At 48.1% G+C, this 111,808-nt stretch overlaps 1 protein-coding gene across 1 annotated transcript; it reads right to left on the bottom strand.

Moving 5' to 3' along the window:
- Positions 1–20,543: 20,543 nt before the first annotated feature.
- Positions 20,544–76,598, bottom strand: LOC119967218 (interleukin-20 receptor subunit alpha-like). The gene is made up of 7 exons (XM_038799446.1): positions 76,456–76,598; positions 49,347–49,479; positions 38,736–38,914; positions 32,083–32,249; positions 30,919–31,054; positions 28,594–28,733; positions 20,544–23,136 (listed from the first exon to the last, which is right to left on the bottom strand). Exons 1-7 carry the CDS (start codon positions 76,508–76,510, stop codon positions 22,021–22,023), a joined length of 1,926 nt encoding a protein of 641 aa, XP_038655374.1. The 5' UTR covers positions 76,511–76,598; the 3' UTR covers positions 20,544–22,020.
- Positions 76,599–111,808: the final 35,210 nt, after the last annotated feature.

The raw sequence follows: 111,808 nt of genomic DNA on the forward strand, positions 1-111,808 counted from the left end.
CCACACCCTCAAGGCTGCCACCACTGGCTTGTGGAGTACCGAGCCGGCGAGAATGGCAGGGGCGCCATTAATAAAGCTTCCAAACTCGTACCCCGACAGGATGCCGCCTCCACTCGCTCCCATATCGACCCCTCCCCCACTATCCACTTCCTAACCATTGATACGTTGGCCGCCCAGTAATAATTTATAAAACTCGGGAGGGCCAAGCCCCCATCCCCGTGACCCTGTTCCAGGAATGCCTTCTTCACCCTTGGGGTTTTACCAGTCCACACACAACCCGAGATCACAGTATTTATTTTCCTAAAAAAGGCCTTTGGGACAAACATCGGGAGACATTGAAAAAGAACAGCAGTCTCGGGAGGACTGTCACCTTCACCGGCTGCACCCTCCCCGCCAGTGTCAGCGGGAGCATGTACCACCTGCGGATGTCCCTTTTCATCTGATCGACCGCTTTGCCCAAATTTAATTTGTGGAGCTGCCCCCAATCCTTAGCCACCTGAATCCCCAGATAACTGAAACTCCTCTTCATCACTTTAATAAAAGGGAACTCCCTCAGTTTCCTTTCCTGCCCCCGTGCCTGAATCGCAAACACCTCGCTCTTTCCCATATTTAGTTTGTAGCCTGAAAGCCGCCCAAATTCTTCCAGTATCTCCATGATTCAGGCCATCCCCTATCCCTGCCTCGTTCAAGGAACACTCTTCGAACCCTTGGAGTCCCATGCGCCCACACAAATCCCGTGATACTGCTGTTGACCCTCCTGAAAAAGGCCTTTGGGATAAAGATGGGGAGGCACTGGAACAAGAACAAAAACCTCGGGAGCACCGTCATCTTGACGGACTGCACCCTCCCCGCCAGTGACAGTGGTAACATATCCCACCTCTTAAACTCCTCCTCCATCTGCTCCACCAATCTTGTGAGGTTAAGCTTGTGCATGGCCCCCCAACTCCCAGCCACCTGGACCCCATGGTACCTGAAGCTCTTCCCTGCCTGCTTCAGTGGGAGCCTACCAATCCCCTCCTCTTGATCCCCCGGATGCACCACAAACACCTCACTCTTGCCCAGGTTCAGCTTATACCCCGAAAAACCCCCGAATTCCCCAAGGATCCTCATCACCTCCGGCATCCCCCCCACCGGGTCCGCCACATACAAGGTCGTCTGCGTACAGTGACACTCGATGCTCCTCCCCCCCCGCACCAGGCCCCTCCAGTTCCCTGACACCCTCAATGCCATGGCCAGGGGCTCAATTGCCAACGCCAAGAGCAAAGGGGACGGGGGCACCCCTGTCTCGTCCCCCGATGCAGTCGAAAGTACTCCGACCTCCTCCTATTCGTGGCTACACTTGCCATCGGGGCCTCGTATAGCAGCCTCACCCACCGAATAAACCCCTCCCCAAACCCAAACCTCTCCAACACCTCCCACAAGTACTCCCACTCCACCCTATCGAAGGCCTTCTCCGTGTCCAATGCCACCACTATCTCCGCCTCCCCTTCCACCGCCGGCATCATAATGACATTGAGGAGTCTTCCCACATTTGTGTTCAGCTGCCTTCCCTTCACAAACCCCGTCTGGTCCTCATGTATGACCCCCGGCACACAATCCTCTATTCTAGTGGCCAGGATCTTTGCCAGCAGCTTAGCATCGGCGTTCAGCAACGAAATCGGCCTATATGATCCACACTGCAGAGGGTCCTTGTCCCGCTTCAGAATCAAGGAAATCAGCGCCCGCGACATAGTTGGGGGCAAAGCCACCCCCTCCCCCCCCCCCCCCCTCCCTTGCCTCGTTAAAGGTCCGGACCAATAGGGGGCCCAACAGGTCCAAATACTTTTTATAGAATTCAGCCGGAAACCCGTCCGGCCCCGGCGCCTTCCCCGACTGCATGCTCCCTATCCCTTTGACAACCTCCTCCAACTAGATCGGCGCCCCTAGTCCCTCCACCCGCTCCTCTTCCACCCTCGGGAAACGCAACCTGTCCAGGAAGCGCCCCATTCCACCCTCCTCTACCAGGAGTTCAGACCGGTACAGTTCCCCATAAAAGTCCTTGAAGACCCCATTGACATCTACCCCCCTCCGCACCACCTTCCCGGCGCTATCCCTCACTCCCCCAATCTCCCTGGCTGCGTCTCGCTTCCGGAGCTGGTGCGCCAGCATCCTGCTCGCCTTCTCCCCGTGTTCATACACCGCCCCCTGTGCTTTCCTCCACTGGGCTTCCGCCTTTCTGGTCATCAGTAGGTCAAATCTGGCCTGAAGGCTACGCCTCTCCCCCAGCAATCCCTCCTCTGGGGCCTCCGCATATCTCCTATCCACCTGCACCATCTCCCCTATCAGTCTCTCCCTCTCCCTCTGCTCCCCCCTCTCCCTATGGGTTCGGATGGAGATCAATTCCCCCCTCATCACCGCCTTCAATGCCTCCCAGACCGTCCCCACCCGAACCTCCCCGTTATCATTGGCCTCGAGGTATCTCTCGATACACCCCCGGACCCTCCCGGCCACCTCCTCCTCTGCCACCAGCCCCACCTCCATGCGCCAGAGCGGACGTTGGTCCCTCTCTTCCCCCAGCCCGAGGTCCACCTAGTGCGGGGCATGATCCGAAATGGCAATGGCGGAGTATTCCACTTCCTCCACCCTCAGCACCAGCCCCCTGCTCAGGACAAAAAAATCAATCCTTGAGTAGGCCTTATGTACTTGGGAGAAAAACGAGTATTCCCTGGCACTTGGCCTCACAAACCTCCAAGGGTCCACCCCCCCCCCCCCCCCCCCCCCCCCCATCTGGTCCATAAATCCCCTCAGCACCTTAGCCGCCGCCGACCTCCTACCCGTCCGGGACTTGGATCGATCCAATGGGGGATCCAGCACAGTGTTAAAGTCTCCCCCCATGATCAGGCCCCCCACCTCCAGGTCCGGAATGCGGCCCAGCATACGCCGCATGAACCCCGCATCGTCCCAATTTGGGGCATAAACATTCACCAACACTACCCGCTCCCCAGGCAGTTTGCCACTCACCATCACGTACCTCCCGCCACTGTCAGCCACCACCTTCAACGGCTCAAACAACACCTTCTTCCCCACCAGGATCGCCATCCCTTTACTCTTCTCGTCCAGCCCTGAGTGGAATACCTGGCCCACCCACCCCTTTCTCAGCCGGACCTGGTCCACCACTCTCAGGTGTGTCTCCTGGAGCATGGCCACATCCACCTTCAGTCCCTTCAGGTGCGCAACTACTAGGGCCCTTTTGACCGGCCCATTCAGCCCCCTCACGTTCCAGGTTATCAGCCGGATCTGAGGGCTCCCTGCCCCCTTCCCCTGCCGATTAGCCATACCCCATCCCTTGCCCACCCCCGGCCAGCGTCCCATGCTCTGCCAGTTTCCCACGGCGGCACCTCCCCCCCTCCAGCATTCCCTGCGTCCTTCCGGCTTCTTCCTGACCGTTTCAGCAGCAACCCGGTAACCCCCCCCCCCCCCTCCCCCCCCCAGGCTCGGACCCCTCCTAGCCACGCCGCCCCTCTACAGCACTCCCGTGAGCCAGCTATCTTCTGCTGACCCCGGCAGCTCCCGCCCTACTTTCGGCTCCTCCCAACGTGGGACTGCCCCTCCTCCTTAGTGCCCATCAACCAGTCCACCCTCCCCCGCTCCTGCGCGGGAAAAGAAAACCCCGCCCCCTCCCTCTCCCAGCGCGGGGACCCCGCAGAAAGCCCGCGTTTCGCCCTGCCGGGCCCCACCTCCTCCAGGGCCACTCCCATTGTCAGTCCCCCCCACCAGCTCCCCAAACGCCCCGTTACCCCTCAGTCCAAACCCGTCCACCCAACTCCTGCTAGAAAACCCATAAAGAAAACACCCGTACGGCATCACCCCACCCACCCTACGGCCACCCCACATCTTACCCTAAACCCCGCAAATACACATACAGTAAAAATAAATACAGTATTCTACAGCATCCCCCATCCGGGGGACCCTCAGTTTGTGTCCAGTTTCTCGGCTTGCACGAAGGCCCACGCCTCCTCCGGGGACTCAAAATAATGGTGCCGATCTTTGTAGGTGACCCACAGACGCGCCGGCTGCAGCATTCCAAACTTCACCTTCCGTCTGTGGAGCACCGCCTTCGTCCGGTTAAACCCGGCCCTCTGCCTCGCCACCTCCGCACTCCAGTCCTGGAAGATCCGCACCTCCGTGTTCTCCCATTTGCTGCTCCGCTCCTTCTTGGCCCACCGGAGCACACACTCACGATCCACGAACTGGTGGAACCTCACCAACACCGCCCGCGGCGACTCGTTCGGCTTGGGCCTCCTAGCCAGAATTCTGTGGGCCTCCTCCAACTCTGAGGCGATGCCTCAGAGGTAGCTCTTGCAGCCACATTAAATCAGGCAGGGAGACCAGTCGCATTTTTCTCCCGAACCCTCTCCGCTTCGGAACTTCGACACTCCTCGGTCGAAAAGGAAGCACAAGCCATTGTGGAGGCTATTTGTTACTGGAGGCACTAGCTCGCAGGTAGAAGGTTCACCCTCATCACCGACCAAAGATCGGTTGCCTTCATGTTTGACAACTCGCAACGGGGCAACATTAAAAATGATAAAATTCTGAGGTGGAGGAACGAGCTCTCCACCTACAAATACGATATTATGTATCGACCGGGGAAGCTCAATGATCCCCCAGGTGCCTGTCCCGCGGCACGTGCGCCAGCACGCAGAGCGACCGCTTAAAAGCCATCTACAATGACCTCTGCCACCCGGGGGTCACCCGGCTCGCCACTACATTAAAGCCCGAAATCTGCCTTTCTCCACCGAGGAGGTAAAAGCCGTCACCAGGGATTGTCCGATCTGCGCGGAGTGCAAACCGCACTTCTACAGACCAGACAGGGCCCACCTGATCAAGGCTTCTAGGCCCTTTGAACGCCTCGCTATCGATTTCAAAGGGCCACTTCCCTCGGCTAACCGGAATGTGTACTTCCTAAATGTCATCGACGAGTTCTCCAGATTCCCTTTTGCTATCCCGTGCCCCGACATGACCTCCCACACAGTCATCAGGGCCCTGCATAGTATCTTCACCCTGTTTCGTTTCCGCAGCTATGTACACAGCGACCGGGGTTCGTCCTTCATGAATGACGAGCTGCGTCAGTACCTGCTCGATAAGGGCATCGCCTCGAGCAGGACTACCAGCTACAACCCCAGGGGGAACGGGCAGGTGGAGAGGGAGAATGCAATGGTCTGGAAGACCGTCCTACTGACCCTCCGGTCCAGAATCTCCCGATCTCCCATTGGCAAGAAGTCCTCCCAGACGCGCTCCACGCTATTAGGTCCCTCTTGTGTACCGCCACCAATCAGACTCCTCACGAGCGGCTCTTTATCTTTTCCAGGGGTACTGCCACGGGGGTTTCGCTCCCGGCATGGTTGAAGACACCGGGCCCAGTGCTCCTCAGGAAGCACGTCAGGGCACAAAAAACTGACCCGCTTGTGGAAAAAATGCTCCTACTACACTCGAACCCCCAATACGCCTTCATAGAGTTCCCTGACGGCCTCAGGACACCGTATCCCTCCGGGACCTAGCGCCTGCAGGATCAAACCCCACCACTACCACCGCCGAGGTACCCCTCACACTACATCTCACCTAACTCGCAGCGCCCCACGCTCCCGCGCCTACCAGTTCGCTACACATGTTCCGCGCGCCCGCACCCGCACCCGCACCCGCACCCGCAAGCTTCCAGCACCCCCACTCCCCAGTCGAACCAGACGGGTACGAAGCTTGGACAGAATCACCCCCGGAGTCCGTCGTCGTACCCCAACCGACCGTGATCATCCAGCCACCAGAAGGGGCTGCAACCCCAGTGCTCCGCCGATCACAACGGACAACTCGACCACCGGACGGGCTCAATCTGTAAACCATCACCCCCGCCGGACTTGATTTTTTTTACGGGGGTGAATGTGGTGAATCATAGTAGCCATGTGCTACCGGTTTGGGGAGGAGGGAGGGAAAAAGAGAGTTGGTGTGTGGAGGGTGGCGGCGGTGTTGTGGGGTGGGTGCACCCATATGGCTGGTGTTACTCAGCACAACCACAGTGGGCGGTTACTGGGGTGTACAGCAGGATGGCTGCCTTGCAAGCCGCAGCAATGGCGGTCTATGCCTGGGTGCCCCAGTCCCATGGGTGGCCACCGCGATCCCACCGCCCATCCCTTGGTCATCCCTTGTAACCCCCTGCTGTCCCATCCCGATCCTGGCAGACTTTCCCCCCCCCCTCCCCCCGCCGACCCCAGCCAACCCTGTCAGTGACAGGACCGGCAGCTCATGGTCGCACCTCTGCATGTTCTATGCATATTCTATCTTCTCTGTCTCTCTCATCAACCATGGCACTTGTTCCCCGATTTTTGAAACCATAAGGGAAAGGAGCCGTTGGTAATTCCTCCTGGCGGTGGCCCCGGAGAATACCGGGTCAGGCCTGTTAATGATATGTGGACAGCGTTTACTGTAGTTCAGAGTAGAATGCATAGACTCCGCTGTCGAGGCACCAAAGCAGGCATTCTGGTGGGCGCCCGGCGCTGGCCACGATTTTGGTCTCATCTCCACTCAATCGCCTTTCTCGATTTTTGCGTTGGCCGATAGAGAATCCCGCTCAGGGACGTTACAACTTTTTTGTTAAGATAGTGCATTGAAGCATTATGGGTATGTTATCTGATATTGCCAAAAGTAATTTCTAAGGTATGATATTTTGTTTCTACCTCATGTCCTCCCCTCCTTTCGTAAAACTTTATGTGAGGAGTGTCAGGAAATTGGAAGTTGACCTGTACACCGAATGTTCCAGTTGTTACTTATTGTGATTCACTGAGCAAAGTCCTAAGTGTCTTAGCCCAAGGGCAGCACGGTAGCATGGTGGTTAGCATAAATGCTTCACAGCTCCAGAGTCCCAGGTTCAGTTCCCGGCTGGGTCACTGTCTGTGCGGAGTCTGCACGTCCTCCCCCTGTGTGCGTGGGTTTCCTCCGGGTGCTCCGGTTTCCTCCCACAGTCCAAAGATGTGCGGGTTAGGTGGATTGGCCAGGCTAAATTGCCCGTAATGTCCTAAAAAAAAAGTAAGGTTAAGGGGGGTGGGGTTGTTGGGTTACGGGTATAGGGTGGATACGTGGGTTTGAGTAGGGTGATCATTGCTTGGCACAACATCGAGGGCCGAAGGGCCTGTTCTGTGCTGTACTGTTCTATTCTATTCTTAAAATGAAACAAAAACCGTGGTGGGCGGGCTGGCCCGACGCCGCGCCAAGAACAGCGCCAACCACTCCGGCATCGGGCCACCCAGAAGTTGCGGAAGCCTCTGCACTTCCAGGGGCTACGCCAGCGCCGGAGGGGTTGGCGCCATGCCAACCGGTGCCGCAGGACCGTCGTGGTCCCGTACATGCGCGGAACCGCCGGCGTGTTCTTGTGCAGGGAGTTTCTTCTCCGCGCCGGCCATGGCAGAGCCCTACAGAGGCCGGCGTGGAAGGAAGGAGTGCCCCCACGGCACAGGCCCACCCACAGATCGGTGGGCCCCGATCGCAGGCTAGGCCACCATGGGGACCCCCCCCCCCCCCCCCCCCCCCGGGGCCGGATACCCCCACGCCCCCGAGGACTCCACTAGACGGCCTCTCAGCCAGGTCCCGCAATGTGGGACCATGACCATTTTACGCCAGTGGGACTGGCCAGGAACTGACGGCCGCTTGGCCCATCGGGGCCCGGAGAATTGTCGGGGGAGAGGGGCGCTGCCAACGGCCCCCGACCGGTGGGGTGGGATTCCCACTGCCTCCCTGGATTCTCCGATCCCCTGCTGGGGGAATCGGAGAATCCCGCCCCACGTAAAACTTGCTTGCATTTTTAATGTGAGAACATATTGAAATACAACACAATTGAGTTTTTAAAAAGTGAATTATAAAATATAAAATCTCCATTAAACAGTCTGTATGTAAACAACATTTTCCTAACAGTTCCAAGTTGTTGCTTTTGTTGTTGGCAGGGGACCAGTTGCGCATAACTTTGCTGTAACCAGCTGCCCCAATCTAAACAGATGCTGCAATGCAAAATGTCAGTGCATTATAAAGTGTGGAAGACAGAAAAATGTATTTTCCTTATTGACAAGCAGAAAGAAATATTCCTAGAGAGCTGTTTCTGTCAGAAGGGCAATGGGTAAGGTTTCCTATCTGCTGCTAAATTCACACCTTTTCCATCCCACATCCTAGGAATAGTTTAAATTACCAGGGATTGGTGCTAACACCTGTACGTATTCACAGAGAAGAGAGCAGGAAGCAACTTCCTTAATTGGCCCCATATACGTGCCAATTAGCCATGATGACAGGAAGAAATCACACCCTCCTCCTGGCATCAGATCTCACCATATGGACTTCCCACTTTCCAGTCCATCTCCAATGGGCTGGGACAATTCAATCCACTCCTCGAGGCTTCAGGTGACATTTACCTTTTGAGTTAGAAAGAGAAACTGAAGTTGCAAAATCAACATTGTTGCTCGTTTTGAGTAAGTGTGCTTAACACTCACTTGGCTCTGTTTCTCTTTCTATGCTCTGGAGTCGCCAGGTGCCGTAAAAGACACCGTCACAAGTATCAAGGTCAAGTTCAAAGCAATAAAGCTGTACACCAATTAGTAAGTCCAAAACAATTAGAGTTTATTATAAAACAATTATAATAACACTCATACACACGCTAAAGACTAACTTACTTCTACCATTAAACGACTAATACTTATCTAAGAAGGAACAGGCAAGGTCAGGGAACAAGGCCTTTGTTCCGTTCTGGTCTGCAAGCTTCGGGTCACTATCGGTCGGCAAGGGTATAAGTAATGCCGGGGTCAAGTAGCGATCGTCGTTTGGCACTTACTTATTGATGGCTGCTGATCGACGGCTGGTGTAAAAGACAGGAGTCTGGAGGCTGGAGTCGGAGGCCGGAGACAGGAGACTGAACCATGTGCGGAACCTCTCTTTTATAGGTCCCAGGGGGTCCGTGCCCCTTGGGGCGGGCTTCCTCACCTGCTGGGGATCGATTGGGCCTTTTCCCAATCGATATGATTTGAATCCCCCTATCCTAGGGCCGTTCCTTGATGGCTGGGGCGGTTCTTAGGACTCATTGTCCTGGCTTCCCTGGCTCCATCGTTTCTGGCTCGCTATTGAAAGTATCGATTGATACTTGATTGTATCTATTGTGGGGCCTCACGGTAGTTTTGGGGCCTCACGGTAGCATGGTGGTTAGCATCAATGCTTCACAGCTCCAGGGTCCCAGGTTCGATTCCCGGCTGGGTCACTGTCTGTGTGGAGTCTGCACGTCCTCCCCGTGTGTGCGTGGGTTTCCTCCGGGTGCTCCGGTTTCCTCCCACAGTCCAAAGATGTGCGGGTTAGGTGGATTGGCCATGCTAAATTGCCCGTAGTGTAAGGTTAATGGGGGGATTGTTGGGTTACGGGTATACGGGTTACGTGGGTTTAAGTAGGGTGATCATTGCTCGGCACAACATCGAGGGCCGAAGGGCCTGTTCTGTGCTGTACTGTTCTATGTTCTATGTTCTATTGTGTCCGGGACTGTCCCGGTATCACCTCATTAATATGTAAACTGTTTTCCCATTTACAGCGCTGCCTGAACTCTGCAGCTGTCGGGAAACCGGTTTTTGCAAGTGTCTCAATGCTGAAAGCTTCTGCAAGCTGTTTGCTCTTTACTATGTCCGTTTTTCCCTGCATTCTTTGCAGTCTTCCATTTTGTGTTACCAGTGGCCATCTTAGATGGCTACAACATTTAGAACTTATGCACATACGCATCTTAGCTGACATAGGCTCCACAGGGGCCTCCTGAGAATGTGTCAACCTGATCCCAAGAAAAGCTGGCAATCTGCCCTGAAAACCATCACGAGAGGAGGTGCTGGACAGAAGAAGCACCTACTCGTCGGGAAAAGAGGGCAGATAATAGATGCAGAGTTCATTCATTTTCTGATCCTGTCACATTGCCAATATTTCCCAGAAATTGTTCAATCCTTTTTATAAGCAAATCTTGGGGTAAATGTCTCCTGCAGCATTTGACTTTCATGCCCAAAATTATTAAAATTTTATTCAAATAATTTGGATAAATGGATACTCTGGCGCTATTTTAAAATCACTTTTGGTGAATTCTAAGACCCATTTTTCGAAATAAAAAAGAAAAGTATGTGACTCTGAGTCAGAATACTACAGGTTCAAGTCCTGCTCCGGAGCACTAAAAATCTCAATTGACACCCGTGCACCACTGAAGGAATGTTGCACTGTCGGTGGTGCCGTTAATGGATGAGCGGGTGCCAGGTCCCGAAGGGAGACCGTGTCCTGTCGGCCGTCGGGAAACTCCACATACACGTATTGTGGATTTGCGTGGAGTAGCTGGACTCTTTCAACCAACGGGTCCGACTTGTGCACCCGCATGTGCTTCCGGAGCAGAATGGGCCCGGGAGAAGCCTGCCAGGTCGGGAGCGGGGTCCCTGAGGAAGACTTCCTGGGAAAAACAGGAAGACGATCGTGAGGTGTTTGGTTAGTGGAGGGCGTCTGGGAGGACCTCTTGCCAGTGGGAGACTGGGGGATTTCTGGACCATAGGGCCAGTAGGACTGTCTTCCGGACCGTACCGTTCTCCCTCTCGACCTGTCCGTTACCCCGGGGGTTGTAACTGGTCGTCCTGCTGGAGGTGATGCCCCTGCTGAGCAGGAATTGACGCAGCTCGTCACTCATAAATGAGGACCCCCGATCGCTATGAATGTATGAGGGGTAACCGAATAGAAAGAAGATGGTGTGCAGGGCTTTGATAATGGTGGTCGTGGTCATGTCGGGGCAGGGGATGGCGAATGGGAAACGGGAGTACTCGTCAATCACGTTGAGGAAGTACGTGTTGCGGTTGTTGGAGGGGAGGGGACCTTTGAAGTCCATGCTGAGACGTTCAAAGGGGCGGGAAGCCTTAATCAGATGCGCTTGTTCAGGGCGGTAGAAGTGCGGCTTGCACTCCGTGCAACTGTGGCATTCCCTGGTCACTGTCTTGACCTCCTCGATGGAGTAGGGCAGGTTGCGGGTCTTTATGAAATGGAAAAAGCGGGTGACCCCCGGGTGACAGAGGTCCGCGTGGAGGGTTCGAAGGCGGTCCACTTGTGTGTTGGCACAGGTGCCGCGGGGCAAGGCATCGGGAGGCTCGTTTAGCTTCCCAGGACGATACAAGATGTCGTAGTTGTACGTGGACAACTCGATCCTCCACCGCAGGATCTTATCGTTCTTTACCTTGCCCCTCTGTGCATTATCGAACATGAAAGCCACTGACCGTTGGTCTGTGAGGAGGGTAAACCTCCTGCCGGCCAGATAGTGCCTCCAATGTCGCACAGCTTCGAATATGGCCTGTGCTTCCTTCTCGACCGAGGAATGGCGGACTTCAGAAGCGTGGAGGGTGCGGGAGAAGAAGGACACGGGTCTGCCCACTTGATTGAGGGTGGCCGCCAGAGCTACATCAGACGCGTCGCTCTCGACTTGAAAGGGGAGGGACTCGGCGATAGCACGCATCGTGGCCTTTGCAATGTCTGCTTTGATGCGGCTAAAGGCCTGGCGGGCCTCCATCGACAGGGAAAACGTGGTGGACTGGATGAGTGGGTGGGCTTTGTCGGCATAATTGGGGACCCACTGGGCGTAATACGAGAAGAAGCCTAAACAGCGCTTGAGGGCTTTGAGGGAGTGGGGGAGGGGAAGCTCCATCAGGGGGCGCATGCGTTCGGGGTCGGGTCCCATCACTCCGTTGCGCACTACGTAGCTGAGGATGGCTTGACGGTTGGTGATAAACACGTACTTATCCTTATTGTAGGTCAGGTTAAGGAGTTTTGCAGTATGGAGGAATTTGCGGAGGTTGGTGTTGCGGTCCTGGTTGTGGCCGCAGATGGTGACATTATCGAGATACGGGAAGGTTGCCTGTAAACCGTGTTGGTCGACCATTTGGTCCATCTCCCTTTGGAAGACCGAGACCCCGTTTGTGACACCGAAAGGAACCCTTAAAAAGTGGTAGAGTCGCCCATCCGCTTCGAACGCAATGTACTTTCGGTCACTTGCACGGATGGGGAGCTGATAGTAGGCGGACTTAAGGTCCACCGTGGAAAAGACCTTGTACTGCGCGATCCTGTTGACCAGGTCGGAGATACGTGGGAGAGGATACTGTGGTGATCACAAGTTAACCAGATGCAACACAACTGAGCGACCACTAGAGGGAGCACGGGAGAGCCATATAAATACATCAGGACAGGAAGTGAGGACACACTCTTCACAGCAGGGGGGCTGGTAAGCAGGACACACAGAAAGCAAAGCTGGTAGTTAGCACTGGAAGGTAGTTCTAGGTCGAGCTCTGGAAACTGAACGAACCCACAATAAAGCATCTTCTCCACACTTGAGACTGCGAGCTTTATTAAGACACGAGGAACAACACATGGTACCTAGGAGTGATTTCAGACGCTTACGACAGGACAACTCAGCTGCAGATACAGAAAGCACAAAATGGCATGGAAATCTCCTACTGGACATTTGACTGGGGAAGACATCGCTAATTCGAGGATGTGGCATGGATACCCACCTCAGCTGGACACGACTGGTAATGTAATAAATGTCTGGAAAAGGTTCAAACAAATGTTCGATTTTTATCTCATAGCTAATGATGTTGCAGACGCCTCAGACAAAATTAAAATAGCAATTCTCATCGAAGGGCCTGTCAATAAGAAAGTGTATAATGGATTTAAACACTCAAAAGGTGAAGACAGGAACAGCTTACAAACGTTACTAAACAAATTTGAAGAGTACTGTGAGAAATTTGAACAGCAAGGCATGCTCACAGTCCAACCTGCACAGAGACTGAGTGATGCAAGACTTAAAAAATCACAAAAAGATCAGGAAATCGCAAATGCACAGTACAGATCAAAAAGAAGAAATAACATGAATTTTTCACAAAGCCAAAACGCTGAAATCCAGTCCAGATCGGAAAGAAAAGGTAACTTACAACTTTTAGAAAGAAAAAACGCTGAAATCCGCGATAAAATGGCGTCGGAGCACATTTTGCAGTCTCTGGTAAGCAAAGAACTACAAATCGCGTCTGCGCATGCGCCGGAACCGGAAGTTGCGCATGCGCCGGAACCGGAAGTTGCGCATGCGCCGGAACCGGAAGTCACGCATGCGCCGGAACCGGAAGTCGCGCATGCGCAGTTTACAAAAGATCGCGGCGCCGATCGTTATGCGCATGCGCAATCCGCACATGCGCAGTCAAAAAAAGTCTTCGTCGCGGACCGTCATGCGCATGCGCAAGCCGCGCATGCGCAATGGACACCGAACCGCACAAGGAAAGAAAGCCGATTTGCGCATGTGCAAGTCGTTCCTACGCGTGACGTCATGACGTCTGAGAATCCTGACCACGCCCACTTAAAAGGGAAATGCCCGAAAATTGAAAACAAGACACTTAAAGTGGTAAAACCAAATTTTCTTGCCTCAGAACACAGAAAAACGCCTGAACTTAAACCAACAGTGAAAAACAACTTGCACAAAACCTTGGAAAAAGCTGCCTTCACCACACACAGTGAAGCGAACAAAAAGAATTCCGAAACAACAAAAGATGATTTGTTTTTCGACGATTACCTCTCAGACCTGACTGGGTCAGTCGGATATGCTTATCACAGCATCAGCGACACGGTCGCAAAGCACAACACGAACCAACTCGTGGTAGATGAATCCAACCAAGATGATTTGGTTTTCAAAGAATACTACTCAGACATGGCTGAGTCAGTCGGATATGCTTATCACAGCATCAGCGACACGGTCGCAAAGTTCAACACGAATCAACTCGTGGTAGAAGAATCCAACCAGGATGATTTGGTTTTCGGAGAATACTACTCAGACACAGCTGAGTCAGTCGGATATGCTAATCACAGCATCAGCGACACGGTCGCAAAGTTCAACACGAATCAACTCGTGGTAGAAGAAGCCAACGAAGATGAAATGGGTTTCAAAGAATACTACTCAGACATGGAGGAGTTATTTGGACATGCTGATCACAGCATCAGCGACACCGTTGCAAAGCTCAACACGACTCTACTCATGGTGGATGAATCCAACACCATGATGCCATGGCAGCTCGTCGATACATTGGATGACAGCAATACCCAAGACGAAGACGACGCCACACAGAGAGCACAGGAAGACTCCACGGAGCGAGCGATGACAGGCTCCACAGTGCGGGTGATGAAAGACGCCAACAGGGATGCAAGCAAACACTCCCGGGCGGACACCAAGCATGAACAAGACCATGAAGGTAAACCCGCTGTACCTGAGCAACCGCAAGCAGACTATGAAAGTCTACCAAGCTCACAGGAACAAGAGGAAAGAGCGGACTATGAAAGTCCAACACGCTCACAGGAACAAGAAGAAAAAGCAGACTATGAAAGTCCAACACGCTCACAGGAACAAGAAGAAAGAGCGGACTATGAAAGTCCAACACGCTCACAGGAACAAGAAGAAGACAATGCACCTCTGCCCACTGCATGCGAAGACAGTGACAAGGTGATCACACTCAACGTACAGGATCACAGTGAGACTGACAGTTCTCAGCTTGTCTGTACCGAAGCACAGAGCGAAAACAGTGACAAGGTGCTCGCACTCGACGTACAGGATCACAGTGAGACTGACAGTTCTCAGCTTGTCTGTACCGAAGCACAGAGCGAAAACAGTGACAAGGTGCTCGCACTCGACGTACGGGATCACAGTGAGACTGACAGTTCTCAGCTTGTCTGTACAGAAGCACAGAGTCGGGCCACCCAACAGTCCAGAGAGACGATGCCGAAAGAAAACATGCAGATTTTGACTCCAGAAGAGGAGCACCTGGAGCCCAGAGAGACAACGCCAAAAGAAAACATGCAGATTTTGACTCCAGAAGAGGAGCACCTGGAGTCCACAGAGACAATGCCGAAAGAAACCATGCAGATTCTGACTCCAGAAGAGGAGCACCTGGAGTCCAGAGACATCAAACAAAAAGAAACCATGCAAATTTTGACTCCAGAAGAGGAGCACCTGGAGTCCAGTGAGACAACATCAACAGAAATCATGAAGATTTTAACTCCAGAAGCGGAGCACCAAGAGTCTAGAGAAACCACCTCAACTGAAATCATGCAGATTTGGACTCCAGAAGAGGAGCGCCGAGAGTCCACAGACACCGCGTCAAATGTAATCAAGAAGACTTTGACTCCGGAAGACGAGCACCAAGAAAGCAAAGATGCGGAATCCAATTCTCCACAACTGATTGATGTCACCTGCACCGATGCAACATCAGATCATTCGCACCACTCGCGAGACGGAATGCTCAATGACTCAAATTATCCACTCGGGACACTCATAGAGTATAACAAGAAAAACAAAAGTCAAAAGAAACACAGCAGAAACGAGAACGACAACAGCAAGAAGAAAAGCAACATGAAGCGCGACAAGACAAACAACAATAGCAAGAAGCACAGCAGAAACGAGAACGACAACAGCAAGAATAAAAGCAACATGAAGCGCGACAAGACAAACAACAATAGCAAGAAGCACAGCAGAAACGAGAACGACAACAGCAAGAATAAAAGCAACATGAAGCGCAACAAGACAAACAACAACGTCAGGCACAAAGATAGCGACAACGACAGAGGCAGAAACAACAAGAATGGCAACAAACACAACAAAGTCAGGAGCAAAGATAGCGACAACAACAAAGACGGAAACGACAAAAACAGCGACAAGTACGGCAACGGAAACAACAAAAACAGGAACGACAGAAACAACAGCAATGAAACAACGACTTGTACACAATGGCACTACTTGGCACATGATGGACGATGCCACAGCACACTGCAAAACGATAACAAGACTACAAACATGTCATGGGATGACAACGAATCGCACAAACTCACGTCTGCTCCAGAACAAGCAAGCACACCAGCATCCAAGGCGGATGAGACAATAAATCAACACCACAAGCACAAAAAAAAAAAAAAAAAAAGTCCATGCCAGTCAACATCAGTGATGTGACCATGCAAACACCTCGGGATGACGCATTGGGTACTTAAGATAACAAGGAACACCAACAACATTCACAGCGGACTTGCAATATCAATATCACCACGTCATCAACAACAAAAAGAAAACAAAAAAAAGCTCTGAACAAATTCATCAAGTTTGGACTCATAAATGTGTTTATTAAGTTTGGACATATAAATACATTGGCTTTGTTAACCAAGGCAATAGCATCATCACTTGTATAGATACGCATATCATAAGTTACTGTTTTGTATAATTTTCCTTAATGATGTACAGAAACTATGTAATGAGAAAGAGGGGGATGTGGTGATCGTAGATTGACCAGATACAAAAAACAACAGAGCAAACACGAGCGGGAGAGCTATAAATACACTGGGACAGGATGTACAATTTTCTTTAACGATGTTCAGAAAATATGTTAAGAGAAAAAGGGGGATGTGGTGATCACAAGTTAACCAGATGCAACACAACTGAGCGACCACTAGAGGGAGCACGGGAGAGCCATATAAATACATCAGGACAGGAAGTGAGGACACACTCTTCACAGCAGGGGGGCTGGTAAGCAGGACACACAGAAAGCAAAGCTGGTAGTTAGCACTGGAAGGTAGTTCTAGGTCGAGCTCTGGAAACTGAACGAACCCACAATAAAGCATCTTCTCCACACTTGAGACTGCGAGCTTTATTAAGACACGAGGAACAACACAGATACGTGTCCAGCTGCGTAAATCTGTTGCTGGTCTGACTGTAGTCTATAACCATGCAATTTTTCTCCCCGGTCATAAGCACCAGCACTTGTGCTTGCCAGGGGCTGTTGCTAGCCTCGATAACCCCTTCCTTCAGAAGCCTTTGGACTTCGGACCTGGTGAAGGTCTGGTCCTGGGCACTGTACCGTCTGCTCCTGGTGGCGACGGGTTTGCAATCCGGGGTGAGGTTTGCAAACAAGGATGGGGGGTCGACCTGGAGGGACACGAGGCTGCAGACAGTAAGGGGGGGCATAGGGCCACCGAATTTGAACGTTAAACTCTGGAGGTTGCACTGGAAATATAACCCCAGGAGTGCTGCCGCGCAGAGGTGGGGAAGGACGAAGAGCTTATAGTTTTTAAACTCCCTCCCCTGGACCGTGAGGTCCGCTATGCAGCACCCTGTGATCTGGACCAAGTGCGAACCGGAGGCCAGAGCGATTCATTGTTTTACCGGGTAAACGGGAAGTGCGCAGCGTCTTACCGTAGTGAGGTGGACAAAACTCTCTGTACTCCCGGAGTCCAGCAGGCAGCTTGTCTCGTGGCCGTTGAGGAGGATCTTCGTGGTTGCCATGGACAGCGTGCGGGGCCGCGACTGGTCCAATGTGACTGAAGCGAGTTCTGGCAGGAACTCCGAGTCGTCATCTGGCAGAGAGCAGTCGCCTGCGGGGTCCTCGGTGTCGATCCAAGATGGTGGCGCCTGTCGGCCGCACGTGGTGGGGGGTGAACAAAATGGCAGCGCCCGGGGATCGCATGTGGAGTCGGGGGCCCAAAATAACGGCGCCCGGGGATCGCACGTGGCGTCGGGGGCCCAAAATGGCGGCGCCCGGGGATCACTCGTGGCGGTGGGGGGTGGGGACAGAGAGGTCTGCCGGCCACACGGGGCCCCTGAGGAGAGCGGGGGAGAGGACCCACGGTCGCTGCTCGGGACTGCAGCGCCCGCTTTAGACTGACAAATGGCCGCAAAGTGGCCCTTCTTGCCGCAGCCTTTACAGGTTGCGGTGCGGGCCGGGCAGCGCTGGTGGGGGTGCGTGGCCTGTCCGCAAAAGTAGCAGCGGGGCCCCGTGGGTTTATCGGGGCGCCCTGCGGCGCAGGCCTGAGGGGGGTCCGAGTCTGCGGAGGTTGAGGGGGGTTGGGTTCCACGCTGCCCAGGGGGCCGCCGCGCAGTCGGGAGCGTACGCACGGGCATTGCGATTGGCAACATCTAGGGAGGAGGCGAGGGCCCGTGCCTAGGCGAGGCTTAAAGTTTCTTTCTCTAAGAGTCTCTGGCGGATCTGCGAAGACTGCATACCCGCAACGAAAGCGTCTCTGATTAAACGTTCGGTGTGCTCGGCCGCAGAAACTTGTGGGCAGGCGCAGTTCCTCCCCAGAACAAGGAGGGTCCGGTAAAATTTGTCTAAAGACTCACCAGGGAATTGCTGCCTCGTGGCCAGTAAATGCCGAGCGTAGACCTGGTTCACCGGCCGGATGAAATGTCCTTTAAGAAAGTCCATGGCCACGTCGTAGTCGGTCGTGTCCTCTATGAGCGTATACACAGCGGTGCCGACGCACAAGTGGAGGATGTGCAATTTCTGTTCCCTCGTCGGGACGTTTTCGGCTGTGCTCAAGTAACTATTGAAACACGCCAGCCAGTGTTTAAATGCTGCTGTTGCATTTGCTGCGTGTGGGCTGAGTCGAAGGCACTCCGGCTTGATACGAAGCTCCATCCTTTAAAATCTTGTGCATTAAATTGATGCACAATCAATGGACACGAAACATAGATGAGATCCAAACAATAGGCTTTAATGCACAAGATGTGTGCCCGGCAGCAGACGTACAGAAGAAAGGCCGACAGCCGAGCAGCACGGGTTCCTATATCCCACCACATAGGCGGAGCTACCTACGTCTCAGCCAATTGGCTGAGAGGCACATGACTTACCCGGGCCAATGGGCAGCGAGTCCTCTGCACCAATAGCAGCTCACTTCTAGGTACCGTAATACCCCTAGTCATACTACCACACACATTGCTGCAGGTCTTGAGTCACCTGTAGGCCAGACCAGGTAAGGATGGCAGATTTCCTTTCCTAAAGGTAATCAGTGAACCAGATGGGTTTTTACAACAATCAACAATGCTTTCATGGTCATCATTTGGCTTTTAATTCCAGATATTTTATTGAGTTTAAATTCCATCTCCTGCCGGGTCCCCAGATCATCACCCTGGATTAATAGTCTCGCGACGATGCCACTACGCCACCGCCTACCCAATGGCCTCAATGGAAATGATCAGCGCCGGCCCTAGGGTTGCTGGCGCCCCATGCAAGGTGAACTTCGGCGCCCTTGGGGGAGGCGGGGCCGGCGGGGGGGGGGGTCAGGGGGCGGGGCCGCGGGGGGGCGGGCCCGAGGGGGGGCGGTGGGGCGGACCCGAGGGGGGGCGGACCCGAGGGAGATGCGGGGGGGGCGGACCCGAGGGGGGGGGCGGACCCGAGGGGGGGGCGGGGGGGGCGGACCGAGGGGGGGGGGCGGGGGGAGCGGACCGAGCGGGGGGGGCGGGACGGGGGGGGCGGACCGAGGAGGGGGCGGACGGAGGGGGGGGGCCGCCCTGGGGGAGGGCGGCCAGCCCTGGGGGAGGGCGGCCACCGCGCATGCGCTGGTTGGCACCGGCCCAACTGCGCATGCGCGGGACCCGAGTCTCTGGCGCCCCCTAGCACATGGCGCCCCGGGCGACTGCCCGAGTTACCGGTGCCTTGAGCCGGCCCTGGAAATGATCTTAGTCAACAAAGGCAACGGAGATTTGTGAAATTCAGTTTTGGATTAGAAGTGAAGCCCAGAGGTGAAAAAACAATGTGCCAAACCACTGCACCAAATAAATCTTCATATTTGTTAGTTATGCTATTTCCATTCTACTTTAGAAATCATTTTTTCTGCTTCCTTAGTTCCTTAACTCCTTAAGACTAACTGGACTCTAGACGTGCTGAATGGGTTGACTAACGACTTTATCCTCTTCCTGTTCCAGTGAACTGCTTGGCTTTTCTATGTGTACGAACTACCTGAAAGATCAGCCTGGTACTGGCAATCATGCTACCTGCCAACTTGAAGTCTTGCGTTTGATTGTGATTTGGGTGCTTTATATTCTGTATGTATGCACGCTTATGGGGCTAAGTGTTGCAGTTCCTATATATTTGGTGCCGATTCAGCATAGTCAACTGCAATGCCGAAGCTGCTATTTTTAACAATGGCATCAAGGAGAGAGGTAGCAGGCATAAAAAATTGTGCTGAATCTGGGTTAGTGTCAGGTTAGAAACACTGGGGGAAAGTTGGGCTTGTATAACTAAAACCTGTTAATGAATATGCAAAAAATTTGATTAAAAGTTCTCTTTGCCGTGACCACATTCTGACAATTTATATTGTGCTTACTCTGTCATCATGTTTTTTTAAATATATTTTATTACAAACATGTATCAAAACAGGTTACAGCAAATAAACACCCCGGGAAACATACTTCCCAGCAATCAACTATACAGTCTGTATAGATTTTCCCCATTTTTCACCCTCCCCCCAACCCCACCCCTCCATCCTGCGATGAACAACCCCTCAAACACGGTCACAAACATCCCCCACCTTTTCTCTAACCCCCCTCCTGCAGAACCCCTTAACTCATACTTTATCTTCTCTAACCACAGGAGATCGTACAGGTCCGCTATCCCCGGTGGCGATGCCGACTGCCACTCCAGCAAAATTTGTCGCCGTGCAATCAGAGAGACGAAGGCCAAGACATCGGACTTTCCTCCTCTCCATGAGCTCTGTCTTCTCTGGAACTCCAAATATCGCCACCAAAGGGTCCGGGTCCACCTCCTCCTCCACTATCCTGGTTAAGACTGTGAACACTCCCACCCAGAATCGTCCCAATTTTTGGCAACCCCAAAAGATTTGCGTGTGATTCACTGGCCCCCACCCACACTTTTCACACTCATCTGCTACCCTCTGAAAGAACCCACTCATTCTCACCTGAGTCATATGCACCCTGTGCACCACCTTAAACTGTATCAGGCTCATCCTTACACAAAAGGAGGTCCCGTTTTCCCCACGCAGTGCCTCACTCCATACTCCCCAATTGATCTCTCCTCCCAACTCCGCTTCCATTTTCTGCTTGATCTTCACCACCCGCTCTTCACTGTCATCATCAACAACAACTTGCATTTCTGTAACACTTTTAACGTCGCAAAATATCCAAAAGCACTTCACAGGAGCATTAGGAACAAAATTTGATTCAAAACACAAAGCGTATATCACAAAGATGATGAAAAGCATGGTTAAAGCCAAAGGTTATAAGGGGCATAGTAAAGGAAGAGAGACTTTAACCTTCCCATGGCAGCTTCCCTTGCAATTGCAGATGGTACAACACCTGTCCCTTTACCTCCTCACCATTTTAGGCTCCAAATACTCCTTTTCAGGTTAAGCAGCATTTCACTTGCACCACCTACAATATGGTCGACTGTATTCACTGCTCCCAATGCGATCTCCTGGACAGACTTAACTCAGACAGGGTGACTGATTTGTGGAACATCTTCACTTCACCCTGTTGCAATGCTCCAGGTGAAACTCAACACAAACTGGAGGAGCAGCACCTCATCTTCCGATTATGCCTCCAGGACTCAACTTTGAGTTCAACAACTTAAGGCTGTGACCCTTCTCTGCCATTTTAACCCCTTTTTTAATATCCCATATGCTCTGGTCTCAATGCAAAAACCCTCCCTCTCCCATTTCTGCCCCGCACCACACCAACCCACTGTCTTTTGTTCTTAACTTTGCTATATCTTTGTTGCAATCTCTCGCTCTCCAGCAACAGTATGATATCCACAACATTTTCCTCTCTCTTCGTTCCGATGAGTAGTTAAATGGATTCAAAACATTAACTCTGTTCTCTCTCTCTTCAGGTTCTGCCAGACCTGGGTGAGTTTTCCCGGCGTTCTCTGTTTATTTCGGATTCCAGCGCCTGCGGTATTTTGCTTATTTTAGACTTTAACATTGTTGTCAGTTGAATCTCCAGCTTGCTGAGCTCCAATGTCAGCTGTGACGTTCTGTACATCCTCACGTTAATCACAGGGACGCTTAGGATAAGGCCAAGGACCAGACTGCCTGGCTAATTCCTCAGCCAGAGAAGCTACACGAGAGCAACAGGGCAAAAACAGAAGGAAAAGCAGATGCACAACGTAATGAAAATACATATGCCACATGCTTCCAGAGATACATGATTACTGCTCGCTACGTTTGTACTTGCAGTCTCCAGTGTTTTTGGAACTGTGATATGTAAGGATCTTCTTCAGTCATTATTGCTTCCTCAGGAATGTCCTTTGTATATAGTGAGGAGAGGAGGTCAGTCCTTGAGTTGACAGTTTGTACCAGAGAATCACTGTTTTCTGAATCTGCTTTGGTGCTGATTGCAGGTATGATCAGTCTGCCTGAACTGATGTCCCAATCTAATATTGTTGCATCTGGCTCCTCGACATCATCATGGTGGCTTCCATTCAGTAAGTATAAGTTATTAACCATTACAACAGGACCTTGGTCAACACCATCCAGTGAAGCTATTCCAGTGAATGGTTGTGGTTGAAATTGGGACATATAATTACTCTGTTCTAGTTGCTGGGGCTTTTTTGGCAGGTAAAGGGTTTCATGTTGTGGATCAATAGCTACATGTGATCCAATTCGAGCACAATCAGCCATACTCACTACAGTTTGTGTGTTTGTACCACTTGCAACTGGACGTGGTATGTAACACGTCTGAGGTGGCTCGTCGACTTCCCCATTCAGTGTGTCGAGTATTTGTTCATATTGTGGACTATGAGTTGCATCTGTCCCAATGAAACTGTATCCAACACTGGGCTGTGCAGCCTCTCTGATCAGAGGCCGTGCTGGCAGTTGCGATCTGTACCCAGCTTGTTGTAGCTCCACACACTCTTCTCTTGGCAGCTGGATGTTTAGTTTCTGCTGAGACTGACTGATGTTCTCCATTACAATCATTTCATATTGAACTTCATTCTCCGTATCCTTTCGATTTGAGGGGTGGGATCGAGATCTGTGATCAGTTTGCTGCGGCAAATCATCCTCATTGCTTCTTACACACTTCTCTGTTGGCTTTTCCGCTATCTGAGGCGTGTACACAATTTTGCTACTGTCCTTTGTCAAAGGTGTGACAAGCCATTTATTGGCAGGCTTGCTGCTGAGCTGGGAAGTGAAGGGGGTTTCACAATCGTCAGGATCCGCATAACCATGTGATGATGCTTTATTGCCGCCATTTTCAAAAACCATAATATTAATCTTCAAAGGTTCAGGTGGAATAAATATGAATGTCTTCTTTGATGGCCGATACTGTAACAACTGAAAGAAAGCAGATAAAGTTGGAGATTGAAAATAGCTTCAAGCAAGCAGAATTTTTAGTGTTCCATGATGATTATATTGGTATTAAGATTAGAGAACTAGTGTTAAAGAGATACATTCTTCATGAAAATAACTTATTTCTCTAATGAAGGCCTTTCCCCTCTGGCAGTGTGGAACAGTGTTATCAACTCTGGTGGAGTTGAGAATACCTACTGGAAAGTTCCCTCAGACTCCTCACAGGAAGAAAAGTTCAGATTTAAATAATTATAAATAATGCTCAAACATACATTTAAAAAAAACTAACCTTGACATCAAAAATCATAGCCAGCATTTTTGTTTTCTTCACCTTTGAGTACAGGTTTCACTCACCAGAAACTCTCTTCTGCCCACTGCTTTTGTACATTGAGATTTAGGACAGGCAACTGTAAACAGTTTGAAATCGGTCATTAATTTGCCAGTTAAGGGTCTCAATTGGGGCAAGGATGGGTGGGCTGGCTGAGGACTCACTCATCCCACTGTAAAATTGTGGAGAGGTCGGGATGGACGGGAGGCGGTAGGAAGGCCATCTAGCTGCTCGCGGGAAAAGGAAAAATTCTGTCCATAGACATCTTGAAAATATACAAGCTTAGATATTAGCTTTAAAGCTGCAAATTTTAAAAAATTTATTTACAAAGCGATAGATAATACCTGTCATAACTGAGGAGAGGGAAGGATACACTTGTCTGAGGTAATTATGGACTCAACCTTAATTAAAATGGGGATTTCAGAATATTGCAAAGACAGGACACAATACATGGTGCCAACCTGGCACCCTGGCCGTGCCAGGCTGGCACCCAGATTACACTGTCAGGGTGCCATGTTGGCACTGCCAAGGTGCCAAGCTGGCATTTTTGTGCATGCGTGATCAGTTGGCACTGGCAGGGTGCCCAGGTGGCACTGCCAGAGTGCCCAGGTGGCACCAGCAGTGTCAGCACACCACCCTGGCAAAGGAAATGCAGCTGGGGGCCTCCGATCCCCTTGGAGAACCCCACCAGTCGTTCCATCTGGTTCCATTTGTGGAGACCAGTACTGAATGACGCTCGCCTGAGTTTGAAGGGGATGAATCCCAAAGCCTCAGGTACCTCAGGAATCTGCACATTAGAATGAGGCTTACTACCTCGCTCGGATATACAGTTTAGCTAAAATGTGATACCGCCCATTGTGGGCAGGGTTCACAACGCAACGCCTCGCGAGATTGCGTTGAATCTCGGCGGTGCGAGCCAGGTAGTTCCAGGAGCAGGGCCTCCTAGCTTTCAAGGGCCACACTGCACGCAACAAGCTACTTTTCCGGCGCAGCGTGGCCATTGGATCCCGCCCAAGAGATAGTTAAGACACAGGATGGGATCAAATTTGAAAAAGAGGAGGTACTAGAAAGGTTGGCTGTACTTAAATTTAATACGTCACCAGGACCAGATCAAATGCATAAGGATACTGAGAGAAGTAAAAGTGAAAATTGCTTGCATGCTGACCATAATCTTCCGATCATCCTCTGATAAAGGGGTGGTGGCAGTGGACTGGAGAATTGCAGATACAACATGCGTGTTCAAAGAAAGTCGGATAAGCCCAGCAATTTCAGACCAGACAGTTTAACTTCAGTGTTGGGAAATCTTTTATCATTGATACTCCAGGACAAAATTAACAGTACTTGAACTAATGTGTATTAATTGAGAAAAGCAACATGGTTTCCACCAAGAAAGCACAACAGCGCTTATATTTCCTCAGGAATTTAAGGAAATTTGGTATGTCCACATGAACTCTTACCAACTTTTACAGATGCACCATAGAAAGCATCCCATCTGGCTGCATCACAGCCTGGTATGGCAACTGCTCGGCCCAAGACTGCAATAAACTTCAGAGAGTCGTGAACACAGCCTAGTCCATCACACGATCCTGCCTCCCACCCATTGACTCCATCTACACCTCCCACTGCCTGGGGAAAGCGGGCAGCATAATCAAAATTCCCTCCCACCCGGCTTACTCACTCTTCCAAATTCTTCCATCGGGTAGGAGATACAAAAGTCTGAGAACACGCACGAACAGTCTCAAAATCAGCTTTTCCCCACTGTTACCAGACTCCTAAACCACCCTCTTATGGACTGAGCTCATTTACACTACACCCAGTATGCTTCGCCCGATGCCGGTGCTATGTAGTTACATTGTGTACCTTGTGTTGCCCTATTATGTATTTTCTTTTCTTTTATTTTATTTTCATGTACTAATAATCTGTTGAGCTGCTCGCAGAAAAATACTTTTCACTGTACCTCGGTGCACGTGACAATAAACAAAATCTAAATCTGACTTGTTACGGGCAAATCATATTTTAATAACTTGGTTGAGTTTTATTTTAATGAGAGGGTTGATTAGGGTAATGTGATTGATGTGTTGCACATGGCCTTCTAGAAGTGGTTTGATAAAGTGCCTTGTCAACTGGGTTAAAGACTGTGAAATAAAAAGCGACAGTGGCAGCATGGATACAAAGATGGCTGAGTGACAGGAAACTGAGAAGAATGGTGTACGGTTGTTTTTTAGGCCTGTGAAAGATATATAGCAGAGTTCCCCAGGGATAGGAATTAGGACCACTGCTTTTCTTGAAATGAATTACTGAACTAGAATTTGGGTGTACAGGGCACAGTTTCAAAATTTGGAGAGCACATAAATCTTGGAAGTATTATGAACTGTGAGGAGGATCGCGATAGATTGCTAGAGGACATGGGCATGCCTGTGAAATAGGAGGGCAAGTGGCAGGTGAAATATAATGCAGAGAAGTGAGAAATGATGAACTTGGGAAGAAGAGTGAGGATAGGAAAATTCAATTGAATGGTACAATTCTGTAGAGAATCCTTTGAGGAGAAACATGGATAAATCATTGAAGGTGGCAGGGTAGATTGATAAAGTGGTTCATGAAGAATTTGGGTTCCTGGACTGCAGAAGGAGAGGCATAAAGTACATTTGCAAGGAAGTCATGGTGAGTCATTATAAACACTGGTTCAGGCGCTCAACTCTTGTGTTGTGTCCAAAGCTGAGCACCACACTTCAGAAAAGATGCAAAAGCATGAGAGACGGTGCAGAAAAATGCTTAGATTCCAGGGGTGAGGGACTTCAGTTACACGGATAGACTGGAGATCTGAGACTGTTCTCTTTAGACAAGGTTGAGAGGAACTTTGATAGAGGTGGGTCTGAACAAAGTAGATAGGGAGAAATTGTCCCCTTTGGCAGAAAGGTTGAGAACCACAGGACACTGATTTAAGCTGATTGACAAAAGAACCAAAAGGTGACATGGGGGGAAACCTTTTCATGTAGAAAATAGTTCAGAGCTGGAATACACTGCTTGAGAGTGTGGTGGAGGCAAATTAAATTGTTGCTTTCAAAAGTGAATGAAGAGAAAAGATTTGCAATGTTATGGGGAAAAAGTGGGTCTAGCTGAGTTGATCTTGCAGAGAACTGGCATGGACACAAAGGCCCAAAGCCTCAATCAGTGCTGTAACCGATCTAAGATTCTATGAACTTACCAAAGATATGTATTTAAAGGTGCACAATCATCACAAAAAATGCCTCCAAACATCTTGTTTTTTTCTGAAAATGCATATTACAATAAAATAAAATAATTTTCATGATCTATAGTGCTAATTTTCCAGCTCTTATGTCTGAAGGACACGGCATGGTAGCTTCCTAAAATTGATGGGTAATGTCATTGCTCCAATCTCACTGTCACTTCAGTCCCAGTAATGTTAAATGGGGTCCCTTGCTGGATGGCCAGAGTGGAACCCAGAGCCAGGTGGTAGACACATTTACAACGGATATCAGGCCTATGATGTCTCTGGAATCCCGATTGCCACTGTTGGACTGAGCCAGCTCCGGATAGAATCAGAGTGATAATCTGCTGAACAGCATCTCACAAGTGAGTTACCTGTCATTTCTGTCGGAGTGCAGGCATAGAAATGCTTCTGCAGGCATTACAAACTCAGGCTGGGACACTGCCTCGGTGACACTCCCTCCTCATCAGATTGAGCCCTCTCAACTCCAGGAATCTGCCGTCCTCTGACCCAGAGGCCAGGTGGTCTAATATGGTGGCAGGCCTGATCTGGAGCCTGTCCTGGGAGGTGAGCTTCTGCTACAGCCAGTGGATCCGTACAAATAAGGCCAAGTGCTATTCAAAGGAGGCCCAGTCCTCCAACAGCAGTGGGCCTGATAGTGGCTTTCAAAATTGGATTGGATAATGATGGAGAGAAAAGTTATGCTAGGTTATGCCAGCAACTCCGCCAGTGGAAATCCACCCCATAATCACATCATTTGCAAATGGCATCAATGTGGTTAATGATGCACATTTCTCTTTGCTGTCAACCGAAAAAAGACCTTTGTTTCAATGTGGCAGTTATCTGAACTTCAGTTCCTAAACAGTAACCTGGGACGTAGCTATCAAATTTCAAACTATACTCACTTCCTCCTTATTCTGTCTTCAGCCCCATTGGTGATACACTTCTAGACTGGCTCATGGACCTGCTCTGCTGGATATATTCATGTTGAAACTGCTGTACCCAGTTCAACTATTTTGCTTCACAATTAATAAAATGTAATCTATACAATCTTTAAAAAATTAGAAAAATATAAATTATATTGGGATTATTCACTTTCCCAGATACTACCACAACAGCCTTCACTCTCTTTTTCCTTTTCAAAGGCACACTTTTTTTTGTAACGCTCTCTGCTCTTTCTCCTCCCAGTCAGTAGAGGCAATTTCCTTATAACAATTCACAGCGACACTGGTTGGGATTTTGCCCCCCACCACCCCCCCTGCATGTTCTGTGGCAATGGAGACAGCCTGACATTGGCCATGGCAGGATCTTCTTGGTCCTTCTGTTGTCAATGGGGCTTCCCTGCAGGGTATCCTGTGGTGGAAGATCGCCCTTGGCGGGACCGGTGATCCTGACAGAAAATCCCACCCGCTCCATTAACCTGATGTGCAATCTACTGCAATTCTGCTTAGCTTTCAAGTGGGATTGAACACTGTACAATAGGTGGAAATTTCTGGCTCATTCTGGGGCCAAGAATTCCCAACTGATGCAAAGATTAAGATGCCGGAGCAAAGTATCAGGTAAAAGCCGCAATGGGGAATAGCAACACAGCCACCAATCTGGAGAACTAACAAAAGCCGACCAACACGAAGCGAGATTAATGAAGGACACTGAAAATCCCTGCAAAAATGTGTACACTGTTTTCTAGTGCGGTGAAAACCACCAAATGACTCAGTTCACTCATTCATTCGCCGTCAAGCTCTCTAAAATAGGGGAAACCCAGAATAGAAATTGTGTGAAATATTCCCTCTAATGCATCCTTTCCACATGATAGGTTTCCTGTATGCCTTGGAATAACAACATAGTCATCAGAGTTCATTGTAGCACGTTAGTTGAAGCAGCTTACCAGATTTAGGGGTTGCTTCTGATCACTGATACACACATATTTGTAGGTGCAACAGCCCACCAAAATGAAGAGAAAAATGAAAACAAAGACTGGCAGAACACATCCAAGCAGGATAATTTTGAGCATTTGTTTTGTAGGATCTGTCAAAATAGAAATTGAGGGAAAACGTAATGAATAGTGCGCAAGAAAATTACATCCTCTAAAAATCTCTGATTAAACAGAGCCTGACTAAAATAATAATAATAATAAAAAGCAGGAAAAAGCTGGAAATACTCAGCAGGTATGACAGCAGCTGTGGCTGGAATTCCCCGGCCGTTCGGATTCTCTTTTCCCGCTGGCAGCGCACCCCTGCTCACTGGTTTGCTGGTGGTATGGGGTGGATTCAATGGGAAATCCCATTGTCCAGCGGTGGGAGTGTAGAATCCCGCTGCCAGTGAACAGCGCATTGCCGACAAACACGTGGCTGGGGCTCAGGGGAATCCCACCCAACATTTCAGGTTGCTGACCTTACAATTAGACCTGGGAAAAGTTAGAAATGTAATAGTAGGGGCTGGTTTAGCTCACCAGGCTAAATCGCTGGCTTTTAAAGCAGACCAAGCAGGCCAGCAGCACGGTTCGATTCCTGTACCAGCCTCCCCGGACAGGCGCCGGAATGTGGTGACTGGGGGCTTTTCACAGTAACTTCATTGAAGCCTACTCGTGACAATAAGCGATTTTCATTTCATTTCATTTCATTTCATTCTGAGCAAGAGGCTGTTTGGAAAAGGAGCAAACGGAAGCTTGCAGACAAACCGGGCCGGATGCTCCGGTCCCCCAACCACGTGTTTCTCGACGGCGCGCCGTTTGCTGCCGGCGGGATTCTCTTTTCTCGCTGCCTGTCAGTGGGATTTCCCATTGAAGCCACCCCACGCTGACGGGAAACCAGCAGGAAGATAGAATAATAATCTTTATCATTCTCACAAGTAGGCTTACATTAACACCGCAATGACGTTACTGTGAAAAGTTACAAGTTGCCACATGCCAGCGCCTGTTCGGGTACACGGAGGGAGAATTCAGAATATCCAATTCACTGAACAAGCACGTCTTTTGGGACTATGGGAGTAAACTGGAGCATCCGGAGGAAACCCACGCAGACATGGGAAGAACGTGCAGACTCCACACCAACAGTGACTTAAACTGGAAATTGAACCTGGGTCCCCGGTGCTACCGTGCCACCCAACGACCGGAGAGTTCTGGCCGCAATATGTTTTGACCAAGGGGCTGTTGGGAAAAGGACAAAGGAAGCTTGCAGGGAATCTCTGGCCTCCCAGCCACGTGTTTCTCGGCAGTGGGAGGCGGCGTATCATTCTCTGGCGGCAGGATTCTCTGTTCCTACCACTGTCGATGGTACTTTACATTGAAGCCACCCCAAATCCTGCGTGCGAGGGTGCACTGCCTGGAGGGCCAGAGACCCCAACGTCGGAAAACGGCCGGAGAATTCCGACCACTTTCTCTAGGTACATCTTTTTTCTTTGCCTCTTTTCTTGCCCCATCTCCATTTCATTTGGCCCTGTCAGACTAAAGCTTTTGCCATTCAAACTCTCCTGTCATCCATCCTATCACTGACCTTCCCTTTGCCCTTTTTATAGAACGAGTTATCATCAACAGCTTTTGAAGCAGAGACTATGGGTGGGATTTTCTAGCCCTTCACACTGAAGTCAATGCGGAATCGACTGCTCGCTGAATCCGCCGTGGGGAAACTCGTTGTAGTGAGGCTGCAAAGACTTGGCATATCCTAGCATTAAATATACACCAGATATGTATTTTATAAAGAATTTAAAGGGTATTGTGAAAAAGCAGAAATGAGATTAGACGGTGGCACAGTGGTTAGCACTGCTGCCTCACAGCGCCAGGAACCCGGGTTCAATTCCAGTCTCGGATGACTGTGTGAAGTTTGCACGTTCTCCCCCAGTCTGCCTTGGTTTCCTCCAGATGCTTCTGCTCTCTCCCACAGTCCAAAGATGTGCAGGTTAGGTGGATTGGCCATGCTAAATTGCCCCCTAGCTGCCATGGATGTGCGGGTCAGGTGGGATTTCGGATATGGAGCGGGGGTAGTGGACCTGCGTGGGCTCCTCTTTTTCGGAGGGTCAGTGCAGAATGAATGGCCAAACGGCCTCCTTCTGCACTACTGTATAGGGTTTCTATGGTTACAGTTAAAGAGTCCAGCACGAGGCACAGTGGTCTTAATTGTCTCTGCAATGTAATTTTATGATCAATGCATGCATATGTGAAACAATCCTGCACTGATTGATTTATATAATTTCATATTTAGAATGACACTCTCACCTTTTGGTGTTGTCACACAAACAATTTCAGATGGCTGACTTATTCTGTAAAGGGAATATTGGGCAGTCACACAATAGGTGGTATCATGCTCCAGAGCATCCACTTTTTTAAATCTACTACCTTCCAGGAAAATGAGCTGGAAAAGAAGAAACAATTGCATAATCATTTTAAAGAACTGTAGCTTCATCTTTGTCATGCAAATTGGATTGCTCAGAGTAGCCTATGTAACGTGGCTGTAACATTGGTGGACTGGCAGTCACAGTGGGATTTGCAACCCCATTCCTATTTGTTTACATGGAAATGCAGTTGTGTCTTTCTCGGTCGGCCTTCCCACATAGAACCTTACAGCTGTTCAGGAATCCTGCAACTGTTCAGGAATCCTGCAGCTGTTCAGGAATCCTCTCAGTCGAGTGCAGGAGAGTCGAGGGAAAAGGAGCGACACATTTTTTGTACGGCACTAACTGCCATAAAGCAGGTAAGTTTAAAGGTCCCAGCCACTTTGAGAAGTCAGGGAGAAGTGTGTAAAGATAGTGGGAAGGATTGGGATGGGGAGAGGGGTTGGGTGGTTATTGGGATGAGGTATGATGTTCGTTGGGGGACTCAGGTGGTCAAGGAGGGTCAGGTGGCCAGTGGAGATTGGGGGCGGAGGTTAAGGTGGTCAATGGGGGGAGGTCTGTGAGGGTAGTCAGGGGGGCAGGGATTGGTCAGGAGGTAGGGAGGACAGTCAGAGGGGGTAGTGAGGTGTTGGGAGGGCAATTGGGGGAGTGGCAGGGACAGTCAGGAGGGCAATCGGCGGTAGGGCGTTTTTGGGATGGGGATTAGTTGGGCAGTGTGGGGGGGGGGGGTAATCAGGTGTTTGGGAGAGTGGTGGTGGGGGAGGGGTAGTTGGTTGTTCCCGTGGGGTGATAGGGGCTCAATACTACCCAGAAGCTAGTAGTTTTAATTTTTATAACTTTTCCTGGGTAACTATTTGGCAATATGGGGACATCCGGGGGAGGAATGTCCTAGCACTTCGTTGGCATACGACCAGGATATGATGTCTTGGAAATCGGGAGTTGTGGGCCAATGCAATTTCTTTGCATTCAAGCATTTGCTTTGTGAATTATTCAGTGGTGTGAATGTTTTTATAACTGACTTGGTATCAAATGTATGAGTTTCTCTTACCGTCGTTTTTGTCTTTCTATTAATAACAGACAAATTGTATTTTAATTCCTGGATAACCTCTGCCAGTGAAATAGCTTTGTTGTTCTTCCATTTGTTGGGAGGCGTCAATGTAATGGAGATGGAGCCGACCCCAGTTTGTACTGTTACTTTTGGAGAACTGATGATTGCTGAAAGATAACCAATATGCAGATATTAAAAGAAGATTCACAAAAGTAATACTTTCCGCAAGAATATATTTTGACACCCAAAACAACAACTATTTGTGTAGTGCCGTTATTCATTTTAAAAATAAATTTAGAGCATCTAATTATTTATTTTCCAAATTAAGGGGCAATTCAGCGTGGCCAATTCACCGACCTTGCGCATCTTTTGGGTTGTGGAGGTGAGACCCATGCAGACACGGGGAGAATGTGCAAACTCCACACGAACAGTGACCCGGGGCTGGGATTGAACCCAGGTCCTCGGCACCGTGCTGCCCCTCACGTAGTGCCTTTAAATCAATGACATGTCTTTGAGTTAGGGTAAAGGTGAGGAATGAAGGGGAGTCAAACGGCAATTTCTGGGTTCTGTTGACAGCAGCATTGTTAAAGAGTTACAGGGGCCTCAGTTGCTTCCCTGGGAAGAAGGTGCAAGATACTCATACTTGTAGTCAGTTGCAGAAGTATCTGTGCTGACAAACGGTGGACTGTTAGGGCAAGATTTTCATGGAGTCGGCAGGGCTATGGAGTCACTTAAGAAATGAAATGAAAATGAAATGAAAATCACTTATTGTCACGAGTAGGCTTCAATGAAGTTACTGTGAAAAGCCCCTAGTCGCCACATTCCGCCGCCTGTCCGGGGAGGCTGATACGGGAATCGGACCGTGCTGCTGGCCTGCTTGGTCTGCTTTAAAAGCCAGTGTTTTAGCCCAGTGAGCTAAACCAGCCCCTAAAGCAAGTGGGACCCAATTCCAGGATTACCATTCACTCCAAGAATGGGGCTACGTCCCTATGCCAGTGTAAAAACACTTGCGTTTCACTCCAGACTTTCCTAAAAAAAAAGACCAATTCACCTACCTTCAGGGGGCTGGCAGGAACCCGGAGAGCTTCATGCAGCTTTGGCTGCTGATATGAGCCCCCGTACTTCCGGTTCCGAGTCCGTGCATGCTCATGGCAGCGGCCTCCAGCGGCCGTGCCAAACCCGATGGCAGACTCAGCCAGCGGACATGGACCAATAAACAAGGTCCCATCGATCTGCCCCGCCCCGCTCTATGTGATCCGCTTGAGTGCCGCCCCGGACGCCCATAAGGCCCCCCCCCCCCCCCCCCCCCCCCATGCTTGGTCCCCTCGCCCCCACCAGGGCGGCCACGTGACCGGAGTATCGCTGGGAGGGCCTCTGGCAATGGCCCCACAGCCGCGCCGCATAATTCGTGCGCGATGATTCTCCGTGGGAATCGTGGGAGCGGTGTCAGGCCCGACCCGATTTGGGTGTAAATGTCCACTCTCCACCCTTGCGCCAAATGCAATTTTGGCGCGGGGCTGCGGAGAATCCAGCCCCAGGTTTTTGTTTACACTGGTGTAGAGAACCTGATTGGAAGGTATGAAGGCCCATTGGGGGTGGCTGGCAACATCAGTTGGAAGTGAGTTGGCATGGGCAACGTAAGGGGCCATGGGGGTGAGTTGGAGGTATGAGTCAGCACTGAATTGGCGGGGGACATGGAGGTAGCGTGAAGAGTGGATGGGGGTGTGATGGGGTGAGGACTAGCGGTCCGAAAACAACTGGGATACAGTCTCAGAGAACAAAGTCAGCCTTGGCAATCAAGTGGCCGCCTCCAATCTTCTTCCGGGGCAGACGGCCTGACTCTATCCCATACCTGCACCGCCTCAAACCCCCAGTCCCAAACAAGGGTAGCTTGTAAATGGGCACTTTATCCAAGCAAAGGTCTGCTAAGTCAAGAAATCTTCTCTTAGTCTCTCAAGTCCCAGTAAGATGTTAAAAATATCAAGATTTGTAAATGGTTATAGTTTAACTGCCTATTTAACTTCAAGATGGAATGAAGTTGAAAGTCTAAAAGGGAGCCATGGAGATTAGCTGTGAACGGGGAGGAACGCATCGGAATTATAGAATCAGATCACAAGGTCCTCCTAAAAGATATCCCTGAATTTCACTGACAGAGGTTTGCCAGGATCAGAGAGAGAGTAGGCAGATAAAAGTGGCATGGTAGCACAGTGGTTAGCTCTGTTGCTTCACAGCAACAGGGTCCCAGGTGCTGCGGTTTCCTCCCACAAGTCCAAAAGACGTGGGCTGGAATTCTCCAGCCGTTGTTATTCTCTGTTCCCAGTGGCAGCGCACCCCCGCCTGCAGGTTTCCCAGTGGCATGAGGTGTCTTCAATGGGAAATCCCATTGATACCAGCAGGAATAGAGAATTCCGCTCCAACCAATAGGGAGTCGCCAGGAAACACGCAGCTATGGGATTGGAGACTGCAGGTCCCAGTCTTTTTAATTCGAGGGTGAGTTCCCACAAGCATTCTTGTGCGGCAAACTATAGAGACTTAATAATAATCTTTATAATAATCTTTATTGTCACAAGTAGGCTTACATTAACACTGCAATGAAGTTACTGTGAAAAGCCCCTAATCGCCACATTCCGCTGCCTGTTTGGGTACACAGAGGGAGAATTCAGACTGTCCAATTCACCTAACAGCCCGTGCTGGATTCTCCGGTTGCCGACGCTGAAATCTCGTTCGGCGACCGGCCGGAGAATCCAAGTTTCTGACCAAACCGGGGGCAGGGCCACTTTTACGATGCTCCACCTCCTCCAAAGTGGCGTAGTCGCAGGACAATGCCTGAGGTCCACTCCCCGATGCTCTGCCCCCGACCGGCCAAGTTACTGACGGCGTGGGTCTCTCATGGTCTCACCCGTCGGGAACTCGGCATGGCAGCTGTAGACTCAGTCCAGCGCCGCCACAGTTGGGGGGAGGGAGCGGGGGGGGGGGGGGGGGGGGGGGTCCCACTCCGAGGGGGGGTTGTCCATGGCGCGTGAGCCGGCCGAAGGGAGGGACTATTTCACGGGTCAGGTCCGCGAGCAGCCGCCGCCATGTTGCGCGGCACGGCTGCTGCAGGCCGGCACCACGCGCATACGCGGCCATGGAACCGGCAATTCTCCGGGGCGTATCGGCAGCCGGGTGCTCTATGCTGTCGGCCTGCTAGCCCCCAGCAAAACAGGGAATCGGTGGCCGTTTTGTGTCCCAAAATCAGGGAACCCAGCCCAGTTTGTCTATTTAAGAGATTTATGACTTTTTAAATGTTAAGTGGGTGTCTTTTCCTGTAGTTTAATGTATAGTTTGCCTATTGAAATAGTGTTTCAGCAATGGTGCTTTTATTATAACATGAAACTTTGTAGTGTCATTGGCAGAGACGTTCTGGCCCCCATGTGGCAGGTTCCACTGCTATGCACACGGTAAACCAGCCAAAGGTCCATTAACTTTGGGTGGGGCCAGAAAATCCCACTCATATTTTTATCAAATCAATGTTAGATGGAATTTATTTTTTAAAGATGCTTGTCTCCCTGTGGACTGTAACAAAATGTAGAACTTCTGTATGATCCCACTTGTTTTATAACTGGATGGTTGATCCTGGAATAGAACCCTGACTATAAGACCATAACTTTAACTTTTTTCTAAAACATGGAGGAACAAAGTTACAGGACTGCTAATTAGTTTAAACAAGAAAAAAAAACATTTATTAAACATAAAAAGTTGGATTACGATACAATACTCCTTTATTCCACTTAGATTCACAAATATACACAGAATATAAGGTTAACATGGATTAATTTTTTAAATAATCATCATTGTCACAAGTACATTAACATTGCAATTAAGTTACTGTCAAAAGCCCCTAGTCACCACATTCCGGCACCTGTTCAGGTACAAAGAGGGAGAATTCAGAATGTCCAAATTACCTAACTGCACGTCTTTCGGGATTTGTGGGCGGAAACTTATAGAAACATATATTATGAAGGGAATAGATAGGATAGACGCGGGCAGGTTGTTTCCACTGGCGGCTGAAAGCAGAACTAGGGGGCACAGTCTCAAAATAAGGGGAAGTAGATTTAGGACTGAGCTAAGGAGGAACTTCTTCACCCAGAGGGTTGTGAATCTATGGAATTCCTTGCCCAGTGAAGTAGTTGAGGCTCCTTCATTAAATGTTTTCAAGATAAAGATAGTTTTTTGAAGAATAAAAGGATTAAAGGTTATGGTGCTCAGGCAGGAAAGTGGAGCTGAGTCCACAAAAGATCAGCCATGATCTCATTTGAATGATGCAGCAGGCTTGAAGGGCCAGATGGCCTACTCTTGCTCCTAGTTCTTATGTTCTTATGAAACCAGAGCACCCGGAGGAAACCCACCCAGACACAGGGAGAACGTGCAGACTCCACACAGACAGTGACCCAAGCCGGGAATCTAACCTGGGAGCCTGGAGCTGTGCTACCCACTGTACTGCCATGATTACAATGTACATCTTAAGATGCAATGGTCCAATAACACAGTGCCCCCTTAACCACACGAGCTGGCTGTGGAAATGTACTCCGCTCTGATCCCAAGTGAGTGTCTGTGAATTTCTCAGAATCCTCCCAAATGATTCTGATACCTTGGGCGGGATTCTCCCCTACCCGGCGTGACGGAGGGTCCCGGAGAAGGGGAGTGGCACCAACCACTCAGGGGGGTCTGGCCTCCCCAAAGGTGGGGAATTCTCCCCACCTTTGGGGGCCAGCCCCGCGCTGGAGCGGTTGGCACCAGAAGATTGGCGCAAAAAAACGGCGCCCCCGGCAGCGGGGCTGGCCGAAAGGCTTTCGCCAGTCCGCGCATGCGCCGGCAGTGATGTCAGCGGCAGCTGGCCGCTGACGTCACTGCCGGCGCATGCGCGATGTTGGGTTCTCTCCCGCTTCCGCCATGGCGGCCGCGGAAGGAGAAATAGTGCACCCAGGGCACTGGCCCAGAGTCTGAGCGGGGGGCCCCGATCACGGGCCAGGCAACCATGGGGGCACCCCCCGGGGTTCGATCGCCCCCGCCCCCCCCCCCCCCCAGGATCCCGGGGCCCGCTCGCGCCGAAGTCCCGCCGTTCCAGAGGTGGTTCAAATCTCGGCGGCAGGAGAGGCCTCCCAGCGGCGGGACTTCGGCCCATCCGGGCCGGAGAATCACCGCAGGGGCCTCTCCGATCGGAGTGGCGAGATTCCGCCGCCGCCACTTCCCGGGTGGCGGAGAATCTCTGCCACGGCGGGGGCGGGATTTTAGGTGCCCCAGGCGATTCTCCGACCCTGCTGGAGGTCGGAGAATTTCGCCCTTGTCTCACTGAACTTCTGCTTCCATAGGAATGAATTTCCATAAGCCCATAAGACCATAAGACATAGGAGCAGAATTAGGTCACTCTGCCCATCGAGTCTGCGCCGCTATCATGATCTGATCATGACTGATATTTTCTCATCCCCATTCTCCTGGCTTCCCCCATAACCCCATATCCCCTTATTAATCAAGAAACTATCTATAAGAATAGGTTCAAATTCCACTTTTAAAAAGACACACTTTCAAAACTTCTTTTCAGTAGTGCTTTCTCTCAGTTGTTTGCCCATCAAGGATCTGTTTACAGGTTTTACCCTTCCCTCTCTGGGATTTATGCCTTCACAGTTGCTTTAACTATCGATTCTCAGACTGTATTAAAACTTTTAATTTACCTCTGCAATTTGCTTTCCCACTTTAACTCTGGTTACCGCAGCTGTTTCTTTAACTCAAGGTTCTTCTTAGCTCGGTTTGTCTTTCTTGAACAGTTCTCTATTCTCCTACCATTACCCTCAGGCTTCTAAATACATTCCTTCATCCCAATTCCCTCGTTATCTAGTTCTTTGGGAAGACTGCTTCTTTGCAGCTCCCTTTTCCTGTCCAGTTTGTCTTTTCTTGGCAGAGTTGGAAGATGTTCATTCTCTGGTGCCCTATCTCCAACTGCAAACAAGTTACTCTAGAACTGCCACATTCTTCTACTAGTTTTTATTTATTATTCATACCTTAACCCTCTTTAAGTATAATAGAAGCATAATTGGAACTGAACCAATTCCCACACTAACAAACACCTTTGTCTAGAATCATAGAATCCCTACAGTGTAGAAGAAGACCATTCAGCCTATTGGGTCTGCACCAACCCTCTATAAGAATACCGTACCTAAGCCCAATCCTCCACCCTTCCCCCACCTAATTTGAACACTAAGGGGCAATTTGCTTAACATGACCAATCCAGCTAACCTGCATTTCTTTGGACTGTGGGAGGAAACAGGAGCATCCAGAGTAAACCCACACAGACATGGGAAGAGTGTATGAACTCCACACAGACAATCACCCAAGGTTGGAATCGAACCCGGGTCCCTGGTGCTGTGAGACAGCAGTACTAATCACTGTGCCACCTTGCCAAGTCTAACAGGAATCCAACTATAGTTTTACCCTTCCTTACACAGAAACATTAAACTAAATTAAACCCATGAAATTATACCTTATTTCTTATATTAACCAATGCAAATATTAAACCCCAAAACTACCCATGTTTTCCTGACACTGTTCATGTGAAACTTAATCGGCATTCCTTGATATATAACCTTAGCCACAACAGGGTTTAATGTTGCACTTACTTTCCATCTTTGGATTGAATCTTCCACTTTTATTCCAGTCTGAAAATCCTGTTCCTGAAACAGCCCTTACTCTGGCATAATAGTGTTCTTCATAATCAGCCGTCTCATTTGAAAGGTCGCATTGTGTTATGGTAATGTTCTGGCATTCCTCTTTGTTCCTCCAATCTTTTTCTCCATACCTAATTGAAAACAAAATTCTTATGACAAATGTTCATTTTATACATGTCACAATCGGCGTATACATACACACTTACCAAAGTGAAATTATCAATTTTCTTAATTAATTGTGCCTATGGAACAACTTCAAATCAATAATTATTCTAATTTTGCTTGTTGATTATTCTACCGCTATTCTTATTGCAGGATGAGAACAATCGAGCATTTGTGAAGCATATGCTCTGCTTCCTATTCGTCCAATGTTGCATCAACCTAACCAAAGTTGGCTACATGTGGTATAGGCAAACCCAAACCACGATAGCAGCAACAATGCAGTACAGAGCTGATCCACCTTTATTCCAAACACTTTTATTCTTAAATTATATATGTGTTAGTTAGTTAACTTGAACTCTGCATTGCCAGAAAAACATGAATGCAATGACACTTTCATTCGGCAGCTTCTTAGAACACAATGTGGCATGTCACTTTGTCTGTCTGTTATTCCCTGGCACATATTTGTAGATGTATATTTTCCAAAATTTGAATAGGGTAGGTGTGAGTGAGGACAGGACAGAGTTACAAACTGTGTGGAATGTGGGGAGAAACTAAGAGAGGAGTTTCAGGATCACAGTAAGGGAGTAAATTCTGCACAATAAACTGTTCTCCACACCACGGATGCGATTTTCCACTGCGTTGCGTGAGGTGCCGATCCCGTTAGGGTGCATAGTGGGAGAGTCCAAAAACGGGTTTTGTGCCGGGCGCTGAGCCCTGTGAGATGCACCCACCTCGCTGGGCCTGATGTGATCTGGATCACACCCTTGCTGGGTGAGTTCCATGACTGCATATTTAAATGAGTCATTAGGTTCATTAAAATATGCACAACCTATTTGAAGCCGCAGTCTTCTGGCTCCCTGTATTCATCGGCCCCAAGGCGACGCAAATTAGTACTGGTCTCCAAAAAACGGAGGCCAGACGTGATGACAACGCTGGACAGGAGGGGAGGGGGTGCTCAGCTGGTCCGGGAAGTGCCTGGTAGTGCCAGGCTGGCACCTCACCCCCTGACGCAAACCCTGAACCCGTCACCCCCCCCCCCCCCCAGGCCACAACTCACCTATAAGGGTGTCCCTGGGCCCCCCACACATGCAGGACACCCCTGGGCCCAGTTCCCGGCACAGGAAAAATCCCAGCCTGGCACCCTGGCAGTGCCAAGCTTATATCCAGGTGGCACTGTCAAGGTGATGGGCTGTAGTGCCAGGGTGGCACTATTGGTACAGGGAGACCCCCCCCCCCCCCCCCAACAATGCGCCGCCTTTTGTGCACGGTCACTAGATCGTGGCCTTAGTGTGAGATTTCACAGCGAGAAACTTCCCAAGCTTAAAAAAAAGTAAATAACTAAGTGTGGGTGAATACTGGTCAGGATAGCGCCCAAACATCCGGCGCGAATTACCCCACGAAACCTGTCCAATTGGGAGAATTCGGCGCTGCACTTCCGAAAAAGACTACAGACACAATGATTAATTTGTGACTCAGGTCAAGTGGGCAAAAAAATTGAAGTATCATAAAAACTTTCGTGCCAGCCGGCAAATTCAATTGCAGAAGTAGGCAGGTTGCTTAAATTTAGTTGCACAATTAACAAACTGAATCAAACTAGCTACTAGCACACTTCAGACTAGGCTCATTTGAGCAGAATATTTGTTTGTTCACCATGTATTCTACAATGTTTGCTTCTTTAAATACTTGAATAAAAGGAACAATTGTCACCATGTGGGTCTTTCCATTAAGTGGTTTATACTGTAATCATGAAATAAAATCATGAACTGGTTCAGGAAGCAGGTAGGATGCTTTATCAACAAAAGAAGAAATTGTTCTAATTACATGAAGTGAGCATTGTAACTAATCCATAGTTATAAACAAGTGATAATTATAACAAACATATACATTACAGACAACCAGCAACAATCCTCAAAACCCTTTAATACTTAATTCCAAAGCTGAATTAAAATTTAAATCTAAAAGACCCATCTCTCAATGGGGTGTAGCATGTACTTGCCAAGTTGGAAGGTGGATGGTATCTAGTGGATATTATTTGACTTCTTGTTCCCTGTGTTTAAAGAGATTTAAAACATTTCTTTTGTGGTATGTGAGTATTGTGAGCCAGTACTTTTGTCCATCCATAATTGGTGGTGGTGAGCTGCGTTCTTGAACCATTACAGTCCATATGGTATAGGTATACCCAGAGTGCTTTTCGGAGGAGGGTTCCAGGATTTCGCCCCAGTGACAGTGAAGGAACTATGTTAAAGTTCCCACTTAGGATGGTGTGTGGCTTGGAGGGGAACTTCCAGGTGGTGGTGTTCCCATGCATCTGCTGACCTTGTCGTCCAGAAGAGGGGCGGGACGGTGGTTAGCACTGCTGCCTCACAGCGTCAGAGATCCAGGTTCAATTGCAGCCTTGGGTGACTGACTGTGCAGTTTGCACGTTCTCCCTGTGTTTGTGTGGGTTTCCTCTGGGTGCTCCAGTTTCCTCTCACAGTCCAAAGATGTGCAGGTTAGGTGGGTTGTCCATTATAAATTGACCCTTCATGTCCAAAAGGTTAGCTGGGGTTACTGGATTATGGGGATAGGGTGGGGACATGGTCCTGGTGTGGTACTCTTTCGGAGAGTCGGTGCAGACCTGATGTGCTGAATGGCCTCTTTCTGCAAGTGCAAAATATTCCATCACACTCCTGACTTACATCTGGTAAGTGGTGGACAGGCTTCAGGGATTCAGAAGGAGAGTTCCCTGGAATGAAGGGCTTGTCATATGAGGAATGGTTGAGGATCTAGGTCTTCCAGTCCAAAGATGTGCAGATTAGGTGGATTGGCCATGCTAAATTGCCCTTGGTGTCCAAAAAGGTTAGGTGCGGTTACTGGGTTACAGGGATAGGGTGGAAGTGTGGGGTTAAGTAGGGTGATCTTTCCAAGGACCGGTGCAGACTCGATGGACTGAATGGCCTTCTTCTGCACTATAAAATCTATGATCTACTCGTTAAGAGTTTAGAAGAATGAAGGGGGATCTTATTGAAACTTACAGTATACTGCGAGGCCTGGATAGAGTGGATGTGGAGGGGATGTTTCCACTTGTAGGAAAAACTAGAACCAGATGGCACAACCTCAGACTAAAGGGACGATCCCTTAACACAGAGGTGAGGAGGAATTTCTTCAGCCAGTGGGTAGTGAATCTGTGGAACGCTTTGCCATAGAAGGCTGTGGAGGTGAAATCACTGAGTGTCGTTAAGATAGAGATAGATAGGTTCTTGATTAATAAGGGGATCAGGGGTTATGGGGAGAAGGCAGGAGAATGGGGATGAGTAAAATATCAGCCATGATTGAATGGCGGAGCAGACTCGATGGGCCGAGTGGCCTAATTCTGCTCCTATGTATTATGGTCACTCACAGCAGAATTTCCAGCATCTGACCTTCTTTTATAACCATAGCACGGTAGCATGGTGGTTAGCATAAATGCTTCACAGCTCCAGTGTCCCAGGTTCGATTCCCGGCTGGGTCACTGTCTGTGCGAAGTCTGCACGTCCTTCCCGTGTGTGCGTGGGTTTCCTCCGGGTGCTCCGGTTTCCTCCCACAGTCCAAAGATGTGCGGTGTTAGGTGGATTGGCCATGCTAAATTGCCCGTAGTGTCCTAAAAAAAAGTAAGGTTAAGGGGGGGCGGGGGGGGGGGGGGGGGGGGGTTATTGGGTTACGGGTATAAAGTGGATACGTTGGTTTGAGTAGGGTGATCATTGCTCGGCACAACATCAAGGGCCGAAGGGCCTGTTCTGTGCTGTACTGTTCTATATTCTATTCTTATATGGTTGATCCAATTCAGATTCTGGTCAATGACAACCCCCAGGATTTTGGTTGTGGGACATTCAGTGATGGCAAAACCATAGAATGACACAGGGAAGTGGTTAGATTCTGTCTTATTGCACATAGTCATTGCCGAGCACTTGCCTGATATGAACGTTACTTACCACTCATCAGCCCAATCTAGTGTGAGTAGTAATAATCAATACAAATGGCATGCTGGATTAAAGGAAAATTCAGTTCAATACAAATTTCCAGACAGCATGTGGGGGTTGTACAGTGCTGCCCTGCTCAGGCTGTACCTGGAGATCAATTGATCTGAGTTATATGGGAGCCATCCATGCTTGAAAGGAAATCAGAGGTGGATAATTAACTTCATACTCACTGTCAGAGTGCAGAACGAAGAACAACTTCACATACTGCGGTTCCCCACTATTGAAAAGGGACAAATCTCTGAGAGAATTTTATAGAGCTATATAGATTGCTTAAAAGATGAAAGAGCAAAAACTAGAAACAGTCTATCAGAGAGACTTGAGGGCAGCATGAGAAAATGCTATGGTTGTGAAAAGCACATTTAGGACATATCAGAACAGTTCCTCACAATTTGTTCAAAATGTTCTGATCACATTTTCAAAATATGATTGGAGGGAAGGGTCTGAATAATAGATGACAAGGCTGTGTGGTCCCAAGATAATAATAATAATAATAATAATTGCTTATTGTCATAAGTAGGCTTCAATGAAGTTAATGTGAAAAGCCCCTAGTCGCCACATTCCGGCACCTGTTCGGGGAGGCTGGTACGGGAATTAAACCTGTGCTGCTGGCCTTGTTCTGCTGGACGATTTAGTATTATATAAGACAAAATTTAATTAATTCTCCATGCAAAACCCACTTGTGATCTCAAGTACACATGTCCAGACTGTCCAGGAGAATTCCAATGAGTAGCGTTTGTGAGCAATGAGGCTATGAATGGGTCAGTCAATGCCACAAGTGAATTGTAGATTACAGGGACAATTCTCCACTCACGTTGTGCTCAAAGCACATCCCACTATTTCGGGAGAAAAGCAGGAGAGCCCTTAAATGGGATGTGCGTCCTCGCTGGCCATGAACCAGACGAGCATATTTAAATGTTTGAATCGAGGTCTCCCAGCTCCCTGGATTCTCCCCACCTGCCCACGCAGCTGAGACCGGCAGGAATCGCTACTGGTCTCCTTCACCGGAGACCAGACGCAATGGCCACACCAGGGGGCTCAGAGGCCACTGGAGCCCCTGGGTGGCTAGTGACATGGGCAGTGCTCTGGTACTGTCCCCTGGCACCCAGGACAATACTGCCAGGGGCGGGGCCTGAAGGCAGCATGACCCCAAGAGGGGAGGGGGGCAACCCCATCGCGGGGTGTTGCCCATGTAGGGGAGGGCACTGGTGCTGAAGATTGTGGGGTGGGTTGGGCGGCTGATGCCAGATATAAGGGGGCAAGGCCTGAAGGGCCTCCCTTTGGGAGGGCCCCTTTGGCTAAAATCCTTGCAGGCGGGTAGGGAGGCCTGCGCACTCATTTTCAGATCAAGGCGCCCCAATGCCAGGCTTGCCAGCGTCTTTGGGCACCACCGATCTCTTTTCCGGCGTGTTTCGCTCCGACTCCAAAAGAATTACAAAATTTGGGAGGGTTGCGATGGGAATCATGCAGGAACAGGTGGCGCGATTGTATCGGTTTTCCCACCCTAAATGACAGTTTGGCCGGATTTCTCCCACCTTGATCACGGCTGGGATTCTCAAGTCCTGCTACAGTGAATGGAGTTTAGGCTGAGCACCACAATCTCCGTCCTCGGTGGCAGTGATGGCAGAGTACAACAAAGAAAAGTACAGCACAGGAACAGGCCCTTCGGCCCTCCAAGCCCGTGCCGTCCATGCTGCCCAATTAAACTACAATCTTCTACACTTCCTAGGTCCGTATCCCTCTATTCCCATCCTATTCATGTATTTGTCAAAATGCCCCTTAAACATCACTATCGTCCCTGCTTCTACCACCTCCTCCGGCAGCGAGTTCCAGGCACCCACTTCCCTCTGTGTAAAAAACATGCTTCGTACATCTCCTACAAACCTTGCCCCTCGCACCTTAAACCTATGCCCCCAAAGCCTCTGACGATCCACTCTGTCTATGCCCCTCATAATTTTGTAGACCTCTATCAGGTCGCCCCTCAACCTCCATCGTTCCAGTGAGAACAAACCGAGTTTATTCCACTGCTCCTCATAGCTAATGCCCTCCATACCAGGCAACATCCTAGTAAATCTCTTCTGCACCCTCTCTAAAGCCTCCACATCCTTCTGGTAGTGTGGCGACCAGAATTGAACACTATATTCCAAGTGTGGCCTAACTAAGGTTCTGTACAGCTGCAACATGACTTGCCAATTCTTATACTCAGTGCCCCGGCCAATGAAGGCCAGCATGCCGTATGCCTTCTTGACTACCTTCTCCACCTGTGTTGCCCCTTTCAGTGACCTGTGGACCTGCACACCTAGATCTCTCTGACTTTCAATACTCTTTAGGGTTCTGCCATTCACTGTATATTCCCTACCTGCATTAGACCTTCCAAAATGCATTATCTCACATTTGTCCGGATTAAACTCCATCTGCCATCTCTCCGCCCAAGTCTCCAAACAATCTAAATCCTGCTGTATCCTCTGACAGTCCTCATCACTATCCGCAATTCCACCAATCTTTGTGTCATGTGCAACTTACTAATCAGACCAGTTACATTTTTCTCCAAATCATTTATATATACTCTGAACAGCAAAGATTCCAACACTGATCCCTGTGGAACACCACTAGTCACAGCCCTCCAATCAGAAAAGCACCCTTCCATTGCTACTCTCTGCCTTCTATGACCTAGCCAGTTCTGCATCCCCCTTGCCAACTCACCCCTGATCCCGTGTGACTTCACCATTTGTACCAGTCTACCATGAGGGACCTTGTGAAGATCATTCGGAAAATTCCGGCCCTTGTCATCTTTTGGGAGAATTCCAACCATTGAATTTACAGCACAAATGTATCTTAACTAAATTAACCTATGGAGATTTATTGCACTGGCTTCTACTTTTAACTCATTCTTTCCCTGGACATGGACCTTCTCATCCCTTCAATTCTTGTTCTCTACTGTGTTTTAAAGTCCCAGGTTGGCATTCCCGAATCACTGCATCTTTATTCACGCTATGCTTTATTATATCCTTCACCATGGACGAAGGCCCCTGACAAGGCATCTCAATAGACAAATCTATATTAATTTGAAGTCCGTGTTGTCACTATAAAACTATTATCTCTCACTGAAGCTGCCTTCGCTATGTCCATGAATTCAAAAATATTTTTATGAAGTTATGTCATCTCATGTGGTTTGATATTTTCTCACATACATACCCTCCAATCCTATTGAAAACAACAATAACTTGCATTTACGTGGAGCCTTTACTGTAATGGGAGCAATTAAGTAGAGAGGCAGTTTAGGGAGGGAAGTCCAGCAGTTACAGCCTGGCTGCTGAAGGCATTGCCACCAATCGTACAGCAAGTAAAATCAAGAATGCTTAACAGGCAAGAATTACACAAAGGCAGATGTTTCAGGGGTTGTGGGACTGAAGGAGATTACAGGGGCACGGCCATGGAGGGATTTGAAGTTATAGAATCAGGGACATTTTTAATCAGGGTGACAATGCAGGTCACTGAGCACAGGGTTGCGAGGTAAACTAGACTTGATATACAGATCCGGGTCGTTGAATTTGAGATGATGTAAGCTTCAAAATAGTAGAAGGTGGATGGCCAGCCAGGAGTGCATGGAATATTAAGTCTAGAATTATTTTCTTTGGCATTGGACTTAAATCTGTAATACACTTTCATTTATGTGACATTCATAATTCTAGTACTGTAATATATTTAATGGATTACTTACGGTAGCATCTGTTGATTGTTCCAATGCACTCCTGGTTGGCTGTCCACATTCTACCATTTTAGACTCCAAAATGTCAGCCCCCTCCACCGTCTCCCCCCCCCCACATTTATTATGTTGAGGTTTCCCTGGCTTGCCCCAATGCAACCTTACCCCAACCCTCTGTCATAATATGCACTGAGATACAGACAGGCAGTGACAGACACTCAGTACAGCCAATCAACACACAGGACAGAACACAACCAATCACCAAGCAGAACACTAGAAGAGGGTTTCCCACTATGAAACACACGAGGCATCAGCACTCTGCCTCTTTCCACTGGTGACAACTGTAGTGACAGTTAGGGTGTATATATTAGTTAGCACCTTCTACACATGGCTCAGGGCTAGTCTGGTCTAGTTAGTTTGAGTTAGCATACTTAGAGTAGTAGAGTGTCAACCCACAGCAAGCTATGTGCCTTGTTACAGAAGTTCAATAAATCGTATTGAACCAATGTCTAAGTTTGGAGTACTTTCCAGTATAACTGCATCCAGTTGCAGTCCGTGTTACCCCAGGGTCAATAACACGACACCCTCAAATGGTTACCTTGTTGTTCAGTTTTACTCCCACTGAACACTGATCTTTGATCTCCTATTAACTCATTCTCCATCCTACCTTTGCCATGACTAGCACTCTTCAGTCCTTAATCGCAGCATTAACACTCCCTTTTGCCTTATGTCCATGACACATTTGTCAATCTCACTTTTGTTCTGATCTATCTCTATCCTTCTATCCTCGTCCCAGTCCCCCGACTCTCCAACTATATAATTCATTAAGAAGTCTCACAACACCAGGTAAAGTCCAACAGGTTTATTTGGAATCACTAGCTTTCGGAGCGTAGCTCCTTCATCCACTCACCGGATGAAGGAGCTGCGCTCCGAAAGTTAGATTCCAAACAAACCTTATGGACTTTAACCAGGTGTTGCGAGACTTCTTACTGAATTCAATCTCATGGGTAGTTGGGTTGAAATAGCGCTTACTTTTTCAGTCATTCTCAAGACCTTTTTGAATCCCTGCACAATGTGGAAAAGTTGTCCGTGATTGTAGAACAAAGTTATGACCGTCTCCTCTCTTTGTTCGATGTCAATATCTCAGTCACTCACCCACGGGACACAAAGTTGGTTAAACAACTCACAATTTGATAGATAACTTGAAAAGACAGATTTCAAAACTACAAGGATGGGCCAAATCGTCCGTGGGGTGGCAATCGCTGTTGGATCGCCATTCCGCTCCTATTTCCTTACTTTAAATTGGAGCTGTACATTTCTCGTCCGGGTTTCCAACCTGGTGCTGCTGAGAGATGTGGTGCACAGCTCTTGGAAACCCATCCTCGTAGTGCAGGGGTGTTGGGATACACCATGCCAAGTACTAGCTTCTGTTTACTGGTAAGTTCAAATGTCTCATCCACTTTGACAAGCTAGGGACAGGAGATAAATAGGTGAGGAGGCAAGATGGGTTTGGGGGTTTGTGGTTTGGGTGGTCAGGGGATTGGGGGTCAGGAGGTTTGGGGTGTGGTGGTTGTCAGGGAGTCGGGAGAGTAGTGAGAGGATCGGGGGGGGGGGGGGGGGGGGGGGGGGGGGGGGGGTTGTATGTTGTATAGTGACCTATTTTAATCCTTCTAGTTTTTCCTGGGTAAATATTCATATAAGTCAGAACCATCTGAAGTCCTCAACTTTAAATGGTCCTCAGGATTCCGGATGCAGAGTAATTACCCAAAAGAAGATTAATTTATCCAGGCAATTTCTATGTAGTGTGGGGGAGGCCTTCCTAAGGGTTTATCATTCAGGGTACCTCCAGATTACAACCAACTGGGGAATGGATGATCTGGGCTGATATTTAATATGGAAGATGGAAATGTCATTCTGGTATCGTGATAATGAAGGCAAGCTTGTTTAAGGGCTGAATCAAAGCATATTGTTGGCACACAACCGAGGAAGCTTACTTTGCAAAGTATTTTCTATATCTTGATGCCAAAACAGCAAATTTGTTTTATTTTAAATGATTTAAAGTACTACTACCTAATATATTGTAATTCTTATGAATTGCTGGAACTTTTTTGAAATCAGGTTATATTGAAAACAGGAGGATTTTTGAATACCTGTGCAGGAACAGTCCCCAACTTACATGGAATATTCAGTACGGAAACAACCCGTTGGTCCCAATTGCTCCATGCCACTGTTTATGCTTCACATGATCATACTTCCATCCCTCTCCAATTAACCCCATCTGCAAAGCCTTCTATCTCTTTCTCTCTCATGTGAAAACTAGCTTCCCCTTAAATGCACCTATGCTTTTCACCTCAACTACTCCTTGTGGCAGCGGGTTCCACATTCTAACCACTGCCTGGTCAAAGAAGTTTCTCCTGAATTCCCCACTGGATTTATTATTTTTGTATTTGGTATTGAATAATGCTGTTCATATAAATATATATATATATATATAATGCCTATCAGGGGAGGAGTGGGGAACAGGGGCATGAACTCATCTCACAATTGTGCTGGGAAGAGATATTAAGAATGGTTCAAAGCAGAGAAGTTGTGCGTTATTAAACATTCTCTTGGAGCTCTGCTTGTTTTCATTTGGCAGCAACAGAATGTGATCAAAATCTAGGCAGTAACATAACATGAGAGAATAAGAGGAGCAATTACACTTTATACTGCACAGCAGACAATATCCTGCATTCGTCCTCTCTGGCCAGTTCCCAGTGCACAATGTTCTGTAGATCGATTGACCAAAAATGCACATTGCTCGGGGTAGACAATGCATTTCTGCAAGGAATTCCTGAAAAAAAGAAACGAAAAGCAGCACTGTAAGAATATAGGCGACAGGTTAGCAAATTAAATGGTGTCAGATATAATCACTGAAGAATTATCAACATAGAAGCAACCAGTCCACGTTGATGTTTGCCCTCCTCGTAGGCAGAAGTCTGAATGCCATATGTCTGTCTTGTTCCCTTATTCCTTTATTCCCCTTTCCTTCAACCTTCTACCTCATTTATTCTTAAATGTTGATGTTGTCCCAACTTTAATCAACTCGAGTTGTGCATTCTGGGGCCTCACGACCCTCCTATGTAAAAAGGTTTCCCCTGTTTTCATTCTAAATTTACAATATTTAATTTTATTCTGTACTGGGGTGCTCAACACTGAGCACCATTTGATTCAATCCACCCTCCCTCTTCCTGTCACTGTTGTAAACACCTCTACTGTCTCACCCTGTAATTTCCTCTGTTCTAATGACAATAGCCTCTTTTTCCAAGTCATTCTTTGTATTTGCATTTCCTCTACACTGTACCCTCTGTTATCTCAACATCAGCCCATACTGTGCAGCCTAAAACTCCAGTCCTGTGGTTTACTAAAACCAAAAATTGATTCTTCATCGCAACTCAACCTTTATATTCTTTGTCATTCTTTTTTCACTTGAGATATTGCTTTTCAGGTGTTGTCAACTGCAGAATCTCATGAGGATCCAAAACTAGAAGTTAAAAATCTAAGAGAGTCACTCATAAAACCCACAGGGAACATAGGAGAAACTTACTTACGCAGAGTGGTAAGAATATGGAACTCAGCACAACAGGGAGTATTTGAGGCAACTTAAAGGTGGGGTTAAAAAGCCACTGACAGATTTATTGCACTTAGTTTGCTCGCAGAGCATTTGAAACTTCCACATCATCCAATTATTCCCAATTCAAAGCATCATGAGCGGAATTCTCCGTCGACCGATGCCGGAATTGGGAAACGCGATTGGGTGGAGCATCGGTTCCAACGCCAATATCGTGGTGGGTGCTAATTTCACGCCAAATCACAATTGTCCCTCACCTTGGCGGCGGCATCAATGTGCTCCAGAATGCATGAACAGTAAACACCGTTTGCATATTATTCACGGGCCCAACCCAGTATTCTCCGGGGCCTCTGCAATTCTCCGCCTCCAATGGGCCTAACTCAGGACTGCAGGGTTCACTTGTGCTTTTACAAACATGAAACAGGCAGCATGGCTGTTGAGGGAGTGATAGGGTGTATAGAACGTGTCCAACCTCGCTATAGTTTGCTCACAGTTGTGCCACTGGCTGGGGGGGCTTCTGCCAGGATTGGGGGGAGTAGCAGGTGGTGACCACGAGGTAGGCTGTGATGTCGGGGTGGACAGACACAGAATACCATTGCCGCAGCCTGAACTTAGGGCCACAGCTCGCGTGGGTGTCCCCCCAGGCCACACCCCCTAGTTGACCCCAGTCAACCCATCAGCTATATGGGTGTACTCCAGCATAAACAGTGCCATCTTATTGGCTGGGATGGTGTGTGTGGGGAGTGCATTGTGTATATGCGGCTGCAGCTTGTCGGCCTCCTGAATGTCAATCACAAATCCTGCGAATCCGGCACCGTTTCTCATTGGAATCGATTGTGTTCCCTGTGGCGCCGGTGCTAGCCCCTTAACAGTACCAGAATCAGTCCAGGGGCGGCTCCAGTTTTGCTGTCATGTAAGTCCACGAATCCTGCCCCGGTGTCAACACTTAATTTCAGGAACAGAGAATCCAGCCGTTAGTAGAACATCAGGGTCGGGATTCTCCGGTATCCGGCTGGTCGGGCCGATGAGTGGCGTGAACCACTCCAGCGTTGGGCCGCCCGGAAGGTGCGGCATCCACCGCACCTTCGGGGGCTAGGCCGGTGCAGGCAGGGTTGGCGCCATGCCAACTGGCACCGAAGGGCCTCCGCCAGCCGGCGCGAGTTGGCGCATGTGCCGGATCGCCAGTGTGTTCTGGCGCATGCGCAGGGGGTTTCTTCTCCACGCTGGCCATGGCGGAGCTTCACAGTGGCCGGCACGGAGGGAATGAATGCCCTCATGGCACAGGCCCGCCCGCAGATCGGTGGGCCCCGATCGCGGGCCAGGCCACCGTGGGGGGCCCCCTTGGGGTCAGAGCTTGTGTAATTTACGCCGGCGGGACTGGCAGAAAATGGGTGGCCGCTCGGCCCATCGCGGAGCAGAGAATCGCCGGGGGGCAGCTGCCGGTGGCCCCCGACTGGCGCGATGCGATTCCCGCCCCCACCAAAAAACCGGCACCGGAGAATTTGGCAGCCGGCGTCAGGGCGGCGGGGCGGGATTCACACTGCCCCCTGGCGATTCTCCGGCTCGGCGGGGGGTCGGAGAATCCTGCCCAAGAATTATGAGATGTAATACATTCAAGGCAACTATCATTCAATAAGATGATGGCTGCTCTGACTTTTTTTATTTCTTCATTTACTGGATGTGGGTGTTGCTGGCTAGGCAGTATTGATTATCCATCCTTAATTGCCCTTGAGAACGTGGTGGTGAGCCGCCTTCTTGAACCGTTATAGTCTCTGTGCTGTAGATACACCCATAGTGCTATTAGGAAGGGAGTTCCACGATCTTGATCCAGTGACAGTGAAGGTGCCATTTTCATTTCCGGTGCCTACGTTGATGCCGAGTAGTTCATCCAGTACAAACTGAGCGGCCTGCGAGGATATTTTAGAGGGCACTTGAGAGTCAACCACATTGCTGTGGGTCTGGAGTCATATGTAGGAAAGACCAGGTAAGGACAGATTTCCTAAAGGACATTAGTGATCCAAATGGATTTTTACAGCACAATAATATTTTTCATGGCTATGAAAGAAACTTTTTAATTCCAAGTTTATAATTGAATTTAAATTCCACCAGCTGCTGTGGGAAGAGGGGGGGGGGGATTTAAATCCATGTCTCCAGAGTATTACCCCGGTCTATGGATTACTAGTCCAGTGACAATGCCATTACACTACCACGCCCCCATCTCCTCGATCTACTCTAAAAATTCATCACTCCCACATTGTGGTGTAAGGCCCGAATACAGCAAAAATAGGGTCTGGATTCTCAACTGGTCACCACTGGTAGCGGCGATCCCGATGTGGCAAAGAATCCAGCGTCGGTCAAAAACAGGGATTGGTGCATTGTGGTTTGCACCCAGTGGAAGGATGCAAATGGGTCTATCAACAGGTTGGGCATATATTTTCTAAGCCCATGTCAATCGCTGGTCCTCTGGGCTGGGATTCACGTGGAAGAGAATTGGTGCAGGTATTTACAAGGGTGGCGCTGACGCAGTGGGCCATAGAGGTAACTCTTTAAGGGAGTTGCCCCCAAAACCCATCGGAGGGACTTCCTACCCCCACAATGTAAATCCTGCCCACTCCACCCCCTCCAGACACCTCCACCACCACCACTTTCAGAAACCTCCCAATTACAATTGATTTGCAAGCCTTTCAGTCACATCAAGCACTTAACTGTCTTTGATGTGGTCCAGGAGCTGTCATAATTAGATGTTTATAAACATTGCAGTTCATTTCACAGCTGACTACGTGAAATCCACTTAACCATCCCACTACTTACGTCCTTAAAGAACTCTGCTGAACTTATCAAACACGATTTCCCTTTCTCGAAACCATCTTTCTCAGAACCATGGGTGGCACAGTAGTTAGCACTGCTGCCTCACAGCGCCAGGGACCCAGGTTCGATTCTGACCTTGGGTGGACTATATTTGTGGAGTCTGCATGTTCTCTCTGTGTTTGTGTGCGTTTCCTCCCACATTCCAAAGATGTGCAGGTTAGGTGGATTGGCCATGCCAAATTGCCCTTTAGTGTCCAAAGATTGGGTGGGGTTGTGGGGATATGGTGCAGGAGTGGGCCTGGGTCGGGCGCTCTTTGGGAGGGTCGGTGCAGAATTGACAGGCTGAATTGCCTCCTTCTGCATTTTAGGGATTCTATGATTTCTATGTTGACTCAGCCTAATTGCATTGTGATTTCCTCATTGGTCTCCTACTACCATTTTAATAATGGATTCCAGCATTTTCCCAATGACAGATATTAGGCAAATTGGCCAAAAGTTTCCTGCTTTCTGATTCCCTTCTTTCTTAAATATAGGTACTAGATTTGTGATTTTCCAATCTACTGGGATCTTTTCACAATGAAGGGAATTTTGGAAGATTATAACCAACGCATTCACGGTAGCACAGTGGTTAGCACTGTTGCTTCACCGCGCCAGGGTCCTAGGTTCGATTCCCGGCTTGGGTCACTGTCTGTGCGGAATCTGCACGTTCTCGCCGTGTCTGCGTGGGTTTCCTCCGGGTGCTCCGGTTTCCTCCCACAAGTCTTGAAAGACGTGCTGTTAGGTAATTTGGACATTCTGAATTCTCCCTCTGTGTACCCGAACAGGCGCTGGTATGTGACGACTAGGGGCTTTTCACAGTAACTTCATTGCAGAGTTAAAGTAAGCTGACTCGTGAAAATAAAGATTATTATTATCTCTGCAGCCACTTCTTTTAATACTTTAAGATGCATGCCATCAGCTGCAGGGAACCCATTAGCCTTTAGACACATTAGTTTTCCAATACCTTTCCTCCAGTGATTTTGGTTGCTTTAAGTTCCTCCCCACTGTTGCCTCTTGATTTTCAACTATTCTTAGGGCACTATTTGTGACTTCTACTGTGAAGACTGACACAAAACACTTATTCAAAGTGTCCCCAATCTCACCCTCTAAGGGACCAACACTGACTTTGGCTACTCTTTTCCTTTTGATATACTTGTCAGTTTTACAGTCTGTTAGTCTGCTAGTTTTCTCTCATGCTCCAATTAATCCTGTCTTATTATACATTACCATGTCTAAAGCAGCCTGTTCAATGGCTGATTCAAGAATGTATTGTTCTAAGATACTGTCCTGACTGTGTCCTATGAACTCCTTCTTAGGGTTACCTTTACCAGTTTGATTCATCCAATCTAAATGAAGATTAAAATCTCCCACTATTCTTCTTTCCTTACAAGTCCCATTATTTATTTCTTTTTGCTCAGCCCTACAGTGCAGCAATTCTCAAGGGCCTATAAACTACTCTCACCCAATGACTTCTTTCCTTTGCTATTTCTCATCTCCCAAACTAATTCTATGTATGGATGTTAATGTAAGGGAGGGAGGGTTAAAGGCAACAGGTAGGTTCACCAATGCCCCACCATCTCTGCAAAAATTCCAGACAGGTCGGGGTTGGCAGGCAGGCAGAAGGAAGCCCATCTGCGGGATTTTACAAGCTCTCCTGCCTTCAAACCCGCAGTTGGGAGGCGCACAAAATCTACTGGTGTTGATGAAACTCAGATGCGGCAGGCCAAGATTATCCAATCTATGAGTGTACAGATTAACATTCCTAGTTGATTTTCCTTTAAGAGCATTGCAAACTGATACTGATGAGAACAATGGGCAATTTTAAAGTGAGTTGATATCAAATCTTGAACATGCCAGATAAGAGTCAGTGTAAACAAGTGAAGCAATTCTGAAACAAGAGCTCCAACCAACAGGAATGCACCAAGGTAGAATGGGCTCAGGCCGAAAATAGGCACAGAATAAACATTCTGATCCATTTGAGAAATAATTGGTTTAATTGTTTCTGTTGAGCAGTTAAATTCCTGTTTGTGCTACTTTGACCCAGTCAGTAGCTGCCTATTTTAATTAGCCTTCCTGCAGTGATAAGTAAACAGGCACAGAATTTATCGAGAAGTTATTAGCTTAAAAAAATAAACCCTTGCCCCCTCTGACTAGGGAAATGTGAGATGCTCAACAGGCCAAGATTTTGATAAGCAAACAAAATAGTTTATGTAACATATCTTTTAAGAAACCTATGTGGTTTTTCTGATTATATTCGTTCAAAATTTTCCACCCCTCTTAGTTTTTGCTGCCTACAATGGTTTCAATCTCATGAGCATGATATCTTAGTTGTGATTCTGGTGGGCTGTCCGAGATGCCGAAACTATGTCAATCTCTAAGAATTGCATCGAAGCTCAAAGTTGTTGGTTTTCAGCTACCATGTAAACCAATTCTGTGTTTTTTTTTTCTGGCAGAGATTTGAGGTTGACAGAAAAGCCAAGATCTCATATGTAGGAAGTACAATGTATTTTAAAACCACATTTTGTTTTATTGACCTTTTTATGTTTTTTCTTATGCCTTTAAAAGATGTTGTTCTGGGCTGGCAAATGGAGAACAAACATTTGAATGAATTATTGGGAATATGCAAATATCTAGGAAACTAACTTTTGGATGTTGGAAGAAAAAAGTTAGTAAAAATAAAAATGTCTATGAAGAATTTTTCTTTTGGTTTACTCTTGTGTTCCAGAGCTGCTCAGTATGCAAAGCAGAAGTAGGTCAGGCACCCGACTGTCTCAGACAACGTATTCTACTATTCACAGAAATGTCACGAAGCAATAAAAATTGCAGAGAAAGTTTATCTGCTGCAGTGGCTTTTGGAACTGTAGCCACCTGGGGTGGCCACGTCCCGATTACAAAATGGACATTTGCAGAGAATGAAGGGAAAAATGGACAATGCTGAGAAAGCAAGCAGCTGCAAGGTTTGTCTGTTGATTGGAGTTTGCAGCTCCCAGACAAGACCGATACTGCAAAGCCATTAGCATACTAATGAGCCATCCCCGAGGGCAAAAGAGAAACATTTAAGCAAACGATACCAAAGCAGACACCCCAGCGCCAGTGGGGACTAAAACAAAAGCAGGCCAACGGCCACCTAGGGCCCGCCCAGCAATCAGGGCACCCACCCCTTTATTGGAGGAAATCGATACAAATGATCAGGATATGGTCCAATTAATTGGGACCAAGTTCAAGGACCGCCCAAAAGCGCACAAAGCCCCTTTGGGTATAAAAAGAAGCCCCCAAGAGAGAATCGTTCTTCTTGGCCTTGGCTCTCAGCGACGAGAGGCCTGCCTAGCAGCTGCATCAGAACAAGTAAGTCCAAAGTCAACGCACACTACGAGAAAGACGCTCCTAGCTATTATTCCATACAAGTTCGATCCCAACAGCCTCAGAACCGGACAACGGCCATTGTTCCTCTGACTGAGTGGGCACCCGAAGCTAAGTATAGGCTTTAGTAGTAGTGATAGTTTAGTTAGTAGAGTTTGTGCATGAGTATAATTGACTGTGTGTGTAAATAAATGAGTATTGATTTCGAACTTACTAACTGGTGTATCAAGTCTTTGATCAGTATTCGGTTTGAACCTTGTGGCGTATCAAAAAGATATCTGGTGACTCTTGAGCAAACGTGATTAGAATTAAGGAAGGCGACCATAATAACCACCATAAACAGAGCCAATTAAAGAGAGAACACAACAAGCAACAGAACGTAAAGCTAGCTTTGCCATTTGGGAAAGAAAAATTGGGCAAGTTTCTGCCGTGACTACCTGATCTGAGTTATCAGTTTTAGCCACATGCAGCAAGTTGGAAATTATGCACAATGTGTTTCATATTATTTAATCTGTTAACACATGTGCGCACAATAAAAGGACAGGCAGCCATTTAAGGCCACCCTGAGTAGTGTTCAGGATAGTACCGAATCAAAGGTCATGCAATTTCCAGATGGCAAGGGTGGGGATAGGGAGGAATACTCGTACCTTAGCAGCCTCTGACACTTTACTGCTGGCAAGTACAAAGGCCATTGGTGGTAGCCTTGAAGCAAACTATGCAAACATTCGGTCAGCGACAGACAGCAATGCACAGGTGAACAAAGGAAGGAATAAAATTAAACAATAAAAAATAAACTATCCAAAAAATTGGTTTTACTTTTTTGTTTAAACCATTATAGCTTCACATTCAGGCAAAACATTTTTCAGCATGTGCAGTAATCACCACGCCAAGCAATAGCTTCACAGTGCCAAAATTGCTTGTGACATTGCTTCTGGGCCCTCTGCTGAATTTTGCCCGGGGGCAGTCTTCAATGATGAAAATCATTGATTGGGGTGCACCACAGCTGCAGTCCGGATTCCCTGCAAGGTCCCAGTTGTGCCAATTTGCTTCTCAAAGGCTTTGGCCAGTGTGGAAACAGTTAAGGAGTGCCCAATGTTGGCGTGGCAGGTTGAAACCAGATGGGCGGGCTGTGGGATCTGTGATGATGAAGTGGTTTTAGTGTTGGTTCCATTTCTCCTGCCACAGGGCCCCTGTTGTTATTCCTTGGCACAGTGATTAGCACTGCTACCTCACAGCACCAGGGACCTGGGTTCAGTTCCGGCTTTGGGTAACTGTGTGGAGTTTGCATGTTCTCTCGGTGCCTGCGTAGGTTTCCTCTGGGTTCTCCGTTTTCTTCCCACAGTCCAAAAATGTTCAGATTAGGTGGATTGTCCAAGCTAAAATTGCCCCTTAGTTTACAGGGATGTTCGGGTTAAGTGTGGTTACAGGGATAGGGTGGAATCCTGGTTAGGGTGCTCTTTCAGAGGATCAGTGCAGACCTCATGGGCCAAGTGGCTTTCTTCTGCACTGTTGGGATTTTATGATTCCATGGTCTGAGGCATACAGGCAGGTGTGATGGGAGGTAAGCTGCAGGTGGATTGGTGAGGTTTTTTGTATAGCAGCAATCTAGGGTTGTTCACCAGGAGATTTCTTGTTGCCATCTCCCTCCTTAAATGAGACGGCGAGATGTTGCTCAGGACTGGGAGCCAGTGGATTTGAGGTGATCAGAAAGCACCTGAGATGATATGCATTGTTGTGTTGAGCTGGGTATCTACAAGACTGGTGTGGGATGAGTTGTACCGCACAGACGCACAATACTCTGTAGTCGAGTAGACAAAGGCAGGAACTGAGGCCCTTAAGGATGGAGCACCTACACAACCTCCTGAAGAGCCAGCAAGTCTGCTGAGGAGGTTGCTTCACGTTTTGATCTTGCTGCTGTCATGCTCAGATGTTTTTTGTTCAATGTTCAGTCAATGGCAACACCAAGATAAATGGTATGTTGTTTGCAATATAGTCTCAAGCAGATGTTGAGTTCCCTCTTGGCACTGGCATAGTGGAGGTGGAATATACTTGAGACTGTTTTGTTGCTACTGGGCTGAGGAAGCCATGTCTTCCAGTAGTTGGCCAGCTTTGCAACATCGTTGTTTAGCGTTACATCTAGTTTAGAAAATGTCCGAGCTCGAGAGGTACAGCAGTTTCGTCCGCATAGATGCAGTTCTGAGCAGGGTTGGAGTTAGATCATTGATAAACAGATTGAAAAGGGTTGGGGAGAGAACAGATTCCTGGGGAAACTTGATGGATTATTCCCTCCAGGCATTTGTCTCATCACTCACGTGACCTTGACTGTCTATCTCAAAGTAATAGTTCAAGGGTGTCAGTAACTCAGAGATGGAGGATTCTTGAAATTTTGACAAGGATACAAGTGTGCCAGACTATGTAGTATGCTGTAGTGAGATTGAGAAAGACAGTGCCTGTTTTAAGGTTATTTGTAAGGTGAGTCACTCTAAGACTTGGCAGCACACAGAGAGCAGAGATATTGGTTAGAAGCTTAAAGATAAGTTTGGGTCTTTGTCTGGTTTTGGAAGGCTGATGATTTTGAACATTCGCCAGAGTTTAGGCAGTCTTCCTTTGCAGACAACACTTGTGAAACATTGAGCCAACCGGCAGTAAGCATCTGGGCCAAGGTGCTTGAGAAACTCGGGAAGAATGTTGTCATAGCAGGGCAGCACTTTATTTCAGTTTAGTAAGACTATGTCATTATAAGACATATTCTCTCTGATATCTTAGAACACATTTTTGGTTATTCTTTGAAATGATTTGTCCAAAAGGTCATCCTGGAAAGAAGATACATGAGTTCAGCATTATTCCTGCTTACATCCCAGGGGCCCACCTCAAACTTAATAGCTCACTCACTTAAACAGCTGATTGTCATTCAATAACAAAGTACAAATTCACTCCTCATCATTATATGGTTCCCATGATGTGGAGATACCGGCGTTGGACTGGGGCGAGCACAGTAAAAAGTCTTACAACACCAGGTTAAAGTCCAACAGGTTTGTTTCAAACACTAGCTCCTCAGGTGAAGGAGCAGTCACCTGACATTCACCTGAGGAAGGAGCAGTGCTCGAAAGCTAGTGTTTGAAACAAACATGTTAGACTTTGACCTGGTGTTGTAAGATTTCTTATTATATGGTTCAACATATAGTATTGTACAAAGCATAAAAATTACTTTGTATGAAATACCCTTCACTAAAAACCCATAATGCGTCAAATCAGAGGGGATCCACTTCAAAATTCATGCTAAGCGGAGCTTAGTGATAGCATTAGTGCATTTCTATGTGACCCAATATGCCTACAAACTCGGTCCCGTACCAGCTTCCCCGAACAGGTGGCGGAATGTGGCGACTAGGGGCTTTTCACAATAACTTCATTTGAATTTCATTTGAAGCCTACTTGTCACAATAAGCGAATTTCATTTCATTTTTCATTTTCTATGTCAACAACGGCAGATTCAAATGCCCATCAAAATCATAGTGAAGTAGTAAATGTGCGAAAAAGTCTTTATTTACATCTTACAATGATCGCAACTTGCAAGAGAATGGGGCTTTTGCATTGAAAAATGCCAGGAGTTAGCCCTGGAAAAAGCTCTGTAACCCTTTTCTGTTGTCTTCGAACGTGCATTGTACAAGTCATAACATTTTTTTTTGATTCTACCAGTACAGCACAGAACAGGCCCTTCGGCCCTCGATGTTGTGCCGAGCAATGATCACCCTACTCAAATCCATGTATCCACCCTATACCCGTAACCCAACAACCCCCCCCTTAACCTTACTTTTTAGGACACTAAGGGCAATTTAGCATGGCCAATCCACCTAACCCACACATCTTTGGACTGTGGGAGGAAACCGGAGCACCCGGAGGAAACCCACGCACACACGGGGAGGACGTGCAGACTCCGCACAGACAGTGACCCAGCCGGGAATCGAACCTGGGACCCTGGAGCTGTGAAGCATTTATGCTAACCACCATGCTACCGTGCTGCCCACAATTTTCAATGCAATCAAGCAGGTTTTCCGGGTATCCATCACTGTGGGAAACTCTGTATGGACCAACTTCTTTGCCAACGTCACTCCCCTTTCCTGCATGGCTAGACCGGAGCTGGGAAAGTGCCTTGCTCGGGCTTCCTTGAAATATGTTTGAGAGCTTCTTCAACATCGGGATAGGCAGTTAAGATAGAGGGGAGGTGGTGGCCTAGTGGAAATGTCACTGGACTGGTAATCCAGAGGACCTGGCTAATGCATTGGGAACATGGGTTCAAATCCCACCATGACAGCTGGTCTTGATGCCAATTGGTGACTCGACCAGCACACCATGGTTTTGAGCTCTTGTGTTATCTAACTCTGCTGTGGTTGGTCAGTGCGGTCGTATGATAAACTGCCTAATCTGGAGTTACTGGTATGATATTTTGCTTTATCATTTAATGGGATTTGGCATTCTGCTAGCGGGTCTGGTTGACGATGATATTATGAGTTTTACTTACTGCATGTTCACTGTTGTGTTTTACGCCAGTTGTATTAATCTCTTAATGGCTGACTATTTATTGGTATATATGGTGATATGCCTGTGGGCAATATCATAGATGGATGATGTGTGACCTCCAACCAGCAGGTGGTGGTGCAGACACACCATGAGGTCTCAAGACCGTGGTCAGGTGACCAGGTACTCTCTGATAAGTGGAGACACACCCAGCTATCATGAGAAAATTGCAGATGGTAGTAAGACATAGAAATGGATGGTTGGTGCTAGGTGTAGTTCCACAGGAGTAATAAAGAGACTCCATGATAATGTTCTATATAATAGATTGCTACCTTACCACACAACACTCAATAAAGATTGTGGTTTGGACAAGTCTAGGTGTTTGGTGGAATACTTTGAAAGGTGTAGAAGACAAAACTCAACAGTATAGAGTTTCCTGTTACTGTGCCTAAGTATATAGGATTACCTGGGCACTCTGCAAAGAGGAAGAATAGACAGGTTACCACATGCAAGTAACAAAGACCATCTGATTTTCAGCCAAGTTGAATGAATGGGCCAAAACTCGGGAGAGGTCTGTTGTGCTATATGATCTTCTTCGTGTGATCGCCACGACTTTCTCAAGGGCAACTGGGGATAAGTAGCAAATGCTGGTTTTGCCAATGATGCTCACATCCCATGAAATAATCTTTTAAAAATTCTCTCTGTTGTTGTCTAGGAAGTCCAATATACCCAGGTTTATAACAGGAAAATCTATACTAATTCATCAGAATTTTATATCAACATTTAATGTGACGAGAAGCAAATATATTTGAAGCTGGTGGCAGCTGGAGCACATATAGATTTAGAGAAACTATAATTGGATACCACTGAAAATGAAATGAAATGAAAATCGCTTATTGTGGCTAGTAGGCTTCAAATGAAGTTAGTGAAAAGCACCTAGTCGGCACATTCCGGCGCCTGTTCGGGGAGGCTGGTATGGGAATTGAACCATGCTGCTGGCCTGCTTTAAAAGCCAGCGATTTAGCCCAGTGTGCTAAACTAGCCCAGGAAAGACACATAGAACTTGTATTTATTTAATGCCTTTTGTGACCTCAGGTATCGCATCATGGAAGAACATCATGATAGCATCCTGACAGTGCAGGAGGCCATTCAGCCCATCGGGTCTGTACCAACCCTCTGAAAGAGCACCCTACCTCGGTCCACTCCCCCACCTGACCCATGTTCCCATGCATTGATCATGGCCAATCCACCTACCTGCGGATCTTTGGATTATGGAAGGAAACCAGAGCTCCCGGAGGAAACCCACAGGAGATATGGGGAGGATGTGCAAACTCCACACAGTCACCCAAGACCAGAACACAAAGCCAGATGGCCAAAACACTCTACAGCCAATTAAAAGATTTACATTTCTAGAGTACCTTCCTCAACATCCCAAAACTGTTCACAGCCAAATAAGTACTTAAATGTAGTCATTGCTGTAATGTAGGAAAGCATTTCTGATAATGTGTGCTCAACAACCTCCTAGAAATAGCAATAAAATTAATGACTAGATAATCTGGTTTAATTAGGCTGTTTGAGGGATAAATATTGGGCAGGAAACAGAAGAACTCCTATACTCTTCTTCAAATAGAAATAGTGTTTGTATGGTACACTTAGTGCATGATCTCTTGTGAGAAGGAGCGTTGTGTACTAGCTATACATTGAACTATGATGTGTAGTGTTTCAAAATCTCCAAATTGGGCTGAATTTTCCCAAAATCTAGCAGAAATTCAGACTGAAAACTGATGTGTATCTCTCCAGATGCACAGTTGAGTTTCACTTCGCAATCAGTACACAGAATCTGGGAGCATAGTTTGTGGTGTCACTCTGGCAGGGAGGGATCTGATAGACCTGGCATGGCGGGCCCCACAGAGATGGGGTCACCCGGTCTCCACTGGAATTATACACCCCACCCCCGCACCACAAGCATTGGGGTACTGTACGTCTCCCCATTACACAAGCATTGGGACGTTTCTCATGAATCCCCCCCCCCACCCCCTATGCACGCAGGCATCAGCACATCCCCTTCACAGGTATCGATCCCTCTCGCCTTCTGGATCTCAACCCCCCCAGGCTTTAGAGGACCCGGCCCCCCCACACAAGCATTGAGGCATTCTCACACCGAAGTAGCAGGGCATCCTCCCCCCACCACACCAACATCGGGGTATTCCCTCACAGCCATCAGCCCCCACCCCCAGGCAATGGCCTTCCCCCCACCCCCAGGCATTGAGGTGCGTAGCCCCCACCACACATACAGGGAAACCCCCCCAATGGGGCTCCCAAGAGGGCTGCCCCTGCACTGCCAGGTTGGCATTGCCCGTGTGCCAGCCATGTCCCTCATCACCCGGGGGCTATATTTACCTGTGTGCCCCAGACATGGTCATCACGACTGGTTCTCATTTTTGTCACGCTGGCTGGTGGGCTGATATGTTGAGGCCCGAAGTAGTGACATTAAGCCTGTAGCCACCTGGGTTGGCCACTTCCCGACTTTAAAATGGAGATTCGCTAAGAATGCTGGGAAATTCAGCCAAGGGCAGAAAAACAAGCAGGTGCAAAATCTCCTGTATATTAGAACTTGCAGAACCCAGACAGCACTGAAACTGACGGCCATCCACATATTGATGAGCGATCCCCAGGAACAATTGAAACAGTTAAGATAATCGAGGCCAAGCCAGACTCCTCGGCGCCAGCGGGAGCCAAAACAAGGGAGGCCAACGGACAGTTAGGAACCGCCCAGCGATCAGGGACCAGCTCCAGTATTGCAGAAATCAATTCAAATGATCAGAACTCAGCCCAATCACTTGGAACCAGGTACAGGGTTCGCCCACAAGGGCACAAAACCCCTGGGGACTATAAAATAGAGTCCCCAAGTTCAGTTTGTTCGTCCTTGGCAGCTCTCAAAGAACTCTTGACCGTGACTCTCAACTCGGAGAGACCTGCCTAGCAGCTGCACCAACAAGTAAGTGTCCAGTCAACGCACGCTACGAGATAGGCGCTCCTAACCCTTAGTCCATTCCAGCTGGAAGCCTGCAGACTCAGAAGCGAACAAAAGGCCATTTGTTCCCCTGACCTGGTGGTCCCTTTTCCAAAGCTAAGTATTGGCCTGTTAGTGTTAGAAATAGTCTAGTGAATAGTATTTTATGCATGAGTAGCGATTGACTGTGTATATAATAAATGTGTTTTGATTTGAACCTTACTAACTGGTATAGTGAGTTATTGATCAGCACTTGAACTTGACCTCGTGGTGGTATGATAAAGATACCTGGCGACTCTAGAGCAAAGGTTATAAAACATAGCAAATAAGTGTAAAGCACACTTAGCAACATTTAGCAACAAGCCCTATCATGAGATTCAAGTTTATTATAAAATATTTCAATTAGGCTCGCACCCTTCCTGGGTCTGAACTTGATTAAGTTACTGGTGAGGGCAGGAAAGACCTCATTCCGAAATCTCACCAGCACAAATCCTGTTTTTGGTAGATTTAGTGGTCATTACGAGATTTGCATCTGCGGCGTGCACAGCTACTAAATCATGGCCATTGTCTTCAGCATCTGACACAAAAGGCGAGATTCTGCCGTAATCGGCGGGGCGGGCAACTCCGGCGGGACGGAGTGACGTGAACCACTCCGGCACGGGCTGCCCCAAAGGTGCGGAATCCTCCGCACCTTCAGGGGCTAGGCCCGCCCCGAAGTGGTTTGCGACATGCCAGCCGGTGGGGAAGGGGCTTGGCGTGAGTAGGCGCATGTGCGGGAGCGCCAGCATGTGCTGCCGTCATCCCGGCGCATGCGCAGGAGGGATCATCTCCACATCTCTGCATCGGCCATCGTGGAGGACCACAGCGCCTGATGCAGAGGAGTAGAGTGCCCCCACGGCACAGGCCCGCCTGCACATCGGTGGACCCGGATCGCGGGCCAGTCCACCGTGGGGGCACCTCCCGGAGCTAGATCCCCCCGCGCCCCCCCCCCCCCCCCGCCTCGGAGGCCACCGCAAGGTCCCGCCGGTAAGGACCCTACTCCAATTTGCGTCAGCGCGACTGGCAAAAAATGGGCGGGACTTTGACTCACCGCGGGCTGAAGAATTTGGGTGGCCCTGGGGCCCATTGAGTCACGACGGTCCCCACCATTCTCCGAGACGGGCGGTGCGAATCACGCAGGGGCGATTTTTGGGGGGGGGGGCGGAGAAATCGGAGGACGGCGGGGGCGGGATTCACGCCGACCTCCGGAGATTCTCCCACCCGGCAAGGAGGGGGGGGGGGTCGGAGAATCCCGCCCAAAGAGTTCACCATAGAGCAATAGAGTCATAGAGTTTTACAGCACAGAAGAGCCACTTTGGCCCATCATGTCTGTGCCAGCATCAAGTACCTATCCGTTCTAATCTCAGTTTCCTGCACTTGGCCTTGTATGCTATGGCATTTCCATCTAAATGCTCCTTAAATGCTGTGAGAATACTCGCCTCTACCACCCTTTCAGACAGTGAGTCCCAAATTCCCACCATCCTCTGGGTGAAAATTATTTCCTCAAATCCTCCCTAAATTTCTTGTCAATTACCTTAATCTATGCCTCCTGGTTATTGATCCTTCAACTAAGGGTCAAAGTTTCTTCCTATCTACCCTATGTCCTTCATAATTTTGTACACTTCAATCATGCCCGCCCTCAGTCTTCTCTGCTCCAATTAGAACAATCCCAGCCTAACCAACCTCTCTTCACAGCTGAAATGCTCCAGCCCAGGCAACATCCTGGTGAATTTTATCTGAACCCTTTCACTCCACCCATTCAAGTGGATATTCCACATTTTTTTGACTGATTCAATGACTGTTGTGCATAAATAGCATCCCATGATTTGATAATGAAACCACACAAAACATCAAGTAGGGAAGGGCACATATTTGCACTCAATGTGAGTGTTTTCTCCCCCTCCAACATACACCAATTCCATTTGAACATAATTCTTGAATGGCTTGTTGCAGCACACATCCAAAGATTGAACTATGGGCGTTAGACCCCTGTTATCACTGTAGTTTAGATGTTACTCCTTCAGAGATACCCTTGATCTTATTGGTTAGATGTGATCGGAATAAGTCCCACAATATTAAGTTGTGCTCTTTGCATAGGCCACCGGACATTTATTCCACACATTATCCATTCAACAAATTTCATGGACATGCACAATATCTCCTGTAGAAAACAATTAAATTTGGTAATTATCACAGGCTTTAATTTAATTCTGTCAGCCATGCAGCTAATACCATCATGAATCTTGGCTTCTTAAGTCCTGTGTTTTTTCACTACAACTGTATTCAAACCTTTCCACTCTAGTGTGTGATTGCTGGGCTTATTGATATTCTATGTTGCCGATGTGCCAAATCGAGTACTCAAGTTTATGCCGCTGTCTGGTGGCAAATCACCGAAACAGGTGATTTTTGGCATCGGGATCTTTTGGTAGTCTCTGAACAATCTTTCTGCTACAACACTTGATAGCTACACAAGCTAGTTGCTGCTCTGATATCTTTGCTGGGCTCAGGGTTCGATTTGGCCCATTCACAGACCCATTGCTTTTCTGACAATGTAACCATTCTGATGATATTTGAAGACCCACTCCTAGTCATGCTTCTCAAGTTCAGACCAATGTCTGGACCATGTTCTGATGGTGTATTTGGTCTTGGGCATCTCCCTCAGGGATAACTCCGCTCTTCTTTCATTCTCGCACCAGTTTTTCACTAACACCGAATTCCCTAAATACAACACTTATTTAATAAGTTTAAAAATATTACAACTTTTAGCTTTAACCCAACTTCGTACTTCACCCTTTTTGCCGGACAACACATTGCTCTTTGTCATTCACTATGTGTGGTCTGCCATGAGGGCCTTAAACCCCCAAGCATCGTCTTGACAACACGACCCTGTATCGTATGCTTGATCCCTAGTGCCAGGCAAGTAAAACATACATGCCTGAGGTGAAAAATTGAGGCCGAATCCTAATGCGAATATAGCATTACTCAGCATAAAAGAGGGGTCAGCTTATAATTATTGGTCGAAGCATGATTTTTGGTACTGGCAAATGAGTCGTCTTACACATTAGGCCAAATTATAAATCTACAATTTGCATTGATTTTGACGTTTAAAATTTATGGATTTGAATAAATCGTTGAGGAAGAGAAATGGTGAAAGATGTTACATTATGGTTAAGCCATTTTTTGTCTGGTTATCAATGAGGCTGAGAAGGTAAAGTTTGCCAAAGTTTATTTTATCCAGTGGCCAGGAATTGTGTAGGAGTGTCCCCCAACAAGGCTGAGATCAGGATCATTGTGGAACAGAATATTGAACCCCTCCTTCTACTCTGCAGCACGGCTAATTAAAGCTATCATCAATCCTGCCTTGTCATTTAAAACAAATGTTTTAACCTTATGACTTATAGTCATGATGAGCTTGTTTTACAACATTTTTGTAATGTTTGTTCTCAAACTATGTTTTTATTGTCCTACACCTTCCTTGTTACTGAACTGTTTTATTTCAATTCCATTCATTGTTTCACTCCTGACATATACTCCTCATGATAAACCAGTTTGACACCATTCTACATTGTTAACTTCAGCTCCCATCATGATGGCTGTTCAGTCATATTGATTATGTGTAATGGTCCCACAAGCATGAACAAGTTAATGAATGTAAACAGAAAACTTGCATTTATATAGCAGGTTTCAGAAATTAATAACGATAACATTTATTAATGTCACAAGTAAGCTTACATTAACACTGCAAGTTACTTTGAAAATCCCCTCGTCACCATACTCCGGCGCCTGTTCGGGTACACTGAGGGAGAATTCAGAATGTCCAATTCACTTAACCTGCACATCTTTGGACTGTGGGAGGAAACCGGAGCGCCTGGAGGAAACCCACGTAGACATAGCAACAATGTGCAGACTCCGCACAGACAATGACCCAAGTCGGTAATCAAACGCGGATCCCTGCCGCTGTGAAGCAACAGCTAACTATTCAAACCATCAGAAAGTGCTTTGCAACTAATGAAGTACTTTTGACACGTAGATGGTGCAAATTCTCACACATAGGAGATTGTGTTAGAATCTACTAGATAAAATAACACTATTGGACATGCTAGGTCAGATATACATTAATGGTGATTAAAGCCTTCGAGATTTTTATCTCCACTTATAGCACCAGAAAGACCACTCCAATTATAAAGGATAGACTTGAGAATGGAATAATGCCGCAAAATATTCCAGAGTCATTTAAAAATATACTTTGTTTAGCTTGGAAGAGAAAATTCACAAAGCCTTCTCAATTGGGGGGCCTCACGGTAGCATGGTGGTTAGCATCAATGCTTCACAGCTCCAGGGTCCCAGGTTCGATTCCCGGCTGGGTCACTGTCTGTGTGGAGTCTGCACGTCCTCCCCGTGTGCGCGTGGGTTTCCTCCGGGTGCTCCGGTTTCCTCCCACAGTCCAAAGATGTGCGGGTTAGGTGGATTGGCCATGCTAAATTGCCCGTAGTGTAAGGTTAATGGGGGGACTGTACGGGTTACGTGGGTTTAAGTGGGGTGATCATTGTTCGGCACAACATCGAGGGCCGAAGGGCCTGTTCTGTGCTGTACTGTTCTATGTTCTATGTTCTAATTATGTTTGTCCAAAATTGGATTTTAAGAATAAACATAAACTAGAAATAAAAAGAGCAAAGAGGAGAAAAGTTGCCTTTCTATGGATCTTGCTATGTTCTGCGTAATCCTTTACATAAAACACAGAACTCCATTTCCAATATGTCACTTGTAGACACTGTTGCCTTGTAGGCTGTGAAAAGATGAGTTGCTTATGTACTGAACAGTGACCTACCATTAAGCACCCAACTATCTAGCTATTATAAAAGCTTGGTATATATCCAAACATTCTTCACACTTCAGTTGTCTGTCAACACCAATTATGCATATTTGAGCCAGACTGAATGAAAGTAGAAACCAAAGCACTCATTTGGAATGCACAAACAGACTCTCCAGAAACAGAAGAATTTAAATTACATTCAGCCTCAAAAGTTATCTGACCAACCAGCAGTTTGTATTTAACTCAACAAGTTAGTATTTGTTGGAGGAGAAGTTTGCGTTGATGAGGGGAAACAAATTTAGATATCTGCAGGTGCGGGACTTTCTGCGTAGACAGGTATCAACCTTCCCACTCCTGCCGCTAAGAGGTAGGAGAAGGGAGCGTCTCTGACATTTACAAGGAACCTATGGGATCAGAGAAGACGCAGACCGAGGAGCTGAAGTGTAAGTAGGAGGAGGAGCTGGGAGGAGAGATAGAGGATGGTCTTTGGACGGATGCATTGAGTAGAGTCAATGCAACTGCAACATGTGCCAGGCTCAGCCTGATTCAATTCAAGGTTGTTCACTGGGCCCACATGACAGTGGCCCGGATGAACAGGTTCTTTGGGGTGGAAGACAGGTGTGCAAAATTTGCGGGAGGACCAGTGAACCATGTCCACATGTTCTGGGCATGTCCGAAGCTTAGGGGATTTTGGCAGTGGTTTGCTGATGTCATGTCCAAGGTATTAAAAAAAACGGAGGCGTTGGGTCCAGAGGTGGCGATTTTTGGGGTGTCGCAAGACCCGGGAATCCAGGAGGAGAAAGAGGCAGACGTTCTGGCCTTTACTTCCCTGGTAGCCCGGAGAGGATACTATTAGCTTGGAGGGACTCAAAGCCCCCGAAGTCGGAGACCTGGCTATCGGACATGGCTAGCTTTCTCTGTTTGGAGAAAATCAAGTTCGCCTTGAGAGGGTCAGTGTTAGGGTTCACCCAGAGGTGGCAACCATTCATCGACTTCTTCGCAGAAAATTAATTGTCAGCAGAGGGGGGGGGGGGGGGGGGGGGGGGTGGGGGTTTAGGTCATCGTAGATTACGGGATTAATTAATGGTGGGACCTGTTAGGGAGGGAGGTGGTATTTGCACTATGTTTGTAGTCTCATGTATATTGTTTATATTGCTGCTGTTACAATGCCAAAAAATATCTCAATAAAATGTTCATTAAAAAAACCAGTTAGTATTTGTGGTTTTTAAGGCACACGGATCCACCTTAGTAGAATGGTGCGTTCTCATTACTTTATAGATTAATGACTTAGTTAAATGTCGGAAAATAAAAAAAATAGCCAAAAGCAAAAAGCAAATGGTTATCTTTAATTAGGTGGCCCACTAAGGCTTTATAAGTTGAATCTATAAAACTGACAAATACTGTGACAGGTTTAGTATTACGATTGAATCAGTTAACGAGAAAGACAAATAAATAACTCCTACATGAACAATAAGTAAATGATGACTGCACAGGCACCGTCTCAGCATGAAAGCCATGAGAAGAGGAGGCTTCTAGCTATATGGAGGTGGTCTCCTTGGGGCAGCCAAGAGGGACGATCAGAGTTGAAAGCTCCATGGCTCATACAGAAGGAAAGGCCACCTTCACAACACCTTCAAGTTAGTTCAGTTGGCTGGACGGCTGGTTCGTGATGCGGAGTAATGGCAACAGCGCGGGTTCAATTCCTGTACCAACTGAATTCACCATGAAGGCCAACCTTCTCAACCATGTCCCTCAGGTTAAATCACGACCAGTCAGCTCTTTCTCTTAAAGAGGAAAGAGGCCTATGGTCTTCTAGGACTAGTGAAGTAAAAGTAAAGTCACTATAGTCTGAGATTAAGGCGATTTTCAATCCACTGGAGGGGATTCCTCTCCAACCTACAGTCCCCTGAATTTTTGATTTACTTACCCGGATCCACCCGGAGACCACCAAGCTGCACCAGCAGTGATCACTTCTTCCAGTGGGGCTGCTGAAGCTTTGGAGCTTCCGACTCTCTGATTGGGTGAGTAGTATCAGGAGCTGGCCTAAATTGGATGGTAAGCCTGCAGTTGGCCACTGACATCAAGTGCTGGCTTGGAGCAGGCTTTTCCTTCAACATCCGCCTCCCAAAGATGCAGCAAAATTCAACCCAAAATATGTAGATAGGTTGAGGAGGAACATCTGAATAGTTCACTTCAGAACACAGTCACATCACATAGAACGACACTGGTACAGGAAGAAGAATGTGTAACTGACAGTTGTAAGGGAAGGGGAACCACAAAAACTGATTCTGTCCAATAGGTACGAGATAACATCTACTTGTGAGGATAAGAGGAATATCTGCGGGAAAGCAGCCAAAATGCTGATTATGGAACGATGGAGCAGGAGGACGTGGCTTAAGTTGGGGAGGAACAAAATTGGAAGGCTGTAGTTGTGGGAATTTTGGGGAATAGAGAGCAGTCTCTGCAGTCATGAGCCAGATTCCAGAGGCCTCAGCAGATGGAAAGTAACGTAGAAAGGGAAGGGGGAAGAAACATTTGTTGTGGTTTAGGTGGGAACCAGTAACATAAGAAAGAATAGGGAGTGTTAGGAGCAAAATTGAAAAACATGACAGCAAAGGTGAGCATCTCCAGATTACAACCTAACAACGCACTAACTGGCTTTGGGATAAATAGATCAGGAAAGAAGAAGAAGGGGAAGATGAAGCAAGCTGACATGGGAAGGAGTGGTTCCATTTCATGTGAAACTGAGCCCAGCATTGAGATTGGAAGGAACTGTATTGTTGGGACATGCAACCCCTGAGCCAGGTTGGGACCAAAGCTTGAGCAGAAAGGCAAAATAGTTTGCGGAAAGGACTTTAAACCAATAAAGTGGAGGTGGAGAATTTGGATACAAATAATTGTAACGTAAAAGATAAGGAAAAAAATGGTTGGGAGCGAAGGTCAGCATATAAAAATGTAGATAGGTGACTTAGAAACCCATGGTACAAAAAGGTGATATAAAGTCAAAACAAACACTTGAAATAAATAAAACAGGAGCAATGAAAATAAGAGCACATTACGTTGCTGGTATAGCAATGCACAGAGCATTAGTAGCAGGAAGTGTGATAAATCAAAAATTGTGCAAAAAAGCACTAGCAGAGCTTGTGACAGGGTGGGGACAGTTATCCAGAGTCCAGACCACGTATGGGTGCAGTATAAGCAATAAAACAATTCAAAGAGCAAATACAGCTTAAAGGGCATCATTTAGTAAAATTTGCTACAAACTGGAAGCAAAATATCTCCGGTTGTAAGATCTTTATACAGACAGGTAAACTGGGAAGGATGAAAGGAGTAGCAGCAATTTTGACAAAAGAAACAACTACAAATGTAAAAAGGAGGTTTCAGTCAGGTGAATTAAGGGAGCAGCAAAGATGCAAAACTCTGATCGGAGTTGTGAACAAATCCCCTGATCCTAAAGATATAATGCCGGAATCTATAGATGTGGAGAGCAGAGAAGAACATAGAAAACAACATAATTATAACAGAGGATTTTAAATTCCTCACAAACTGCGAGAAGCAGAAACGTATCAGCAAATACATTTCTAATACGTAGTGTGCTGTTTTTCTGAACCATTGGTGAAATGTAGTGGCCAGCAACAGACAACCACAATTGCCATTCATTTACATCTCCCCGTAGATATGGGCAGGCCAACTTGGAGAGCAACTTTTAAAAGCAAAATACTGAGGATGGTGGAAATCTAAAATAGAAAGAGAAAACGCTGGAAATACTCTGCAGATCTGGCAGCATCCTGCAGAGAGAGAAATAAACTTAACTGATGACCTGAAATGTTAATCGTGTTCCTCTCGCCACAGATCCAACCAGGTCTGCCGAGTAATGCCAGCGTTTTCTGTTTTTATTTCAGACAGCAACTTTCTGGCTTCCATGTTTAACCGCTCACAGGAGATGATGGAAAGTTGCTATCCAGTTTGCTGTTGAATAATGGTGAGCACTGATAGCCTCACTGTTACTTTTACTGTAAAATTCAGGCCACTATGTTTTAGAACTGGCAAAGGAACAGACCCTACCCGATATTGTGGTGAGGAAGAAGACACAATTTGTCAACAATTCAACAATAAGGCTATGTGAACAAAGAACAAAGAAACGTACAGCACAGGTGAAGCAAACAATGTCTAAGATATGATCAAATATCCAAAAGAAACTTGAAAGAAAGGAAGAAAAGTTACAAATCAAGGTTCAAAATGTATTAATTGTGGTAAAACAACAAAGAATGGGAGATACACATACAATTTGATACAGAAAAGAACACAAGATCAAAACAATGTCCTGTAAGGCAAAAAAACAGTCCATATGTACAGTAAACAACCAATGTAAGACAGTATCAAACTAAAAGAAAAGGCTTACACAAATCAAAGGAAAATTGACAGGAAAATATTAAAAAGTACAAGAAGGAAATCTGAAAAAAAAACTTGCAAGGCTATTGCTATGATCCCAAATGATGATAATACTGGACAAGTCATATCCGGAGTGAAATCTGGCTTGGCTTGATAGATACTAACTTTCTTTTTTAGAAGCCATGGAGGAAAGTTACTGAACAAATTCACAGAGTTTGATAATTTACTTTTAACACAAAGAATAAAATATTTATTAAACAAGAAAAATGAACTATATTACACCATACAAAATGATTGGTAAGATCTTAATACAAGCATGAATTCACTATCCTTCACCCCAGCTGTAACTTTAAAGATAAAACTATTTACCATATCTACCTTATACTCTAATATTCAGATGAGTATGCAGTACACATGAACCAGCTGGTGAACTGTGGTCAGACACACCACACTCCAAAATAAATGGCAGATATGACCAGAGCAGATTCTATAGCTTTCTCAACAGTCCACCCAGATGCTTGTCACACCATGAGCCAACCAACCTCACTGAAACTCTGTCCTTTTCATGAGGGTTTTCAATCCCCACATTTGAAGATAATGCCTTGCAATTCTCTTCCATCATCACTCCTACTCAGACGCTTCATGGCAGGATCCACCTCAAAGGTTTCAATTTTTCTTCTGAGATTCCCTTCCTCTGGATCTCCACGTATACTCATGCTTCACCTTCCAAGCACACTTTCAGATCTTCAGCCATGCAAAGCAAATCACCACTGCTCTAAAGGGGTATGCAGCAAAATTTAGTTGCTCTCTCGGATCTTCTGGGCTTCTCTCAATCCCACTTTACCTCAAGTGAGCTCTGCATAACTCTCTCTTTGCTTCACAGCCTTTTTCTCTGCTTCCGTCACTTATCTTGACTCAATGGGATCTATCTATTATCCTTGCCTTTGTTCCTGCCTGCTTGGGACCTTCTCCCTGAGACACCTCCTTTTGAATGGCGCTCCTATTCAGATCATCTGACCTCTTGTTGTGTGCTGTTTCATGACTTTTCTTCTTTTTCTTTTGCACATGTCCGAAGGGCTGATTCTCAGCCTGAAGATGGTGAAATCAGTGAACCTAGCAAGTGCGGCACACAAGGCTTGAAGATTGTAAAACAAAACACGAACTGTACATGTGCGATCATTTCCGGATGACACATGGTCAGAAATCTGAATGTTCGCTTAAAACTGCAGTTTTCAACCTGTAATTGTCGATTTAAGTAAGTATTGAAGCTTATTACACTATCAGGAAAAGTTTTAATAAATAAATTAGGAGAGAGACAGTAATAGGGAATATGTGCCTATTAAGGAGCGGTGACACTGTAATTGATTTTAAAGGATTAGAATTACATAGTAGCACAGTGGTTAGCTTCACAGCGTCAGGTTCGATTCCCAGCTTGGGTCACTGTCTGTGCAGAATCTACACATTCTCCCCATATCTGCGTGGGTTTCCTTTGGGTGCTCCAGTTTCCTCCCACAAGTCCCGAAAGACGTGCTTGTTATGTGAATTGGACATTCTGAATTCTCCCTCAGTACACCTGAACAGACGCCGCAGTGTGGCGACTAGGGGATTTTCACAGTAACTTCATTGCAGTGTTAATGTAAGTCTACTTGTAACAATAAAAATAAAGATTATACATTCCTGGTGATTATGCTCTCCTGGCCAGCTTTCCAGCTTTGACCCACTTGGAGCTCCGACAAAGCTCTGCTTCCTGTTTTCCTAACCTGCACCAGGTCCTGTCCACCCATTGTCCCAGTGCTCACTAAGCTATTCTGGTTCCCAGCCTAGCAACACCCCAATTTTAAAATTCTCTTCATACTGTTTTCAAATTCATCCATGACCTCACCCGTCGCCAACTCTGTGACCGCCTCCATTTTAAAATCCTCAAGGGTCTCTGTGCCCCTCCAATTCTGGCTTCTTCTTCATTTTATACCCTCAACCACTGGTGGCCATGCATTCGACAGTTTGTTCTCTAAACTCTGGAATTCCCAACCTTTCCTTGAAGACAATCCTTCAAACCTATCTCGTCACCTATCCTAATACCTCCTTACTCTGTTTGGTGTCAAATGTTGACTGATACTGTGGAACAGCCTTACTAGGTGTGTTTTATTTAGTCGATGCAACAATATAAATACAGGTTGCTGGTTTGTATGTGCACTGAATGAGTGGAGACGAAGGAAAGGTTTTTTTTTGTGTGTAATACCCTGAACCCCACTGTTTGTCATTCTAATGACTGAAAGAAATCTTGGGCGGGATTCTCCGACCCCCCCGCCGGGTCGGAGAATCGCCGGGGGGCAGCGTCAATCCCGCCCCTGCTGGCTGCCGAATTCTCTGGCGCCAGGGATTTGGCGGTGGTGGGAATCGCACCGCGCCAGGGATTGGGCGGTGGTGGGAATCGCACCACGCCAGTCGGCGGCCGCTGGCAGCGCCCCCCCCCCCCCGGCGATTCTCTGGCCCGCGATGGGCCGAGTGGCTGCCCATTTACAGCTGGTCCCGCTGGTGTAAATTACACCAGGTACTTACCGACGGGACTTGGCTCCGTGGGCGGCCTCCGGGGTCCTCGGAGGGGTGCGGGTGGATCTGGCCCTGGGAGGTGCCCCCAAGGTGGCCTGGCCTGTGATTGGAGTCCACCGATCCGTGGGCGGGCCTGTGCCGTGGGGGCACTCTATTCCTCCGCGTCGGCCGCTGTAATAGTCCGCGATGGCCGACGCGGAGATGAACCCCCTTGCGCATGTGCTGGGATGATGCCAGCACACGCTGTTGGGTGAATTGGACATTCTGAATTCTACCCTAACAGGCGCTGGAATGTGGCGAATAGGGGTTTTTCACAGTAAGCAGTGTTAATGTAAGCCTACTTGTGGCAATAAAGATAATTATTATGAAAGGTTAATGGTTTGACACGAAGTGCTGGAAACAGCAAAAAAGTTTCCCCTGCGCTTCTCAATGATAGCTATTCGGCGCAAAAGCCACCTCTGTAATATTGTCCTAATACAAGACAAGTTGAAACAAATTGCACTATCCCGTTGCAGCATTAGCCAACACAACCAAAAAAATGCTTCGCAAGCATCTATCATTCAATTCCATACCGTGAAGCATTAACAGATCTGATTTATTTCAGTCAGGAAGCTTTAAAACAAACATGTTGGGCAGGAAATAAAAACGAAACGAGCATTTTCATCCTCACCTGTGGCTTCCGAAAGAGCGAGTACGGTCAGGAGGAGGAGTGCTGTTGCGGGCATTTTTAAATGCCAGTGCCGGTGCAGCTTCCTCGCAAAAACCCAGCAGCTCAGCCTCAGCAGCTTCTCCCGCCGCCTCGCTGCTGCTGCTTGCGAGGTCTGGGGGAAGCTCACATACAGCGATTTGCCCTGCTGAGGGGGCGTGGTGTGAACCCAGGGGGCGGGCGAGACTCCCCGAGCGGCACAATGCTGAGGCAGGTGTGCAGAGAGCCATGAGCTAGTGACAGGCACGCAGCCGCCTCAGGAACTGTCACACATAAACACCCCAAAGGGTGGTTTCGTTAATGTCACCCTTGTCCTCCTGACAAATCACACTGACATTCACGGCCTTTTGACAAAAAAACATTCCAGAAGTGAAGTAAGTTTTGTTTCGTCCCGCAGGCCAGGGAGAATCTGGAACTGTGGCAGGAGGGGGGATGGGAATTAGAAAGGGATCTTACTAGCCATTCACTGGGACAGTGTCTCGACCCGTAAACCAGGGAAGAGATTTCCAGGGTTGGTATGGGAGACTGTTTTATGACGCCAAGTGCAAACGAGCCAACAGAAGAGAGAAACCTTTCTGAATTCTCCACCACAGAAAGCTGCTGGGGCCAGTTAATATTCAAGAGGGAGCTGGAGCTGCGGCTAAAGGGGAAAGCCGCAGTGGGATACTGAATTTGCATGATCAGCCATGTTCATATTGAATGGTGGTGCAGGCTGGAAGGGCTAAATGGCCGACTCCTGCACCTATTTTCTATGTTTCTATTATGAGTATACAGGCACGGTCAATCTCTGACACAAAGATGGGTGAGACTATAAGTACCAATAATTATAATATTACACGGATTGGTGAGTTTGTGAAAACTCAAACATATCCAAGAAGGGATTTGATAAATACTTGAAGGAGAAAACATTGAGGAGGTCTAGGGGGGGAAAAACAGGAGATAACTGGATTGTTCTTCAAAAGAACCAACACAGACTGGGTGGGCCAAATTACTTCCTTCTACACTGGATTCTATTTAAATTTATAAATTCTAAGAGTACAAAGTTAATCTGCTTGTGGAGACTTAGCGAGGTCTTAGAATTACTCAGAATCCCTACAGTGCAGAAGTAGGCTATTCGGCCCATAGCGCCTGCACCAAACCTTAGAAAGGGCACTCTAACATGTCCACGCCCCTCTCCACTCCACCTATCCCCGTAACCCAAACTACACATCCCTGGAAACTAAGGGGCAATTTATCATGGCCAATCTGCACATCTTTGGACTGTGGGAGGAAATCGGAGCACCCGGAGGAAACCCACGCAGACATGGAGAGAACATGCAGACTCCGCACAGACAGTGGCCCAAGGCCGCAATTGAACCCGGGTCCCTGGCACTGTGAGGCAGCTGTGCTAACCACTGTGCCACCGTGCAGCCCCAATACTAAAGGCATTCTTGCTTGAAAGTGATGATTAAACTATGGATGAAGACCAGAGGGTAGGAAGGAATTTGGCACAGAGCTAAAATGGATTTGTTAGTATTGTAGAAAAAGACTCCCAAAATGTCAAATGAAATGTTTTGAAATTAATATGTCAAGTTTTTAATTTGTTCTTGGGATGTGGGCATCGCTGGCTGGGCCAGCATTTATTGCCCATCCCTAATTGCCCTTGTAGGGGCAGTTCCGAGTCAACCACATTGCTGTGGGTCTGCAGTCACATGTAGGCCAAACCAGCTAAGGATGGCAGATTTCCTTCCCTAAAGAACATTAGTGAACCAGATGGGTTTTTATGACAATTGATAATTGATAATGGCTTCCTGGTCATCATTAGACTTGTGAATTCCAGATTTTTATTGAATTCAGAATTCATCATCTGCAGTGATGGGATTTGAATCTGGGTCCCCAGAGTGACAAAAACACTACACCACTGCCTCCCCATAATGAAAGGTAATAGGAAAATGTTTGTTTAAATGATATTAAGAGGAAAAGAAAAATAATTGGTGCCACTGAAAGAGGAATATGGTAAAGGCATAATTGCTATTACTAGGCTGCAGGTGAACTAAATCAAATTTGTTTTTGCCAAGTTTACACTGGGAAGATTAGTGACTTATCTGATACTTTACTGAGAAGGGAGGAGGTTGCAAAGATAATTTGTGACACCATTCACATGATTGGCAGCCTGGCTACTGAAAAACCTTAAGACGCATAATTCTCAGAAGCCAGATGAAATTAGTCACAAGGCCCGTATCATCAAGAAAACATTGACTACTGGAGAAAGACAGACGTCCCTCCTATTTTTAATAAAGATTTAAGAAATAGAATCCCTACAGTGCAGAAGGAGGCCATTTACCCTTCGAGTCGACACCGGCATCTGAATGCGCACCCTACCTAGGCCACTCCCCCACCTTATCCCCGAAACCCCATAACCCCATCTAACCCCTATTGGACACTAAGGGACAATTTAGCATGGGTAATCCACCTAACTTGCACATCTTTGGACTGCGTGAGGAAACCGGAGCACCCGGACGAAACCCACATAGACAAGGGGAGAATGTGCACACTCCTCACAGACATTGCTAACCACGGTGCCTCCCTTGCCATGCCTACTTTTGCAAATTTCCTGCTTTGTTTGAGGGATAGTAAGCATCTTAGGGCTGGAGTCTTCTGCCCTGCACACCACAAGTTCATCATGGGCGAGACGCGGACCTCTACGAAGTCTCCTTTCAGCCTTCCTTTCTCTATAGAAAACAGACCCAAACTCTAGCCTCATAACCATAGTTGTTTATCCCTCGAATCGTTCTTGTGAATCTCCTCTTTACTCTCTCCAACGCCTTCAATTTCTTCCTCAACTATGGATCCGAGAACTGGACACGGTGCTTCAGATGAGGCCCAACAAGTCTTATACAAGTTCAACATAACCTCCTTCTCTTGTACTCAATGCCCCTCTAAATAAAGCCTAAAATACTATGGGTGTGATTCCCCTCCAGCGACGCCAGAATCGTGAAATACGATTGGGCGGCGAATCCGGTGTCAGCTCAAAATCGAGGTTGGCACTGGGCACCAGATGGAATATCATGCTCCGGTCCCTTGACAGCGGTGTGCATACATTCTACACTGAACACTGGTGTAAGCATGCAAATGGCATAGTAAATGCCATTGGCATATCATCAACAAACCCAACCCAGCATTTTGCAAGCTTTCCGTGGTGCTCCGCCTCCCTAGGAGGAATTACCAATGGCGAGGTTCACTTGTGGTATTTCAAAGTGGGAAACAGGCACCATGGCTGCTGAGAGTGCAGGAGGGGGTACAAATAGTGTCCAGCATCACTATAGTGTGCTGGGGGGGGCACCAAGACCAGGGGGAATTAGCGGCGGGGGTGACTAGGAGATGGGCTGTAGGGTTGGGGTGGCTGGGCACAGACCACCACCTGCAAGGCAGTCATGCAGTTGTGAATGTCACTAACAGTCCACTGGGAATTACGCCATGGGTGGTATTGCTGACCGCCCAGACCAGCCTCCTAGGTACTCTCCGGCCCCAACTGACCCATCAACGGGATGGTTGTTCTCCAGCACAACCAGTGCCATCACCTTGGCTGGAATGAGGGTTGGCATGCATTTGGGACTCGCACCCCTTTTGCCCACTGGTGATTCAGTCCTGGCGTCAGCACCTAGCTTCTCAAACGGAGAATTGCACTGTATATTCTTTATTAACAGATCTCTCAACAGGCCCTGCCACCTTCAATGACTTATATACATCCACACTAATGTCCCTTTGTTCCTGTACTTTCTTTAGAGTTTCTCACTTTATTTTGTACTGTCTCCCCACATATATCCTGCTGATATGAATCACTCAGCACCTGCCACTTATCTGCCCCATCCACCAATATCTCAATGTCCTTTCGAAGTTCATGACTAACTTCACCGCAGTTGACAATGCTTCCAATCTTCGTTTCATCTGCAAATTTTGAAATCATGCCCTGCACGCCACAGTCTAGGTTATTAATGTATCTCAGAAAGAAATAGGGTCCCAAAACTGACCCCTGGAGAACTCCATTACAAACCTTCCTCCAATCTAAAAAACAAATTTTTATCACTACAGTTTAAAATAGGTCCAAATTCTTATTCAAGTTTCTACTTTCCCTTTTATTCCATGAGCTTGAATTTTGCTCTCAAGTCTGCTGTGTGGCACTGCATCAAATGCCTTTTGAAAATCCATGTGCGCAACAGTAACAGTATTGCCCTTATAAACCTTGTCTGTTACTTCCTCAAAATATACCAGCAAGTTAGTTAAACATAAATTTTCCCTTAATGAATCCATGCTGGCATTCCTTAATTATCCTGCACTTGTACAAGTGACTGTCGATTATGTTCCAAGCTACAGCTTCCAGATATTTCCTACAGTTTCCAGATATTTCCCTACCACTGAAATCAAATTGACCGGTCTGTAGATGCCGGCATTACCTTTGCACCTCTTTTTGAACAAGGGTGTAATATTCACAATTCTCCGGTTCTCCGGCACCACCCCAGTATCGAAAGAAGCCTGGAAGATTATCATCAGTGCCTCTGCAATTTCCACTCTCACCTCCCTTAGTACACTTGGATACATCTCATCCGATTCAATTTTAAGTAAAGATAACTTTTCTAACACCCCCTCCTTCTCAATTCTTCCATTGTACCAGTTATCTCCTCTCTCACCTTGGCCAATGTAGCATTCTCTTCCTCTAGCAAAAACAGATGCAAGGTACCCACATCTGCTACTTCTTTCTAAATGCAAGTTTTCTTTTTTTAAATCCCTGATCAGCCCTACTCAATCTTTTGCCACTCTTTTACTATTTACATGCTGATAGGAGGCCTTGGGATTCCCTTTTATGATTATTGCCAATCTTGCTTCATGCTTTGTGCTTTTCTGATGAATTTCTTTCAACTTCCCCTCTGGTCCTTCTATATTCAGTCTAATTCTCCATTGTATTTTTTACCTGACATCTGTCATTCACGTACTTCTTCCTTGTCACCTCCGCCTCTACCTTTTCTTAACATACAGGGTGCTCTAGATTGCAGTCAAGGGCATTCAGCCTCTGATCTCCGGGTAAGCGTTCTAAAAGGCAGCCTTCAGGACGGGCAACAACGCAGAATTGTCGAGCAGAAACATATAGCCAAGTTCCGCACGTGTTGTGTGGAGTTGAAGATGGCTGCCCCCACAGACAACACGAGGCGGGCGACGCGTCCGGACGAGGCAAAGCCGGCAGGCACGCAGCCACACTGAGGGGTCTGCGGACCTGTGAGTCCGAGAGTCGGTTCTGCGATTTGGAGGATTTGGACCTGGTCAGGCAAACTTTGGCAAAGTGTCCCTTTTTGCTGCAGTTCGCGTTCCGAGCCGGGCAGCGCTGCCTGGGGTGCTGGTGCTGGCCGCAGAAATAGCAGGGTAGCCCACCGGGTTGGGCAGGTAGCCATGCGGCACAGGCCTGGGATACTCTCTGGTGGGGGGTCCACGAGGAGGGGGTCGCGTGATCGGACGGGAACGCGTTGAGGCTTTGGAACGCTACTTCTAGGGAGGTGGCTAGTTTTACCGTTTCTTCTAGGTCAACATAGAACAGTACAGCACAGAACAGGCCCTTCGGCCCTCGATGTTGTGCCGAGCAATGATCACCCTACTCAAACCCACGTATCCACCCTATACCCGTAACCCAACAACCCCACCCCCCTTAACCTTACTTTTTAGGACACTACGGGCAATTTTGCATGGCCAATCCACCTAACCCACACATCTTTGGACTGTGGGAGGAAACCGGAGCACCCGGAGGAAACCCACGCACACACGGGGAGGACGTGCAGACTCCGCACAGACAGTGACCCAGCCGGGAATTGAACCTGGGACCCTGGAGCTGTGAAGCATTTATGCTAAACACCATGCTACCGTGCTGCCCAAAGGGCGCCTTTCTCGAGCAGGCGCTGTCTGATGTAGTTGGATGTAGTTGGACCTGACTCCAGCCACGTAGGCGTCCTGGACGGCGAGTTCCATATGTTGAGAGGCCGTGGCGGCCTGGTAGTTGCAGCTTCGCGCGAGGACTTTGAGGTCGCGTAAGTACTCCTCCAGGGATTCCCTGGGGCGTTGGTGGCGAGTGGTGAGGAGATTCCACGCGTACACCTCATTCACCAGCCTTGCGTATAGGAGCTTCAGCATCGCGAGGGCGTCCGTGTATGTGGAGGCTTTTTCGAGTTGTACAGAGATTCGATGGCTCACCCAGGCGTGGAGGAGGCTCAGCTTCTGGTCATCGGTGACGGAAGGCGAGGAGGAGGCGGCGAGGTAGGCCTCGAAACATTGGAGCCAGTGTGAAAAAATCCCTTTGGCTTCCGCGGCCTGTGGGTCGAGTTCCAGTCGGTCAGGTTTGAGGGCTGCTTCCATAGCGATGTTGTAGTCGATTAAATTGATGTGACCATCACTTCACGCGAAACAGAGTGTTGATATAAACTGTGGCTTTAATCGACTAGAACAGTGCCTGCCTGCGACTGCTCTGCTAGTGAGAGCCGCCTACAGGGCAGCTGCTCTTTATACCTCCCCTCAAGGGGTGGAGCCAGCAGCGGAGCCCACAAGGGCACCAACATGATACATTCCATGTAGTACAGTACAATGGTCCATAGGTGGAGCCGACATGGGCAACAGCGTGGTACAGTGTAATACATGGTGAATGGTTAGTACAATACGTTCACCACAGTGACCTGTTTGTAGGAGGCAGTTTTGTGAAAGTGGAGGATCTGGAGGAAGAGTATGAGCTGCTGGGGAACGGCTTCAGGTACCTGCAGGGATGGGATTTTGTGAAGATAGAGATACCATCCTTTCCTGGGTTACCGCCCTTGGGGTTGAAAAAATGAAAATGAAATGATAATCGCTTATTGTCACGAGTAGGCTTCAATGAAGTTACTGTGAAAAGTCCCTAGTCGCCACATTCTGGCACCTATTCGGGGAGGCTGGTATGGGAATTGAAACGTTCTGCTGGCCTGCCTGGGTCTGCTTTAAAAGCCAGCGATTTAGCCCAGTGTGCTAAAACAGCCCCTAAACCAGGGTTGCTAAACCAGGGTTGCAAGACAAGGTGCTGTCAAAGGAGGAGTTAGGGGAGGGGAAGGTGTCTGAGGTATACAAGGAGCTGATGAATTAGGAGGGGCCCCGGTGGGGGATAGCGGAAATGGGAGTAGGAGCTGGGTTAGTAGGTGGAGGCCAGGATGTGGGCGGAGGCCAGGATGTGGGCTGAGGCCCTGCGGCTGGTGAATGCGTCCTCACCGTTTGCGAGGCTAAGCCTCATCCAGTTTAAAGCACTTCACAGGGCACACATAATGGTCGTGCGATGAGTAGGTGTTTTGAGGGGGTAGAGGACAGGTGTAGGCTGTGCGTGGGGAGGCCCATGAATCATATCCACATGTTCTGGGCATGTCCAAAGCAGGGGTTTGCAGACATAATGTCCAAGGTGCTGGGTGTAAAGGTGGTCCCGTGTCCAGAGGTAGTGATATTTGGGGTGTGGGAAGATCTGGGGGTCCAGGGGGCGAGAGAGACTGATGTTTTAGCCTTTGCCTCCCCAATAGCCCGGAGACGGATGTTACTTGGTTGGGGGGCTCGGAGCCGCCGAAAGCGGGGTGAGGATGAGTGACCTGGCAGAATTCCTGAGGCTGGAGAAGGTCAAATTCATCCTGAGGGGGTCGGTTGATGGGTTCATTCTGAGGTGGAAGCCGTTCGTTTACTTTTTTAAGGAGGATTTTGGAGTCAGCAAAAGGGGAGGGGGAAGGGGGTGAGAGGGTTAAAATGGAGAAGGCAGGATGGAAGGAGGGGGCAAGAGTGGGGAGCGGGGGGGGGGGGGGGGTAGTGAGTGTTGGTTATTTATAATGTATAACTTTACTTCTGCTTCAGTTTTTTATTTAAATGACTGAATATTTTTTTTAAAATATTAAATATGCACACATTACATCTTAATGACAGTGTTACTGAACTAGCAAGCCTGAAGATTTGACTAATTATCTGGAGTTCAAATCCCACTTCAGCAGCTCCGGAAGTTAAATTCAGTAATTCAATGAGTACGGAATAGAAAGAAAACTAGTGCCAGTATTTGTGACCAGGAAACTACCCAATTGTTTCTAAAAGCCAGCTTGTTCACTAATATCCTGGAAAGAAACCTGTCCTTCCCTCCTATCCCTGGTGCATCCAGCAGGCAGAACAGGGCGGCACAACATCACCTGTTACACCTGAGCAGCAGCCGGGCCCACACAGGCCCGGTCATCCCAGAAGGCGCTCGCAGGTAAGATTGCAGGGCGGGAATCACAGCAGGTCGTCTTCACTCCTGTTGTACCGTCTGGGGAGCCACCTAGTCGTAGTGTTCAGGCCGGTAATGCCAGAAAGTTCGACATCAGTTAAGTTGGCACGGGTGCAGGGCACAGTTTAGTTATCGAGGCTAGGGCATAAATCTGTACGTACGTTGTCACATTAAACACCTTTTCACACTGTTAGAACCTACCTCGGTGCTCTGTCCGATGGGTGTGAGGGATTTGATGGGACTGTGTGATGGAATGACCAGCTTGGATGCAGGGATGATCCAGGCAAACAGTGGAAAGTGTGGGCAGCAGTCAGACCTCATCATACTTTGCGGAGCACCTGAGCTTATTGCAGAACGGGTTGTCATCATCTTCCATCCCATGGACCAGTCCGCTATTGCGGCCAACCCACGCCCTATACCCTGGGGTACGGGAGGTATGTGTCACAGAGGGAGTTACGGGATAGGGGGATAGTGAGGGGGTGTGGGGGTGGGTTGCGGTATCCATGCCCATCGCCAGTCCCCCCAACCCACCCTACTAGTTGGTGAACCTGGAGGCGATCAGTGTGTCTCGTGCGTGTTGGCCCTGGCACACACATTGTGCAGCCTCCTGTGCCTGCCTGGGCCCCAGATCCTGCCCATTCCCACTCTCCCCTGCATCATCCTAATCCTCCACCTCCTCCTCCAGCACATCGCTCCTCTACTGCGGGATGTTGTGGAGGCCGCCATGATGCGGGTGACCCTCTCAGCATCGTATTAGGAGGCCCCTCCGGAGTGGTCCAGGCACCTGAAGCGCATCCTCAGGAGGTTGAAGAACCGCTCGATCACACCCTTGGTATGGGTGTCATGTCATTGTAGCAGATCTCCACGTCGGTCTGGTGCCCCCAGATAGGTGTCATCAGCCACGGCTGCAGCGGGTAAACCCTGTCGCCCAGGAGCCAACCCCTCAGCCAGGGGAAGCGTCTCGAACATGTCAGGAATCGTCGAGTGTGCCAGGATGAAGGCGTCGTGCACACTGCCCTGGTATCAGGCACAGAGGTGACTGATGCACATCTGATGGTCATATATCAGTTGCACGTTCACTGAGTGGTAACCCTTTCGGTTGGTGTGGAGCGGCCTGTCATCTGCAGGTGCTTGGAAAGGAACGTGCATTCCATCGATCATCTGCTGGACCCAGGGCACCCTGTCGATGGCAGCGAATCCCGCTGCCCGGGTAGCCTGGTGGGCTCGGTCCACGTTGAAGTGGATGTATTGAGCCATCTGGGCATATAGGGCCTCCGTAATGTTACGGATGGACCTGTGTCACACGCTTAGCATTGTCCTGTTCCAGGTCGTCTCTCCTCATGCTCTCTATCATGCTATAGTTCATACTATAGTGCAGACTTAGACTTAATTCCTTCAGTTCCATGTGGGACAATGGGCAGCAAGACTCTGCTACCAACTCCAGTCCTTCGCAATCTTTTCCGCACCAGCCCAGGTGCCTGACTCTTGGTGGGCCTCCTTAAATGTACTTCTCCAGGTTCTTTGTGGCCAGCCTCGTCTTCTTCTTCCACCTGTGGGACCCACTCTACTGTCACTTTGGCAGGGCATATGTATGGGAGGTGAAGGATGTGTCCCACCAGCATCAGTCACCTCTTCCTTACAATCTCCTGTCGGGGACTCTGACCCGCCCTCTGCAGCACCTCCTTATCGATGATACTGTCTCTCCAGTGATTGGCAGGATCTTACGGAGACGGTGTTGGGTGGCATGGTGGCACAGCGGTTAGCACTGCTGCCTCACAGCACCAAAGATGCTTTGAATTCCGATCTGCTGGTAAGGTGGATTGTCCATGCTAAATTGCCCCTAAGTGGGGTTACGGGGATAGGGTGGGGATTGGGCTTGGTAAGGTGCTCTTTCAGAGGGTTAGTGCAGACTTGATGGGCCGAATGGCCTTCTTCTGCATTGTAGGGATTCTATGATTCAATTTCCTGCCTTCTTCCATGTCTCACAGGCATAGATTGTGGTCCGTAATACTCTGGGTATATAGAGTCTCAGCTTTATTCCAAAGCTGATGGTTTTGGGTCCCACACCTTGTGGAGTTGCCGAGAGACCAAAACTGTTTTGTGGATTCTTTTGTACACGTCACCCTCCCTGGAGGTGTTGCTTCCTAGGGGAGAGGATCTATGTTCTGTTTACCAATGATATGGTAGGGGGGGTTGTGGCTTTGTTAGCATCCTATCATCTCCTTCTTGGTCTTCTCACAGGTGATGAGTGGACCAACCTTGGTGACACTAATGCCAAGAATGATGGTCACGTTTTGCAGCACACGCGATTGTTCGGATAGCAGAGTGATGTAACCTGCAAAAACCAGGTTGGTCAACTGGTGGTGGGGCCACGGGACACCAATGTCTGCATCCACCATCACCTCCCTCACAATGAAATTAATAGCCAAGAAGAAAAAGAATAGGGAGAGTGTATGGCCTAGCGGGGTTCTTGTGATGGTGTTAAATGAGTCCATGGTGCCAATGCTGGTCTTGAAGGAACAGTCAAGTTGGAGTTATGGTGTAAGGATTTGAAGATGTTAGTACCACTCTGGGATGCCTTACTGTCTTGCAATGAATCAGAGTGAAGACCAACGGATGTTAATGAAAGCCTTCTAGAAATCAATGAAGTTAGTAAGAAATGGTTCCTGATATTCTAGGATCTGCTTTTTGATGTTCCTCAGCATAAAGATCTGCTCACAGCATATCTCTACCACCTTGAAAAATATGCCTGTTTTCAATCTGTTGAGGCAGACCATGCTGAAGTCGTCGCCAGGTACTGCCTCTCCAGTTGCAGTTACTAAATTTCCCCTTCTTTGGAAGATTGACCTCCAGTCATCCGGGACATCCTCCGCATGTAGACCTGGTTGAACAGATCCGTGAGCTCTGTTGTGACAGTGTTCTTGCCAACTTTTTACAGCTCTGCTAGTTTTTCATTGAATCCAATCAAGCAGGTTGCTTTGCCCTGGATGGTGTCGAACTTCTTGAGTGTTGTTAGACGTGTGCTCATCTGGACAAGTGAAGAGTATCCTATCACACTCCTGACTTGTGCCTCAGGTGGACGGCTTTGGTGAGCTAGGAAATGAGTTACTTTCCACAGAATTTCCAGCCTCTGACTTACGCTTGTAGCCGCATTATTTATATGGCTGGTCCAGTTCAGTTTCTGGTCAATGGTAACACCCAGGATGTTGACAATGGGGGGGTTTAGTGAAAGTAATGCCATTGAATATCATAACCTGAATACATGGTATGAATGAGAGGTATGTTCTCAATGGCAATTAAGGATTAATAACAAATCCTGGCCTTGCCAGCCATATCCCACCTACCAAGATTAGGCTGGGTAGCGTTTCATTTACCAGAGCAGGCACAGTTGTTAAATGGCTTCATTTAGTGTGATAAATTTTCTATAGGTGAAGTTTTCCCTGTATTTGGCAGTGCAATGGTAGGCAGGAAGAGCGACGTTTATCTGGCCAGCAGCGGTGGGTTTTCATGCTGTATTGTTAAGCACTTAGAAAAAAGATTTCCACATGGGATTCATGCCGCCTCTGTGGCGGGCGGCCTCTGATTCGCCCGACCCGGCCATCACCTGAAACCATTTATCGCCGGGACGCTCCATTTAAAGGCAGCCCCAGCACTCACCAGCCACTTTTCCTTGATCCATGGTAGAGAATGGCCGCAGGGAAGGCTGCCCCCAGTTCCTGAGAAGCCTCCCTCACCAAACTGCTTGATGAAGTGTAAACACGTTGTGACTTCCTGTACGGACATAAGCCCAGCATGGGGGGTGGACCCAAGCTCATCCTCCCCCAGACCCGAGCTCAACTCTCCTCCGGAGCTCACCCCGGACCTGTGAGCAACTCCCCCAAACCTGTGACCCTCTTATCTAGCTCCCCCCAGAGCTCTGCAATGCCCTCTCTCCACTGGACTCCCTGATAGATTGTGGTGACCTGCAACTTACCTCCAAACTCCCCCTTGGAGGTGAGGTTGCCTGGTTCATGTTTTTATAAACCTGTTGCAAACTAGATTGGAATCTTTCATGGTAGCATTGTGGATAGCACAATTGCTTCACAGCTCCAGGGTCCCAGGTTCGATTCCGGCTTGGGGCACTGTCTGTGCGGAGTCTGCACATCCTCCCCGTGTGTGCGTGGGTTTCCTCCGGGTGCACCGGTTTCCTCCCACAGTCCAAAGATGTGCAGGTTAGGTGGATTGGCCATGATAAATTGCCTTTAGTGTTGGGTGGTGTTACTGGGTTATGGGGATAGGGTAGCGGTGTTGACCTTTGGTAGGGTGCTCTTTCCAGAAGCCGGTGCAGACTCGATGGGCCAAATGGCCTCCTTCTGCACTGTAAATTCTATGATCTGTAAATTCTATGACTATATAAAGAGGGGGGAAGGTTATGGTGGGACTGCCCGCCCATGATATATATTAAAATGAGATTCCTGACCTTTCTGGGTGGGAACCTCATTATATCACTGTGGCTGTGTAGAGAATTATGATAGCAACATCTCGCCGGCAAGATTCACGCTTTTGGATTCTCACGATATTTTGTGTAAAATCGCAGCCACGGCTGCTGAGACGTCTACGCCCAGTGTCTCTGAAGCCTCCCTCACCAGACCGCTTGGTGCAGTGGAGGTGTGACACGATGTCCTCTACCCACACACAGGCAGGGGACCAGTTAACAAACCCAACATGGCAGGCAGTGGCAGTGGTGGTCAGCACAACTCCCTGGACAGACTGACAGACATCCAGTACCATAAAATGATGAATGATCTCCTCCGGTCTATCAGAGTAAGTCATTCTTTTCATCGCTCTCAACTCTCACACTCACACACCCATCACACATCCACAGAGAGCTCACTCACTGCCAGCTCAATAGACACCACCACTCACTCTCCCCATACATCTTCATCTCTGCTACGGGTGGTGACCTCATCACCTCACTGGTCGCATTCACCAACCACACATGCCAGCCATCCATAGCATCTGGCCTGGTGTGCAACCTGCTCACACTCCCCATCTGTTTTCATGCAGATTTTCTCTGAATTCTCTGAATTCAAGTAGAGAGCACTCCAGCTGACCAGGGAGGAACTCTACAGCTGCCCTAGCGACAATGAGACGGACAATGATAAACCAAGTGAGGATCCAGGACACCATCATCCATCACATAAAACCATGTGATGTCTCCTTTGAGTGAAGGCCCCTGCCGTACATAAATGAACTCTCCCTTTTCTCCTACATCAGGGGAGCAAAGCAGGATCTCCACCAGTCAGGTCCAAGAAAGACCTGACACAAGAGAAGATGATTTTTCGGACATTGGGTCTGTAGAATGGTTAGAGCTTTCACCCACGCCCTCCGCCAGCGCAGATACACACCTTGGTGGGACCTAGGTTTGGTGAAGCCTCAGGGTCACAATCTGGTGAGCACCTCATTCTGCCTGATCCACAGCTGGCGGAGGCAGGGACATCCCAGGGTACTGGCACTCAGAGGATAGCTGAAGGCCAGGAGCCTGCTGAGGCTCAGTTAGATGACGTGACTCTGGACTCGGTCATGTCTCAGTTACTGAAGCTCCAAAGGCAAGGCCGAGAACATCAGGAAGGGTGCTCGGATTAAGAGGAAGGATGAAGGCGTCCTGCCACCCTCTGATGAGATAGTGCCGACACTTCAAGACAACCAAGTCAACAGAACAAGTGTGCTGGCTGCGGTGGAGGCCTTGGTGCAAGATTACTGTACAGCACTGCTACAGGGCATGCACCCCATGCTACAGGGCATGCACCCCATGCTGAAGGACATGCACCCCATGCTGCAGGACATGCACCCCATGCTGAAGGACATGCACCCCATGCTGCAGGACATGCACCCCATGCTGGAGGACATGCACCCCATGCTGCAGGACATGCACCCCATGCTGCAGGACATGCACCCCATGCTGAAGGACATGCACCCCATGCTGAAGGACATGCACCCCATGCTGCAGGACATGCACCCCATGCTGCAGGACATGCACCCCATGCTGAAGGACATGCACCCCATGCTGCAGGACATGCACCCCATGCTGGAGGACATGCACCCCATGGTGCAGGACATGCACCCCAACATGCAGGACATGCACCCCATGCTGCAGGACATGCACCCCATGTTTCAGGGCATGCACCCCATGTTTCAGGACATGCACCCCATGTTTCAGGACATGCACCCCATGCTGGATGACATTCCCTCCATGCTGCAGCGCGTGCACCCCATGGTGCAGGGCATGCACCACATGCTGAAGGACATTCCCTCCATGCTGTAGCGCGTGCACCCCATGGTGCAAGTAATTGTGGGCATCTGTGAATGCCAACCCCAGAGGATGACTGGGGTTCTCGAGCTCACTCCAACTGCCCCTCTATAACAAGGGTGAAGCCAGGGCCCTCAGGAGGAGGAGCAGCTGGTGCACAGTTCGGGACCATACATCCAGGTGACTCCAGGAGTATGCAGCTCATCCAAATCCCCTCTTTCTGTGGTCGCTTCAACTCCAGCTTCACAGGCTCAGGAGGGTAGCACTGCCACACAAGCAGCAGCCTGAAAGCAGCCTCTGGCCCACCAGGGGATGCCTGCCTCGATCATCACAGCCAATGGGGCACGGCAGACAGAAAGTTGCCTCCACCTACACCTACAACAAGATGTAGTGGCAGGGTTAGAAAGATTAAGAAGGTCAGGTTGCACAGTGTGGGCAGGGGTGTTAGGCACTTGTAGATAGTGTTCACCTCTGTAAATAAACTCTCACTTATTACACCCTCTCTGTGGGTCCTTGTTCTGATGAGATGGCTTCCTGTAGTGCCACTCAGACAATTGGATTCTTGATCCAAAGCAAGGCTGGATGCTCAGTCCAGAGCTTCCTCCATGTCCTCTCTGTAAGGTCACCAGCTTATTGGTGACGTTCCCTCACAGTGACTGAACACAGCAGCCATGCCTGTTTCTCATAGAGAATGAGGACGTCTCCCATAATGTGCAGGGCTACCATCACGCATCCCAGTCATTGTCAATGTGCTCTCTGCACATGTTACCCTGCTGCTTGCCCCCATATTCCATTAGCCTCAGTCTCCAGTGGCAGTGAACCTCAAGGGCACAGGTCACTAAGGAGGACCTTAGATCAGGAAAGGTGAAACTCTCCGTGTGACATAGCCATGATTGTGAGTTGCCTTCAGCCAGACAGGGCTCAGACATTCGCAGTAGCTCTTTGAGGATCTATGTATTGTCCCCACTGCAAGTCATCATCATCCTCCTGCAACATTGGAATATGGGCAATTGCTTCCTTCCCGTGATACTAGCCTCGGCAGTGAGGGTGTGCACTGCCGACAGTCAGACAGGAGAGCAATGCTTTTTGAGGGATGTGAGGATGATGAGATGTGCTCAGTGGATCAAATCATCACCATCCATGAATTAGGCGACTATGAGAGCGTCCCGAACCTGCCTGCCCCATCTGGCCATTGCACTGCTTCATGTCCAACTTCCTCACCCTCCAGGACCTGCTCTTCATCGTCCAACTTGATGTCCGCCTCATCGGAGGAAACGTGCCGCTCCTCTGAGCCCTTCCTCAGGCAAGTTCTCCCCCCGTTGAAGCGCTAGGTTGTGGAAGGCACAGTAAAGGACTACAATGCACAACACGGTCTGTGGATCTGCAGGGCTCCACCAGACCGGAACCTCGCCTTCAGCATTCCTATGTTCTGCTCCACCATCATGTGAGTAGCAGTACGAGCCTCTTTATTATGGTCTCAGCTGCAATCTGAGGCCTCCACGGGCATCATTAGCCACGTCTGCAGTAGATATCCCCTGTTCTCATGGAGTTAACCCTTAACTGCTGTACATCCTCAAAAATGTTGGGGATGTGAGGGCTGCTCAGGATGCATGTGTCATGTATACCCCCTGGGAACCGAACCGATCTCTGGGATGTGCTTTGTGCGGTCACAGACCAACTGAATATTTAGGGAGCAGTTCATGAAATGAAATGAATGAAATGAAAATTGCTTATTGTCACGAGTAGGCTTCAATGAAGTTACTGTGAAAAGCCCCTAGTCACCACATTCCGGCGCCTGTTCGGGGAGACCGTTACGGGAATCGAACCGTGCTGCTGGCCTGCCTTGGTCTGCTTTCAAAGCCAGCGATTTAGCCCAGTGTGCTAAACAGCCCCAGTGAACTACACCCCTTAATGCCATGGGGATCGGAAAGCCACATGAGTGCATTCGATGGCACACTGCTCATGTGGAAATCAAATGATCTGGGTGAATCCCATGGCATCCTCGCTAGCCTGATCCCAGTCAAAACTGACGTAGTTGTGTACTCTCGCGAAGAGTATGTCTATCACCTCCTTGATTTACTTATGGGCAGAGGCTTGCAAGTTGCCGTAAAGATAATCCGTGGAGTCTTGGAAGGAGCTAGCTAGCGCATGTAAATGTTCAGCGTGGCTGTGACTTTTAAAGCCATAGGCAGTAGATGTCCTCCAAATCTCTTTGGGGACAATTCCTGAAGAAGGATGCACAAGTGGGTCATCAGATCCCTTAACAGGCAAAGTCTTCACTGACACTGGTTTTCACTCATGTGCAGGAAGGTCAACCGCCATCTGTGCACCCTGGGTTGTGGAATGTGTCTCCGAGCAGCCGCTCTCTGGGGTACCTCCTGTGCCACCCCTTCCTCCCCAGGGTTCTCTTCATGTGTCAGGCGAGCCAGGTGCCCCTGTTAGCTTCTCTCCTCTCGAAGAATGATAACCAGTTCCACTGGCTCCAACCCTCCCTTGTGCAAATCACTGCAAACTAAATGGAGTGAGTTCACGGTTAGCGAGAGGCTTTTTCGCCGTCACCCTCGGTTTCAATGGCCAGTGACTCATGTGCTGGCCACCACATTGATGACCAATGTTAGAATCTCAGTTGGTGTTCTAACTGGAAAAAAGGGTCCGAAAGGGAACCCGTGCTCAAAAGACCATGGGCGGAATCATGAGGCTGCCCTTGCAGTCCATGGAATCAACAACGGGGGCAGAAAATCTCGCGAAAATCGGGAAATATATTCTCGTTGGAGAGATCGCAATTCCCGACTTTCCAGGCCTCTTGCTGGCAGAGTCATGAGATTCAGGTCCACTAAGAGCTTCAACTTCATTTTAATAACTTTGAATTCTTTCAATGTACTAAGTGTCCCCCTTCCCCTCCCCACCCCTATCAAATGATCCCTTCCTCATGGAATATTGACACAGGTTGGGCCAGACATAAGGCATTCAAGGAGAAGCCTACAGGGGCACAGAGATAAGTATAGCTCCCGAAGGGGTAGAGGGACATGCCAGCAGAGATTGGCAATGCCAGCTTGGTTGGGGAGGGGTGGAGAGCGGAAATTAGGAGAGGGGGGATGATGCTGATGATGAATGTCGGTGGGTATGGTGTCGGAATGAATGTCGGGAAATAATGTTGCGGGGTGCTGTTTGGATTGAATGATGGGGGAGTGGTAGGAATGAATGCCGTGGGGAGTTGTCAGGAATGAATGTTGGGTGGGGTTGGGGGAGCGGGGGCGTGCCGGGAACACCAGGGAGTGGTGGGAGTTTCCGGGAATGAATGTCGGCAGGGTGGGGGGGTTTGTCAGGGTGTTTCCGGGAATGAATGTCAGGAAAGAGGGGGGCTGCTGGGAATGAATGTTGAGGGGGGGTTGCCGGGAATGAATGTTGAGGGGGGTTGCCGGGAATGAATGTTAAGGAATGAATGTTGCATTGCAGCGCTTTTAATCCTTTAAAGAGGGCGCCCCAATCCGTGTGGAGCCGGTTCCTGCCTCTAAGAGTCCCCACCCCACCAGCCTAATTGCATAAACCATACTCACTTTCTTTGACAAAGCGGCTCAAGATTCAATGAGAAAACTAGTCTGTGGAACTGCCAGTTTTCTATGTAAACCTGATACTTTGTCAAATTCTGATAAGATACTCCCTGCAACTTTTTTTTTCGAAAGAGGAACAGAATCACAAAACAGCTAATTAATTTTAACAAAAAAAATCATTTAATCATTTAAATCATTAAACATGAAAAGTTGGATAATGATACAATGTTCCTGTACAGCCTTTAGCTTCACAAATATACACAGATTTTAAAGTTAACATGAGCTACAAAGTATATCTTTAGCTACAATGGTGTCAGTAAGTCCCTTTAAACACATAGGCTGACTGTGAAAAATACACTCCCCTCTAAACCCAAGTGATTATGGATTTCTTCTAAAAATCGCCTCAGATGATTATTATATGGTGAGTCACCTAGTCTCACTGAACTCTGGCTTCCAAATGGTTGATTTCAAATTTGCTTTTAACTCTCCTATTAAACACAGCTTTCAATCTGAGGCATCCCTCAAGGATTTGCTGACAGGTTTTACACCTTCCTCAATCAGGATTTCTTTGCCTTCACAGTTGCTTTAACTATCGATTCTCAGACTGTATTAAAATGGCATCAAACTTTAGATTTACCTCGAAAATCTGCTTTCCCACTTTAACTCTGGTTACTGCAGCTGGCTATTTAACTCAGCCTTCTGCTCAGCTCTGCCTGTCTTTACTGAACAGTTCTCTGTTCCAGCACCGTCAACCTTCTCAATACATTATTTCTGTCCCAATACCCTGGTTGTCTGGACTGTACCTGGTTCTTCGGGAAGTCTGCAGATGTTCATTCCCTGGTGTCCCACCTCCAACCAAAAACATATTCTGCTAAAACTAAATTCAAAAAACCTTTCTAGCTAAAAATTTCACATGATAACCCTCTCTAAACATGATAGAAGCACAGTTCCAATCGACCAAACCCCCAAACATACAAACAATTTTTCCCAACATAAATCTAACTATAGGTTACGTTGAATGGCGGGAAACCCTGTATATCACTGGTGGGGGTGTGAGGACAATTGAGGCAAGAACCTCCAGCCGATGTAAAATTTGGGCGATTTGGGCCTCTGACGGGATTTTCAGCTCCTGTCACCAAACTCACCCTAAAAGAATGGGAGCGGTAAATCCTGGCCTGCGATTCTATACTGTCTAATAACCCTAATTTGGCATCCTTCCAACTGCTGAATGCCGTGCGTGTTTAAGAGATGGTATTAGTTGGAATGCTAAGTTCCAAGATGGCAGTGCCCGTATCAAATCAATGTTGCACGCTGATCAACGTAACAATATACTCGGCATACTTTTGCGGATTCTCCAAGTGCATGTTAACAGCCTAATTAAAGTGACATCTCACACTAGCAATGTGCACAACCATCATGGGCAATTTATTTCAGACAAAACAGCACTTGTAATGCCAAAAACCCAAGAGCTAACGGTGTTGAACCTTACCACTTCAAATTTTTCTAAAAAAAACTTGTTGAGGATATAAGCATTTCCTGAATAACATTGTTCTCTGATAATATTCTTGTATATGTGGTTAACTCCCCAGAAAGCCCCGATTGCCTAGAACAAACAGCATTGATTTGGATACAAATTTAAAGTGTTAAAGCGTAGAAGTTTTACAGCTGATTGTTAATTTATAATAAACCCTGGAATGTTACCCAATTAATCCCTTGAAGTGTTAGCCAGAGTGTTAAAATGTTATTTAAAACAGGTGGAGGAGTCAAAATATCACAAATGATTGCTGTTTATTCTATGTCTCCTGTTAACCGCGAAGCAAGTTGCTGTTCGAATTTTATGTTCTTTTGTTTCCTGTTCCTCACGCATATGCAGAACATTAGTCAGTTCAGCAACCAAACATCCCCTCGCCTGTGCAAATAGGAACTAGAGAGCTGCTTGTTTTTATTCCTTTCTGCTACAAGTGTTTTTAACCACCATCTCTTGTCAATACTACCTGAGAAATGTTGAGGCTGATTTTACATAGAATTTACAGTGCAGAAGGAGGCCATTCGGCCCATCGAGTCTGCACCGGCTCCTGGTAAGAGCACCCTACCCAAGGTTAACACCTCCACCCTATCCCCATAACCCAGTAACCCCACCCAACACTAAGGGCAATTTTGGACACTAGGGGCAATTTATCATGGCCAATCCACCTAACCTGCACATCTTTGGAACCATCAATTCACCAGACGCGTGTTTCCGATATGAATCTAGGCTTTAATCAACTTACTTCAGAGCCAGCCTGTTACCCGTTGATGAACTCTTAGTGAACTCAGGCTGACTCTGGACAAGGGTATTTATACAGCTGCACTAGGGGGAGGAGTCGTGGGCGGAGCCAAGGGTAGAGCCCAGTACAAGTTCCTGAGTACTCCCAGAGCTACTCCCCCTAGTGGTAGGATAGCGCTACTGCGCTTACAAAGACAGTGTGAATTATCATATATACATATATATATTACATTCACCACAGAGGCTACATGTTCTGTGATAACTTGAGAGATATTATCCACTTGTTCTCGAATCTGAAGATATTAAAAATCTTATAGCAGAATGTAAAGTTGGTATCAAGCAGGTATTTAAAAAGGCTGGGTCTAATTAAATTAATAATCTTTATTATTGTCACAAGTAGGCTTACATTAACACTGCAATGAACTGTGAAAAGCCCCCAGTCACCACATTCCAGCACCTGTTCGAGTACACAGAGGGAGAATTCAGAATGTCCAATTCACCTAACAGCACATCTATCGGGACTAGTGGGAGAAAACGGGAGCACCCGGAGGAAACCCACGCAGACACAGGCAGAACGTGCAGACTCCACACAGACAGTGGCCCAAGCTGGGAACTGAACCTGGGGCCCTGGTGCTGTGAAGCCACAGTGCTACCCACTGTGCTACTATGTTATCCATACTTATGAACAGCGGGATAGGAGTGGACCAGTTGGCCCCTCAAACTTATTAATCCATCCCATTTCATATCCCGTCATACCCATTGGTGGGTATAAACCTATTAATGCCCCGCCCCCCCCCATCCCACATGGTGGGTTATCCATCAATGGAGCTGTCTCGCCATTGTCCACCAGCGGCCCCCCAAAGTCAATGGAAATTTGTGTTCTCGCCGACCATGTCACCAGGGAACCCACTGCTGCTGGTCACCTTTAGCAGGAACGGAAGTACCCTCCAGCGAGGAAGCCTGGAAAATCCCAGTTCTTAACCGTTTAAATTCGAGGGGCTACAGTCCAAGCTTGTGTATCCCTCTTTTTAATTTAATTGTTGGAGTCCGGGATTCATTCTAGCCTGTGAGGTTAGTATTTCATTCCGAAGATGTGGGGCCGGATTCTCCGTTTCGGAGAATCGCCGGGGGGCGGCGTGAATCCAGCCCCCACCGTCCGCCAAATTCTCCGACACCGGAGATTGGCGGGGGCGGGAATCGCGCCACGCCGGTTGGCAGCCACTCGCAACAGCCCCCCCGGCGATTCTCCGACTCCGCGATGGGCCGAAGTCCTGCTGGCTCTTTGCCAGTCCCACCGACGTAGATCAGACTAGGTCCCTTACCAGCAGGACCTGGTGGCGTGGGCGGGCTCCAGGGTCCTGGGGGGGACACGGGGTGATCTGGCTCTGGGGCGTGCCCCCACGGTGGCCTGGCCCGCACCGATCCATGGGCGGGCCTGTGCCGTGGGGGCACTCTTTTCTTACACGTCGGCTGTGTCCGCCTCCGCGATGGCCAGCTGGTGCCAAAGGTCTGCCACGCCAGACGGCGGGGCGCAAACCATTCCGGCACCAGTCTAGCCTCTGAAGGTGCGGAGGATTCCACACCTTTGAGGTGGGCTGACGCCGGAGTGGTTCACACCACTCCGTCCCGCCGGGACCCCCCGCCCCGCTGGATACGGGAGAATCCCGCCCCATATGTCTAGTCTTACGATTAAAACGTCTGCGCCTCCCCCGCACCGATGCTCTGCCCGGTGGGGGGGCTAGCAGCCCACCATCCCCACAGTACCCCACCCACAGCAGCTCACCAACTCCACACTACCCCATCCACAGCAGCCCACCATCCCCACAGTACCCCACCCACAGCACCATCCCCACACCACCCCATCCACAGCAGCCCACCATCCCCACTCACAGCAGCCCACCATCCCCACCCCACCCCACCCACAGCAGCCCACCATCCCCACCCCACCCCACCCACAGCACCATCCCCACCCCACCCCACCCACAGCACCATCCCCACAGTACCCCACCCACAGCAGCCCACCATCCCCACCCCACCCCACCCACAGCAGCCCACCATCCCCACCCCACCCCACCCACAACAGTCCACCATCCCCACACCAGCCCCCCATCCCCACACCACCCCATCCACAGCAGCCCACCCACAGCAGCCCCCCATCTCCACACCACCCCACCCACAGCAGCCCACCACCCCCACACCACCCCACCCACAGCAGCCCACCATCCCCACACAACCCCACCCACAGCACCATCCCCACACTACCCCACCCACAGCAGCCCACCATCCCCACACCACCCCACCCACAGCACCATCCCCACACCACCCCACCCACAGCAGCCCACCATCCGCACCCCACCGCACCCACAGCACCCACCATCCCCACACCACCCCACCCACAGCAGCCCACCATCCCCACACCACCCCACCCACAGCAGCCCACCATCCCCATCCACAGCAGCCCACCATCCCCACCCACAGCAGCCCCCCATCTCCACACCACCCCACCCACAGCAGCCCACCATCCCCACACCACCCCACCCACAGCAGCCCACCATCCCCACACCACCCCATCCAGAGAAGCCCACCATTCCCACCCACAGCAGCCCACCATCCCTACCCACAGCAGCCCACCATCCCCACCCACAGCAGCCCACCATCCCCACCCACAGCAGGCCACCACCTCCACACCAGGGATAGGCAATAAACATAGCCACTCCGAGAAGAAATCAGAAAGCTCAATCTGCAAGGTCGGCAGTATGTCCACATCAGCCTTTGATTTCACAACATTCCCCTCATTAAGGAACGCCTATATTTGGAAGGACATGTGCCAGACGTCACTTCAGGCAAAAGATTGCTCAAATTCCATCAGATGGGAGGGAGTCCATCAGGAACGTTGCACTGGTTTAGTGACATAGCTAAAGTGAAAATTTAGTCTCCAGCATTTCGCTTCAAACTGAGTTTGAAAAATATGGTTCAATCTCTTGTGGATATGTGCCACATTTATTGTTTTTCAACAAATTGCTCTCCGTATGTTGCTATGTCACCCTACCTCTATACATTATTCAATCTGATTATTCGTATTCATTTGTATCGGTTGGTCTATGATGTGGTATTTTTGGCTTTTCAAGAGTTAGGCAAGGTGGGGTCACATGATGTAGGCATGGGAACAGTTGCGTTTTCGTAAACTCCGGCTCAGCTTGCCTTCTAATCCTTCACTTCATCCTGGAGCACATTTCATACTTGGGCTACATGGCTTGCGCTACAATAATAATTATAATTGCTTATTGTCACAAGTAGGCTTCAATGAAGTTACTGTGAAAAGCCCCTAGTCGCCACATTCTGGGGCCTGATCGGGGAGGCCGGTACGGGAATTGAACCCGCGCTGCTGGCCTTGTTCTACATTACAAACCAGCTGTTTAGCCCACTGTGCTAAAACAGCCTGTGCTAAACTCTGTCCCTGGAAGTTCCTGATTAGTTTTCTTGCAGGGAAGAGCTGTGATAAAATGTTAAAATCCTTCTTTGATTGTGGCGGTCGGAGTGGAATGGGGCAAGGCCCAGCTTGCAGTGACACAGTTGCTGCTGAATGGGCTCTCACCTAAGCGGTGCTGTGTGTGGTAGGCTATATTAGGGGTATCACGGTACCTGGGTGGGATGTACCTGACACTGTAGTATGAGTGGTAGAACCTGCCTGCTGGTTCCGCCCAGCAGGCGGAGCATAAGAGTCTATGTTTCACCCACAGCAGTCATTCTGTACCGGAGCTGCCGGGGTAACTACTTGTTCATCAAAGCCTTCAATTGGACTAAAATCTCGCTTCAGTAGTGATTGATCGTGCATCACTGTGCATCCAGATGATGGCCCCTTCGAAGATGTTGGACATGATTTACCGGACTTTTTGCACCAATCTGGTGATGCGATGTGGCAATTGAATGCCACGAGAGACCTCCCGTGAGATTCGTGATACTGGAAACAACTCATGAGATTCAACCGAATCTGACGAGTTGGAGCGATCCGGATTTCATCCTCACTGGGCGTAATCCAGATGAACATGTTTAAATGAGCCATTCAGCTCATTTAAATATATCTGTGCCGATTCTCCTGGTGAATGGGATCTAACTGCCGTTCCTGGAAGACCTGACCAGGACTGGTCCACACAAACATGGGTAAGGCGCAATGGCACCTCAGGCTATGGGAGGGAGGCCCCTGGATGATTGGACAGGGTAGCACCCCAGCATCTCCACTGGCACCTGAGAACCTTGGCACTGTCAGCCTTGCACATTGGCACTGCCACCTTGGCACCCTGACAGAGCCAACTAGCACTGCCAGAGTATCTGAGTGGCAATGCCAGGCTGGTTGGCGCACTGACAGGGTGCCCGACTGGCAGAGCCAAGGTGCCTGGGTGCCAGGTTACCCACACCACGGGTAAGGCCCCAGGTGCCTTGCCCATATGAAGTGGGGTGAGGGGGGGCTTTAGGACTCTGGAAGACATAGATTGAGTGCAGTAGAATGAGGGGCATCGGAGGCCGTGGTGGTGCAGTCGCAGAGGGTGGTCAAAAGATCAGGACTGCCTTTAAAAATGGCTCCCCAATCTACTAATACTGAGTTCACCAGTGCAGGAAATGATGTAAGTGCGGCTTTGATGGAGTGTTTCTCGCCGAGGCCAAAGAAAACGGCAAAGTGTCTTTGAAGAGCGGGGTATTTTTCGGATCTGCAGGCCAGAAAAGGGACCCTGTTTTTGTCCTGTTGATTGTGCCCGTTGTCTTGGCTGAGAATTTCAACTCTGCTGTACAGGTCATGAGATCTCACTTCGAAGGATTATGGGGTACCTACAGAAGAGTGGTGGATGCATATGAGAGGGCCCTTGCACTCAAGTGCACTGTCCCTGGTTAGGGGCCGCTGTCATCGAAACCCTCTTTCTCCTGACAGCTTCGGGAGATGGAGGCCGGGCATTGCTGTCCCCAGGATTCCGGACCCTGGTGAGAGGGGTTTACTGGGGCTGGTTTAGCACAGGGCTAAATCGCTGGCTTCGAAAGCAGACCAAGGCAGGCCAGCAGCACGGTTCAATTCCCGTACCAGCCTCCCCGAACAGGTGCCGGAATATGGCGACTAGGGGATTTTCACAGTAACTTCATTTAAAGCTTACTTGTGACAATAAGCGATTTTCATTTCATTTCATTCAGGTGGGAAATGAATCATGATTGAGTTTGAGAATTGACTGCCATGCTTTGGTAATCTTGATTTAGAGGTTCAGTCCACCAGATTTGATGGAGCACAACATATCCTATCTTCAGCGTCAGGGGTTGGTAGGGTCTGCTGATCACTGATCCTATATTGACCTGTTCTCGATGCTCAGCATGAGGGCTTGGAGGTGGCTAAGCGGGTCAATTCATTCTCCCTGTCCAGGGCCGCGGCTGTGGATGACCTGGGTATTAAAGACACCACGTAATAGAAGTGATGGTGTCTCAAACTCCGATCGTTGGAATCCTCGAAAGATCCCGAAGAGTGCTTGTTGATCCTGCTTTATCATTCACCTTCTTGTGCAAAATGAAATATGTCTTTATCCTTCAATTTACCTTGCAGTTCTTTTATAATCCTGAAAGCTAATCTCTTTTAATCATGCTGTTGACTTTTTGCTGCTCTTTTTTTTACCTATAGCGGGCGTGAAATGTGAGTGTGATGGCCTGTGTTGTTGATTATCAAACAAAATTCTTTTCAGTGAATTATGGGACGTGTGATTTCTACATAATTTTACCCCTTCAGGTTATTGTATCTTATAATCCTTGTGGTTGGAGGAGTCACACGCAGTCTCATTTATGAAGAGGATGAGTGGAGCGAGACGGGTGAAGGCTGGGGTATTATGGATGGTATGGCTAATTTAGTTCAGTCCTCACTGAGAATGAGGATCGCCCCGCCAATTTTGAGTTCTTCTTTTGGATTTATTTTTTCATTGCATTGAGAACCTGTGCCTGTATCGTTCTTTGGCCTGGGCAGAGTTTGTACCCCAGGGAGGACTGGGCTCCTTCAGATTCCTCCATGAGGTTGTGTTTTTCCTTTTCTCTGCTGAGGTCTCTTTCCTTGTTCCTTCCTGACCTATTATGCTTGTTGGGTTGTTGAGGAGAGAGGTTGCTCTGGGTATTCTTTCTGCCACGCTGGACACCTTGAGCTAGGCAGGCATCCCCCTCCTTGGGGTGGGGTATTTTTCTTCTTCCTTTTTGTCACTTCATCTGGGTGAACATCACGTTTGTTCTTACCCTGATCTGGTCCGGCCATTTGGTGGGGGCGAGGGGGGTTCACTGGTTTTGCTGGTGAGGAGGGAATCGACCCTTTCTCCCTGGGTGCCCAATTATTGGGTGCCTTTACAGTTCTTCTTCTTCGAGGGCTGGGGCACCCTTGGCAATTTGCCAATAGCGATGGATCTAGCGAGGCGTTGCGAGCTGGGGAGATCCCAGGAACGGTGTCTCCTGGCTTTTATAGGCCATGCTGCATCGCGGTAAGTGCTTTCCAGGCTCAGCGTGCCCATTGGATCGTGCCCCTAGTTTTGTCTCATGATTGTATTGAGCCAGTTGTGATGTCGTTCTCCTGTTCCATTCTGTACTCGTGTAGGTTAAGAGAGATTTTTCTCTCCTTGTTATTGCCTTATTTTAAATGAGTTATTTTTTTTAAAAAGCTGGGATTATGAAATTTAACCAAATGTCTATCGAACAAAATCCAGCACTACCTCAACTCTTACAGAAGCCTTGTCCTAGCCATTAAGTGATGTTTTATTTAATGAAAGGTCCCCCCGCCACCCGCCAATCCACACACAAGGCTGTTGATCATTCTGCCAGGCCAGATACTATTTTGCCCCCTTGCCTGTTTGAAATGTTACTCCAGTTGATGGTTTTGAATAATTTTCTAGAAATCCGCTGTGCCATTCAGTCAGCAATGCATCAACTTCAAACAGTTAGCCAAATCAAATCTACACTTGTGCTTACCCCCAAATGTGTTTAAAACAGATTTTGCTTTTATTGGGATCTTGTGTGCAGCTGCCTCCTGTGTATTGCCATGATCTTACACAGGAAATTAGAGATAGTATTAGATTCAAAGAAGGGGTATACAAATTAGCAAGAAAAAGCAAAAGACATAAGGAGTGGGAACAGTTGAAAATTCAGCAAAGGCAGTCCAAGGGATTGATTAAGAAGGGGAAAATAAAATTTGAAAGTAAACTAACAGGGAACATAAAAACTGACTGTAAAAGTTTCTGTAGATGCAAAGAGAAAAAGATTGATAAAAACAAAAGTAGGTCCCTTACAGTCAGAAATGGGGGAATTCATAACAGGGAACAAAGAAATGGCTGAGGAACTAAATTCACACTTTGCTTCTGTCTTCACAAAGGAAGATATGAATAATGTACTGGAAGTTAGGGGAGGTAGTGGCATAGTGGTATTGTCACAGGACCAGTAATCTAGAGACCCAGGATAATGGTCTGGGCAACCGGGTTTGAATCCCACCACAGAAGGTGATGGAATGTAAACTCAATAAGATTTCTGAATTTAAGTCTAATGACCCATTGTTGATTGTTGTAAAAAACCATCCGGTTCACTAATGGAAGGGAATCTGCCATGCTTACGTAGTCTAGCCTGCATGTGACTCCAGATACACAGTAATGTGGTTGACTCTTAAGTGCCCTCTGAAATGGCCTAGCAAGCCACTCAGTTGTATTCATCCGGATCACCCGACATCGAAACAGGCACCCGAAACGACAACGGCAAATCCAAACCTTACTAACATTTGGGGACTTGTACCAAAGTTTTGAAAGTTGAAGAAATGACGACCACACAGTCCTTGTGGAGACAAAGTCCCATCTTCACATTGAGGATACCCTCCATCTTATTGTATGGCACTACCTCCGTGCTAAATGGGCTACACTTCAAACCGATCTAGCAACTCAAGATTGGGCAACCATGAGACAATGTGGGCCATCAACAGCAGCAGAATTGTATTTAACCACAATCTGTAATGTCATTGTCTGGCATATCCCCCACTGTACCATTACCACCAAACCAGGGGATTAACCCTGGTTCAATGAAGAGTGCAGGACAGCATGCCAGGAGCAACATCAGGTATTCCGAAAAATGAGGTGTCCGCCTGGTGAAGTTACAAGACAGGACTAGAACATAGAACATACAGTGGAGAAGGAGGCCATTCGGCCCATGGAGTCTGCACTGACCCACTTAAGCCCTCACTTCCACCCTATCCCCGTAACTCAATAACTCCTCATAACCTGTTTGGTCACTAAGGGTAATTTAGCATGGCCAATCCGCCTACCTTGCACATTTTTGGACTGTGGGAGGAAACCGGAGTACCCGGAGGAAACCCACGCACACACGGGGAGAACGTGGAGACTCCGCACACAGTGACCCAAGCGGGAATTGAACCTGGGACCCTGGCGCTGTGAAGCCATTGTGCTATTCACTTGTGCTACCATGCTGCTCAATGTGCCAAAACTGTGTGCCAAACAGTATCAGCAGCAAGTAATAGACAGAGCTAAGTGATTCCATAACAAACGCATCAGATCTAAGCTCTCTAGTCGTGTCACATCCAGCCATGAATGGTGGTGGACAATTCAACAACTCACTGGAGGAGGAGACTTCACAAATCTCCCCATCCTCAATGATGGAGGAGCCCAGCACATATGTAAAAGACAAGGCTGAAGCATTCGCAACAATCTTCAGCTAGAAGTGCCGAGTGGATAATCTATCTCAGTCTCCTCCGGAGTTCCCTAGCATTACGGATGTCAGTCTTCAGCCAATACTCCATGTGATATTAAGAAATGGCTGCAGGCATTGAATACTGCAAAGACTATGGACCGTGACAATATTCTGGCAATAGTACTGAAGACTTGTGCTCCAGAACATGCCGCACCCCAAGCCAAGTAGTTACAGTACAGCTATAACATTAAAATCTACCAGGCAATGGGGGAAATTGCCCTTGTGTTGTCCTGTACACAAGAAACAGAACAAATCCGCCCCAGCCAATTACCACCCAAGCAGCAAAGTGATGGAAGGATTTGTCAACAGACCTATCAGGTAGCACTTACTCAACAATAACCTACTCACAGGCGCTCAGTTTGGGTTCCACCAGGGTCACTCAGCTCCTGACCTCGTTATAGCCTTGGTTCAAACATGGGCAAAAGGGGGTGCATGGTGGTGCAGCCTCACGGCACCGAGGTCACAGGTTCGATCCCAACCCTGGGTCACTGTCCGTATGGAGTTTGCACATTCTCCCCATGTTTGTGTGGGTTTCACTTCCACAGATGGGCACAATCCAAAGATGTGCAGGTTAGGTATGCATGCTAAATTGCCCCTTAATTGGAAAAAATGAATTGGGTACTCTAAATTTTTAAAAAACATGGACAAAGGAGCTGAATGCCAGAGATGAGGTGAGAGTGACTGCCCTTGACATCAAGGAAGCATTTCTCCGATTATGGCATCAAGGAACCCTCGCTAAACTGGAGTCAGTGGGTATCAGGGGGGAAACTGGTTGGAGTCATACCTGGCACAAAGGAGGATACATAGATATATAGAAGATAGGAGCAGGAGGAGGCCTTTTGGCCCTTTGAGCCTGCTCCGTCATTCATCACGATCATGACTGATCATCCAACTCAATAGCCTAATCATGCTTTCTCCCCATGGCCTTTGATCCCATTCTCCCCAAGTGCTATATCCAGCCGCCTCTTGAATATATTCAAAGTTTTAGCATCAACTACTTCCTGTGGTAATGAATTCCACAGGCTCACCACTCTTTGTGTGAAGAAATGTTTCCTTATCTCACTTCAAAATGGTTTACCCTGAATCCTCAGGCTGTGACCCCTGGTTCTGGACCCACCCATCATTGGTAACATCTTCCCTGCATCTACCCTGTCTAGTCCTGTTCGAATTTTATATGAATGAGATCCCCCCTCATTCTTCGTAACTCCAGCAAGAACAATCTCAACCTAGTCAATCCCTCCTCATTTGACAGTCCCGCCATCCCTGGAATCAGTCTGGTAAACCTTTGCTGCACTCCCTCAAGAGCAAGAACATCCTTCCTCAGAGAAGGAGACCAAAACTGCACACAATACTCCAGGAGTGGCCTCACTAATGCCCTGTACAATTGCAGCAACACATCTCTGTTTCTATACTCAAAATCTCTCTCAGTGAAGGCCAACATACCATTAGCCTTCTTTACCGCCTGCTGCACCTGCATGCTTACCTTCAGCGAATGGTGCACAAGGACACCCAGGTCCTGCTGCACTCTCCCCTCTCCTAATTTACAACCTTTCAGGTAGTAATCTGCCTTCCTGTTTTTGCTTCCAAAATGAATAAACTCACACTTATCCAAATTATACTGCATCTGCCATTGGTTTACCCACTCGCACAACCTGTCCAGATCTTGCTGTAGGATCCCTGCATCCTCGTCACAATTCACCCTCCCACCTAATTTGGTATCATCTGCAAACTTTGAGATGTTAAATTTTGTTCCCTCATCCAAATCATTAATATATATCGTGAATAGCTGGGGTCCCAGCACTGATCCCTGTGGTACCCCACTGGTCACTGCCTGCCAATTTGAAAAGGACCCATTAATCCCTACTCTTTGTTTCCTCTCTGCCAGCTAGTTTTCTATCCACCTCAATACAGTTCCCATCCCATGCGCTTTAATTTTGCACAATAATCTCTTATGCAGGACTTTGTCAAACGCCTTCTGAAAGTCCAAATATACCACATCGACTGGCTCCCCCTTGTCGACTGTACTGGTTACCTTTTCAAAGAATTCCAACAGATTTGTCAAGCATGATTTTCCCTTCACAAATCCATGCTGACTCTGATTGCTCCTGCCAGTGCTTTCTAAATGCTCTGCTATAAAGTCCTTGATAATGGATTCAAGCATTTTCCCCACTACCGATGTTAGGCTTACTGGTCTATAATTCCCTGCTTTCTCGCTACTTCCCTTTTTGAATATCGGAATGACGAGAGCTACCCTCCAATCTGCAGGGACAGTTCCAGAGTTTATAGAATCCCGGAAGATGACCACCAATGCATTCACTATTTCCAGAGCCACCTCCTTAAGCACTCTGGGATGCAGATTCTCAGGCCCTGGGGATATCCGCCTTCAATCCCATCAGTTTCCCCAGCACCATTTCTCTACTAATGTTGATCTCCCTCAGTTCTTCCCTCTCACTAAACCTTTCATCCTCCAACATTTCTGGGATCTGATTTGTGTCCTCAATAGTGAAGACAGAACCAAAGTATGTATTCAGTCGCTCAGCCATTTCTTTGTCCCTTATTATGCATTCCCCTGTTTCTGTCTGTAGTGGGCCTACATTTCTCTATACTAATCTCTTTCTCTTCACATATCTATAGAAACTCTTAGTGTCAGTCTTTATGTTCCCTGCAAGCTTCCTTTCGTATTGTACTTTCCCCTTTTTAATCAATCCCTTTGTCCTTCTTTGCTGAATTCTAAACTGCTCCCAATCCTCAGACCAATAATTTTTCTTGGCCAATCTGTATGCTTCTTCCTTGTATCGGATACTATTTCTAATTTCCTTTGTAAACCATGGATTGGCCTTCTTAACCCTGTTGAATTTGTGCCAGACAGGAATGAACAGTTGCTGTAGTTCCTCCATGCATTCCTTGAATGTTTGCCATTATCTATCCACTGTCATCCCATTAAGTAACTCTCCCCAATTTATCAAGACCAACTCATGCCTCATATCCTCATTGTTCCCTTTATTAAAATTCAGCACCCTAGTCTCCGAATCAACTACTTCACTCTCCACCTTGATAAAAGAATTCTATCATGTTATGGCCACTCATTCGCAAGGGGTCTCATACAGCCAGATTGGCAATGATTCCCTTCTCATTACATGGGATGGTTGTGCTGGTTGGAAGTCAATCGTCTCAGCTCTAGGACATCACTGTAGGAGTTCCTCAGTCTTAGGCCCAACCATCTTCAGCTGCTTCATCAATGACCTCCCTTCCACCATAAGGTCAGAAGTGAGGATGTTCGCTGATGATTGCACAATTTACAGAACCATTCACGACTCCTCAGATAATGAAGCTGTCCATGTCCAAATGCAGCAAGACCTGGACAATATCCAGGCTTGGGTTGACAAGTGGAACATTACATTCATGCCGCACAAGTTCCAGGGAATAACCATCTCCTACAAGAGAAGATCTAACCACCGCCCCATGACATTCAAAGGCATTACCATTACTGAATCCCCCACAATCAACATCCTGGGGGTTACCATGATCAGAAACTGAACTTGTCTAATTCTATAAATACTGTGGCTACAAAAGAATGTTAGAGGCAATGAATCCTACGGCGAGTAACTCACTTCCTGACTCCCCAAAGCCTGTCCACCGCCGACAGGACACAAGTAAGGATTGTAATGGAATATTCTCCACTTGCCTGGATGACTGCAGCTCTATCAATACTCAAGAAGGTCAACACCATCCAGGGCAAAGTAGTCCGCTTGATTGCTTACCCTTCCTGGGAGGAGCTGAATGGGAGCGGTAAGTTTCCCTATTTTAAAAAACTTACCTTGCAGTTTGCAGTGGGTGGGAGGAGCTGAGTGGGAGCGACCGAATTGCGCTCTGGGAAGGTGAGTGAACTGATATATTTGGGCAGCGGCTAAACCCGAGACACTACACGTGTAGTGCCTCCCGCCCTCCTCCTCCTCTAACCCCCAAAAAAAAGGCTGTTGATAAGGAGCAGCAGACTTCAGATTCTCGGCGGGAGCAGTGGCAAGGGGTCGTTGGGAAGGTAAGTTTACCTCTTTAAAACTTAAAAAACTTACCTGGAAGGGTGACATCACAGCAAAGCAGTGACCTGATTGGCTGGTAAGGAAAGTGCTCCAATTAACAGCAGCTGGGAAAAATTTAACTCTTCCTGTGTTGGTGAGTATTGTGATTGGGAAGTAAAGTCTTTGTTCCTTTCACTTATTAATTATTTGATAGTATAGTTTGTAGTCAGTTAAGGTAAAGGGTAAAAATGGCAGGAGATCCCAGACCCGTGTTATGCTCCTCGTGCTCAATGTGGGAGTTCAGGGACGCGGCCGATGCCCATGACTTCTTCATGTGCGCAAAGTGTGTCCAGCTGCAGCACCTGTTAGACCGCATGGCGGCTCTGGAGCTGCGGGTGGAGTCACTTTGGAGCATCCGCGATGCTGAGGAGGTCGTGGATAGCACATTCAGTGGGTTGGTCACACCGCAGATTAGGATTGGTGAGGGAGACAGGGAATGGGTGACCAAAAGGCAGAGAAAGAGCAGGAAGGCAGTGCAGGTGCCTTTTATTCGTATATAAGGAGCAAGAGGGTAACTAGAGAAAGGATTGGCCCACTCAAAGACAAAAGAGGAAATTTATGCTGGAGTCAGAGGAAATGGGTGAAATTCTTAATGAGCACTTTGCATCGGTATTCACAAAGGAGAGGGACAAGACGGATGTTGAAGCTAGGGATGGATGTTTAAATACTCTAGGTCAAGTTGTCATACGGAAGGGGGAAATTTTGGGTATTCTAAAAAACATAAAGGTGGACAAGTCCCCAGGACCGGATGGGATCTATCCCAGGTTACTGAGGGAAGCGAGGGTCGAAATAGCTGGGGCCTTAACAGATATCTTTGCAGCATCCTTGAGCACGGGTGAGGTCCCGGAGGACTGGAGAATTGCTAATGTTGTCCCTTTGTTTAAGAAGGGTAGCAGGGAAAATCCAGGGATTTATAGACCTGTGAGCTTGACGTCAGTGGTAAGCAAACTGTTGGAGAAGGTACTGAGGGATAGGATCTATTCACATCTGGAAGAAAATAGACTTATCAGTGATAGGCAGCATGATTTTGTGCAGGGAAGGTCATGTCTTACAAACCTAATAGAATTCTTTGAGGAAGTGACAAAGTTAATTGATGAGGGAAGGGCTGTAAATGTCATATACATGGACTTTAGTAAGGCGTTTGATAAGGTTTCCCATGGCAGGTTGATGGAAAAAGTGAAGTCGTATGGGGTTCAGGGTGTACTAGCTAGATGGATAAAGAACTGGCTGGGTAACAGGAGACAGAGAGTAGTGGTGGAAGGGAGTGTCTCAAAATGGAGAAGGGTGACTAGTGGTGTTCCACAGGGATCCGTGCTCGGACCACTGTTGTTTGTGATTTACATAAATGACCTGGAGGAAGGTATAGGTGGTCTGATTAGCAAGTTTGCAGATGATACTAAGATTGGTGGAGTTGCAGATAGCGAGGAGGACTGTCAAAGAATACAACAAAATATAGATAGATTCCAGAGGTGGGCAGAGAAATGGCCAATAGAGTTCAATCCAGGCAAATGCGAGGTGATGCATTTTGGAAGATCAAATTCAAGAGCGGACTATATGGTCAATGGAAGGGTCCTGGGGAAAATTGATGTACAGAGAGATCTGGGAGTTCAGGTCCATTGTACCCTGAAGGTGGCAACACAGGTTGATAGAGTGGTCAAGAAGGCATACAGCATGCTTGTCTTCATCGGACGGGGTATTGAGTACAAGAGTCGGCAGGTCATGCTACAGTTGTATAGGACTTTGGTTAGGCCACATTTGGAATACTGCGTGCAGTTCTGGTCGCCACATTACCAGAAGGATGTGGCTGCTTTGGAGAGGGTGCAGAGGAGGTTCACCAGGATGTTGCCTGGTATGGAGGGTGCAAGCTATGAAGAAAGGTTGAGTAGGTTAGGATTATTTTTGTTGGAAAGACGGAGGGTTAAGTGGGAACCTGATTGAGGTCTACAAAATTATGAGAGGTATGGAGAGGGTAGATAGCAACAAGCTTTTTCCAAGAGTGGGGGTGTCAGTTACAAGGGGTCATGATTTCAAGGTGAGAGGGGGAAAGTGTTAAGGGAGATGTGCGTGGAAAGTTTTTTACGCAGAGGGTGGTGGGTGCCTGTAATACTTTACCAG

This window comes from Scyliorhinus canicula, chromosome 6 (genome assembly GCF_902713615.1).
Source record: "Scyliorhinus canicula chromosome 6, sScyCan1.1, whole genome shotgun sequence".
In the NCBI taxonomy this organism is placed as follows: Eukaryota; Metazoa; Chordata; class Chondrichthyes; order Carcharhiniformes; family Scyliorhinidae; genus Scyliorhinus; species Scyliorhinus canicula.

Excerpts from the sequence above, each read along its gene's own strand:
- LOC119967218 (XM_038799446.1), bottom strand. The coding sequence starts at position 76,510 with ATGCCCGCAACAGCACTCCTCCTCCTGACCGTACTCGCTCTTTCGGAA. Across the intron at positions 49,480-76,455 it reads CGCTCTTTCGGAAGCCACAG|GAATTCCTTGCAGAAATGCA; the intron begins GTGAGGATGAAA and ends TCTTTTTTTCAG. Across the intron at positions 32,250-38,735 it reads ATTCAATCCAAAGATGGAAA|CAATCATCAGTTCTCCAAAA; the intron begins GTAAGTGCAACA and ends GTTATCTTTCAG.